This window comes from Notechis scutatus, chromosome Z (assembly GCF_049901735.1).
Source record: "Notechis scutatus isolate UNSWTSFEM ecotype Mainland chromosome Z, rNotScu1.2, whole genome shotgun sequence".
Lineage (NCBI taxonomy): Eukaryota > Metazoa > Chordata > Lepidosauria > Squamata > Elapidae > Notechis > Notechis scutatus.
This window is the reverse complement of record NC_142025.1, coordinates 55,943,688-56,087,866: the sequence shown is the minus strand read 5'-3', so window position 1 is coordinate 56,087,866 and position 144,179 is coordinate 55,943,688. Positions and strand designations below refer to the sequence as shown.

Genomic DNA, 144,179 nt, shown 5'->3' with positions numbered 1-144,179 from the left:
AATCATGTATTAACATTGGCATACATTCCTAGGGTTTATCAGGGTATTTGGCATAAAACTTTTTAGCAAATCAGGGGCCCTAATGTCTTTTCATTAACCCATTCAGCTTGGGAAGGAGGAAAATGTTTCCACGCTACAAGATATTGGACACGACCCCTCCATTTCCTAGAATCTAGAATTTCTTTAATCTCGAAATGTTGTTCCCCCTCGATTAACAGGGAGTACGGGTGGATCAGACTGGGTCGGTCTCAAAGTACTGGTATGTTCTGGTTTCAACAAACTAACGTGGAAAACAGGATGAATACGACGAAGAGTCTTTGGTAAAGTCAGTTGAACAGTCACCGGATTTACAATCCTCTCAATGGGAAAAGGTCCCACGTGCTTAGGACCCAACTTCTTCGACTTCTGAGTAGTCTGCAAATATCTGGTTGAGAGGAAAACTTTATCGCCCACCTTATACATCATCTGTGGGGCTCGCTTTCTGTCAGCAAATTTTTATGAGATTGGTGTGCCTCGTCCAGAGCTTCTACGAACGACCGGCCAATTTTGTTGAAGCTTAGATATCCAATCGTCCAACGATTGGATAGTGGGGTTTTCTCGAGGCAGTTCAGGTATGGGCACAAACTCTTGTCCCGTGGCTACTTTGAAAGGGGTAAATCCGTACTACTGTGTACAGAATTATTATACGCCACCTCCGCAAAAGGCAGTAAATCCACCCAATTATCTTGCTGATAGTTTATATAACATCTGAGGTACTGTTCTAACACCCGTTTGTCCTCTCACAGGCCCCATTAGTTTGGGGGTGATGGGCGAGCTTAGGCTCTGGGCGGAGCCTATCAATTTCAAGAATTCTCTCCAGAAGTTCGAGGTAAATTGGACCCCTCGATCAGAAACTACACGCTCAGGAACGCCATGCAACCTGTAGACATGTATAATGAACATTCTGGCCAATGATTTCGCTGAAGGAATCTTAGAGCAAGGGATGAAATGAGCTTGTTTGGAAAACAAATCAGTCACTACCCAAATGACCGTATGTCCAACACTCTCGGGTAGATCTACTATAAAGTCCATGGAAATTTCCTTCCAAGGTGCCGTTGGCCTGGCCACATTCTGCAACAAACCTGGTGGTTTACCAGGCGGCCTTTTCGCTGAAGCACAAACTGGACAGCTCGCCACATAAGTCTCAATGTCCTTTTTCAGCGAAGGCCACCAGAACTGTCGTTCACCAAATGTAGAGTCTTCACAAACCCAAAATGACCAGCCGCTTTAGAATCATGAGTTTGTTGTAAAACTTGGCTTCTCAGGATTTGGGTACATACAATTTTGCACCTATCCAGGCTAGACCATTTCGAATAGTGCAATTATTCGCATTTGCTAGGAACCACTCATCTGTTTTCAAAGCCTCTTTAAATCGTTCCATCAGGTCAGTGGACAGATCCCTCTCCTGGTCTCTTTTTGTGCTCTGGTAATTACAGGAGCAGCCAACTGTGTAGTGGACACGATTGGTCTTACCACTTCTTTTCGGATACTGTTGTATTGAGGCATTCTAGACAAAGCATCCGCCATAAAATTTTTCCCCCTGGGATATACTTCAACGAGAAATTGAATCGCTTGAAAAACTGAGCCCACCTAACCTGCTTAGGAGATAGCTTTCTAGGAGTCTTTAAAGCTTCCAGATTTTTATGGTCCGTCCATACCTCAAATGGATGTTTCGCTCCTTCCAAAAATTGTCTCCAGGTTAGAAGAGCCCAACGGACTGCAAAAGCTTCCTTCTCCCAGACGGCCCATCTCCTTTCAGTGTCAGTCAATTTACGGGAGGTATAAGCACACGGCTGTAGTGTCCCCTTCTCGTTTAATTGAAGTAGAACCGCCCCACCGCCACATCGCTTGCATCAGCTTGGATCACGAAAGGGGCATCCATGTCGGGGTGTTTCAATACTGGTTCTGCAGCGAAAAGTCTTTTTTAACTTCTCAAATGCGGCTTGGCATTCCATGGACCAATTCAACGGTTGGCTGGGTTTGGTTTCGCTTCCCCCTTTGTCTTCAGAAGGTTGGTGATGGGCATTGCTATTTTTGCAAAAGACGGGATGAATTGCCGATAGAAGTTGGCAAACCCAAGAAAACTTTGAAGTTGCTTCCGGGTTCTCGGGGGCCCATTCCAATACAGCTCGCACTTTCTCTGGATCCATCTCGATGCCCTCGGGAGAGATACGATATCCCAAGTAGTCGATTTTTCTTGATGGAACTCACACTTGGACAGTTTGGCGTACAGTTTGGCTGCCCTCAGCTTGTGCAACACCGAGCGTACGAGTTTCACATGTTCGTCTTTATTCTCCGTGTAGATGAGAATATCATCAAGGTAGACCAGAACCCCCTTGTATAGATGTTCGTGAAGCACTTGATTTATCATTTGCATGAAAACAGCGGGCACCCCTTTAGGCCCAAAGGAAGAAGCGTTGAACTGGAAGCAACCCATCGGGCAGTTGAACGCAGTTTTCCACTCATCGCCTTTCTTAATCCGGATCCTGTAGTATGCCTCCCTCAAGTCCAACTTTGTGAAAATCTTCCCCTTCGCCAGGTGGGCTATCATGTCCTTCATCAGGGGAGGGGTACATATTCTCCACCGACACCGCGTTTAAATTTCTATAGTCAACTACCAGGCGTTTTGAGCCATCTTTCTTCTCGCGGAACATTACAGGGGCCGCCACTCGAGGTCTGGCAGGCGTGATGAAGCCACGTTTCAGGTTTTTTGTCAATGAACGCTCTCAGTTCTTCCAGCTCCCCGGTGTCATCGGATACAGCTTCGGTTTCGGGAGCGTTACCCAGGTAGAAATTGATGCTGCAATCGGTTGATCGATGGGGAGGGAGCTCGTCAGAGGCTTTTCACTAAACACTTCTCTTAAGTCCCAGTATTCCTTCAGGATTTTCTCCTCCCCCTCCACTCGTTCGACACCTGCGGAAGCTACCTCGGCGGACCTTGGGGCTTCGGATGGGGCTTCTCCTCCCGAGTGTGGGCTCCTCCCCTTCCGGTGGGCGATCGGTGCGGATGCGTATCCACCCTTCCCTCCAGTTTATGTGGGGTTCCATTTCGAAGCCAAGGTAGTCCCAGTATTAAAGGCTGTTCCATCCCAGGGGCCACGATAAAACACAAGATCTCGCGGTGAGTTCCCATGGTCATTTCTAAGGGTTCCGTTATAAAGCTTGCCGGGCTACCTCCCGCCACAGATCCGTCCAATTGACAGAAAGCTATGGGCGTTTTCAAAGTTCTTAGTCCGATGCCCATGTCTTTAACTACTTTCATGTTAATTACACCTCGTGCACCCCGAGTCCAACAAGGCCAACATCTCTCCCTCGGTCCCCGATGTAGGGTCCCTTAACTTTATTGGGATGGTCATGGGCCCCTGGGTAGGACTTACCGGGCGTCATCCTCCGAATCGGTCTCGTCGAGTAGGTTGGAGGTCCCAGCTCCTCCCCGCCGGAAGAGGCGACCTCTACAACCTCCTCGCCTTCAGTCCGGTCTCGCGGGGCTTGGTTGGGGTTTACGGGCTTCGCCCCTGGACCCTGCGGCTTTGGTGGGACCAACTTGACTGGCACTCCGCCATCCGGTGGCCCTCTTTCCGCAACAGAAGCAGGCTGTAGTCTTGGCTCTTGCTGCCATCCCTCCTCTTTGGGGAGTGAGGGCCTCTTGGGGCGTGGGGGTTTAGATTTCTCCAGCCAGGGCCCCTTCTGCGTCTGTTTCGAGCCAGATCAATATCCACCTCTTCCGCCAGCAAGTACCACGACTGCAAATCACGTGGATCCTTCCGGGAGATGCACATGTGGTATACATCTTCATTTAAGCCGTCTTTGTAGGTTTCCACCAGGGCCTCTTGGGGCCAGCCTCGGAGACAGGAGACCAACTGCCTGAACTCCTGGGTGTAATCTGCCACCGATCTCCCCCTTGGGTCAAGGTTTTCATTTTGATTCTAGCCCTTCTCTCTGCCAGGGGGTCTTCAAATCTTCTCCTCAATACAGTCATGAAAACATCGAGGTTTCGCAGTTGGGGGAGTTATCATTGAACAAAGTCACCACCCAGTCTGCTGCCATCCTTCCAGGGTCCTGGTGACACATCTCACTTTGGCTGCTTCAGAAGTGAACTCCTTTCAAATTCTGCCATGTAGCTTCCCACTTGCATCAGGAAAAACCCCAAGTCTCTGGGATTTCCTCCAAATTTCACATCTAAGGGAGGCAGGGGCGCCTTCCAGGAAGCACACCTATTGCTGGGGCTCCCCAGGCGGCTGCGGGTGGCTGCACCGGCGTAGGTTGGGCTAGGGGGTGGGGTTGGCTTGACTTCTCCGGGCTGACTTCGCTCCCTCTTCCCCCTCATACCTTTGAGCCGTGCCGGGCTTTTCAGAAGCATCCATAAGGAATCTGCCGCCTTGATCCAGCCTGCATTCCATCTCCTCCCCCTGCCACAGCCGTTCCTTCGCACCTCTTCGTCTTACAGTGATTCTGGGAGGAGGGGGTCGTCCCGATCTCTCCAACCGACCCCCAACGACCATCTGGGCATCTCAGCTGGGGTTTCTTCCAGGGTCAGGTCGGCCAGTAAATCAGCAGCCGGCATCTCTGGCAGCAATAAAGGCTGCCCCCACAGCTCCCTGGTCCTCTTCATCGCTGGCTGGAGGCGACATGAGAGGGAAGCCCCCTCGGAAGAAAAGTTGCTGTTTTCTCCGGGTGGGTTGATATATTTGAGTTTCGGAATAATGTCAGACTGTGCTCCTTCTAAATCCCAAGAAAGAAATACTCAGACTCCATGCTGTAGAACAGAATTTATCTTTTACTGGAAAATGAATGGTAGCAAACAGAATCAATTCCTAAACTAAAATATTGGCGGGTAAAATGCATATACAAAGGGATAGAATTGCTCCCCCCTCCAGAGATCAAATGATTCTTCCAATTAAAACTTCTGAATAGGATCATGTGGTCATCTCTAGGTGATGATGAGGCTACTGTCAGTGACCTTGACATATTTTGATAAAAGTTCGCAGTTGCGCATATAAGAGGACAGAGGTTAGTGAGAAATGGAAAGTTACAACAAAGAATCCCCCTCCCTTTTCTTACCCAGCAAAGGAATGCAAAACACCTCCTGTCTTCTTCCCTTCGAAGATTCCCCCCTCCCACCGTTTCATGACAGCCGAAAGAGAAGTAAAAAGCATAGCAAGAAATGAGCCATATTTAGGAGCGGAGATATCTTGATAGGTAGGGATGGATATCTCTTGAGGCTGACAGGCAGCCATTAAGCTGCTGAAGCTGGGACAGCTCCGGAAGGAAGAGACTGAAATAGAAAGTGTATCGGTTTGGTGAGGACTTTTTTTTAATTAATATTTGGGACTTAAGGACACCCTAAGAATGAGAAGAAATCTGTAAGATTTTCGACAAAACTGACTTAGCGGCGATTTTTAAAAGAGAAATGTCAAAGTGAGGCTTGGCTTTTTACTTTTACTTTTTTTTTTACTGAACTTCTATCGCGATTTAGCAATTGTTAACTGGACTGGTTTTTTCTCTTATATTTACCTATTTTGTATATGTATATGTATATGTATATATATGTGTCTGTCTGTCTGTCTGTCTCTCTCTCTCTCTCTCTCTCTCTCTCTCTATATATATATATATATATATATATATATATATATATATATATACACATACATACATACACACATACATACATACACACACACACACACACACACATACATACACTTCTTTTTCTATTATGCTTTTTCTGGGAAAAAAGGGGGAGTGGATTAAAGAAACTTTGTAACACTGCCAACTAGAGGCTTGAAAAATACTTTATTTGAAGCTGAGAGAACTGTGAAAAACTCTCTCTCAAGGACACTGGAACTTGATAAGATAGAGGGAAGAACACTGGAGAATGTTTTTACAGGTGTTCTTTGGGACTTCTATCAACAATTGAATACTTGAACCTTGGCTTTGAAATTTGTGGAGAAGCCATAATAAGCCATCCTGATCAGAATGGATTTCTGCCGAAGAGACAAATCAAAGACAATATGAGAGTAATTCTGGACACTTTGGAATATTATGAGGCGCATCCTGAAAAACAAATGGCTTTGATATTCCTCGATGCCCAAAAGGCATTTGATAATGTGAACTGGAGATTTATGTTACTACTACTGGAACAGATAGGTTTTGCCAGAAAATTTATTCAAGCAATAGAAGCTATATACTATAAGCAAACGGCAAAAGTAATGATAGAGGGAGAACTTACAGACTCTATTAACATAAGAAAAGACACAAGACAAGGATGCCCATTATCACCTTTGCTATTTGTATTGACTTTGGAAGTGTTGAATAGAAATATTAGAGAGGACCAAAATATAAAAGGAATGAAAATCAAAAAGGAGGAATTTAAACTACAAGCCTTTGCGGATGATTTAGTTTTCATTCTGGAAGATCCTCTAGAGCAGTGATCCCCAACCTTTTTTATACCTCGGCCCGGTACCGGCATCAGCTGGGCGCCGCGGCCCGGTACCAGCATCAACTGGGCGCCGCCATCTTTTTGACGAAAAGTGCTTCGGTGACCTCACCGGAAGCACTTTTCATCAAAAGATATCAGCCCGCTCCGGTGAGCTTTTTCGGGTAGAAATGGCTTTCTACCGGAAAAGCTCACGAGCATTGGCGCCGCCATCTTTTTGATGAAAAGTGCTTCCGGTGAGCTTTCTACCGGAAAAGCTCACCGGAAGCACTTTTTATCAAAAAAGATGGCGGCGCCCAGTAACCAGCGGCCCGGTAAGACTTGTTCCGCGGACCGGTGCACGGTCCACGGACCGGTGGTTGGGGACCCCTGCTCTAGAGACAGCTTTAAAACTATTGGAAAAGATAGAGACGTACGGTGAGATGGCTGGTTTGAAAATAAATAAAGACAAAACAAAGATTCTGACAAAGAACATGTTATTAAGACAAAGAGAAGAACTGGCAGACCTATTGAAAATTCAAGTCACAAATAAGGTTAAGTATTTGGGGATATATTTGACGTCAAGATGTACTACATTGAAAGAGAATAACTATATTAAACTCAAACAGCAGATAGCACTTGATCTGAAGAAATGGGAAAACCTACAACTGTCATTAATAGGCAGAATTTCAACAATCAAGATGAATATTTTACCCAGAATTTTATATTTGTTCCAAACAATACCAATTAGGCTTGGCAAAGATTATTTTGAAGACTTAAATAAAATTGTGTTGAAGTATATATGGCAAGGCAAGAAAGCGAGAATAAAATTAAAACTTTTACAAGATGCTAGAACTAGAGGAGGATTTGGCCTTCCTAATTGGGAGTTGTATTATCAAGCTGCAAATTTGATGTGGGCTAAAGAATGGATAACATTAAGAAAGACTAGATCGTTGACACTAGAAGGACATGATTTATTACTGGGCTGGCACGCTTTTCTGTGGTATAAGGGAACTAAATCGCAGGGCTAGTTTAGAAGGCATTATATACGGGAGTCTTTATGTTTAAACTGGGAGAAAATTAAGAGACAATGTTATTTGAAAATCCCAGTTTGGTTATCAACTATTGAAGCTTTTTCTTATCCTATAACATACAAGAAGGAACAAACAGTTAGATATGGGGAAATATTGGATGAAAAGGGTGAACTTAAAACGATGCAAAATCTAGAAGAACAAGGTATAAAGATGAATTGGTTTTCATATGCGCAAATACACTCAAGGTAAGTTAAAGATTCTAAAACAGAGGGATTCTATGATAAATTGACTGACAGATAAGATTTTGACAGGTACTGATGAAAAAGTGATTAAAAATTATATGGTTATTTACTGGAAATTAAACTAGAGGAAGAACAAGTTAAAGAAACTATGATTGCTTGGGGGAAGAATTTTGGATATGGGATTGATTTAGAGAAATGGCAAAAATTGTGGTCTCAAAATTATAAAATGACAATGTCAACAGCATATAAAGAAAATCTGTATAAGATGTTTTACAGGTGGCATTTTCCCCCGACAAGAATAGCAAGAATGTTCAAGAATAAATCTGAAAAATGCTGGAAATGTCATCAGATACCTGGCTCATATTACCGTATGTGGTGGACTTGTGAGGACACTAGAAAATATTGGACTAAAATTCGCATATGGTTGGAAAAAATGACAAAGAAACATATAGATTTAAAACCAGAGATTTTTTTATTGGGAATCTTACCTGATACATACAATAAAAATTTGAAATATTTGATTGTAAATGTATTAACAGCGGCTAGGATTGTATTTGCTAAAAATTGGAAGAGTGAGAAAATACCATCACAGGAAGAAATTATTAAGAAAATATTGGAATGTGCTAAAATGAGTAGATTGACATTTGAAATTAGAGAACAAGAAGATAAGCAATTCTATGAAATTTGGGACCTTTTCTATCAATGGCTAGATAATAAAATATAATAATAGAATATTTAGAACTTTAGGAAACAATGAATACATATTTCTTTTTTTCTTTGATACTATCTTTATAAAATTTTATTAAGATAGACTTGGTATGACTTTATGATTTGCTATAAAATAAATTAAGTAAACTATAGTTATCTCGTTAAAGTATGAATTAATAAAATTATAGTCAAATGATTGTTTAATAATGATATCAGGCTATATAATTGTTGACTGATAATATGAGCTATTATGTAATATAACTACAATGGAGACTATGAAATGGATGCACAAAAAAAAGTGGTAAACCAACCGACACACTGTCTGCAAACCCATGAAGGAAAGGATGATGTTTTTATGTTTTATGTGTTTTTGTTTGTTGTTAAAATTAATAAAACTGTTTAAAAAAAAAAAGAAAATTACAGACCAATCTCTTTATGCTGCATCACCTGTAAAGTCATGGAATCAATTATTAACCAATCCATCATCCTCCACTTAGAAACAAACAACCTACTCTCTAATAAATGATTTGGTTTTAGGAAAAAACTATCATGCAACTCTTACACTGCAAAAACATATGGACTACACAACTCGATCAGGGCAAAGCAATAGACACAATCTACATAGAATTCTGTAAAGCCTTTGATTCAGTGGTACACGACAAACTACTCCTAAAACTAAAATCTTATAGTATCTTGGGACACCTGCATTACTGGATAGAAGCATTCCTGTCAAACAGACAACAAATGGTCAAAATTGGGAGCATCCTATCAAATTCTGTACCTGTCAACAGTGGTGTTCCCCAAGGCAGTGTTCTAACACCACCTCTTTTCATATTCTACATAAATGACCTCTGTGATCACATCAAGAGCAACTGTGTTCTCTTCGCTGATGATGTAAAGCTATTCAATACCACAGACAATACTGCTACCCTTCAAAAAGACCTTGACTATGTATCAGAATGGTCAAACAAATGGCAACTTCAAATCTCAACAAATAAATGCTCTGTCCTACATATTGGCAAAAAAAATAAAATGCAGGCTGAATAGTCAAGACCTTGTTGAGGATCCAAACTCTGTCAAGGATCTTGGAGTACTCATCTCAAATGACCTAAGTGCTAGAACCCACTGTAACGACATAGCCAAAAAGGTGTTAAGAGTTGTTAACCTAATCTTATGTAGCTTTTTCTCTGGTAATATTACACTATTAACTGGAGCATACAAAACATTTGCTAGACCAATACTCAAATACAGCTCATCAGTCTGGAACCCACATTATGTATCTGATATTAACACAGTAGAGAAAGTCCAGAAATATTTCACAAGAAGAGTTCTCCACTCCTCTACTCGTTGCAGAATACCTTATGCCACCAGACTCGAAATTCTAGACCTTGAAAACCTAGAACTACGCCGCCTTTAATCCGATCTAAGTATGGTATATAAAATCATACATTGCAATGTCCTACCAGTCAATGAATACTTCAGCTTCAACCATAACAACACTAGAGCAAACAATAGATACAAACTCAAGGTTAATCGCACCAAACTTGATTGCAGGAAATACGACTTCAGCAACAGAGTGTCAATGTCTGGAATACTCTACCTGACTCTGTGGCTTCTTCCCCAAACCCCAAAAACTTTAACCTTAGACTGTCTACTATTGACCTCACTCCTTTCCTAAGAGATCTGTAGGGGGCGTGCATAAGCGCACCAACGTGCCTACCATCCCTGTCCTATTGTTCCTTTTATATTTTTTTTCTTATATGTATTTTTTTTCTTATATGTATTCATAACTATGTTTTTACTTATACCTATCATCTTGTAAGCAATTGACAACTAAAAATAAATAAATAAAATAAATAAAGACTGGGCCATCTAATCTACAAGACAAAAGTCCAAGGCAAAGACAAAAAGGGTGATAGAATTAGCCCTTACTGAAGATCCAAACCAAGGCAAAGCCATAAGAGGAATTGCCCAACACCTTTTCAGAACACAAGCCTTTTCATTACATCATCATCCATCAAGATTCAACCAAGCCTGGGACACAGACAGCCTACAAGGTTAACTGGATCCCTGCATACTCATACCATTGCATTTTTCCTTTTGCTGTTCCATTTGACAATCAGAAAAAACTACCCCTTTAAAATAGTAGTACAGGAATAAAACAAGATCAACGTGTATACATAATGTCCATCCTGACCTGCATGTATACATACTGTCCATTCTGTATTATAGTTTACATTAATATAGCATCCTATCCTGTATTTCAGATAAGACTAAATTTAATGGATCTAATTTCCAGAAGAAGAGATTTTGGAGACATACAATTGGATTTAGCAATAGTTTACTACATCAGGAAAATCTGTTACACCGTAAACAATAACTATGTTTGGCACTCCTTTATCTTTAGATTTTCTGCAGAGTCTTACAATATGTCTAACAAGACCCCTTGACACTCTTATTATTCTAACACAGGAATGTCACTAAACGTGTCTCTTACTTAACCATGCATTATATTTTTCATTTTAAGGTCAATTGATGCCATAAGTATAGTGCCTTTCTGGTTTTTCCATTATTTAAATGATAAGACATTAAGATACATTAAGTGCTGAAAATCAGTCAAGTATGTACATAAGGTTGTGACCATTCAGCTTGTATTTTATTTTCTGATTTTTTTTTTGTCAATATGTAAGACAGAGCATTTGTTTGTTGAGATTTGAAATTGCCATTCTAACACATAGTCGAGATCTTTTTGAAAAGTAGCAGTATTGTCGGTGGTGTTGAATAGTTTTACATCATCAGCGAAAATAATACAGTTGCTTTTAATATGATCACAAAGGTCTTTTATGTAAAGGTATAAAGGGAGTTGGTCCTAGAATGCTGCCTTGGGGGGACACCGCTGTTGACAGGTACGGGATTTGATAGAGTGCTCCCAATTTTGACCATTTGTTGTCTGTTTGACAGGAATGCAGCTATCCAATTATGCAGGTGTCCGGAGATACCATAAGATTTTAGTTTTAAAAATAGTTTGTTGTATACCACTGGATCAAAGGCTTTTCAGAAGTCTATGTAAATAGAGTCTATTACTTTGCCCTGATCAAGTTGTGTAGTCCATATGTTTTTGCAGGAGTTGCAGATTATAGGATAATTTTTTTCCAAAGTCAAATTGTTTGTTAGAGAATAGGCTGTTTGTTTCTAAGTGGAGGAAAATGGTTTGGTTCATAATTGATTCCATGACTTTGCAGGTGACGCAACATAAAGAGATTGGTCTGTAATTTTCAACTAGGCTGGGGTCTTTCTTTTTAAAGATGGGTATGACCGTGGCTTGTGACCATAGTTTTGGCAAGGAGCTGGTCTTGAAAGATTTTTCAAAGATTATGCTTAGAGGTTCGGCTGTGGCAGTGGGTAGCTTTTTTAAGAAGTAGGCACATATTCCATCAGGTCCAATAGATAGAGATGGTTTTAGATTTTGTAGTGCTTTTTCTGTTATCTTCTGTAAAATCTATATGTATTAGATTGTTGCAATTGTCTGTGGTTCGACTATGAGATATTGGACATGAGCCACTGACTGGGCTAAATAATGTGTTAAAGAGGTTGGCTTTAATTGTTTCATCGTTACAGTCTTTACTGTTAGGTCCTTTTAGGGGTGGGATGGATCTAGGGTCTTTACGTTTGTTGTTTACAGGTGGAATTCATGTGCACAGGTGGAATTCATGTGTAGAAGATTTCCTATTGTTTAATGTGATAATTGGTGCATTCAGTCTTTATCTGGTGGCATACGTTTTTGTAGTGGCTTTTAAAATTGGCAACATGGCCAGATTTGTTTTTCCACCAAAGGGATTTCGTTTTAGATTGGAGCTTCCTTATTGTTATAGGTAATTTGTTTTTTTCTGGTTTTGTGGGTTCTGGTTTTGTGGTATGTATAGTTTGCTGACTCTTTTGACTTCAAGTAGAAAAAATGTTATAATGGTCTTCGGCAGTATTACATCCAGTGAATAGAATTTGCCAATCAAGAGATGAGAGGTCAGTGTCTATGAGATCATAGTTGGCTTTTTTAAAGTTATAGTTGGGGATCTTGTCATTATGATGTTTTTTGTACAAGGTTGAGTGTATGGGTTCAGTTGTACATTCCTTTTGGGTCCAATTAATAAGAGGTAGATTGAGGTCACCAAGAAAGATAAGAGTGTGTGGGCAGAAGAATGCTCATGTTAGTAGTGAAGTTAACTTGTTTGCATGTACAATGTCCTAAGAGGTATGTAAGGGGCATGCATAAGCACACAATCGTGCCTACCATCCCTATCCTATTGTTCCCAATTATTCGTACCTATTTCCTGTATTTATACTTACGTGTATTCTTATCTCTATTATCTTGTAAGTGATTGACAAATAAAATAAATAAGTAATAAAAAATAAAATAATCGGGGGCTCTGTAACATAATAAGAAGTGAAGTGTGATATTTAAGGACAGTTTGCAGACAATGGCCTCAGGAAGAGCAAGTTCCTGGGTAACTGGAATATTTTTAGGGACTTTTTATAGAAGATAGCAACACCACCTTCTCTACGGACTTCATGGTCAGATCGGTAAACATGATAGTCTATTACTGTGGTAATGGAGTCAGGAAGGGATGCATTCAGCCATGTTTCACAGACAAGTATAATGTCATATTTAGCCGTATTTAGTAAGAGGAGAAATTCAGGTATTTTATTTACGAGGCTTCTTACATTAAGTAGCTTACAATTAAGGTCAGCAGTAGTTGGTATATTAAGTCTGGGGTGTTATGTAACAGTTGCCAGTATGTTTGAATTCTAAAGTCCCAATTTAACCTCTTCATTTCCTATGATTTTCTCCCATCAGTTTTTGCTTGCAGGCAAATGATACTTTTTGCAGATTTTCCAGTGCACCATTGTTGCTACTTTGTCATGCCATTGCCTGTATGATCTTCTTGCACCAGCTTACCAGGTTTCTTCTGTTTCTTTGCATAGGTGGCACTTACTGTCTGTTACTGTCTTCTCAATTCTGGGTTTGTATGCATTTGTTCTTAAGACTTGGGCCTGTGCAGCTAGAATTAGTCCTCCGGTCTCTTTCTTCAACTTTCCTGCTCTTAACCATTACTAGGTCTTGTTATTATCTGCTTTTCCTGCTATTTTTCTTTTTAAATTATTATTCTTTTTCGCATTTTACAAATCTTGATCTTAACATTAATGGTACAGTGACATCATTATTACATATACCAGTCTCATGTAAATATATACATTTATATACATTCATATACATTTGTCTACAATTTTCTTACCTCTATTATTCTTTTTTCTATTGTTCAACTATTTGTACCAATTGTCCCAAAATTCATAATACTCTGACACTTCCTTATCCTTTAATTTTAACATAAGTTTATCCATTTCAGCACAATCTAAGATTTTTTGAATTACTAATTCCTCTGAAGGTGTGTTATTTTGTTTCCAACATTGTGCAAATGCTATCCTCGCTGCTGTCAATATATGTAGTAGAATATATTTAATCTTTTTATTATATTTTCCTTTAATTATTCCCAACAAGAACAAATCCAGTTTAAACTATCTGATCTACTATTTCTTGTATCCAATTCCATATTTTGGTCCAGTACTTTTGGGCTTCTGGGCATAACCACCACATGCGATAGAAGGTACCTTGGTTCTGTTTGCATTTCCAGCATCTTGGATTCATATTAGAGTACGTTTTGGCCAATCTCATTGGTGTCAAATGCCAACAGTAAAACATCTTGTATATGTTGTCTTTATAAGCTTGTTAATGTGTAATTTTTATTCCAAATTTTATTCCAAATTTTATTTCCTAATCTTCTAAGTCTATATTATGTCCAATATTTTTTGCCCATGTTATGTTGCAACCTTTTACTACCTCCTCTTCCAAAGCAAATTTTAATAAATAATTATACATCCTTGTTGTGAATTTCTCCTCAGGGCCTACTAAAATTTTATCTAGTTGTTGTAATCAGTATAAAATCCAAATTCTTCTACGTCTTTTTTGTATCTGGTTTGCAGCTGGAGATATGGCCACCAACCTATGATTACGCCTTGCTCTTTTAAAGCCTGATTTGTTTTTAATTTTCCCTGATTATCTAATTTTTTTTGTATCTGGCCATTTTGCCTAAATCCAATGTATTGGGGTAGATCATCGCTTCCATGGTGGGTAGCCAGGCCAGTATTTTCATATGATGTTTTTCCTAATTTTATTCCAAATCTGTATCAGACAATCCCTCATTTTGTGTCCGTAAAAATATATATGTTTCTTACTTTTCTTTTCCCATAAGAAGCCATACCAACCCATCTGTAAATCATGACCCTCCTGGGTTAAAATCCTTTTGTTGTTCAAATTGACGCATTCCTTGATCCATATCAATACTGCATTATAATAGAAGTCCCACTCTGGAAGTCCAAAGCCACCTCTACTTCTACTATCCTGTAACGCTATTAATCTTATTTGAGCTTTCTTACCTGACTGTATGAATTTTAAAGTGATTTTATTCAGTTCCGTAAAAAAATTCTTATCTAATTTTATGGGGATTGTTTGAAATAAGTAAAGTAATTTGGGTAGAATATTCATTTTAACCATGGCAATTCTTCCTAATAAAGATAATTGTAATTTCCCCCATGATTCCAAATCTTTATTTGTTGCAGCAATTTCATATAGTTATTTTCTTTTATCGATGAACATCTCGCAGTTAGCCATATTCCTAAGTATTTTACTTTCTTTGTAATTTGCAGTCCCATTACCCTTTCTTTTCTGTTTTTCTGTTAATTTTTTAGTTAATATTTTAACTAAATATTTTAACTTTTCTCTATTAATTTTGTGACCTGATACTTCTCCATATTTTTCTAATTCTCATGTTAAAATATTTCCTGTCTCCTTTGGGTCTTCTATGAATACCAGGTCATCTGCAAAAGCTTGAATTTTATATTCTTTTTTTATTTTAGTTCCTTTTATTTTTGGATTTTGTCTAATTTGAATTAATATTTCTAGCGTCAGGATAAAACATAGAGGTGACAATGGATATCCTTGCCTTATCCCTTTCATTATTTTAAATGTCTCTGTATTCTCCCCATTTAGTAATATACTCGCCTTTTGAGTGGAATACATCGCCTCTATCATTTTCTTGAATTTGTCTCCTAAATTCATATCTTTAATTTGTTGTATCATAAACTGCCAATTAAGATTATCAAAAGCCTTTTGTGCATCCAGAAAAACTAGAGCAGCTCGCTTTTCTGGAAAGGTCTTATAATATTCCAATATGTTTATTGCTGTTCATGTATTATTCCTAATTTGTCTTGTTGGCAGAAATACATTTTGGTCTGAATATATAGATTCATTTAATAATTTTTTCAGCCTTTCTGCTACTATAGTTGTGAATATTTTGTAGTCGGTATTCAACAATGATATTGGCCTGTAATTTTGAATTTGTTTGTTGTCTCTACCCTCTTTTGGTATTAAAGAGATATATGCCTCCCTCCAAGATTCTGGTAATCTTGCTTCCATCAATACGTCATTGTATACTTCCAGTATTAATGGTTCTATCAGTTCACCTATAGTTTTGTATATTTCCCCTGGGAGCCCATCTGGTTTTTTTTTAATGTATTGGCCACATAGTGCTTTGTCTTCCCATGTCTCCATTCTGTTCTTTATTTGGTCTTTTTTGTAAGCCAGATTGGTCTCTCCAGTAGTCAGTAAGCCTTCCTGGTATACTAACTTTAGTACATCTTCTTCATTGTCCTTCAGATATTCTTCCAATACCCATTTTTCCTTTTTCAGCCATTTGATGTACTGCAACATTCCACACCCACCTCTTTTCTTTGGAAGGTAGATTCTGTCAATGTCATTGCAAGAAGAAGGACATGATTCATTGTCATTATTTTTTCAGGTCTTCCTATCCATTGCTTTTAGTTCTGTTTGAGTTCAGTCCAATATTCTAATGTATGTAATGAATGGAATTGCTCAGGTGTTGATTGCCTTGATTGTATTTACTCCATTAAGTTTGGACTAAGATCTTCTTCACTTTATTGATGTATTCACATTTAGCTTCTTCTTGACTTTAGTGTGCTTGATGTTGTCAGCTTGAAGGATACCGAAGACTCTTTATGTTATTTCACAGAATATCTTGATTCCTTCAGTTTTCACTATTTTTCCCTGTTTGATGGTAAATGTGGCACATTTGTCCACTGCAAACTCCATGGCAATATTTTGGCTGTATATATGAATAGTGTTGAGCAATTATTCTATTTCTGATGGTGTCATTTTACCAACCTCAGAAGGATGGAAAGTTGAGTCAACATTTAGCTGGGGAGGATTGAACTGTTGGCAGTCGGCAGAGTTAGCCTGCAATACTGCGTTCTATCACTGTACCACCATGGTTTTTCAACCTTTAAAATAGTTAAAATTTTGGACTAGACCTGGAAAGACTTGAGTAAGTCTAAAGCCATTTTCAACCATAAAAAATCTCAGACTTGGAGTTATTAATTCTTAGCCCAAACTACTTCACAAGGATTGTTGCTACAATGAAAATGGAACAGAACTGCTTACTTGACACACTGAACTCCAGAAAGAAACTGGAGTGGGTGGGCTGTAAATCTCATAAATAATTTTATTCCCAAAATAGTTAACTTCTAAATTAATACAAGCAGTCCAGATTTCAAAATAATCTTCTGCATAATGAGATATCAGCAGCAAAAAAATTAATTCAAAGATAGAAAAAGAAACAAGATGTTCAGTTATGTGTGTGTGCGTGGTGTCTTTCTCTGCACTACATTTCATGAATGTCATGAAGTGGCTAGGACCCATGAAAGAATCTCAGACACTGATAACAAATTTGCCATTTCAGTAAGATATTTCTGCAACTTGAATTAATAGGGTTAGGAATTTTGTAAGTCCAGATATCCTTGTGGGAGACTAGAGACAACCTTGAAGCCCCATCAGCACCGGACAGAATTTGACTGGAAGACTGCCCTATCTTCCTCAACTATCCCCTCACTTTAAAACAATGAATACTTAGGCCGCGTGTTCCCCTTTATTCCTATGGCCATCCAACGGCTGTAAATGAAGAAATATGGGGAAGGTTAAACATGTGTATCCCGTTCGCGGACATTTCCTTCGGAGCCTTGACTGTGTAAAGACAGATCAATCCTACTGCTATGACTTTTTCTCAAAAAAAGCAAGCATACTCGACAAGTGAGATCGGGAGGAATTGCCTCCTTCTGATTCCCCAGCCGCGTCAGGGGATCCTTACCTGTATTGCCTGATCGTGAGAACTTCGCGAGGCTCCACGGGAAACCCAGGCAGGGAGCGGCAAAGGTATTCCTCCAAAGCTCCCTGGCAAAATTGGTGCTGTTCCCGCACTTCAGTAGTATCAGGTTCACTTGCCATTTTTGCGGAGGTGAATTCGCTTCAGACCACCGGCTGATCTTTTCGCAGAGCAAAGGTTACAGGAAGTGAAGCCTACCCAGTCTACGCCTAGGACGTAATACCGTCCACTTTTGGAGGCGGGCAAAGAGATCCCGTAGTGTGGTGAATGCCTTTCTACGCAATTTACATTCTCCTCTTAGAAGTAACATCGCACTTTCTGAAAAAACAGATTTCTTATAGCTGCGATCCTAATCAGACTTTCGAAGATTCACCTGACGCGCTCCAAATGTGAATAGACTGCAGTTCCCATCATCCTTGGGTACATATTGCTGGATGAGGGAAGTGGTAGGTCAACGAACGTAGACTTGTTACGAAAGGCAGTTCTGTTAAAAACTAAGAGAGAAAGTAGACTTATCCTGAATTGCACTTGCTTAACCTTCTAAAAGGTGCCATAATTTGAAAGCATGTGATACCATTCCAGAAATCTTTTAACGCCGGAACAATGTTTGCAGGAAGTGGGTTGCGGCGGGGATGGCTTTTGCTGCTACCCCAGGAAGCGTTGGAGACATAGACGTGTCTCTATTGAAGGGATTGACTGGTTTGAGCTGAGTTGAGTGGCTGGACACCGGTGGAAATCTAGACGTCTAAGTTTTTTTGGTGAAAGAGGGTGCTGTTTTAGAACTGCAGGCCCCGATCATGACCACCTCGGGGAACCAGATAGAACAGCTACGGCGGCGCATCCAAGAACTGGAGGAAGAGCTGGTCCGAGAGAGAGGAGGCAGTCGGGGCCTACGAGCACGGATCGCGGAGATGAGCCCCGAGGTGACGGACTCCAATCCGTACAGGTGAGTGGTAGCCGAGGCGAGGTCTGGGTGAAGGACGACGTGCGAAGGGGAGAGGCCGTTGGTGGGGCTGCCTTAGCTTCCTCTACCAGCTGGGCACGAAGCCTCTTCTGGATGCAAACTCAGTTCGATTTTTCCTTGGAATTTCGGAACTAAATGTTTAAAACTATGTTCAGAGAAACACCATCGTTCTTAATCATAGAACAAATGTTTGCAGCCACATTGCAGTTCACATTCGTTCTTTGAAGCAGCAATACTACGTGACAGGAAGTGTCTCGGAGTCTGCTGTTCGAGATCGTGATGGGCTTTGCGAACCAATACTCCCTGAATCATAATCATAAGGCTGGAATGTACCTCGGACTAGAGTCGAAATCCCTGATCAAGGCAGGAGCCTTATAAAATCCCAGTCAAATGATTGCCCAGTCTATTTTTGAAAATCTCCAGTATAGAGCACCCACAGTCCCAGGACACAAGCAATTCCATTAATTGCTCTCATGTTAGAAATTTTTTTCTTACTTCTAGGTTGACAAATGTAAAGCAGTACTATCACTTCTCATTGCCACTATTCCTTTATTTTATTTTTTAAAACAAGTTTTATTAATTTTTAAAACACACAAATTATCATTATTCATTACATGTTTAAACCTTTTTCCATTGTAAATTTAACAAGTCAGATAAATTATGATTCTGTTTTAAACCATTTCCATATAACATACCAAAACCTCTTATTCAATTTCTCTTTACTTCTCTTTACTCTTATTCAATATCATTATTATTATTTCATCTGTTTCTTTCTGACTTAGTTACCATTATTCTCATTCTATATTTCTACAAGTTTTTACTAATTCTCCCCCCAAAAAAGACATATACACACAACACACAAAACATAAAAAAATCTTTTTGGAAAGTAACTTGGACCCAGGTGTCTCTCTCTCATGGACTTCAATTATATTCATGCTCATCTTACATATCATTACTTATTTTATTTACCATTCTAAGCCTTCTATATTAACTTCTCCACATATTTCACACTTCTTAATTCTACCTTAATTAATCATCTTAGTTTGAATCATTATATTTGTATCTTTTGTCCATTTTTATCATCCCTTTGTCTCATTCCTTATGAAAAAAAGAAAATCAGTTTCTCCTGAAATCATTAATCAGGGTATGATGCCTTTCTATCTCCCCCCTAAGTTAATCAAATTAATCTTTAAAATAATATCTAATACCCAATCAGATTTTGCTTGGTACATTCTATCTAACTAATACATCCAATACAATTAAGTGCATAATTAGACAATAAATCCAAATATTAAAAAAAAAATACTATAATAAAAATTTTATAATAACATCAATACCATAATTTTATTAAACTCTTTAATTAAAACAATATTCTAAACCTCTCCTATTATTAAGTTTTAAAGCCAATCATTTTTAAACATTTTAACATTTTAATCTCTTATCAACTCTTAAACCATTGCAATACTACCATCTCATCTTATGTACCTTGCAAAATCTTTTTTTTTAAAAAAAAATTATACTTTATCCATTATCCATAAAAATTCCTTTTTTTCATTTAATTTCAAAACGTAGCTTTTCTCCACCTTTTCCCTTTCTTTCTTCTCCCAACAAACCTTTCTACCCCCCCTTCTTCTAGCCTCTGCCTTACCGACTTCCCTTCTCTGTCGTATTCCTTTTCCCCTTTGTTTACTATCATCATATTGGTTTTGCACTTTATTTTTCCCTTTCTTAAATGTTTTTTAGATCTTAAGTCCTTAAGTCCTTTAGTTTTCTTCTTTTCTCTTCTTTTCTTTTCTTTCTCTCTTCCTTCTTTCTGGATCAAATTCTGAGATTCATTAAAGATGGCTCCTTCCTTTCTTTCTTGTTCCTCTGCTGTCTTCATCTGTTGTAATGTTTGTTGATAATTAATAAGCGCCATTTCTAAGAAAAGGAAAGCTTCTTCCACACCATCTTTACCATTTTTTTTTGCTTGTTCATATTCTTTTCTTAGTTCCTCAACAGAAAGAGCCATTATAAATCTTTTCTTTCCTTTTCTCCTTCTTTCTTCTTACAACAACCAGAATATTCAAAAGAAAATAAAAAGATAAAACAGTCCCAAAGTTATCAATCAGTCCAAACCAAGGCAGAGTTCTCACTTTCTCCTTCTGGGGTAATATCAATCAAAGAGAAAGAAAGTCCAAATCTGTTTAAAATCTTATTACAATATATTCTAGTCTTCAAATCCTTAAGGCATCTGCTCCAACAAAGTCTTAGCATACAAATATTTTCTTTTTAATCCTCTCTCTTCCACTCATCGCTTAAAACCAATTTCCACCTAAAAAAATAGGTTTCTTAATATCCAGTTATTTATTCCGTAGGAAAAGAGGGAAAGCTATCCTTTCAGCACCTTCAAACAGCCGCTTTTTCCTCTTCTGGCAGGTATTATTCAGAAAGTCATACTTTTCAGGAATTTTATTAAATATGTCTTAGAGTCCTAGGAGCCAAGAAAAACTTTCTCCTCTCAATCACTTTCTCCACTTCCTCCTGCGCATTCTTACCCGGCTGCCAGCTTCTTTGTGGCGGCCATTACGGACCGCCGCTGCACCGTCCTGGGAAAAGGGGTTCTGCCGGCCAGGAGGGGTCTGCAACACCCCCAGTCCCTTCTCCGGATCCCCCTACCTTCAGCTGCCCCTGCAGGGTCGGCCTAGCTCCGTACCGTGTGGGTCGGAGCCCCAAAACGGCTAGCGCGGCGGGATCGCGCAGCTTCGCAAATCCCTGCCGCTGCTGAAGCCGACAAACCGGAAGTTCCGCCACTATTCCTTTATTGATGTAGCCTGGGACTGTACTGACATTTTTGGCAGTTGCAAAACATTGCTGGCTTAAGTGTGGTCTACAAGGATACCTAGATCTCTTTTACAATTATGATTATTGAGCCAGGTACCACCTATTCTATACCTACGCATTTGATTTTTCTTGCTTAAGGAAACCCCAACTGCATCTTGTTTGATAGGACCCAATGCTCAAGTCTGTCAAGATTTTCTGGATCTTGAGCCTATCTTCCAAAATATTAATTACTCCCTCCAGCATGGTGGTGTCTGCAAATCTTAGGACTTCCTCTTCTATCCCCTCTTCTAGATTTATGGATATATTGAAGAATACTGAGAACTTTGAAATACCCCACTGCATACATCTCTCCATGTAGATGTAGTTCCATTGAGGACTATCTGCTATGGGTCAGCCAATCAAAAATCCATCTAGTCATATCTATCCCATATTGCTCTTAACAAGAAGAAATCTACTTTATCAAATGTCTTGCTGAAGTCTAAGAATGCCGGTATTATGTCCACAGCATTTTGCTGGTTCCCTAATTTAGTTACTTTATCCAAAAAAGGGAATAAAGTTTGTTTGACATGATTTGTTTTTAACAAGCCATGCTTGCAAAGCAACATAAATTTTTGACCTGGCATTATATAATGGAGATCAATGCCTCATATAAGTATATATAATCTTGAATGTTCAGAACAAGTGCATTTCATTTGTCAAAGCCAGAGCAAGAAAGGAATCATGGAAATTATTGTGGATTATCTGAAACTACTGAGTTATAGTAGGGGTGTGATTCCAACATGGCAATGAGCAGAGATTTATCTGAAAAATATATTGTAAAATCTTAAGATGAGTAGAACATATGGAACTTCCTGTTTGATGTATCTGTCTCTTCCAATAGCTTACTGCACAATCTACAATCTAAGCATCTGAATTTTGATTACATGACCATGGGGATGCTGCAATGGTTGTAAGGGTGAAAAGTGATCATAAGTCACTTTTTTGAGTGCTGTTGAAACTTTGAATAGTCACTCAGTGAACAGTTGTAAGTCAAGGACCCATCGGTATACAAAACAAATGTAAAAATGATGTACAATACTCTCACAGCTCTATAGAAGGTAAAATTTAACTGTACAACAGTTAGAAATCTATGGGTGTATTAAATATATTTACATATGCCCATTTACACTAACTCATATATTTCTGAATGTCATAAATTAATTGATACTTCTAAACAGATTGTAGTTTCAATAGATCTGCTGATTGTACAGCAAACCATTTGCTAAATAGAGATTTAAAGTTGAAATAATTTATGAACTGTGGAATTATTCATCTCATATTGGGAAGCTGCTATGTCCTGTAGTGAATTAAAAATTTTTTTTTAACAAACTGCTTTTCTTTCTGCTTCTCTTCTCTGCTGTAGTCGCCTGATGGCACTGAAAAGAATGGGAATTGTGAAAGATTATGAGGTAGGCTAATGTTTTTTTTTTGTAAATAACTTGCCACAAAGTTTTAACTTGATAGGGCAAAGCATTCAAAACTTTGGTTTCTTGTCCTAGAAAATTCGTTCATTTGCTGTGGCAATAGTGGGTGTTGGTGGAATTGGCAGTGTGACTGCTGAAATGCTGACAAGATGTGGCATTGGTAAGGTAATAGTCATTCCTTCATTATAATTACACTGCATTCTTAGTCCTGCATAAAAATATTGGAAGTCTAAGGAGAAATAAATTCTCATTTTTTGAGAGTGTATTCATAGTGTACATTGTAATGCTTGAGTGACAGACATATAAATGATGGCCCATGATGGATTTCCTCAGCTTGCATTTTATAGAATGTGTGCCTTCTCACATTTACATTTTCAGTAATACTACTGCCCTATTTTTGTTCAAAAGACATTTTATTATTTAACTTACACTCTTATTCAATATATTCTAAGAAGCTTACATTAAAAACAATGAGCTAGATGGTTTTTGAACAGCAACTCTGGCTTTCTGGAATTAATTTGAACTTGTTTTAACTTATTGTCCCAGTCTCCTATTGTCCCAGAGTCTGGGTCAAGGTATCTACCACCTCACTTGCCCAGGCTGGTGTGAGGACTTAAAAGGTGTGTAATTATCATATGATGATATTTCATCCAGATCAATGACTGGCCTTTCCCTCCAGTTTTATGCATATTATAAATAACTTGGGGAAGAGGATCAAGCCTGCCAGCATCTCTTACTAGGGTAGACATGACTTGGATCACACGTAAAAGCAGAATGACAGAAAACAAGTACTCTATACCCCAATCCTTGCAGGCAGTCAGACAGAATAATAATACTACCAATTTAACAATTATTGATAAAAAACAAAATGTTTGGAGAGTGGATATTGCAATACCTGGAAACAGCAGAAGAGAAGAGAGACAATTGAAAATAACAGAATGAAAATACATGCAAATAGAAGTAGAACAACGAATGTAAGTATCAATGGTAATACGTGCTTGGGCACAATTCCAAGACATATGGAGCACCACTTAAACATCATTCGCATTGACAAAATCACTATCAGTCAAAAGGCAGCTTTACTCGGAACAGTTTACATCCTGGAACACCTTTTAACACCATCAAACAACATTGATCTATTCCCGTCCTTGGGAAGGAATTGATAAGTGGACTAAATGCAAAATCCAGTCTAAAACATTTGGCTGATCATGCTTCTAAGATCATGCTCATGCTCTATAAGGTTTAACAGGAGGAGAACCATACTTCTCCCATTTAGTTCTTGATTATCCACCAGAATAATCAATGTCCACATACATCAGAAGAGACATGTAAGATACATATTTACTCATTGTAAGATACATATTGTAAGATATGTACTCCTAGAAGATATTTGAAAGAAATTAGAGTCAAGTTCCATTTTAAAATTACAAACTTACAAGTGGTTTAGAAAAGTTGGTGCTTGTCTATTTGATATTCATTAATCACTTAATCTGAAAGTACTCTTCCTTGGACATTGATAATTGAATAAGTATATTGCTTAAAGATTGCTTATCTGTTGCAAGTATTTTGAATACTTGCTGGATCTAACATACTTTGTTAAATCCAAGAATCAATTTTGGATTAGTTGAAAAAATTGTGGCAGAGTTGATCCACTTCTGTGGATATAGAACAGCGTTTTTCATGAAAGCCTTAACTAAATTAACTAATATTAACTAAATTTACTTAGTCTTTATAATTATGTGCCTTTTGCCATTTCAGCTTGAGTTTCAAGGTACCTTTGGCCTACTGTTTTGTTTAATTTTTCAGCTGAACTACGAGCTAGGAAGAAAAGAAATAGATTACTTACATGATAATTCTTAGAACAATCCTCCCTAATTCAAATTAATTATATCCTCTTTAAAAAGGAGCTAATTTGAAGTTATATAGACCATTATATAGACCATTCCAAAGCACACATACATTAGTATAAGTATACAGTATATTATATAATCAAGACTTAGTCTTATTCAGAAATGAATGGAAACCATATATGTATTATTGTATTTTTTTTAGCTGCTCTTGTTTGATTATGATAAGGTGGAACTGGCGAATATGAATAGGCTCTTTTTTCAACCCCAACAAGCTGGACTGAGCAAAGTGAAAGCAGCAGAACACACTTTAAGGTATATGATGGGGAAAACGGGTTTACAAGTATTAACATGGGGATATGTCACACCAACTTTAAAAAACATTACCAGAAAGATAGAACATTGCATTTGATGTGAAAGTTGTTTAAGAAATATTTATGTGAACATCATAAATAGCAGTTTTCTTTTTAAAGGAATATTAATCCTGATGTCTGCTTTGAAGTACATAATTACAACATCACTACTGTGGCCAACTTTCAGCACTTTATGAATAGGATCAGGTAAAAATAGTTTTTAGAAGTGTATTTACAGTATGCATAATAGCACTGTTTGACTTGGTTTTATTAATACTGTAGTAATGGTGGATTAGAAGAAGGAAAACCTGTGGATCTTCTACTAGGCTGTGTAGATAACTTTGAAGCTCGTATGGCAATTAACACTGTAAGTAAATAAATATTCAGAACTCTCATTAATGAATCTTAATTGATGTTTGCTTATTCTTATCCAATACAAATTGAGTGCCTGTTATTAGAAAATTGTGATAGCATGAAAAATCCAGAGCATCAAGCATTATAATCCTGAACTGATTGAGTTCTTTGTGTGGACTCTTTAGGTTCTGCAGTCCCTGGTTTCTGCCTGATGTTGTGCAGTTGTATATACCTCTTATACTATTTTTAGCAAATCAAATGTCATGTCTTTTTCTTAAAGGCTTGTAATGAGATTGGACAAGTATGGATGGAATCTGGAGTAAGCGAAAATGCCGTTTCTGGTCATATTCAGTTGATCATACCTGGTGAATCAGCTTGTTTTGCAGTATGTATCTGACTTCTTGTTCTTTTCTGCTTTAGAGAAATCTTTCATTCATCCAATTAATGGCAATGTATATCTGTGTTAGGACTGTGCAAAGGCATCCTAGATGCTCATTTGCATCCACATACTGGTCCACAATAACTTCCAGCTTGAGATCTAGAAAATGCATATTCATTAGGAATAGAATTTTAATATTAACAATTTATTGCCTTCAGAGGTTTCCTTTTTTGTTAACCGAGAAAGTATTCAAACATCAATCTTTTTTAAAATCCTGCTTTCAGAATTTTTCCCCAAGTTTTTTTATTTCAATCTACATATACACAACAATACATTAACAGTGTGGCATCAATATATCATACATTTTAGTATAGGCAAACTTAATAATACCAATCATATTTCTTAATACACGTATTCACATCAAATCAAAATCCTTCATTGCTTATTTTCAACATTTCAATACTCTCTCCTAGTGCCAACCACCATATCAGTTAAACATACCTAGTAATTTCATTATTCAATTTCCTCTTCCATTTTTTTAAATAAAAAATTCTCATTTGGCAAGCAGTATGGTTTCAGGTTTCACATCTCAATACAACATGACCATAGTTACCTATTCATTTTGTTTGTTCAATTTCATATCACATTAACCTTATTAGTATTAAATATTAAACTTATCCAATTACAATTCATGTTATAACTTATTTCATTTTTCTTAGGATATTCTCATATCTTATTTTACAATGTTATCTAAAATTCTTATCTCATTTCTATGTTCATTTCCCATATTACCTTTTTTTGTCATATTTACAATTTTATCAATCCTTATTTTATTAATTCAAAATTGTCCCCTCTAGCCACCTTCAATTTACCTTAATACCATCTCCCTATTTACTATATAACACACACACATATTATAATTTTTGTCAGATTCCGCATTACATTTTCTCAATCACCTTATAAATCATCAAAAATATTACAAAAATATTAGTCATCATTACAAAAATATTAGTCTAATTAATCAATTAATTATATTAATCTTTCCATAATGGTTCTCATTTCATCATTTTTTTTCTTATACATCTAATCATCAATTAATATATAATATTCTCATAATATCCCGATTCCATATTTATTTTATTAAATTCCATATCTAGTGTAATGATAATTCTTTAATAACAAGAGAGAAAAAGAAAAAGAAACTAAAAAAAATCCCATCAGTTACATACTTACCTATTTTCAGTACTTATTTGTATATATTACAACATATTACCCTGCGGAATCTCCTTCGCTATCCTTTTTGTCACCCATTGTCTCTCGTTCTTTTAACAATATTGAAAGATATGAAAATATCTTTTCATCCTTGTTTGCTTCCTATTTCTCTTTATTTTCTGATCCTTTCTCTTAATTCCCCTTTTCCCCATTCTTATTCCCCTCCATTTCTCATTCCAATTATTAACTTTTTCTCCCTCCCTCTTTTGGTTTTTCTTTTTTTCGAACTTCCCTTTTTGGCTTTTTCCCTCTCCTTTTTTCTATTTTCCGAATCATTCTCCCTTTTTTTATCACATCAGCCCACACATTTTTTATTTTAATTCCTTTCCCCCCCTGCTTAAATAATTGTTGTTCCCTTTGTTCTTCAAAACTGGCTTCTTCTTTGTTAAACTCCTCCCCCCTCTGGTTTACTTTGTTCTTCTACAAGCTGGGTCACCATTTCTAATTTCTGTGATACGTAATTACACATTTCAAGTTTAATTTTCATCATTTCCCTTATACCTTGCAAGTCCAATCTTATTCCAATAAATAATTCCTCCATTATAAATTCTCCTTTTTTCCTTTTCTTTCCTCTTCCTTAATAGATGTAGTCCCAAAGTCCAGTATATTATTTCAGCCAGTGTCTTTTAAGTTTATTTTCAACAATCAATGTCCTTAAGTCTTTGTTCCAGATCTTCAAGTTGGCCCTTTCCCAACTATTTCCCACAGTCACTGGGTGGTTCTATGTCAATATTTTCAAATATCTTCCACTTTGTAGAATTCTAATGTCACTTTCCAGGGTTTTTATTTTTTATAATAGTTTCTGCTACTTTCTTTTAAATTCCAAAGTCCAATTTCTTAGAAAGACCAAGCACTTTTTTAAAAAAGTCATTGAAGTTTTTCCTGTACCATCAGGTGTGCTCTTGAGTCTTTTCCACAATCCACTCCTTCCTTAACTTTAACATTCTTTGTTAAATATAATACTTTTATTAAATTCGCTAATTTCAATCTATTATTTCTTTTCTTTTCAACACACTCAATTTCAGCATTTAGTTATGCCCTTTAAGTGCCAATAATCCAATAGTTGTCCAGTTTAATTTCTAATTTCTTGTTGTGTTCAAATATTTTCCTTTAAATTTTCTCCTCCAAGTTAAGCCAATACAATAATTCAAGCCAATTTTATAAAATCCAATTTCTTTCTCACTTTCTCTGGTCACTGCTTCCACACACTTTCCTCCAATATAGTCCTTTATTTTTTAATACCGGGGTAACTCAAAATCCATGTATTTTGCCTGGTTCACACTCCGTTTGCTGCTTCTCCGCTCCAGCACAGTCTTAGTTTCCGGGCTGTTCTTTACCTTCGTGATGGCATTTTGGGGCCATAGTTACAGCTTGCCTTTAGAAGGGGTTTTTCCTGTCAGGGCGGGGAGTTGTGGCTCCCCTCAACCCTCCAGGTGATTCCCCCTTTCTTCACCACCCTTCCAGGGTGGTTCTGCTCCTGATTGGGACCTTCCAGCAAGAAGCAAAACTGCGCACAATCGCAGATTCCACTCCGACACCAATGACGAGCAAACCCCTTTCAGAATTTTTAAAGGTCCTCTGGAAAGGTCTCAAGAGAGGCCCAGTTATATTTTCAGATCAAGTGTTTACATTCAGTCTTCCAACTATTCCAGAACAGTGCTGAGAGTAGTTTGGAATGAGTAATTGGCCCAAAGTTCCCCAAAAGACTTCCAGAGTTGAGGTTAGATTCGGACCTGGATCTAGTGTACCTTTTCAAGCACCACATTTTACTTTGCTATAAAACCATGCAAGATACATAATCTTGTCTCTAAAAAATGGGATTTGGATGATAAAATAAATGCCATTGACCTTTTTTTTCTGTCTCTTTGGCAATACCAATCATAGTTTTTTTCCAATTGCTATTTTTAGACAATTTCTACAATATTTCCTAACTTGCAGTAATTCTTTATACTTGGATTTGCGTCTCACTCAGGCTGGTTAACAGCAATGGATAAGTCCCTGAAAATAAGCTGGGTTACAACAGTCTGCTTTCAGTAACTCCAAACCTCTTTGGGCTTTTATAAGGATTTGGGATTTAGCCCAGATTAATGACTTAAATATATTTTTTCCATACTGTAAACTCATGGTTATAAACATCTTTTCTGTATCTTTTTCTTTTTGTTAGTGTGCACCTCCACTTGTCATAGCCGCAAACATAGATGAGAAAACTCTGAAACGAGAGGGAGTTTGTGCAGCCAGTCTTCCCACCACTATGGGAGTGGTTGCTGGTCTTCTTGTGCAAAATGTCCTGAAGTATGTGGCTAAATCTTTAAGTTGCCTTAATTTTAAAACCTCAAAGTGTAGTTTTTTGTCAATGGATCTTCTAGAATAAAATCTTTTGAATTTGATTCCTTGTTTTGATACAAGCTTTTAAATTCTAACATTTTCTCCAGATATTTATTAAACTTTGGAATGGTGAGCTTTTATCTCGGCTACAATGCACTGCAGGATTTCTTTCCCACCATGACAATGAAACCAAATCCACAATGTAGTGACAGAAACTGCAGAATGCAGCAAGAACAGTATAAGGTAAAATACAAACTCCAAAAATAGGTTTCTTAGTTCTCCAGTTAGTTCATTATTCATTTAGAACCTGCTAGAGGAAAAAACTCTTGTAGTGTTTTCTCCCACATAAGTAAATTTCAGGTAGTCATTATTAGTGATAGTGTATAGTGTATAGTGATTTTGTATATCCATTTTTGGTAAATGCAGATTTACCTTTAAATTTTATTATCCTCAGCAAAATCTTTCATATATCTTCAGTTTGGAGTTTGTCATTTTCTTTGAAAATTTTTGGAGTGATATGTGTATGCTGTCTTTGTGCAAAATGGCAGGTGCATAAATATATTTTTTAATATTTTGTTATTCTTAATTTTGTTGCCCACAATTGTTAAATTAAACAACAGCCTCACAGATGAGAACTACCTTTATTTAATTTTGTTTTTGTGTTGTTAAAAAGCTTTAGTTGTTAGTTTTGGTGTCTTTATATTTCCAGAAAAAAGAGGCAGTGAATCCAAAAGAAGAATTAATAGACCAGGAAGAAGAAATAATTCATGAAGACAATGACTGGGGTGATTTTTTTTAAAAGACTCCTGAAGATAATGCATGTTCCTATATTTAATTGTTTAAAACTAATCCCTTAGTGATATCAGTTTATTTCTTTGTCTCTGAGGATCCTCAGGCAATTTTCAAAAGGAAATCAATAAAATTATTATTACAATTTGAGGATCACAAAACTTCTTACAGTAGACAGGGAAAAAGGGCGAATTTTAGGGAAGAAAACTAATCCTAGCAGACAGAGTCAAACTGCCCTGTCAATATTTTCAGAGGACATTACTGTATACCATTTATTTGAAAGCAAACCATATTAAGAGAAGTTGGTTAGTTAGAAGTTAGAAGAATGCAGACACCGACTGTTTGCCTTGAAATGCCCACAAAAAGGCAGGCTGATTATTTCATGAAACTTTATGAGGGAGAAAGTTACAGTATGACGTCCTTTCTCTAGGGAATCACTAAACCATTAAAGGACTTGAGAAAATGCAGAAAAAAATTGTACATATTATGAATAAGAAGAAAATTTAATGGCCATACTGTTCATAATGTATGTTGGTTGTTTAGTGCAGCATAAATAGCAGTAAAACTCAGTAAAACTTTCTAAATATTACTTATTTCTATTTTGATTCTCAGGGATAAGCAAACAATTAGTTATATACCTGTTATATTTTGAAAAAACTTTTTAAGATGATCATGATTCTATTAAATTACACAATTTTTATTTTTATGTTTTTGGGGGAATGTTCAGGTATAGAGTTAGTTTCGGAGATTTCAGAAGAAGAGCTGAAAGATGATTCTAGTTCAGTTCCTGATCTTCCAGAAGGAATTATGTTGGCTTACACAATACCAAACAAGGTAATAAAAATGCTTGGCATTCAAGTTCTTGAAATTTGGTTTTAGGATCTAATCCATCATATCTTGTTTAGAATGGGTTTAACTAGGTTTTGCTAAACTGATTTAAAGCTGTTGTTTTCTAAGCACACTTTATTTCCCCAAGATGTATTATTGAAGTTGTCTATTAATGTGAAAATAGTTGCTGAAGTATAATCATTGGCTTGTATTAGTATACCTGCCAAATTTGGTTATCTCTACCCTGTGGAACAAATGCTTTGCTTCAGTGTGTAGTCCTTAATGGAACTGCATCTACATAGAGGAAAGTATGCAGTGGGATATCCCAAGATTCTGTCTTTGCACCCTTACTTTTCAATATCTTCATAAAAGATTCAGATGAGGATACAGAAGGGGAATTCACCAACTGCAATGAATGAATAAGCTGCTGGAAAAAGTCAACATTCTAGATGATAGGCTCAAGATACAGAAGGAACTTAACAAAATTACAAAATGAAATTCGTGATGAGTAAAGTAAGGTTTTACACTTAGGCAAGAAAATACACGGATATAGGTGATACCTGTCTTGGTAATAGTAATAGTTTATAATATCTAACAGGATCATGGAGTTTTAGTGGGCAATCACTTAAATATAGCCAACAGTCTGCTGCACTCTTCAAAAAAACTAATGCAGTTCTAGGCTGCATTAAGATCATGTGAAGTGTTATTACCATTTTATAGTGCTTGGTAAGATCACAGTTGGAATACTGCATCCATTTTGGGTTGCCACAATATGATGTTGAGACTCCAGAGTTCAAATGAACAACAAAAGTGATTAGAGGACTGGAAGCTAAAACATGAGCAGGAATTGCATGTGTCTAGCAACAGTCAAAGAGCCACGTGGAGAGGTCGTAACCGGAAACGCCCTGTTCAATTCTGGAACTGACCGGAAGTCTGGTTTCCCCCACCATAGCTGCCACAATATGATGTTGAGACTCCAGAGTTCAAATGAACAACAAAAGTGATTAGAGGACTGGAAGCTAAAACATGAGCAGGAATTGCATGTGTCTAGCAACAGTCAAAGAGCCACAGAGGTCGTAACCGGAAACGCCCGGTTCAATTCTGGAACTGACCGGAAGTCTGGTTTCCCCCACCATAGCTTCTCCTCCTAGGGCAGCATCCTTTTTCCTCTGCTGACTGGAAGTCCAGTTTCCCCACCGTAGAGTCTCCTCCTAGCACAGCGTCCTTTTTCCTCTACCTGCCCTAACTGAAAGCCCTATCAGTTGTGGAGCCTACCAGTGACAGGGAGCCACAGCAGATGGATGAAAGAGCCACATGCGGCTTCAGAGCCGCAAGTTGCTGACCCTTGGTCTAGTTTAATGAAGAGAGATTAGGGATGACTTGATAGCAGTGCTCCAATATCTAAGGGGCTGCCACAAAGCACCTAAAGCAGGGGTGTCAAAATCAAGGCCCAGGAGCCGGAGCCGGCCTGGGGGGTCCTTAGATCTGGCCTGCAAGGCTGCAGTGAAAACAAGGACTGGCCCGCGGTGCCTCTGCCAGAGAAAATGTTGCTCAGTAGGGCTGCATGTAGCTGTCCCAAGCTCCATTTTTTCTGGCAGAGGGTTGCAGAAGGCCATCACAGCTGAAAACAGCTCACGAGGGCCATGGGCCCTTGGGAGCGTGTTCTTGCTGGCAGAGCACTTGGGCCACCATAGGTGCCCCCGACCTAAATGACATTGAGCTGGCCATGTCCACACTGGTCATGCCCACCCAGTACCCCAAGGTCAAATACAACCTGATGCAACCCTTAATAAAATCCAGTTTGACACCCCTGACCTAAAGCAGAACAAGAAACAATGGGTGGAAACTAATCAAGTAGAGTATCAACCTAGAACTAATGAGAAATTTTCTGACAGAATAATTAGTCAGTGGAATGACTAGCTTTCAGACGTTTTGGGTGCTACATCACTGGAGTTTTTAACGAAGAGATTAGACAGCCAATTGTCTGAAATGGTATAGTGTCTCCTGCTTGAGTAGGGGATTGGACTAGAAGACTATCAAGATTCCTTACAACTCTTTTATTTTTGGATGAATTGGATGTGAAGGAGTTATTTTTCTTTTCTATCATTAACAGAAAGACTGTATTCCTGCTGGAGAAATGGTTGAAGAATCTGAAGAAAGTCTTGAAGAACTTATTGCTAAAATGAAGAATATATAATATGCAGAATGTGTCAGGGACCCGTTATTTTTAGTGCTTTATAGCTATTTAATGGTTTCTGGCTAAATTTCACTCATTGTATATTTATCACTCTGTTTTGATGATAGTATCATTAAATTTCCATAACTTAATACATTATTAGAAACTATATTTCCAAATTTCCAGAAAGCATTAAAGTAATCCAATAAATTTAATAATATGAGAATAATGGTATATCAAATCAAGCACAAAGATATTTTGTGAATTGTAAAAGTTTTATTTAATAATCTGGCAAAAGTTCTAATGTCCCTTATGTTTACAAAAATTAAAGGTTTCACTAGATGTAGCTATATTTAATTTTTGAAATACTACTCTTAATTCACCCATAATGCTAAATCATGAATTAAGTGTAGAGTTCCTTCTCTAGATGTTTTGAGATTGAATCTTATGTATCTTGTACAGTAATCATGACAGTTGGAAGCCAAAATGAGCAAAGTTGTGCTACTTTACATTCAGCAAGAGCAATAAACCATGATCCAAAATTATTTTTCCGGATTTGCTGTCATATACAGAATATGTAGTTTAAAGAAAATTCAATTGAATTAACCTATAGTGTAAAATTCATTCATTAGCAATATGACTTCCATTTTAAAACATAATTTTGGATTTTACATAATTGTAAAGAAAACAAAACAAATGTTTCCTTCACTGTCATAGAAAGGAGTTTTACACAAACACATGGCATGTAGTACAAAAAAAAACCTTAAAATCATTACCTATGATTTAACTTAATGGGAAAATATTTCACAAACACTCACTAAACACTAAAATCCTTTTCTGAACCAAGTCAAGAATGAAAATAAACCCAAAGGTAGACTTTACAAGCTAGAGAAAATGGATGAGAGCCTTTGGTGGAACAGAAACCTTAATTTAGTTTCAATATAGTTTCAATAGTGTTATTTACCTGTAAATTATCCTAGCTATGTAGCAAGTGTTGACATTATAAACTGTAATATATCTGGGATATTTTGAATAATGCTTATAGATGAAAGTAAATTTAAAAGATTTAGAACAAAAAAGTATGAATTGAATATTAGATGACAGCAAAGGATGCATATGCAATTAGTCCTCAACTTATGATCATTCAGTTACAATAGCTGAACAAATTATTATGTCTGGTCCTTGGGAGTTCCAGCTGCGCCTGATCAAATGATCGTGATTTGAGTGCTTGGCAACTTGCTCACATTTAAATGACAGGTTACAGTAGCCTGTAATCATGTGACTGCCATTTTCTTTCTTCCCCAAGAATTTTATTAAGATTGTCATGATACAAAATACAAATGAAAATAAAAATAGGAGAAAAAGGGGAAAGAGAAAGGGGAAGGAGAGGTGTAAAAAATGAAAGGGGGAAAAAGCATTCACTTTGAACTTTTTTCAACACAGTAAAATATAAAATATAATAGAGTCATGGTGGCACAGTAATTGGAATGCAGTACTGCAGGCTACTTCTGCCTGCAATTTGGCAGTTCGAATCTCACCAGGCTCAAGGTTGACTCAGCCTTCCATTCTTCTGCAGTCAGTAAAATAAGAATCCAGATTGTTGGGGCAATATGCTGTAAACCATTTGGAGAGCACTATATATAAGTATATAAGTCTAAATACTTTTGCTGTTGCTATAGCCTCCAAGTTCTTACTTTACCAATTTAACAAGTACTAGCCACTAATATAACAATAGAATAGAATTATTTATTGGCTAAGTGTGATTGGACACACAAGGATTTTGTCTTGATGCAAATGCTCTCTGTACATAAAAGATACATTCATCAAGAGTCAAGAATCACAAGGTACAACACTTAATAATAGTCATAGGGTACAATAAGCAATCAAATCATACTAGGAAACAGTTAATATAAATCGTAGGAATACAAGCGACAAAGTTACAGTCATACAGTCACAAGTGGGAGGGGATGGGTGTTGAGTGATGAGATTAATAGTAACAGTAGTGCAGACTTTGTAAATGGTTGGACAGCATTGAGGGAATTATTTGTTTAGCAGAGTGATGGTGTTCGGGGAAAAACTGTTCTTGTGTCTAGTTGTTCTGGTGTGCAGTGCTCTATAGCGCCATTTTGAGGATAGGAATTGAAACAGTTTATGTCCAGGATGTGAGGGGGTCTGTAAAAATTTTCACAGCCCTCTTTTTGACTCTTGCAGTATACAGGTCCTCGATTGAAGGCAGGTTGGTAGTAATTGTTTTTTCTGCAGTCCTAATTGCTCTCTGAAGTCTGTGTCTGACTTATTGGGTTGCAGAACCAAACCAGACAGTTATAGAAGTGCAGATGATAGACTCAATAATTCCTCTGTAGAACTGTATCAGCAGCTCCTTGGGCAGTTTGAGCTTTCTGAGTTGGCGCAGAAAGAACATTCTTTGTTGTGCTTTTTTGATTACGTTTTTGATGCTAGGTGTCCATTTTAGGTCATGTGATATGATAGAATCTAGAAATCTGAAGGTCTCCACTGTTGATACTGTGTTGTCTAGTATTGTAAGAGATGATAGTATGGGTGGGTTTCTTCTAAAGTCTACCACCATTTCTACGGTTTTGAATGTTCAGTTCCAGATTGTTCCGGTTACATCACGAGGCAAGTTGTACAACCTCCCATCTGTATGCCGATTCATCATTTTCTCGAATGAGACCAATCACTGCAAACGTCATCTGCAAACGTCAGTATTTTAACAGATGGATCGTTTGAGATGCAGTCATTGGTATATAGGGAAAAGTGGAGAAAGCACACAGCCTTGGGGGGGCCTGGTGCTAATTGTACAGACATCAGATGTGATTCTGCAAGTTTGACACCCCTGAGCTAGACCAAAAAAGCATTAAAGTACAGTTTTAAATCTAGTAAATCCAAACCATCTCTTTAGTATCTTGCAACAATTTATATTTATTCTTTTTTTTCTTTTGCCATATAAAATCTTAGACATTTCCTTTGCCATAGTTTAAATAGAACATTGGTCATTCAGTATGTGGAATAAAAACACATTTGTGGTAAAACATCTTGATATAGATTAATTAGATGTAGAATTTTAGAGTCCATTAATGTTTTCTGCAGTTTAGTTTCTGTAATTTTAATTTCATCCTGTATCTTTTGTATCTGTTGAGATTTCTTCTTCTCCAAACAGCTGAATTGAGTAAAATAACCCCTCATAAAGTTTCACTTGCATCCAAACAGTCATTAAGTCTTTTTCTTTATCCAATTATCAATATATTCCTTTAATTTCTTTTTATACTCCTTAATCATATTTTTCTGTAAAATACTTTTCTAACTATAATTCAAAGACTCATGGGATTGCCATTTGGATCTTCTGTGCTGGCTAACTCAAGAAAATCAATGGGGAAACTGCAGGAAAGGTCTCAAGTTTCTGGGCTAAGTTTTCCTCAATTATGAATCCTCCCTTAACCTCTATTGTTCATTTCATTGTTCATTTGTGCACTTCTGCAACCCCTTCTTGAGCCTCCCAGTACCACCTCCACCATTCATGTGCCTCTCTTTCTCTGATCCTTGTTACATCTCCCTAAAACTTTGCCAGACCTTCCCCTTCCACCACTATACTTTATTTGCAAATATTCCTGCATACCATTAAGTTTTGTTAACGCCCTCTTGAATCTAACAGCACTTTTCTTATACCTTCATATAACTTCCATGGCTTTTGCCATACCTCGTACCCATGCATATCTTTCCTGATTCATTGTGCCCTTCTCGTTCCTGAGCAACACTGCAGCTCCCTTGCACGCTTCCACACATCATCTCAGAACCTCCCACACACCCTCCACCCTCTCTTCCACCCTCATCTATCCCCTGCACTCTTTCCAAGCCTCACTGTTTCCATTTCAATCTTGCACCCTTTCCCATCCAGCAGCAACCACTTACCTGCCTGCCAAATCCTTGGCAAGCCTTTTGGGACTTGAAACTTCCTGCCAGCTTCCCACACTGATTTGACTGAGGGAAGCCAGCAGGAAATTAACATGCCTAACAACCATAGTATTCTATAACTCTGGCAACTGGAACTGCAGAGGTTGCTATCATGGTTTATAATCATATCAAAGGATTTTTTTAGCAAAGGAAACTCTGGTCCCAATTGCTGTCATGTTGGGGATACTTATACTTATCTCTTTGCTTCTTTTAAGTGGTAAATCAACACTATCACTGACATAATAATATAATCATTAAGTCAAACATTTTGGAAAGTGAAATTAAATGGACTCTAGAAAATCCAGTTAACAGCAAAGGTGTTGATGAAATGCCAAAGTAGGTTTTTAAAATCTTGTAAGGCAATGCTGTTGATACGTTGTTTGCAATTTGTAAGCAGACCTGAAAAACATACTGTCCAAAAAATCAGTATAGGTACTTAAAATTTTGAGTGCAAAATTGTTGTTAGGTGAGACATTTTAAAGTAATTTTACCCCATTCTATTCTTGCCTCAGTTGTTAAGTGAATCACTGCAGTTTATAAGTTAGTCACCTGGTTGTTAAATAAATCTGGCTTCCCTATTGACTGTGCTTGTCAGAAGATCACAAAATGGGATCCCCTGATCTTGAGACACAGCAAATATGAGCCAGTTGCCAAGCATCTGAATTTTGATCTTATGACTACAGGGATGCTGGAAAGGTAGAACTGTGAAAAATGGACATGTCACTTTTTTCAGTGTTGTTGTAACTTTGAATGGTCACTAAAAGAACTGTTGTAAATTGAGGACGACCTGTATTGTAACGCCACAAAAATTAACAAATTACATATTTCACATGCTAATAAGATAATGTTTTAAAATTTTGAAGTTAAGGCTCTAAAAATACATGAGAACTGCCAGAAGAATAGAGTAGAGTAGAGTAGAGTAGAGTAGAATTCTTTATTGGCCAAGTGTGATTGGACACACAAGGAATTTGTCTTGGTGCAAATGCTCTTAGTGTACATAAAAGATACATTCATCAAGAATCATAAGGCACAACACAATAATAGTCATAGGGTACAATAAGCAATCAAATACTAGGAAACAGTCAAGTATAAACTTTATGAAGGAACAAAGGCACTTGGGATCATAGTCAAATCAAAGAAAGTGATAAAAATGGGGCAAAACTCGCATTGCATGCAAAATGTGTGAACTCTCCACACACCCTGTGTCTACACCGCAATTTAGAGGTATCCATTCTTAGGGAAAAGGATGGACACATAGGAATAAATAAGAAAAAAAAACAAGTTTAGAAAAAAGCTCATTTTGCCTGATTCAAAAATGCCAGGTTTAAACGTGCAATTTCAGTGATGTAACAAAAAAAAAAGTTCTAAAGTCATAAAATGGGCTGTAAAAAAAGTTCTAAAGTCATAAAATGGAGCAAAATTGTAACATCATTTATTTCTTCTGCACGATATTAAAAACTCAATTTGGGAAATCAGCACGAAAAGAAGGAAAGGGCTTGGATTCAAACTCTTTTGTCCCCCACCTGGCTCGGCTGTTTTTCCTACTTGCAAATAAAAAAAGTTATTTAGAAAAGCAATTGAGAAAGTGGACCCTTATCTCTGAAATGGAACAATCAGTTTTGCTACTGGAAGTCTTCTGATCTATTGTGTGCACTTAACTCTGTAAACAAGCAAGAGCAGAAGCTGGTAAATGCTACCACATCTGTATAAAACGCATGTCTGAGCTGCAGTTACAAAAACCAGATTAAAGACCTGAGTTATTACAGTTTGAATTAAAGGAAAGGTTTCTTGAGGCGCCAGACCAGCGTGCATTCATATGCCTCCAAGCCCTTTTGCTTGCTGCAAATCAGACTGCAGCAAGCAAAGGATTGGAGGTATGTGAATGCATGCTAGTCTTGCCATTCTGCCAAACTAGTGCAAACCGGCTGAATCCCACCACTGGTTGCCATGTATTATGTATCTGTTTTTATTTAATCCCAAACTCCCTTCCCAGCAGACATCCATATATACTATACAACTAGTATCCCAAAAATAAAATTTTTAATTCAATTAAGTACAATAAAAAGTGCAAAGCAACTCTGGATAATGTTTATTATAGTTCACTGAAACTTCACCTTCCTAAACCAATATTTGAAATCGGCTTTTTTCAGTAAACCAAGCCCATATTTGGGCACTAAAGTACAGTTAAAGAACATTAACAATAGTGATTTCCCAGTCCTTAGAAAAGCGTAAAGAATTACAAGGAAAGTAGGTAAGAATACCTGTATAATACTAAACTATAGGATATAGTTAGTATTGGACACAAATGAAACCAGATTATTTTTAAGTTAAGTTCTTTTCTATGCCAAAGTTTACATTTTTAGCAATTAGACATTTGTGTTATTATTTTTAAATTTTTCTATTCAGATCTAGTTTTCCTATTTTATATCTCAACTATAGGTAGTCCTCAACTTATAATATTCATTTAGTGACCAAAGTTATAATGGCACTGAAAAAAGTGACTTATGACCAGTTTTCACACTTAACGATAGTTGTAGTAACCTTATGGTCACATGATCAAATTTTGGGCACTTGGCAACTCACATTTATTTATGACAGTTGCACTGTCCTGGAGTCACGTGACCACCATTTATAACCTTCCCATCTAGCTTCTGACAAGCAATGTCAATGGGAGAAGACAGATTCGTTTAGTGATCACATAATTCACTTAACACTGCCGTGATTCACTTAACAATTGTAACAAAAAGTCCTAAAATGGGGCAAAAGTTACTTAAAAATTTCCTCACTTAGCAAAATTTTAGGGTCAATTATTGTCATAACAAGACTACCTATATTCATCTGTATAAACAGCCAAATACTTAATTTTGACTATACATTCAATTTTTAAAAATAAATCTCATCGAGATTTACATATCTACAATAATATGCAAACTATAATTGTTCTGTTAATTCCTAGTTTCATTTGTAACTTCTTTCTGCAACAAAGAAAAATGGCAATCCAAAAATCCAAATGGCTAGTAAATGGTTTCTATTTACTTAATAGAGGACAGAACAACTCGAGTTTTTAAATAAAAAAGGTAGAAAAAATTAATAGCATAACGCAGGGGTGTCAAAATCAAGGCCCATGGGCCAGATCTGGCCCACAAGGTGGTTAGATCTGCCCTGCAGGGTTGCCCTGCTGACCGGGCACTGATTTACAAACTGCTGGGAGCCATCTGGGCCAGAAAGTGACCAACCTTAGATCTGCGGGACTTCCTTGGAGCCCATGAGTGGCTGCCCCAGCCCTGCCCCTTGGGTGCGCACATAAGAGGTGTGCATGCATGGGGGTGGGGGGTCTGGCGTCACCGGGGGACCATGTTACCCCAAAGGCTGAGTGCAGGCTGAGCGCTTCATTTCGGCCAGGACTCCAGTGCTCGCACACTCACCGTTTCCTGTGCATGTGACCAGGGGGCGGGGCTGAGGTGGCAGGGCAGCCCTATGGAATCTAAGGCTAGGCTCAGGAAACAACACCGTCCATGGCCCGGATTCACTGCTTGCTCATGTGCACCAGCCTTATTGTTTGAGGGCAGGAACAAAGCCTTCAACCAGACATGTTAAATACAAGGCTGAAATTTGGCCCACAGGGCCATCCCAGAAACAGTGAAAGATTGAATGTTCCTGCCAGATGCCCCAGGCATGCAAAGGAGGCAGTGAGCATGCCAATGGTGTCTGGCAATAGCCCATCAGCTGAGGGGCTCCTCAGGACACACAGTGGAGGTGGGTCTGGGGTGCTGCAACCGCCACACTGGCCCTAAGCAGTAGGCAGAGGCATGAGGAAGCATGTGATCTAGCCCATTGGAAGGGCTGGGTGGCCACCCACCCACACACTCCATTCCCACTGTCTGACTTTGCTTGCCTGTGGCCACCGCAGCTGGGGTGGGACAGGCAGCCGGACTGAATTGTGTGCCTCTCCCTTCACTTGCTACGGTGCTGCTGCCATGAGGCGAGGGGAGGGAGGTGGCAGGGCGGGGGTAGATCTGTCCAAGTTTGTCTTTTAACTCTGATGCACATGTGGGACGCTCAGTCCCCTCCCTCCAACCTCGTCCTCCAGAGTCTGCTCCCCACTCTCTCTTCCCATCACCGGGGCCATCGGTGCTGGGGGACAAGCAGCAGGCTCGCTGTAGGATAAGGTTTGACAGAGGGGGCCAAGCACACGGGCTGCAGCGTGGTGGTAACCAGCTGGGCTGCCTCATCGCAACCTCACAACCTGTCTTTTGCCTGCGGCGGCTGCAGCTGGGATGGACCAGGTGACTGCACATCTGGCAGGATATATGGCTGCCTGGGCATCTGACAGGCCTGATCAGGTGCCTCTGCCTGCTGCTTGGAGTGTCAGATCAATGGTCCTGATGCTTCCAACTGTGCTGCACAGGCTTCGGACTGCCAGCTGCCTCTTAGAGATGGGGATTCCCCACTTTTCCCATCAAGGTGGCCATACCCGATTGGGATGTGCCCACCTAGCCATGTCCACCTGCCCCCCAAGGGCAGGCATAATGCTAATGCAGCCAATGAAATTGAGTTTGGCACCCCTGGCATAACAGATAATTTTTTAAAAATATTAGCCAAATATTTAAAAACAGTCTTAGCTGAATATAATATGCTCAAAATCAGTGTTAATAAACTAACACAAATCTTTAACTTTTTTTCTCTTCTCTTTTTCTACTCGTTTAAAATGGAACCTTATTTCTTTTCAGCAAAAATATTTTCTTCTAATGATTAATATACTACTTTCCATTATCTTGGTCCATGTTGAAAATACATGTTGTGAGAAAAAGCACTTTTAATGCTGAGTGTATCTCCAGTTGATGAGTGATGGGAAGTAGCTTTTCCACCCATTACCAGCATTTCTTCTTCTTTAATTTCCATGGCTTTCTTATAGAGCTCAGCAGCCTTCTCAAATTCACCCCCTTCATAGCTTTGGGGAGAAAAGAAAGTAGGACTTAATAAAGTCTTAATAAAAGTCTCTTGCTTGAGCAGGAGGTTGAACTTTTAAACTCTGTTATTCTGTTAAAGATTCATAATCTACATTTAGTACCTAATCCTCATATCAAGTCATCTGTATACACAGAAACATCCACATCTTTCCCATTCCAGCCTGGATTCAACAATATGGAGAATTTTTTATTCAGTCATTCAGTCATATGCAGCCTCACCCTTAGCTAGATGTTGCATACGCTAGAAATGCTTCAAAATATGGCTGCAGAAACGCTTCTGATATTCAGTGCCATCTGTCTTGAATTCAAAATGTCTCAATTATATCATCAATATAAATATGAGGGGCTGCTATAATTAGTGACAATTTATCTAGAATAGAACAAACACATTGACTTGATACCTTAGCACAGCCAAATTTTTTAATGTTTCCCCTACACGAGGATGCATGTGCCCCAAGCTGTCTTCATAAATTTTCAGTGCACGTTCATACAGAGGCAACGCTTCCTGATTTTTTTTCTAAAAATGAGACAAGAAAACAAAATTAGGTATGTATTTTTAAAATATTTACAGAAATTCATTTTAAAGCCAGAAAATCAGTCTGCCTGCCTATAGGACAAGATTTATGCCTACGGAAGTAAATATCCCCACTCCCAAAATTTTAGCAGTTATTACAGTAAGTAAAATTATATGCAAACATAAGATTCTTCTTTTCTCCCTCTGTCCATGGGAAGGACAGATTTGGGGAAAGTTTAAGTTTCTCCATGAATTTCAAACTCAAAATTGGCTAGGCACTGACCCATTCCTGTATAATGTGCCCTTCCTCTGATTTTTTTTTAAACAGCAAGGAAAAATATGACTGGAAAGACTGAGTTTTAGGATAAAACAGTATATATCATCATACATTTTACCTTTTTTATTAAGGAAAGGAAACCTACCATTTGACAATAAAGAACTGCCAGATTTACTAAAGCAGTAGCCACACTTGGATGTTTTGGACCAAAGGATTTTTGTCTGATTTCAACAGCAAGCTCATACAGAGGAACAGCTCTGTCAAGCTTTCCCTAGGAAACAAAGCAAGCATGAATTAGCTAAAAGTACATCAAATCAAAAACTTTGCAAAATTGAAAAGCTTACATTCTGGATGTTTTTTTCCCTTTCTTTCCACAAGTCCATCTTTAGGCAACATTTATAGAAGTCGTTTGCAACTGTTTTTATCTGGTTGACTTCCATATAGGAGAAGAACTCATATTTCTCTGCTCTTAGTCCAGTGTTTTAGCTAACAGATCGGTGCTTTTTAAATTGGAGCTAATTTTAGTGGATTCTGAGGTAATGAAGCAACTTATGTTTGTTTGTGAATGAGAATCTACTTTGGGATTGCTGCAGTTGCTGCCCAGTTATTTGTATAAAACAGCAGTCCAGGATCTTTTCCTGCTTGGGAAAAGAGGTTACTGGGTTAGTTTAAGAACCACTGCATTACACTAAACTGGCTTTCTCAATCTGCTAAGGATGGGTAGAACTGTTTGAATTACAAGCACTTCAAGCACAGAATAACTGATTCAGGTAACTTGTATAGACAACAAAATAGGTAGATGTTTGTCCAAGCAGCATCCATAAACAGGATCTTTTTTTCTGTATAGGTATTAAAATTTCAGATGGAAAATGTATCAAATGTTCTATTTCAGATAACAAGATGAAGCCCAACTTCATTTTCTTCCAACTCATAAATAGCCCAACATGTCCTCTTTATAGCCCCATATTCACATCAGAAATTGGTATGATGCCAACACAAAGGATCCTGCATCTCGCCACCTGTATTTCCTAGTGGAGGGGGTGTGTCTGATCGGCTAAATGTCTATGGAGATTCTCAGTCATCCAGATCATGGTTGTCCCAAAGGTGCTTTTTCAACAGGCAACTGGACTTTCTGGTGCAGGAGTATGAACAGATTTCAAGAAAAATTGCAGTCTACAGGAATCATTTGTGTTTCAGTTTGAGATGTAGACAGCATAGACTCATCCTCAACAGCCTGTGCCTGTCCTCAATAGTGAAGAGATACAGGGCAAAAAACATCCTGCAGAAAGCACAGCTCCAACTTCTCAATGAAAGTCCAGAAAGTCCAGTTCTCTCTTGAAAAAGCACCTTTGAGTCTGATTATGTGGCCAATGAGTCTGATTATGTGGTCTGATTATGTGGGTAATGTGGCCAAATATAAAATGAGAATGGTACAGAATCTGAATAAACAAGAGAATCAGAGTTGAATGTTTACAACTGTTCACCACATGATTCCCAAGTAAGAAAGAACAACCATGGCCTGTCTTATGCCTGTTGCCTTTTGGTACTGTTTTATAGTCTGGCAGAGTGTATTCTGGAACAAGCTGCTCTTTTTGGACAGCAGGAACAGTTGCAAGAAGAGAGCAGCACAACAGCATCAGAGAGCTCTCCTTCCTGGTTCTTATTTGCCCAGCAGCCATGCTTAGGCTCTAAAGAAGCTTCTGTTGCCTCTATATCTATAGAGGGTTAGATGGAATTTTTACCATCACTGACAAACTCTATCGTGTTTCCCAGGAATGTGGAGATTCATGGGGAAAAAAGCATTTTGGATTTTTGTTTCTCTTGGAATTATCTGGATCTTATTTCATGACAGACTTGCTGCCAACAAAGGGTCTTGACGTGTCTGTACACTATTTATAATGGCATCAGGACCATTATCCAATAATATCCTGCCACAAGCTACACGTCCTGTATCTCCAATTATAATGAAGGGGAGAAGGGCCAAAAACAAAGGATATAAATTAGCAATTTTAAAAAATCCAAGGAGGGATCCAACTAAAAATCCAACTAAAAATCCAACTAGGCCTATCACACAACTCAGTTACAAAAATAATAGTTTAAGCAAGCAGAAAAGAGTCAAGTGCCTCTTTGTTGTCATGTCTAGTGGTTGCTGTACTTTTTTAATTCCAGAGAATTCTTAAAACACTACAAACAAATTACTTGAATATCTTTTCCCTGTAAAACCATGGTCAATTTGGTACAACACAGTTTTTGGAATGTGTTATTTCATTTCAAGATCAAAATAAAACATATTTCCTCTTTGGGCAGACCCTAAATCTAATTTAAATTTTGCAGTTAAAAATAATCTAAATTTTGTAAGGGCGGGACTGATGTCGTGGCGGTATGACGGGTGATCTTAATGCTCTAAGATCACCGTCAATATCTTTGCTGCTGGGCGGTCCTTTTGGACCTAAATCGTCCCGTAGAGATGGTGATAGCAGGCATGATATTCCCCTCTGAAAAAAAATCGGGCCGGCCAAAAGAGACCCCCACCGCACGTCAAGAAATCGCCCGCCCGCCCGCCGCTCGCCCCGCCCGCCGCTCGCACTGACCGCCCGCCCGCTGCTCACCCGCCCCGCCGCTCCGCCGCCCGCTCCGCACCGCCCGCCCGCCCGCCCACCGCCCGCCCGCCCCGCCCGCCCGGGCTCCGCTTCGCACCGCCCGGGCGATTCCCAAAAATCGAATTCGATTTTAATCGGAAAAATATCATGCCTGGGTGATAGAGAAGGGCACATCCTGTTCATCCCAGGGACATCGCAAAGTCCCTGATCGATCTAGGAGAAGCCCTTTGTTCTGGCGGCAGAGAGGCAGCCATTGAAGCTGCTGAAGCTGGGACAGCTCCGAACGGAAGAAGAAAGTGGAAAGAGAAAAGTGCGTCAGTTTGGTGAGATAACTTTTAAATATTTCTATTTGAGAGAACACCTTGAGAGAGAAAAAGTTTAAATTGAAGACAGAAGAGAGGAAACTGCAAGATTAAGCTTGAAGTCAAAATTAGTGTCTTTTTTATTCTTTTTTTATTGCTGGACTTTTTACAAACGCCTTTTAACTTTAGGAACTGGACTGGTCTTTTTTCTTCTTTGGCTTTCATACTCAATAATTGTTTTTTATTGAAAGACCCTTTCCTTCTATTTTTTAAGTGCCTAATAGTATAGTCTTTAATTAATTGTTACTTTTTAAATATTTCTAATTATTATTTTTTTGCTTTGAATACGAGGGGGGAAGTGAAAGTAAAGGATAATAAGTAACACTGCCATCTAGAGGCTGGGAAACATTGTTTTCTTTCTCTCCTTTTTGAGGCTTGATAACTTTGAGAATAATAAGGGCTGATGTTTTACTTCAAGGACTTTGAGCCTGTTTGCTATAAGATAGTGGGATGAGCATGGAAGAATGTGTGCCCCTCTGTGTTACTATTAGTGGTTGGAGTTTGGTGTTGAGAGAAAGCTTGGAGTTGAAAGAAAGAAAATTGTAATGACCTTGGGAACAGAACTTTAAAACCTGCTTAGAATTTTACAAAAGAGCCTTGGACACTATATAGAGGCAATATGTTTTTCTACTTTGAATTTGAAGATATGCCCACTGAACAATTTTTAGTCCCTGCTCTTGAAGTTCTTGCCATGATTTCAAATTTCCTTGTATATCCAATAGATCCTTATATTTAATCATTTTAGTGATATCCAGATTATTTGGGTGAATCATCGCCTCCATTGTTGAAATCCAAATTGGTATTTTTAAATAGTGTTTTTTCCGTATTTTCTTCCAATTAGTTAATAATTAGTCTCTGATTAGGTGTCTGTGAAAATATTTCTGGCTAGTTTTCCCTACATCCCATAAAAAAGCATGCCACCCTCTTTGCAAGTCATGGCCTTCTAAGAATAATATTCTCTTATTGGTTAAATTCACCCATTCCTTCAACCATACTAAAGAGGCTGCACTATAATACAACTCCCAATTTGGAAGTGCCAGCCCTCCCCTGCTCTTCATATCCTGCATTGCCTTTAAATTTATTCTAGGTTTTTCCCCTTGCCAGATAAATTTTAGTTATTTTATTAAGTTCTTCAAAAAAAATGTGTGTACTTTGATTGGGATCGTCTGAAATATATATAGGAATTTTGGAAGAAAATTTTAATAGCAGCAATCCTGCCTAATAATGAAAGTTGCAGCTTGCCCCATGTTTCTAAATCCTTCTTTACCTGTTGCATCAATTTATCATAATTATATTCCTTAAGTGTCTTACAATGTGCTGTCAACCATATTCCTAAGTATTTAACTTTCTTTATCACTTGTATTCCCATAACTTCTTCTAGTTCTATTTTCTGTTTTTCTGTTAAATTTTTAGTCATTAATTTTGTTTTCTTCCTATTAATTTTAAGTCCTGCTACTGCTCCAAATTGTTCTAATTCATTAATTTTTGTCCTTTCTATTGGTTCCTCAATGAAAAAAATCATATCATCCGCAAACACTTGCAACTTATATTCTTCTTTCTTAACCTTTAATCCTTTTATGTCTGGGTTCTGTCTAATTCGCATTAGTAATGCTTCTAATGATAATATGAAGAGCAGGGGTGAGAGTGGGCAGCCCTGTCTGACTCCTTTTTCTATTTTTATTGGGCGGGTATATTCCCCGTTTATTATAATATTAGCCTATTGTGTATCATAAATGGTTGTTATAATATTTTCAAATTTGGTGCCTAAATTCATATTATAATTTTTTTGGATTAAAAATTGCCAATTTAAATTATCAAAGGCCTTCTCTGCATCTAAAAACATACGTGCAATTTGTTTTTCAGGGTGGGCTTCTAAAATTCTAAGACATCTAGTACTATTCTTAAGTTGTTCCTGATTTGTCTGGTTGGGAGAAATCCATTTTGATCTTCATATATATGCTCATTTAACATTCTTTTTAGTCTACTTGCTATAATAGAAGTGAATATTTTGTAATCAGTATTTAACAGTGAAATCGGCCTATAATTATGTATATATCAGGGATCCGAATCCTCCTTCGGGATCAGCGAAATCAATGCCACCCTCCATGAGTCCGGCATCCTGGCTGCCAATAAGACGTCATTAAAAACTTCCACCATAAGAGGTCCTATTTGTACTGCTATTGCCTTGTACAGCTCCCCTGGAATCCCATCTGGTCCCAGGGATTTATTGTTTTTCTGGTTCTCTATTGCTGATTTCAATTCAAACCAAGTAATGTCTTTGTTTAATAATTTTTCCATTTCTTCCCCAATTGCTTTATCCTTCACTTCATCTAAATAGTTTCTTATTCTATCTTCGTTAACTTCTTCCTTTTTATATAACTCTTCAAAATACTTATGGGCAATTTCTTTTTTCTGTTCTATCTCCTGTTGTATATCCCCCTTTCCATCTATTAGCTGGTATATCAATCTCTTTTCTTTCCTTTTTTTAGTCTATATGATAGCCATCTCCCTGGCTTATTAGCATGCTCAAAATAAGTTTGTCTAGTTGTATTCAAATTTATAATCATTCTCTCTTGTTCAATAAAATCCAGGCAATATGTTTTTCTTTGGCAGAAAGTTAGCTTTCCTTATGTTTTTTTTTCTTTACCTTCCCCCCCTTAGCAATTCATCTTCAGCTGACATCTGTGATAGTGGCCATTTGGATAGAATTTTTTTTCTACTTTTTTATGTCTAAGAGGAAATAGCTTTTCTTTTCCTTTCCCTTAAATTGACTCTTTTTTCTTTCTTTTCCTTTTTTTTCAAGCCATAAGTTTTTTTTAATTATTATTGGCCTTTTTATTTTTATATCCTTTTCCTTCTTACTCTTGTTTCCTTGAACTGCTCTTTGAAGAATGTGCATTTCCTTTTTCTTTTTATAGTGTTTATGTTTTTTTTTACTTCCTTCTAATTAGGAAATATTATTTTTACTTGTGTTTCCTTTCTCTATTTTGGAGATTGTTTAAGGCATTGTTTGGTCCATTATATTTTGATTATCTGGATTAAGGTATAGAAGAACCTGAAGAATTTTATTTTTTTCTCTTTTTGGTGTGTTCTTTCTGTCAGGCTACAGAACTTTTTCCCATTCAATTAACAAGAATGAACTTCTGAAAACCAAACGTATCAAAAGGAATACTTTATTGAGATGAGACAATTCATGTAGGAGTTCAAAGCAGCGTCTAAGGTCTCTCAGGCATACAGGGGTAGATAAGGGAGTTTAGAACTCCTCCCCTTATCTCGATGTGTATTTAGTAAAACAAAAGCCAGTATGTTAATTCCCCCCCATCCCTTTTGTAAGGAACGATCTTTTTCACAGTTTCCCTGGGCACACCTAATTTTCCCCCCACCCCCTTTCAGAACGAACTTTTCCAGAGGTTCCCAGGACACATCTCACTGTGGAATTTTTTTGGTCTTCTCATGTCCTGGCTGTGCCTCTCAGAGGTGATAGGTTCCGGCCATCTGGGTTTCCTCCCTCCATTGTATCATGTGTAGGTTATACAAATTCCATATAAGATTAAATACATTCAGGTTACATCAAGAAAGGATTTCTTTATCAGTCTCCCCCCCTCCTTTTCTACTTCCAGCGAAGAAATGACAGATACACGGATCTGACACTTTTCCTTTTTTTTTTTTTTTCAATTAATTGGAACTAATTGGATTGGGGTGTACAAGAGCCTGAAGATTTTTTTTCTCTTTGCCTTTTTTCATATTTGCCTTAGATATGTGTGGATTAAGGTGTAGAAGAACCTGAAGATTTTGCATTGTTGGAGATTCTACAATCTTTGTGAAAGGAGCAGAAAGATAACAGCTACTGGCTCTTCAATACCAACTTCTTCTTCATCATCATCTGGAGGACAACGATCAATAACGGCGATGTTACAGCAGGAAAAGGAACGAAAAAAGACAAGGAGGTGACTTTACAGATGATTTGGCAAGGAATTCAAAGCATAAATTCAAGAGTACAGACAATTGAACAAAGAACAGAAAAACAGATGAAAAGATTGAGAATATTCACCAAATGATGACAAAATATGAGGATAGATTTCAAAAAATTGAAAAAAAGGTGGAACAAGGAGATAAGAAAATTGGAGATATTGATAACAGATTGAGCATGGTCGAACAAGATAAGACTGAAATGCTGGGATGGGAAATCAAGCGATCAGAATTTTATCTCAGATTTCAAAATATAGAGGAAGAAAAAGGAGAAAACTTGGCAGAAATAATGATAGAAATCCTGGCAGAAGCACTGGAAATAACCAAAGAGAAGATGATGGATGGAATAGATGAAGTGTGCCGAGTTTTTACAAGATACGCAATGAGAAATAAATTGCCAAGAGAGGTACACATAAGGTTCACGAAGAAAGCTATCAAAATGCAAATGCGAGACTTCTGGTTTGTCAGGCTTCGGCGGCGGCAGGAATCCGCGATTGTGCGCAGTCCCTGCTGCGCTCGCCGCTGAAGTGCCTCCGATCCAGCTGGATTTGGAGGCTATAGTTATCCCGTAGAGATAACTGAAGATAGGGGAGATCCGGGCAGGGGTCTGGGGGCATCGCAACCCCCTTCCTCAGCTGGCTTAACTCCCTTTTCCAAAGGCGGAGGAGCGGCGGTCAGCAATGGCCGCCACAAAGAACCTCTCAGCCGGACAAGTTTGTGCAGGAGGAAGTTGAGAAAGTGAAAGTTTTTGGCTGAACCGGGACAACAAGCAACATCTGAATACCCTGGAAATGTAGCTTTCTAAATGATACATTGTTTCCCAAGAAGATCGTAAAGCTGTGGAGGAAAGTGAAAAGGGAAAGTTTTTTTTCTCACTCTCCCTCCCTACGGAGATAGCAGATGGAAATCGGAAATACCTGCTTTGGCAACAGAAGGTAACTAATTTTGAAAATTAAAGCCAAGGGGACACTAAAGATGTAAAGACATTTAAAATCTTTTTGCTATAAGTGGGAAGGGAGAGGTAAATGATTTATAAGATTTGCTGAAGGAGACTGCTTGGAGCTTATAAGATCAGAGACTAAATTGCAATAAGACTTCAAAAAATTATCTTGAAATTGTGTAATTGAATTCTACCCCAGGAAGAGAAAGTATTAAAAGAAGAAAGTGCTAAATGAAACAGTTTGTATTGATTTTGATTGCTTGATGACTTTGGGACTTTTGCAAACTATCTTTTGAAAGACTTTTTTGAAAGACTTTAGAAAGACATTTGGATTGTTTAAAAAAAATTTCACAATGGCATTATCTGTTGAAGAATTGAAAATGGAATTTAAAAAGCTAAAAGAAGAGGAACAAGAAGGCAAGGGCTCTTCTGGATCTATTTTTCACTTCTTAGAAATGGCGATTTCTACTTATCAGGAAATATAGCAACAAGAAAGCTGGGATGAAGAAGAAGAAGCCATCTTTAATGGACAAATGACTTTAGTTGAGGAAGAAAAGGGAAAAAAAGGGAAAGAAAATGGAGAATTCAAGATCTAAAAAAACAACCAAGAAAGGGAAAAATAAGGTGAAAAATCGATATAATGTCAGAAAGCAACAGAAAAGAGGAATACAACAGAGAGGGGAGACTAAGAGAGCGGAGATTGAGAGATGGGGGGGGGGGTAAAAAGGCTAGATTCGTCAAGAAAGGAAGGGAAAAAGGGAAGAGAAGTTATAAAGGCTTAAAACAAGATGTTAAAAAACAGGGTTTTTTAGAGACAAAGGGTAAAACACAATTTAAAAAGAGATTCTGCAAAAGTACATAAGATTGTATCATAGTATTTGTATTTGAAATAGAGTTAGAAAATTGGAATATTATATGTGTTAATAGAACATTGTAGGGAATGTGTAAAATGTCTAAGATTTAATAATAGAGTTAATTAATTTGTTATGGAACATTGTTTTTACTATACTATAAGCTTATTATGTTTTTTATTTTAAAATGTTATGTAGAATGTACTAAGCAGAATCAGAATGGAAATTATGTATTATTTTAAGTGTTAAATTTGGGGGAAAGATAGAAAGGCGTCATACTTCAACCAGTGATTACAGGAAAAAATTTGTATTAAAGAGAAAAGATAAATAGATAATTGAAAAAGGACAGACAAAAAATACAAGTATAATGATTTAAATTGAGATGAAGTAAATAAAATAGAATTAAGAGAGTGAAAAGAGGTGGGAAGACATATAGAAAATATAGAATGTTAAATAAGATATTAAATAGTATATAAGGTGAGCATGAATTTGATTTATGTCTGTACAAAAAGATGTAACCCGGGGTTAAGCCGCTTTCTAAAAAGAAGTTTTATGTTTTTATGTTATGTGTTTTGTTTGTTTATGTTTGTTTATTGAGAATTAGTGATGTTGGATGAGAACATATGAAATAGTAAATAAGACAGATGAAAGTATAAGTTTAATGAATAAAATTGAACAGAAGTAAAGGAAGAAATAGTGAGAAGTTGGAAAAAGAGTAATAAGATATGAAGTTGAATACATAAGATGCATATTAAATTGTGTTTGTATGGAAATGTGATAATTTGGAATTATGCTTTACTTAAACAAGATGTTTTATTTGTTTTGTTAAAACTCAATAAGCAGTTTTTAGAAAAGATCTTTTATGTTCTTACGTTTTATGTTTTGTTTGTTTGTGTATTGTCTTTGAAAATTAATAAAATTTGTTTAAAAAAACGCAAATGCTACAGATAGTAAGAGAGAAAACACTGAAATATAAAGACAAAGAGATTGTGGTTCTGAAACAAATACCTAGAAGAGTGAGAGAGATGAGAAGAGAATATCAATTCCTGACTAAAATATTACTTAAGAAAGGCGTGAATTACAGATGGCTGATACCAGAAGGCCTTGTGTTTACATGGCAAGAACAAAGACATAGAATAGATTCAATTGAAAAAGCAGAATTATTTTATGCAGAATTCTTCAGAGGGAAAGAGGAAGAGAGGAAAGAGAAGAAGTAATAATTAAATTCTAAGAGGAATGCCTAGAAGTGATTGAAAAAAAACAAGGTGCATTAGGAGGCAGAGTGGAACCTAGAGAACAACGAGAACAGAGATCTACTAGAGCAGTAAATCCCTCTTATAAAGTATAAATATGGAAGAGAAAAAATGGATTATAATTAATATAAATGGTCTTAATTCGGCGGTTAAAAGAAGAAAAATATTTCATAAATTAGAAGAACTGAAATTCGACATAATTTGCCTACAAGAAGAGCATATTAAAAAACAATATGAACAAATACTGATGCAGTCAAAACTAGTGAAAATATTTACTTTGTTGACACGATCCAAGAAAAGAGGAGTAGTCTTATATATTAGAGACACAATTACAGCGGAACAAATCTATACGGATGATGATGGAAGAATCTTGATGGTGGAAATAATAGACAATAATGTGAAATTACTTTTAATATCAATTTATGCTCCAAATGATAATCAAGAAGAATTCTATAGGAAATTACACAGGACAATAATTGATCTAGACTATGATAATATATGCATGATGGGGGACTTCAATGGAATTGTTAATGAGAAATTGGACTATAAAACACAGAAAACAATAAAGCAAAGTAGAAAGACTCTTCCAAAATCTTTTTTCAAAATGACAGATGAATTAAATTTAAAAGATGCTTGGAAAGAAAGAAATACTAAAAATAGACACTCATCATGGTCTAGAATAGATATGATATGGATGTCAACAGAATTGATTACTATTATACAGGAAATTGATATAGAAGCAGGTACTTGGGCAGACCATAAGTGACAATGACAACTAAGTGGAAGGGACAAAGTGGAACTAAGTGGAAGGGACAAAGGAAAAATCTAGATGGACTTTAAACAATACTATACTAAAAGAAAAGGATTTTACACAGAAAATGGAGAAAGAATTGGATTTCTTTCTTAAAGAAAATAAAACGGAGGATACAACAATACAAAACCTTTGGGATACAATGAAGGCCTATTCCAGGGGTCTGATAATAGATTATACAAAGATAAGAAATAAGAAGAAAAGACAGGCTTTGAAAACACTAGAGGATGATTATAAGAGACTTGCGAAAGAGTTACAGAAATCACCACTAAAAAAGGAGGTTAAAATACAAATGGACACAGTTAAACATAAAATGGGGCTAATGGAAAAAGAGGAATTAGCACAGAAAATTAGAGGCGCTAAACAGAATTATTTTGAAGATGCAAATAAACCAGGTAGATAGTTAGTATATAAATTGAAAAAGGAGAAGGAATCAAGAAATATAATACAATTGATAGATGATCAAGGGCAAATTTGCTATGGAAATAGAAGAAAAAAAATATACAGAACTATTATGGAAAAATTTATGAGCAAGAGAACATAGAGGAGGAAAGAATTAAACAATATTTGCAGAAAGCGAATTTACCTCAAAGATATTGAAATGATGTTAAAAGGAAATATAACGATGATGGAGTTAACTGAAGCATTAAAAAGACAAAATAATGGAAAAGCACCTGGCCCAGATGGATTGCAAGCTGAATTTTATAAGACATTTCAGGAATTGTTGAATGAAGTCATGTTACAGAAGCATATATTACACTTGTGCCAACGGAGGAAGCTGACCTGCAACAAATCAAGAACTATAGACCTATTTCCCTATTGAACTCAGACTATAAAATTTTCAGTTCAATAATGGCAGAAAGACTCAAAAGATATTTAAATAACTTTATTCATCCTGATCAAAATGAGTTTTTACCAAAGAGACACATTAAAGTTAATATGAGAATTATTCTGGACACATTGGAATATTATGAGGCACATCCTGAAAAACAAATGGCTCTGATATTTTTAGATACACAGAAAGCCTTTGACAATGTAAATTGGTGATTTATGTTATTACAATCGGAACATATGGACTTTGGCAAGAATTTTATCCAAGCCATAGAAGCTATATATCATGAACAAACCGCAAAGGTAATGATAAATAGGGAATTGACAGAATGCATTGACAGGTACAAGACAAGGTTGCCCGCTGTCACCTCTGTTGTTTGTGTTAACACTAGAAGTATTAAATAGAGATATTAGAGAAGAGAAAGAAATAAAAGGATATTTTATTTATATTAGAGAAGAGAAAGAAATAAAAGGAATGAAAATTAAAAAGGAAGAATACAAATTACAAGCATTTGCAGATGATCTGGTTTTTATATTAGAAGATCCATTAGAAACAGCGAGTAAATTGATATAAAAGATAGAGGGATATGGAATGGTAGCAGGTTTAAAGATAAACAAAGATAAAACAAAGATTTTGACAAAGAACATGTTAGTAAAATGGAGGGAAGAATTGGTGGAAACTTTGAAGATCCAGGTCACAAATAAGGTAAAATACTTGGGAATATACTTGACAGCAAGATGTGGTACACTCAAAGAGAATAATTATCATAAACTCAAACAACAGATCGTGACAGATTTGGCAAAATGGAAAAATTTACAACTATCATTAATAGGGAGAATAGCAACAATTAAGATGAACATATTGCCTAGAATTTTATACTTATTCCAGACAATTCCAATTAGGTTAGGAAAAGAGTACTTTGAAGAGTTAAACAAAATAGTGTTAAAATATATTTGGCAGGGAATAAAAGCAAGAATAAAACTTAAACTGTTACAAGATGCAATAATACGAGGAGGATTTGCTTTGCCCAATTGGGAATTATATTATCAGGCAACAAATTTGATGTGGGTAAAGGAATGGATAACATTAAGGAACAGTAGATTATTGACTTTAGAACAGTAGATTATTGACTTTATTGCCTTCCTCTGGTATAAGGGAACTAAAATGCAGGGGTATTTTAGAAGACATATTCGAGAGGCATTGTTATTAAATTGGGAGAAGATTAAAAAGCAGTATTATTTGAAAATTCCATTTTGGTTATTGAAGCTTTTTCTTATCCAATAACATATAAAAAGGAACAAACAGTTAGATATGGAGAGATATTGAATGAAAAGGGTGAACTTAAATCTATGCAAATATTAGAAGAACAAGGTATAAAGATGAATTGGTTTCCATATGTACAAATACAATCTATATTTGATAAAGATCTTAAAACAGAAGGTTTCTATGATAAGTTGACTGATTTAGATAAAATTTTGACAGGTACTGAAAAGGTAATTTAAAAACTTCATGGACATTTACTAGAGTTTAAATTAGAGAAAGAGCAAGTTAAAGAAACAATGATTGCATGGGGAGGGAATTTTGGATACGGGATTGATTTAGAGAAATGGCACAAATTGTGGTATCAAAATTATAAAATGACAATGTCAACAGCATATAAAGAAAATTTGTATAAGATGTTTTACAGGTGGCATTTACCCCGACGAGAATAGCAAGAATATTTAAGAATAAATCTGAAAAGTGTTGGAAATGTCATCAGATATCAGATTCATTTTACCATACGTGGTGGACGTGCGTAGAGGCAAAAAGATATTGAACTACAATCCACACATGGTTGGAAAAAAATGACAAAAAGACATATTGACTGATTTTACCAGAAATATATAGTAGAGAATTGAAATATTTGATTGTAAATGTATTAACAGCAGCCAGAATTGTGTTTTCGAAAAATTGGAAAAATGAGAAAATAACAAGCAAATAATGGAATGTGCTGAAATGAGTAAATTGACATTTGAAATTAGAGAACAAGAAGATAAACAATATGGGATTTATTTTATCAATGGTTAGATAAAAAATATGGAAATGATATATCTTAGATAACTTTATAATACAAAGATAATAGAATTATAGAGGATATAACATCAGGATGTATTATTATTGGATGGCTTTATGATGGGGTATTGAACGTTATAATATAAATTAATCCAAAATGTTGAATGTCTCACATAAAATGATGGAATAATAGTTATAGTCAAATAAATCATTAACAATGATAATAATACATATATATATATATATACATATACTAGATGGATAATATGAGAATTTATTCAAACTATAAGTAAGGACTATGGAGATGAAGCACAAAAGACTTGTAACCAACCGACACACTGTATGTAACTGGAAGATGGTTTTATGTTTTGTTTGTCAATGTTTGTTTAAAATAAAAATTTTAATTAAAAAAAATAATCTAAATTTTGCAACTAAACCAACTGATTTTTATGTATACATACATTTATTTTTGTAGGGGTACACACAGACACAGAAATGAGCACACATGTACAACTACATAGACTCACAAAGAGAGCGAATGCACTGCTTTCATAGTTCTGGAGAAAGATAATGAATAATATTTCTGAAATAAAATTTCAGTTTGAACACTTTGGTATATTAATACCCAGAAGTACATAATCAGAGATAGATAACATTTTGTTTCCCAGCTTGGAGCACTAATGCCAATAGCCCAACCCAGTGATGATCAATAATCAGAAATTCCTGGCATTCTAAAGTATCCATAATATTAAACATATTAGACATCAATACTTACCAGCTTTTTGTAAAGCACAGCTAGATGTTTCACAGTGTAAGCCAAAGAAGGATGGTCAGGTGCTAATGCTTTTCTCCTGATGTTCAATGCTCGCTCATACAATTCCTCTGCCTTGTAATAGCTCTTCTTTTCATTGTTGAGGGCTGCTAAATTGTTCAGTGACTGGGCACAATCAGGGTGACTGGGTCCAAGAACCCGTTCTCTCATTTCCAAAGAGCGTTTCAAGAAAAGTTCTGCTGTCCTATCAGCCAGTTTAGAAATAAGTATCAGTGTATATTGTCATGTCAATGACACATGTTCTGACCCAGCTCCCCAAACATGAGAAATCCTCTGACATGAACCCAAAAGATTCGTTTATTAGGAATGCCGGCAGCCCCAGCAAAAAGTTTCTCTCACAGACTAACAAGTTCATCCAAGATGAATAGTTGTCTGCCACACCTATTCATCACTTCCCCCTGTCTTTTATCCCTAGAGATAGGGTGGGGCCTCGCTAGCAGCAGTGGCTCTTCCTTCCCCAGGATCGGCCCATGGTTTTCCACTGCTTTCCTTTTCTCTGCCTTCTGTGCAGCTGCACGTCAGGCACTGGATTCAGTTGTCAGTCCTCTTCTTCATCAACTACCTCCCATCTGGGGGCTGTTGACTTTCCATCTGAGGGATGACTGATGGCCCAGGCTCTGCCTCTGTCTCTCTCTCTCTGCCAGCTCCATTCCCTCTTCACCCTCGGAGCTCCCACGTTGCCCTGATGCTAACCCTGACTCCCATGACTCCTCCTCCTTCTTTGATTTGGCTGCTGGAGGGGCCGGCGCCCGACAGGCTACAACAGCACAGCACCGTAGTAACACGAACAAACAGAGAAGTTGCTAATTTATTTTAATGGAAATCTTCATCCCCTGAAGTCAAGCTAGTTATAACTGCAATTTATTGTTCATTCATTTATTTTGTTCAAAAGACTTGTATGGCTGCCTGTCTTAAAGCACAACTCTGGGATGTTCATAAAACCATAACACAAAACCTAAAACTTGACATTTCAATTATCCCCTAGGAATTCCCCAACAATCAGACATAAATAGATATAGGTCTTGATAGTCTCAAGAAAGCTAAATTCCAGAAAGCTAAAAACCCCTGCCAGATACCTTCTACAAGGCAGGTGATCTATGGGAAAGCATGTTCCAAGCACCACTAGAAGTGGGAAGTGTGATTACCCTATCCAATCTGACAGGATAGGCAGAATCTGTCAGGGATAGGTATTCCCACAAATAATTTAGTCTGTGTCATATAAAGCTTTAAAGGTGATAACTAGCACATTTAATTGCAGTCAAAGTAAACTGGGAACTTATGCAGTTCACACAAGTGGCACATTATATTCACAAACCCAGAAATCTTCAAGAGCACTTTGAAGTGAAGAGGGTAAGTGAACAGCAATCTCCACTGATCCTTATGGCCTAGCCTCACAAACAGGGTCCTTCAATTAGTAATGCCCTAGAGCAGAGTGTCAGACTGGCCCGCAGGCCGGATGCATCAAGTGCAGGCCATGCCCAGCTCCATGAATGGGGAAAACATTGCAAAATATCACAAGACAACAACGTGATACAGCGAATTTGACACCCATGCCACCAGAAATGTGCATATAATGATAGTCATACCACCACCCCTGACCTACAGTCATGGCTAATGCCACACTCGAAACCTAAGAAGACACATTTGGGGGGAGGGGGGGCTCCCTTCAGTGGCTCAGTCATACAAATCAGGTCAGCCCTCATCCTCAAAAAATGACTGGATAGCAACAAATCTGCATTCAAGATAATAATTAAGTCATGTCACATTCCAGTTGAAAAATAATGTATTATTAGAAAATCACACAACTTGCTACCGTGTTTCTCATATAATAAGGCCGGGTCCTATTTTTTTTTGAGCCCCGAAAAAATGGCTAGGCTGTCTTTTCGAGGGTGACTTAATTCCCCCCCCCCTTGCATCTTTGGGTGGGTGGGTGGCAACGGCTTGGATGTTGACCTTGGCATTGGTGGGGCACTTTGTATTGGGGTCAATGCAGGCAGCACCATATCCGGGTGTGCAACAAAAGTACTTCCTAATGGCAAGCCCTCCCACCATTCCCCCCCCATTTCGCATGTTTTAATATAGGCCTTGATTTGGGGGAAGGGGCTTAATTTCATTTCATGCCTATAAAACATGCTGGGACTTCCTATTGGGGGAGGCCATATTGTTGGAGAAACAGGGTATAAGTTTAGTTTTGACTTACTAAGTTCTATGTACCTGATTATTATTATTAACAAATCACTCTTTTTAATTTAGTATCTGTATAAATTGAGACAAGTATGGTTTATTAATAAAAATAGTTACTTTCCCTTCCATGAATTACAGCTAGAGATCTGGTCTGCTCGGTCAGTTCTTTAAGATTTTTTATCAGAAAAAAGGCATAATAAATAATAATCAAACAGCAAGATGGTCAGTGTAAATTAAATCAAATCAAATCATGCATACTGAACATAACATGTCTGAAATCTAATTCTGGGGTCATCTAGAAAATGTGATTGGCCGAAAACTTCCAGTTGCAAGGCTTCGGCGGCGGCAGGAATCCGCGATTGTGCGCGGTTCCTGCTGCGCTCGCTGCTGAAGTGCCTCTGATCCAGCTGGATTTGGAGGCTGTCGTTACCCCGTAGAGGTAACGGAAGACAGAGGAGATCCGGGCAGGGGTCTGGGGATATCGCAACCCCTCTCCCCAGCCGGCTAGACTCCTTTTTCCTAAGGCGGTGGAGCGGCGGTCAGCAATGGCCGCCACAAAGAAACCTTCAGCCGGACAAGATCGTGCAGGAGGAAGTGTCAGAAAGTGAAAGTTCTTTGGCTGAACTGGGACCCTAAGATATATCTAAAAACCCTGGAACTAAAAAAAAAAAATTGAATGATATATTGTTTCCAAAGGAGACTGTGAAAGCGGCGAATGAAAGTGTTAAAAGGGAAAGTTCACTCTCCTTCCTTATGGAGATAGCAAATGGACATTGAAAAACCTGCTTTGGTACAGAAGGTAAAAATTAAAAGTTTCTTTTGCTATAAGTGGGAAGGGAGAGGTAAAAAAAACTTATATTAAGATCTTGCTGGAGGAGAATTTATAAGATTAGAAATTAACTGCAATAAGACTTCAAAAATATATTTTGGAACTTTGTAATTGATATTGCCCCAGGAGGAGAAAGTGTGAAGAGAAGAAGGTGCTAAATGAAACATTTTGTGTTTGTTTGGATTGCTTGATGACTTTGGGACTTCTGGAACCTACTCTAAGATTAAAAACATTTGGGTTGTTTTAAAAAAAAAAGAAGAAGAAAAAAACTTACAATGGCATTATCGGTGGAAGAATTAAAAATGGAATTTGAAAAATTAAAAGAAGAGGAACAAGAAGGCAAGGGCTCCTTTGGATCTGTTTTTCATTTCTTAGAAATGGCGATTTCTATCTATCAGCAAATACAACAACAACAACAAGAAGCCATCTTTAATGGACAAATAACTTTAGCCAAGAAAGAAGGGAGGAAGAGGGGAAGGAAAATGGAGAATCTAAGACTCAAAAAAACAACCAAGAAAGAGAAAAATAAGGTGAAAAATCGATACAATGTCAGAAAGCAACAGAAAAGAGGAATACAACAGAGAGGGGAGGTTAAAAAGACGGAGGTTAAGGGGGGGGGGGTAAAAAGGCCAGATTGGATAAGAAAGGAAGGGAAAAGGGGGAAAGAAGTCATAAAGGCTTGAAACAAGATGGGAAAAAGCAGATTTTTTTTAGAGACAAAGGATAAAGTATAATTAAAAAGAGATTCTGCAAAAGTACACAATTGTATTGTAGTATTTGTATTTGAAATAGAAAATTGGAATATTATAAGATTTAATAAAATGTTAAAATATTAAAATGCTTAAGGTTTAATGATAGAGTTTAATTTGCTATTGTTTTAATGTCATTATAAACTTGTCATTTTCTTATTTTCTTATTTTAAAGGGTAGTATCTAAAATGTATTAAGCAGAATCAGAATGGAAATTATATATCTAACTATATTATAGGTTTGTTGTTTTCTTATTTTAAAATGTAGTATTTAGAGTGTACTAAGCAGAATCAGAATGGAAATTATGTATTATTTCAAGTGTTAAATTTTGGGGAAAGATAGAAAGGCATCATACTTCAATTAGTGATTACAGGAGAAATTTTGTGTTAAAGAGAAGAGATAAATAGATAATTGGAAAAGAACAGGACAAAGATACAAGTATAATGATTTAAATTAAGATGAAATAAATAAAATAGAATTAAGAGAGTGAAAAGAGGGGAGAAGTTATATAGAAAATATAGAATGGTAAATAAGATAAGTAATGGTATACAAGATGAGCATGAATTTGATTTAGGTCTGTACAAAAAGATGTAAGCCACTTTCCAAAAAGAAGTTTTATGTTTCTATGTTTTGTGTTTTTGTGTGTTTACGTTTGATTGAGAATTAATAAAACCTTGGAGGAATGTTAGAAGAGAATAATTGTAAACAAGTCAGATGAAAATATAAGTATAATGAATAAAAACATATAAAATAGATAAATATAGAAAAGAAATATAATTGAATAAAAGTAAAGGGAGAAATAACGAGAAATTTGAAAAAGATGTGTTAATGCTGCATAAAACAATGTTTTATTTGCCTTGTTAAAATTTACAAGTAGCTTTCAGAAAAGAGGTTTTATGTTCTTATGTTTTATGTTTTGTTTGTCTTTAAAAACTAATAAAATTTGTTTTTTAAAAAAAGAAAATGTGATTGGCCAAAATATTTTGAATTCATAGGGTATTGTGTGACCTTCATAAAAATAAAGCTGTCTTTAATATCATGCTTTGTACTGGCAAATAAATATCAAGTTTTCCTTTAAGACTTTGATAAACTCAACATTTCATGTTTTTATTACAAAGGTAATGCGTTAATGCAAGCAAAAAGGTTGTGCATTTTAATTACATTAATTTTGGTATCCTCTAAGGAAGTAGAAACTTTGATATTCTTAATATGTTTATTAAAAAGCTATTCAATATCACTACTTCCAGAAATGGAACTCTTGCATAGAATTAATGCAACTATTCTAGTTAGTTAGCTTCCAAAAAACCCTTCAGCTTAAGATATATAAGTTGTCACCTGGTTATTACTTACTCCAGATTATTCTGAAGATAGTAGAGAACTCCAAGCTCATTAAGTGTTCGAGCATTGTCTGAGGTATCTTTACCTAAAGTCAGCTCTTCCAGCTGCAAAGATCGTTGACGAAGAAGAGCAAATCCATACTAAAAGCAAATGAAGAAATTATTGCCTTGATATTCTAATGTCCTATAGTAAAACTAAGGGAAAACATGCTTGAAGTCAACCTGTAGAATCCATGACAGAATCTGAATATGGATTGTTCCACAAAAAATGCATGCATTACTAACTTACCTCTCCAATTTATACTATATTTTAAAGCAAAGAAAGGGAAGTTTAAATTATACTATAAAACGTATAAATATATCCCCCAAATCATCTATCCATTTAGATAAGAGAGAGAGAGAGACAGGCAGAAAAAGAGAATATTTGCATGAAAATTCTCCCTTCTTAAAAATAAAAAGATAGAGGGAGAGGGAGAAAGAAAAATAAGTAGGAATGATAGTACTGCTAGACATTTTTTTCAGAATTATAAAATACTTCTGATTTTTAAAAACTTTTTGAGAAAAAAGAATCAAAACAATCTATTTTGGTACGGAAATTTAATATAGCTAACGTGATATAACAGTTTCAAGTTGTATTTGTAAATGACATTTGAATCAATTTACTGAAATCGCCAAAACCATATAAATACAACATTAGAGTGGGAATGGACCTCAGAGGTCTACTAGTCCAGCGGTCGCCAACCGGTGGGCCGTGGCCCACTGGTGGTCTGCAAGAAAATTTTGGTGGTCCGCAGAGAAATGTCACCCCCAGAACACCCCCCAAAGCAATTAATCCAGGCTGCGCCACCTACATGGCCCTCCCTCCCCGCCCACTCACTCCTTACCTGGCACACTTGTCTGCTAAATTGCTATTTTTCCTTTTTCCGACTATCAGGTGTTCTGCCAGGAGATTTAGATTAGCTAGAAAGCAGGAAACCATTGGATTTCTTGCTTTCTAGCTAATCTTTAGATCTTTAAAAGCAGAGCCGAACCTTCCTTAGGACTGAAACAGTGCAGACTCAGCTAGCCGATGGCAGAAACACAGATCTCTAAGTGAATCTGTGATTCTGTGAGCAGTTCAATCTTCCGTCTGCTTTGCCTGATTTTGGGTAAAAATTGCTCTTTTTTTTATAAAAAAATCAATATTTACATAAATATTTATAATATTTACATGCAAACCACGCCCAGTCACATGATCACCAAGCCACACCCACAAATTAGGCCATGCCCACAGAACTGGTTAAGAAATTTGAATCCCACCCCACCTCTGTGTGTTTGTGTGTGTGTTAGAGAGAGAGAGAGAGAAAGGGAGGGAGGGAGACAGAGAGGTTAGATCAGATCTCTCTCTCTCTCTCTCTCTCTCCCACCAATGTCAGCAATTTTGACCGTCAGTCAAAATTCATATTAGTGGTCCCTGGGATTTAAAATTATGAGTTGGTCCCTGAGGTCCAAAAGGTTGGCGACTCCTGTTCTAATCCATATTGAATACATACTAACAAGAATGCCAATCTAATCTGAGTACAGCTTTGTCATTTTTTAAAAAAATGATGACTCAAGCCAACAGTCATTGCTTATATAAAGATATTGAACACTATACAGTGAAGTTACATGTATTTACCAAACTGCCTTTCCATCTTGCAATTTTTTGCTGAATTTTGAAGGATTTCTTCCTAAGATGTTCAGCCTGTTCAAATCTAAAATGAAAAATGCAATTAATAATAACTAGTAGATCAACAGAAGTTTTAGCAGTAGAATATTTATAGAAGATCATAATTTCTCAGGATATAATGGGTACTGGTTCCAACAAAAGTCAACAAAAGTCCTGTACTATACAGTACTATATAACTTTTTTACAATATTGGTGCAAGGCATCAACATATACAGATTTAAACTTTTTCCTGACTTTTAATTTCATCTTTATGTTTTCTTCTTTCAGTTCTTCTGTCATTAATAGCCCACAGAAATCTGGCACAATACAGACACCCAGGTTAATGTATAGGTTTCATGTAAGTATTAGCTGTGAATATGGATGTTTGAACTTGAACTCTCCTTCTGATTGAATTCTGATGATTCTATGAATTAATCTGTATTATTTTCTTGGCAGAAGTATTTTCTATTCTTTTTCTTTTTCCATGATTTTTTTAGTTCCTAGTGTAGCTTATGAATTCTGATATTTTCTCCTTCCTTTCCATCAGTGTATTAACTTCGTGCAAATCCATTTAATTTTTGTAAATAAGCTAAGATGAAACAAAATTGAAACAATTCCTTAAAATGATATTTCAAAAATATCAGTTACAGTGTTTTGCATAATGAATGAGGCAGATAACACATAAACTAAGAAATATAGTAAAACCAATCAACAATCACATTTGCTTTATGAATTGTATTACTTTCCAATCCTCCCTAATTTTTCTCCCAGGTTTCCATAAGATTATTTACAATAATTAACTATTTAAAATCATTCCCTATCTTCAAAACTTTCATTCCCTGTCTATTCCCCCAATGTTCTCAAACCCAATTCCTTGGCCAATTCAATACCAAGAAAATTCTAGCAGCACCCCAAGAAAGATCTTGTTAAAAATGAAGCGGGGGCAGGTTCTGGATACAATATGGTTTTTCCTTACTTGTTCTGCTTCTGATATAATGTTGCCAGAGCATCAAGTTCACGAGCTATCCTGAGATGATCAGATCCGTAAGCATTTTCAGAGATCTCAAGTGCTTGTTTATATAACTGCTCAGCATTGCCATATTTCTTCCATTGCACATAAACACTAGCTAACTGATGAAGTGACTGAGCCACTCTGGGATGATCTGGATCAAGGGCAGTCTCTCGAATCTCCAGAGAGCGCTGCAATGGAACAATTGCCTGTGAAGAAGGTGAGGTTTTTTTTCTTTTTAGAAAAGGATAGGCAGTAACACACACACACACACACGGCCCTAGCCTTAATGTCAATTGTTGGCTGAATTCTACATGAGGTAGTTTGGTTCAGTAAAAATGATAACATGAAATCAGTTGCATTGATTAATCAATCACATGGCTAAACTGATACAGATATCTTATATCTATTGTCAAATTTCCATAATCATGAAAAATAAGAAGCATATTTAAATGAAAGTAAAAACTCAAGTTTCTCCGGAAATCTGATTCTACATATGCCACTGGAAAAACAGAGATCTGAATGTGTCTTCTTTTCTGGAGAGGTACTTACCTGACTGAGAAGACCTAGGTCTTTTAGAAATTGCCCCAGGGTCTCATAAAGATCAGCCAAACAGATCATGCTTTCTTCTCCTTCACAATTTTTCTCATATAACTTCAGAGAACTTAAATATTCTACTGCCATGGAGCTCTTATCTTTCCCAAGAAGCTGCCAGTAGCTGAGTAGTTCTGCAAAATGTCCCCTACAAGCAGTAAATACTAATTAAACTCATTAAAACGTTCTAAGAATCTTATTGGTCACGTTAATATATTGTGTGAAGTATTTACATAGATTGTTTGCTTTTGGTTTACCACAACAGCTTTGCTTTATAGGTGAATTGGACTGCAATAAGTAGCTCATAGTTTTTTTAAAAAAATTAAAACAATGTATGAACCAAACTGGCGATACAAAATAAACGAATATCTTTCCAATTTTATAAAGGAACTGAAATACAAACATTTTCAACAGGTGCCCATATATCTTATAAGCTATCCCTGCCACACTGCTCTTCAAATGCTTAGCATACAATTTTGAAAGCTAGTGGTCAAGATTGTGGCTGTCCTTCTTATAGAACTGCACTGTCCTGTTAGGAAATAATGCTTCTCATATAATAATAATAATTTAACATAATAATAATGCCATTGAGCGTGAACGGAAGCATCCCAACAGCCATCTTATTTGGTCTAGAGAGGACAACAATGACAATGATGACATCACAAATGTCGGCAACATCATCAGTGACTATCAAGCATCAACCATCTCCTCTGATGAAATACTCAACATTTCCCACATTGGCCCAGAGTTCAAAAACAGTGACGGCTCGGTGGCTCCACGCTTCTGCAGGGTTGTTTGCAAAAATGATTCACTCACCAAGAGTAATACCAACTGTAAGAATCTTCGTTCTTGTCCTGACCTAACCTTACAACAATGTGTACAATCCCGTGAACTATGTTCTGAGCTCAAAAGACTCCACAAACTAGGAAATACATTGACTACCGCACATAATATATCAAAAGACCTTCAACTTACGTCCCAATAACCATCACCGCAACATCCAACTTTAGACATGCAGGCCCCTTACATCCTCCAGACCCACTACTACATATCTTAAATGCAAACTACTCAACGCAAGAAGCCTCGCAAACAAAATGCATGAATTCCTCATCCTACTAAGCATGGCCACATTCGACATATTTGTCTGTGAGACGTGGTTGAATGCATCTTTTCCAGACTCCATTACCACAATCAGAGAATATCACGTTTATCGGTCAGATCGCGAAATCCGTAGAGGAGGTGAAGTTGCTATCTTCTATATATAGTCCCTAAATCTTAAAAAAATTCAAATTACACAGGAGCTTGCTCTTCCAAAGACCATAGTCTGTGAACTGTCCTTAAATCCCACAATCTGCTTCTTACTATGCTACAGAACCTCTGATTATGACATAGTTCATGCAAACAAGCTAACAAGCTAACAAGCTAACTTCACTGCTAACATGGGCTACCTCGTGCCCACAGCCTCTTATTTTCATTGGTGACCTCAATCTACCTCTTATAAATTGGATCCTAAATGAATGTACATCCGAACCTATGCATGCAACCCTGTACAATGCTGTTACGACACTGGGACTGGATCAATTAGTAACTAACAACACTAGACTCAACAACTACCTCAACCTCATCTGCAACAGCTCAAACTTAATCTATGGCCTAAAAATACAAGAACCCTTTTCAAACAGTGACCACAGCATGATTGACTTTTGTCTAAATTTACGCCCTCACAAAGAGGATCGTAATGATAGATTCCCCAAATACAACTTCAAAAAAGCCAACTATGATCTCATATCTGCCGACCTACCATCTCTTGATTGGCACGTTCTGTTCTCTAGCTGTAATACTACAGAAGACTATTATAATGCATTCTTGCTTGAACTTGAAAGAGTCATCAAATTTTATGTACCAACCCTCCCCAAAAAAAAATTACCCATAACAATATGGAAACTTCAATTTGAAAAAATTGCTATGGCGTTAAAAAAAACTAGCTACATAGCAAACTTTAAAAACTGATACAACACCTTATGCTGACAGATGAAGGCAGAATGCACCAATTATCAGTGCAAGCAAGAGAAAAAACTCCTATGCACAAAATCCACCTGCACCTTCTACAATTTTGTAAACACCAAGCTTAAAGACTCAAGAACCATCCCACCCCTAAAAGGACCAAATGGGAAAGACTGCAGCAATGAAACTGTTAAGGCCAACTTCTTCAACACGTTCTTCAGTTCAGTCTTTGTAAACAGCAATGGCTCATGCCCCACATTTCCTAGTCGTAACACAACTAACTGCAATGATCTACTACATATTGACTTTATAGAAGATAACGTTGAAAAGGCACTACATAGCCTAAAACCATCCCTATATATTGGCCCCGATAGATTATGTGCATACTTCTTAAAATAGCTCTCCATTGCCATAGCAGAACCCCTAAGCATAATATATGAGATCATTCAGAACCAGCTCCTTACCGAACCTATGGACCTTAGCAATGGTCATCCCTATTTTCAAAAAAGGTGACCCCAGCCTGGTTGAAAACTACAGACCAATCTCACTGTGTTGCATAATGTGCAAAGTCATGGAATCAATCAACCAATCCATTACGCTCCACTTAGAGTCAAACAACCTACTCCCCAAAAACCAATTTGGTTTCAGGAAAAAATTGTCCTGCAATCTACAACTCCTACACTATAAAAATATATGAACTACTCTACTCGACCAGGGTAAAGCAACAGATGCAATTTACATAGACTTCTGCAAAAGCCTTTGATTCAGTGGTACACAATAAACTAATGTTAAAACTAAACTCTTACGGCATTTCCGGATCCCTACTGCATTCCTGTCAAACAGGCAACAAATAGTAAAATTAGGGAGCGCTGTATCAAACTTGCTCCAGTTAACAGTGGTGTCCCCCAAGGCAGCATTCTAGGACCCACACTCTTTATATTCTACATAAATGACTTTTGCGATCACCTTATAAGCAACTGTGTCCTCTTCGCAAATGATGTAAAACTATTCAACACCACTGACAATGTTACTGCATTTCAAAGCAACCTTGATTATGAGTCTGAATGGTCAAACAATTTGCAACTCCAAATCTTGACCAACAAATTATCCTACAAATTGGTTAAAAAAAAAAGTACACCAAATACAAGCTACACGGATATCACCTCGTTGACGACCCTCACTCTCTCAAGGACCTTGGAGTATTCATATCAAATGACCTAAGTGCCAGAGCTCACTGTAACAGCATTGCCAAAAAGGCATTAAGAGTTGTAAATCTAATCTTACAAAGCTTCTCCTCCAGTAATATTGAATTGCTAATTGCATACAAAACCTTTGCTAGATCAATACTCGAATACAGCTCATCTGTCTGGAATCCGCACTGTATATTGGACATTAATACAATTGAGCGAATCCAGAAGTATTTCACAAGAAGAATACTACACTCCTCTGCTCGCAACAGAATACCCTTGAAATTTGGGGCTTGGACAACCTAGAACATTGCTGCCTATGGCTGGACTTAAGTGTAGCACACAAAATTATTTGCTATGATGTCCTACCAGTCAATGACTACTTCAACTTCAACTGCAACAATACAAGAGCACACAACAGATATAAACTCAATGTAAACCGCTCCAAACTTGATTGCAGAAAGTATGACTTCAGCAACAGAGTGGTCAATACTGGAATGCACTACCTGACTCAGCTGTTACATACTCAAACCTCCACTCCTTTAACCTCAAGCTATCCACTATTGACCTCACCCCATTCCTAAGAGGTCTGTAAGGGGCATGCATAAGTGCACCATCGTGCCTCCTGTCCCTCTCCTATTGTCCCAATTTATTTGTACCTATTTCCTGTATCCTTACTCATGTTTATACTTATTTCTATTATCTTGTATGCAATTGAGAAATAAAATAAAATAATAACATCAATTTAAATACCTTATAGCAATGTAGAATCATACTCCAAAGAAGAAAAAATCATAAAACGTGTATTTAATGTATCTAGATTTTATAGCCACCTAATTTGTGTTATCGTGACCCAATGTGATGACCCGTAGTGTCTCAAAAATAACACAAAAACTAAAACATGAATCAAGGTCTTGCAATGCCTTCAACTTAGCTTCGCTGTTTTATTAGTCACAGTTTAAATTCAAAAAGTAGATAATGAAGCAAAAGGAAACTAGAAACAAACCATATTGATGAGAGTTCCAAGGCAAACCAAGATAATTAATCACACATTCCAGGAAGATACCCGGGGAGAGCCCAAGGGAAGAACACCAACAAAGATAAAGCTCATCCAAGGAAAACACTAATTCGACTTCAGCGCCTGTGAACACGCAGTTTCAAACTCTTATACAGAGCTCACAGCTGCAACCCATGAGGAGGATCGTGGCCCTCTCCTCCCGAGTAGACCACACTTTTCCTGATCCTCTCCTAGGATGCCCTAGGATGGATAGGGGATGGGCCTGGATCCTCCTCTGATTGCTCAGCCAGCCTCTGCCCTACCCCAGGCTTCTCCACTACCTCTGGAGCCACACTTCCACTCCCTGTTGGCTGTTCCTACTCTTCCTCAGAGTCAGTCTCCACCAGGGGCATGACAATATCACCCCCTGCAGGGCCCCTTCCCCAGAACCAGGTGGATGAGGAAGTTGAGGAAAGTGAGAGTGGAAGTCATGGACCAAATGAGGAGCATGAACATCAGTGGCATCAACCCAGGTGAAGTCCTCTGGTCCATAACCTTTCCATGCCACCAAATATTGAAATCGGCCCCGCAACTGGCGTGAAACTCAGATACTCTCCACCTCGTACTCCACCTCTCCCAGAGGGGCTACTGAGCCTGGCTGTGATGGAGCTGATCTATGCAGACTGTCGGCCGAGGCAGGGACTAACAGGGAGCGATGAAAAACAGGATGGATACGCATGGTCCATGGCAGGGAGAAATGAAAAGCCACAGGATTGATCACCACCTTGACCAGAAAAGGTCCCAAGTAATGGTGATCGAGCTTTTTCTATGGCCGTGTCGTTGGTAAGTATCGAGTAGAGAGCCAAACCCTATTGCCTACTGCTAAAGGCGGAACATTGCGATGATGTCAGTCTGCAAAATGTTTGTAGTCCTCCTTTGCTCTCTCTAGTTGATTGCGGACCATGTGGTGCACAGCTTTTAACTCTTGTAAGAACGTATCCACTGCCGGAAATGGGGAATCAGATGGGGCTAAAGAGAAAAGTCGTGGATGAAAACCATAGTTAGCAAAGAACACATGGGTGGATGCATGTTGAGCATTGTTATAAGCGAATTCTGCCACCGGCAGCACTTCCACCCAATTGTCTTGTTGAGTATTGCTGAAACAGCAGAAGTACTGCTCCAAAATAGCATTTTCTCTCTCTGTCCCCCCATCAGTTTCGGGGTGATGAGCAGACGACAGACACGCCTGAACCTGCAGTTTCGCGAGTAGGGTCTGCCAGAAGTGTGCCGTAAATTGTACCCCCCGGTCTGATAATATTCGGTCTGGTAACCCATGCAACCGGAATACATGGGAGATAAACAATTGAGCCGTTATCTTGCCCATCGGAAGACCCACACACGGAATAAAGTGGGCCATTTTAGTCAACATACCCACCACCACCAAAATGGCTGTAGCACCCTTCGATGGTGGCAACTCAGTGATGAAGTCCAATGAAACTGCCCCCCAAGGTCGTTCTGGTCTCGACAAGGTCTGCAAGAGACCAGGGGGCACACCAGGAGCATATTTGGCTTGTCGACAGATCCCACAGGATGCCACATATCCCGACACATCATGTTTAAGTCTCGGCCACCAAAACGTCCTAGAGATGGGGTGTTTTGAACACCATAAAGTGTCCCGCTACCGGACTATCATGACATTGATGTAGGATAAGGCCACGAAGAGGACCTCCAGGCACGTAAATGTGATCATGAAACTGCAACAGGTCCCCAATATACGCCCAAGAAGTCTCTTGTCTCCCATTCTCATCCAATTCTTGACGTTGAGCTGCCACAAATGGGTCCTGCCGCTGCTTAATCCTCACTCGGAGGTCCACAGGTTCCTCGGTAGCCGCAAACCGCTCTAATGGAATCACCGTCCGGGGCAAGATTTGAAACTGCGTGTTCACAGGCTTCTGAGATAGGGCGTCGGCACGTTGATTCCCTCCACTCAGAACATAGGTCACCCAGAAATCAAATCGAGCAAAAAATAAGGACCATCTCACCTGATGCGGGTTCTATGTCCGAGCTGTACGTAGGTGTTCCAAATTGCGATGATCCGTCCGAAACTTGATTTGGTGACAAGCCGCCTCCAGGTGGTGCCATGTCTCAAAAACGACCTTAACCGCCAATAGCTCCTTGTCCCAAATCGTATAGTTGCGCTCTGGAGCCCACAACTTCCAGGAATAATAGGTGCATAGGAACAAGCTGCCTGCGGGAGCATAGGCCTGGAGGAGCACCACACCAACAGACACATTGGAAGCATCTGTTTCCACCACAAACGGCTGGCCTGGATCAGGGTGTTTGAAGATAGGCCCAGAAGCAAAGGTAACCTTCAACGCCTCAAAAGCTGCCTGCTCCTCAGCACCCCAATGGAACTTCTCCCTTCTTGAGCAGACTAGAAAGGGAGCAGTCAAGGCAGCAAAGCGAGGAATAAATGTGCGGTAGTAGTTTGTGAACCACAACAGTCGTTGCACATCCTTAACCTGCTGTGGAGGTTCCCATGCCTGTAACGACTCTATTTTTCCTGGGTCCATTTCCACCCCAGCAGGTGAAATACAATGACCCAAGAAGTCAATCGTGGTTTGTACAAACTGACACTTCTCACACTTAGCAAACAGGTGGTTATCACGCAAACATTGCAACACCAGCCACACATGTTGCCAGTGTTCCTGCAGGGAGTCCGAGTAAATTAAAATGTCATCTAGATAAATGACCACGAATTGATCCAAGAAATCATGGAAAACATTGTGCATGAAATGCACGAACACAGCTGGAGCATTGGTTAATCCAAAAGGCATCACGGTATACTCAAAATGACCGTACCTTGTCCGGAAAGCTGTTTTCTACTTGTCTCCTGCACGAATGCGAACCAGGTTGTAGGCCCCACGCAAGTCCAACTTCGTGAAGATCTTAGCTTGATGAAGCCTCTCAATCAGTTCAGGGATGAGGGGAAGCGGATACCGATTCCTCACTGTGATTGCATTCAACTTGCGGTAATCACAGCACAGACATAGCTCCCCGATTTCTTTTTTACAAAAAGCACCGGTGCAGCCAATGGGGAGGTAGAAGGCCGGATAAACCCTTTCCAGAGGTTCTTGTCAATAAAATCCCACAACGCAGCCAACTCCGGTTCTGACAGGGAGTATATGCGACCCACCAGCAATTTTGCATCGGGCAACAAGTCGATTGGACAGTTATACGCCCGATGCGGGGGCAACTGATCCACCTCCTTCTACTCAAACACATCAGCAAAGTCCACCAACTCCACAGGTAGACCCAGGTCCACGGGCGTAGCCACACTCCTTGTACAGGAGCACAAGCAATGGTTGGCACACTTCCTATCAAGGAACTGCACAGCTCCAGAGGACCAGACAATCTGTGGATCATGGGCCTGTAACCACTCCAAACCCAGCACCAACGGAAAATGAGGCACTGCGGCAACGTAAAACACAGTTTCCTCCACATGCTGCCCAACACGCATGCAAAGGGGTTTGGTTGCCGCAACCACAGGTCCCGAACGAAGGGGCTGACCATCAATCGTCTCTACCATTACTGGTGGGGACACCTGTTGCTGAGAAATGAACCACTGCTTTGACAAAATGAGCATCCATTAAATTGGCTGTGGCCCGAGTCGACCAAGGCTTGGATCTCTACCGCTCCCACACCAAGCACAAACACACTTGCTGTCAGCACAAGATGCTTCACCAATGATGACTGGGGTGGAGATGTTGAAGATGTCAAAGGTGGCGAGGGTGGCAAGGTTGGTAAAGATGGTGGTCCTAAGGACTTTACAACCCGACCTACAGACCTCCGTAGGCCGAGCGATGCTCGTTTCCCACCACCACTGGCGTTTGCTGCTGTGGATGTCTTAACAGGACACTTGGCCGCAAAATGGCCTCGATTGCCACAATAGAGGCATAAACCATCACAATGACGTCTATCCCTTTCTACTTGAGTCAGGCAAGGGCGGGCAGCCCCCAACTGCATGGGCTCCTCCAAAGGCACTTCCACCAGGGGCGCCGTCTTGCTGGGAACAGATGCAGTCTCCATCCGTCATTGCACCCGTTGCTGCTGAAGCCTAGCATCGATACAAAGACACAGATGCATGAGCTCCTGAAGGGTGCGAGGGCATTCAGTGTGCGCCAACTTGTCCAGAAGCTCTGACGACTAACCCTCCTGGAACTGGTCTAATAGTGCTGCCTCATTCCATTGTACATCCTGGGCAACCACCCAAAAACTAGCAATATAATCCATGAGTGAGCTACGCCCCTGCTTCAACTCTCTCAAACGTCTGTTTGCTGTTTGGCTCCGAACAGGGTCCTTAAACATGGCCTGGAACTGACGGCAAAATTCGGCATAATTGTCCAACACCTGGTTGGTCTGGGTCAACAGAGGCATCGCCCAACGTGCTGCAGAGCCTGACAACAAACTAATCAAAAACCCCACCTTATCCCGGTCAGTGGGGAAGTCCTCAGGCCGAAGGCTCATATAAAGCTGGCACTGCCCTCAAAATGCTGGAAATTGGGCCAGCGAACCATCAAATTTATCTGGCACTGCCACTGGGCATTTGCAGCATGGCCAGACAGCTTGCATTTGTGCCACCTGTGCAGTCAAAAGAGCCACTTGCTGGCTTAACTGCCGTTGTCTGCTCTGAGCTGATCCATGGTCATCCCACAAAAAGCAAAAATAAGTTGAAGGGGTGGCTGAAGTCAAAATATGATGACCCGTAATGTCTCAAAAATAACAGAAAAACTAAAAGATGAATCAAGGTCTTGCAATGCCTTCAACTTAGCTTCGCTGTTTTATTAGTCACAGTTTAAATTCAAAAAGTAGATAATGAAGCAAAAGGAAACTAGAAACAAGCCGTTTTGATGAGAGTTCCAAGGCAAACCAAGATAATTAATCACACATTCCAGGAAGATAACCGGGGAGAGCCCAAGGGAAGAACACCAACAAAGATAAAGCTCATCCAAGGAAAACACTAATTCGACTTCAGCGCCTATGAACACGCAGTTTCAAACTCTTATACAGAGCTCACAGCTGCAACCCATGAGGAGGATCATGGCCCTCTCCTCCTGAGTAGACCACACTTTTCCTGATCCTCTCCTCCCTGCGTGCCCTAGGATGGATAGGGGATGGGCCTGGATCCTCCTCTGATTGCTCAGCCGGCCTCTGTCCTTCCCCAGCCACCTTTACCACCTCTGGAGCCACACTTCCACTCCCTGTTGGCTGTTCCTACTCTTCCTCAGAGTCAGTCTCCACCAGGGGATGACACCCTAAGAAGCATAAATCAAATAGCTCCCCCTTCCAAATATAAAATTTTTAATGGCAAATTTAAAAAAAATAAATCAACCTAAAAAACCAAAATGCAAAATTCAACACATTTTGCAGTGGAAAGGTTCTGAACTCAGAACCTCCTATTCTAAGATTAAAATAGGGTGTTCAAACTTATAAAAGAGATCTAATCTTAAAACATGTGTTCCTTATTAGAACATCATATTTTGGAACCAGATTATTTCTGCCACACTCAGAAGAGATTGGGAATGTTTCATGGTCAGAGCTTGTTGGCTTTACAATGTTTCAACACTTGTAGTTATAGGTTCTGAAATTACAGCAGTTTCTGGGCCTCTTTTTATGACTTTGGACAAACCATTATTTTCAACATATGAATGCACAAATATTTTTAGTATACAAATAAAGAAAATTTTACCACCACATGAAATATTTTCCCCTGCTTTTCTTGATGTTTTATCTTAAGGTTTTTAAAAAGATCTGAACGGGAGCTCTTTCTTTATTGCTTAATTCAATCCAGTCTGAAGCCAGAATTAACAGATCTTTATATTTTGAATCACAAATATACAAGCATGTTACTCAAGCATCACTATCCATCCCATAGGACAGTAGTCTCTACCTCTCCCCCTAGGTATTTTAAAACTGTATTTTCCAGAGAATGAAACTGACATTTCCTCCATTAAAAACAGCATGCTTTGCTCACTGAACTAAATTTCCCAAGTTAAGCAAAAAGATGAAGGAGCAGCAACAGAGAAGAAGCACCACAGTAAACCAAAACTAAAGCAGTCTCTGCCTTTGGTGCAGCTTCCCACCCCCATAAATAGCAGATATCAGTAATCTGTGAATCAGCCTTTGAAATATTCTGAACTGCAATTCCCACAACCCCTTCTCAGTTATTACGGTAGTTGTAGCTAAATCATCAAGAGGGCACCAGATTGTTTACCTCTTATATATTCTTCAGCAATCTATCTCCCTCTGTACACTTTATATATATGATACCAAACAGAACAAAGAGCTCTTTCTTTCTTTTTCCAGTCTAAAATAAAGTGCCTGTCAAGGATGCCACTTTTGAACTATAACAAAGAAAAGATATTCAATATGCCATTCAGATAATTTGGGAAGAATTCTTTTAGATAGAAGATAGATAGGTTTCTTTATTGGCCAAGTGTGATTGGACACACAAGGAATTTGTCTTGGTGCAAATGCTCTCTGTGTACATAAAAGAAAAGATACATTCATCAAGAATCATCAGGTACAATACTTAATAATAATCATAGGGTACAATAAGCAATCAAATCATACTAGGAAATAGTCAATATAAATCGTAAGGATACAAGCGACAAAGTTACAGTCATACTGTCACAAGTAGGAGGGGATGGGTGATAAGGAGCGATGAGAAGATTAATAGTAATAGTAGTGCAGACTTTGTAAATAGTTGGACAGTGTTGAGGGAATTATTTGTTTAACAGAGTGATGGCATTCGGGAAACAACTGTCCTTATGTCTAGTTGTTCTGGTGTACAGTGCTCTATCGCATCATTTTAAGGGTAGGATGTCCGGGATATGAGGAGTCTGTAAATATTTTCAAAGCCCTCTTTTTGACTCGTGCAGAGTAGAGTAGTCCATACGTTTTACAGTGTTTTATTAATTTTTACTCTGAATAACCAAAAAATATAATTAGACATGTACCCTTTGTTATTTATTTAATTCAATAAGATTCCATGTTTATTAACAAACAAATCTTGTCACCAGAAATCTACAAAGCCATAGTCTAAAAACTTCATCCTTACCTTTTATAAAGATTCTGAGATATAAACAGATTCAATAAGCATTTATGTAACTTCTGCTTGTCCCCTTGTTGCTGGAACAACCAGGGCAATTCATCTGCACTCCTCCATGTCACTCTTTCTTCACTAGGGTGATTGGAGTGGAAGAATAAGTAAGAAGGCAAATTGCAAGGAAATGGGATTATCCAAATTACAGTAGAATCATAATACTATTTTACAAAGGCATTTATTTGAACATGAAATATATGTCTGGTCTTTCCACCTGTATTTTTTTTTAAATTTGTAGTGATAATGTAAAAATGATCAGAGACAATAAAATTAAGATTTTTTTTTTCTGTTGCTGGATCAGAGCTAACATATAAAAGGAGATAATCAGAAGTGGATGAGGAATGTCCTGCCTGGGAAACTAGCATAAGACAGAAAAAGTTCTATAAAAATATTCTATTAATATATATCAGCCTTCAATACTCTCAACCATGGTATCCATTTGGATCAACTATGTGAGTTAGGGCTAAGCGGCATTAGTTTTGCACTGGTTTAATTGCTTCCTCCAAGCCTAGTGTTGATAGGCCAGTGCTGGGGAGAGATCCAGTCCCCAATCGCTTGCTTGAACTGTGCAATGCAAGATGCAATTAAAGAAATAGACAAGCAAACAAATAGTAAAATGAGATAGTGGTAGAAATGAGATTTGAAATATGGGGTTCCTAAGTTATACCCTAGTCCTTTAGCTGCCCTATCATGTAATATTTAAACTACAATCACTTGGTATGTAGGACAATCATATAATATAGTTTTATCCTCTTACAGCAAATAGTCACAAATAAAATTGCACATAACAAGAATGTGAAAAAATATGTGTACTTAAAAGCCCATCTGCCATATTCTACATGCTTAAAAATTTCCAAAACATGCTCCAAATTGTGACTATGTGAAGCCATTTACCATGGATTCCAAAATCTGGACTGGATGGATTTTCTGATGACAAATCGTGCTAACAAGGCAGTTATAACCAAAATTACCTTCATTATTTATTAAGTATTTAAACAGTCACTAAATTATTTCTATATCTCATAATCTGAAAATCTTACCTCAACTGCCTGGTAAAGTAGTCTATCAGTTTTTCTCTATGAGAGGCAAAACCATTCTGACTTCCTTCTATATATTCCAATTTCACTGTATCCCAAGCCTGAAAAGAAATATTAGTACTATTGTGTAACAATAGTAATAACAACAGTAACATATTAAACTTGTATGTTGCCCAACTCAATGCCTCTGGGAAGCTCCTAACATTCAAATAAAAAAAAATACAATATAATCAATTACGTAGAAAAGATAAATAAATTAAGCACATCTCACTCTCTCTGCCAAAAGCCTGGATGAACAACCATGTCTTTATGACTGTTCTAAACCAGGGGTCCCCAACCTCTGGGCTGCGATCCATTAGTGGGCCATGACATATTTGGAAGGTACTGTGCGAGCTGCAGCCCAGCATGCACAGCTCAACTTGCGCAAGCAGCAGGCCGGCACATGTGGACACACATACAACTTGCGAAGGTTAAGCTGCGCATCCATGTATGTGCATGCATGTCAGCCTGTCACTCACACAATTCAAGCTGTGTATGGGGACACACTGACCTGCTGTTCATGTAGTCCAGTACACCTCTCCCTCTCCCCAGGCTGCCAACCTGGTTGGGGACTGCCATTCTAAACAAACAAGGGCCTCTCTGTGTTTGGGGGGGGGAGGGGAGGACCTAATTCCAGAACATTAATACAGAGATGATGCATTTGCTGGGTCTCCACATGAAATTGCTTAATCAAAAGAACCCAGAGCATACCAACCCTGCAATTAGTGTAATATTCCAAAGAGAATAATAAACGATACAGCAAGTCACTTCCCAGGAAGTAAAAGAAAAATCCAGGCTTATGCATGTACAGGTAGTCCTTGACTTATGACACAATTGAGCCCAACATTTTGTTGTTAAGCAAGACATTTGTTAAGTGAGGTTTGCTCCATTTTACAACCTTTCTTGGGTTAGTTATTAAGTGAACCACTGTGGTTGATAAGTTAGCAACTTGATTGTTAAGTGAACCTGGCTTCCCCATTGGCTTTGCTTGTCAGAAGGTCACCAAAGATGATCACATGACCTTAGGACACAGCAATGTTCATTTGCCAAGCATCTGAATTTTGATCAAGTGACTATGGCGAAGCTGCAAAGGTTGTAATGTGAAAAATGGTCATAAGTCACTTTTTTCAGAGCCATTGTAACTTTGAACAGTCACTAAATGAATTGTTGCAAGTCGAGGACTACTTGTGTTTTTACAAATCCTAAGCTATTATAGTGAAATAGTGAATGTAGTGAATTTTACTTGCCATTTCTTGCCTACTTTGTGAGACATCAGTACTGGATAAAATAATTTATTTTCTTAAGAACAAACTTGTAAAGAAAATGTTGTGAATGTTGGAAATAAAAAAATTACATTAATAATGATATATTAATTGGACAGGTTAATTTTGGACAGATTTTTTAGCTTTAAAAAATATGTCCAAAGCATTAGCAAAAACTGGCAGATAAGTATACAGTAAGATCATTAAGTAACTAATTTCTTTGCCAAAATACCTGAAGATGCTGAAACCTTAACAAACCACATCTATAAGTCAAGATACACATTTTGTGCATTCTATAAATTAAGGAGGCCAGCATTTCCCACGATAGCTCAGGGCAGAGTTCCATGAGTTCTGATTCACTGATTCCATTGTGACTAACACTGATGAGGCACAGAATCTATAAAACAAACACATAAACAATTTTATTGTATTTATTGATTCTGTTACATGATTATCAAGACAGATAACACTGTACTATTAAGAAAACCAGGAGATGCTTTATTAAACTACCGCTATGTGCATTTCTTTTTTTTTAATAAAAGTTTCATTTAAGTTTTCACAAAACATACAAATACAAATAAAATATCTTTTTTTGAGAACAGTGTGGCCTCGGGTTATCACTTCTCCATACAGACATAAACTCAATACATATTTATCTTATACATTCTAATCCATACCTTATAACTATTTTCACAATTTTTTCGATAGCTTTTCCCTTTCTTTACTTCCTATAGCCTTATTTTAAATTATCTCATGCCTTTCTTAATTCAAGTACATATCTTTTTCTAATTTTTAAAATCTTTCTAATCAATGTATTTATACTTTCGTCTGTCCTGTTGACACTTTCATATTATCTTTTCTCATAAAACAAATTTTCTCCTGTAATTACTAGACTGGAGTGTAACACCTTTGTATCTTTTTTCAAATATTATTTAAAAAATTAAGTTACATCTTTACAGTTATAACATTCATTTTCTAACCTGTATTTTATAACACATACCTATTTTCAATAGAATTCTGCTTGGTACATTCCCTTAAAATATACACTAAATTCTTAAAAGAAAAAAGTATATATGTATATATATCTGTGTATGTATGTATAACAATAGTAAATGGAATAATTATTCTATTCAAATACAGCTCTGCCATTAATATTAATCTTTTACATTTCTATTTCTTTTAACAAACATTACCTAGTAATATCAGTTGTCTTTCACTTTAATCATCTATATTTCATATTTTATTTATTACTGTCTTTAAATAAAAAATCAAACAATAGTTATTAACAATAGTCAACAAAGTTATTATTCTTATTCAAGTTTATCTTGTCAACTGATAAAAATCTTCCATGTTTTTCAGTTTTTTTAAAACGTTATTTTTCCACTACATATCAATAGAAATTTTTTCTCACTTTAATCATCTAACATATTTTCTAACCCTTTTCTATTTCTAATATAACAATGCTATCCCATGCACCCTTGCAGAATCCTCTCAAGTTAAATTTTAACCATTGTCTCTGTGTCTTTTAAATAGGTTTATACCTTTAATTCTTGTACACTTTTGCTGTACCTCGATATCTTGTTTCTGTTTTTTGTAGCTTTTTTTCCTTTCTCTCTTCCCTCTCTTCTTCTCCCTCCCCTTTTTATTCCCTTTTCTATCTGATTCTCCCTTCTGTGATCCTCCCTTCTGCTTCTTCCTAATATTATGATTACTTTTCAAATTACTCTTTTTTGTTGTTGTTGCTTCAGTGCTTAAGTTTTTAACTCCCTTTCCCCCTTTCCCTTTTTTACCCTGCTTAGAATTGCTTGATCATTAAAGATGGCTTCTTCGTTGTCCCGCCCTTCTTGTTCTGCCAGCGTTTCTTGTTGTTTTTCATAGTTCAAGATCTCCATTTCTAAAAATTGAAATACGAAGCCAAAAGATCCTCTTCCGTCTTGTGCTTCTTCTTTCTGTTCTTTAAGTCTCATTTTAAGTCTTCAAGGAATGATGCCATTTTAAAAAAAATTAAACAACCCCCAATTGATTTTATTTTATTTCATTAGGATCCTCCATCCAAAGTTCCAGGAATCATCCAATAATCCAAAACTGTTTCTTGCTTCTTTTCTCACTTTCTCTTTCCAGGGGCTTTGTTATCTTGTAACAAAGTTTCAGCTACAATGTATCTTTTGCAAGCCTTGTTAGAATTCCACTATCAATTTTTTTTTTAAGTTCTAGGTGATCTTCTCCACTTTCCAGATTTCACCCTCTTTTTTCCCTTTTCTCTCTGCTGCTTTCTTTCTTTTTTTTAAAGAAAGTTTTTAAATTATCCAAAATTCTTTATCCCTTTGACACTTTATTTTCAGCTAGAAATAGCCTATTAGTGTCAAAGTGGATTAGTATCAATTTCTTATTCGAATCTCTTCTTCTTAATGTTCCAAGTCAGTTAAAACTGTCAATGTTAGAGGAAAAAAAGCCAATTCCGTTTCCTTTCCCTTTCGCGGCTTAAAATCTTTTTTAGGAATAGTATTAGTCTTTAAAATTCAGGTTCCAGGTACCTTAAATAGATACTCTCCATTCAACCCGGGCAGTCAAACTTTCTCCTTTAAACTTCCTCCTGCACAATCTTGTCCAGTCAGGTTCTTCTTTGAAGGGGCCATTTCTGACCACTGCTGCACCCACCTTTGGGAAAGGGAGTAATGGCCAGCCGAGGAGGAGAAATGCGGCTCTCCTCAACCCTGCTGACAGCTCCCCCTTCTTCACCACCTCTACGGGGTGGCTTCAGCCCCGAATCCAGGCAGCTCGGGGCGCTCCAGTGGCAAGCACGGATCAAAACCACGGACGATCGCGATTTTGGTCTGTCACCGAAGAAACCCAAACCGGAAGTCCCAGCTATGTGCATTTCTTTTTTGGGTTTCTTTTCATAGAAAAATCCTCTATACGGAGATCACAAATATCTTTACAAGTAAGTCCTCAACTTGTGGCCACAATTAGGACTGTAACTTTTCTCATTAAGTGATGTGATTAATAAATGCGGCATTCTAATTTTACAATTTTTTTGCCATGATTATTAAACAAATCCAGCTTTGACTTTGTTAGTCAGAAGCCTGTTGAGAAGGCTAGAAGTGGTGATAATGTGAACCTTGGACACTGCACCTATCATAAATACATGTCAGTTGCCAATCACCTGAACTGAGATCACGTGATTAAAAGGACCTAGCAGTGGTCATAAATATGAAGTCTCATCATAAGTCACTTTTTCAGTGCTAGTCTAAACAGATGGTCATAAGTTCAGAACTACTGTATTTTTCTTTGCACAATACAAAAAAGGCTAATTTAATTTTTTTGTTTCATTTTTAGAATTTTTATTATACTATTTTGGCTGTTAGCTGCCCAGAGTTATTTATGTGAGATGAACATTTCCTAAATAAGTAATAAGATCACACAGACAAGGGACTATATTTACTTTTTTTCTGAATATTCTTGGATTTTCTTTTTTTTTTAATACCAATTTTTCAACACAAATCTCAAGAGTCTATAATTAATCTTATACAACTAAAGTTTAAAAAGAAGAACTATTTTGAAAGACAAATGTAAAACAAAGGGGTTTCGGTGATCATGGAATTAGATTGCAAAGGAAACATTTAAATTACTGAATCCAATCCTGCAGAAAATGTTAATGAAAAGTATACCAATGACTCCCAGGGAACAAGGGAAGTTATCAGTCTCCCATCTTATTAGAAGGAAGAAAAACTGAACTTACTTGCCTTTCATTATCCATATACTAAATTAGTGTTTTTCAGCTTGGCAACTTTACAATGCATTGGCTTTAATTCTCAGAATTCCCGAACCAGCATACTGGCTATGAAATTTTGTGAAGAGTAGTCTTCAAATTGTAATGCTGTTTGAAAAACACTGTCTTAAGTAAAGTGCCTAATCCATAAAATTAGATGTGTTATTGCATCAGCCTTGAAAACTTGCCTCCTTCATGAGTCTTTTCTCCTTATCACTTTTCAAGGACTCTTCAACTGATCTCAAAACTAGCTGGTAAAGAGCCATGACATCCTGGCACTCAAAACACCTCTGTAGAAATACATCAATATCTTCTGTACTTTTGGTTCTGAATGACATAATACAAAATATTTTAAAAAACAAACAATACATTCAAATTTTTACTTGAAATAGGCAAGTATTAAGAATCATAAATCTTCATAATTGTTATATGTCTATATAACTAAAGCTCAAATGTTAATGGTTGTTCATAATCTAAAGCAGGGGTGGGCAAACTACGGCCCGCGGGCCACATCCGGCCCGTTGGTCTGTCCAATCCGGCCCGCCCCTGAAAAAAAATCGCTGGGCGTGGCGTATTGCCCTGCGCCACGTGGCCCCCAAAGCTGCAAAACAGTGCGGAGCGCTGTCGGGGTAGGAAAGAAAAGAAGAACTTTGCAAAGGCCTCGGCTGGGAGTTCGAAATCACCTTCGAGTGCGACCTCTCCGAAGGTGAGTCCCCGCCGATCCCCCTTTTTTTTCCGGAGCTTCCAGGCTTAAACTTTGCAGAGGCAAAGTTTGCAGGCGGGAGCGTCTTCCGGCTGAGGAGCGGGAAGGGTTCCGCCCGGCGGGCGGGCGGGCGGGCTGCTTGGAGTGGGCTGCTTGGAGCCACCTAAAGCTAGGCCGCTGCTGGTGGAGCCTTGCCCTGCCTTGGTGCCCTGTTTCCCGGCTCGGCGGTCCTGCTCGGGTGGCACTTTAAAAGCCTGCTCCCAGCACCCGAGCAACTTCCCAGCAACTTGCGGCTTCCTTTTTCCTCGCGGGCGCCGCGCCTGGCCCCGAGCCGCGCGGCGGAGGGAAACCCGGAGCACCGCCGGGTCGCCTCCTCCAAGCAGCCCGCCCACCCGCCTGCCAGGCGGAACCCTTCCCGCTCCTCGGCGGGAAGACGCTCCCGCCTGCAAACTTTCCCTATGCAAAGTTTAAGCCTGGAAGCCCCGGAAACCCGAGCAACTTCCCAGCAACTTTCGGCTTCCTTTTAACTCGCTGGGCACTCGCGCCTGGCCCCGAGCCACGCGGCGGAGGGGAAGCCCGGCGGGCGGGCAGGCTGCTTGGAGGAGGCGACCCGGCGGTGCTCCGGCAGCAGCAACAGGCAGTTCCGCCCGGGCTCCGCTCAGGTGTCCGGCTGGGGCTGTCAGGAGTTGCTACCGCCGGCGCAGCTCCACACGGCTCCAGTCCCGTGTTGCCTTGGGAAGGAAAAGGCAAAACCAGGAGCCGCTGAGCCTGAGCCTCTGGTGCCGCTGCTGCCGTTGCAAAGCACCGCCGCGGCTCTTCCTTTTTGCCTTTCCCTTCCCAAGGCAATGCGGGACTGGAGCCGCGCGGAGCCGCGCCGGCGGTAGCAACTCCTGACTCAGGGGGCCTCCGAGGGGAGGGGAAGGAGGAGAAGAGGGGGGAAGGGTGGGGGAAAGGGTGGGGGCGATTCCCAAAAAATCTTGTGCTGACCCGGCCCGTCTGTCAAATTTTAAAAGTCAATGCGGCCCCCGAGCCAAAATGTTTGCCCACCCCTGATCTAAAGTCACTTGTTTGAGATGGGAGAAATTGAATAAAATAAATAAATAATACATAAGAGCGTCTGCTGATGCATGCTACATTTTGTTAAAAAGGGAGAGAAAGGGAGGAGAGATGAAAATATGGCTACACTTTTAGCCAAATAAGTTGCCTCTGAGATATGTTTTATCCCAAAGAACTCAATCAGTCTTAACTTTTAATGGCAAGACATCAGGCAGAAATCCTCCAGAAAAAATAACAATATGAAAATTAAGTCTAAATAAAACATTTGAATTTATTAACCAAAAGATATCTAAAGTTAGTTTAGTGTTTACTGTACTAAAGCCAAATAAGCCCCAATATAAATATAATATAAATAAGGAAAGTTAATAAATCTGTTAATTGTTCTTATTTTAGAGCATATTTTAGAGCAAAAAAAAAAATGATGCTATTTAAAAGTTACAGTTTTGTGCTTGGTCTAAGACATAGCCTGTGGAAAGATGTAGGCTCCATGATTTCACTCATGTGTTAGCTTTCTCCAATATAGTGTCAGTGAGAAAGTTTGAGGCCCACAACACAACAAAGGGTGACATATTAGAGAAAGCTGTTGTAGCTCATTAAACCAGTAGATGTTATTGCCACATATGACATCACAATCAGGTCAAATAAATTAATTGTATATTCCATAATGCAACAGAGGACAGTTTAACCTAGGGATAAAAGTAGGATATTCATTCCAATGCTTATATTTAATCAGCTGAATTCATAGATCAGGATAAGGTGAAGTTTGATTAACCATGGTTTGCTGCATCAAAAATATTTGGCTGAATCCAAACAAAAAGGTAAGCCTAAATAGAATAGAATAGAATAACAGAGTTGGAAGAGACCTTGAAGATCTTCTAATCCAACCCTCTGCTTAGGCAGGAAACCTTACACCACTTCAGACAAATGGCTATCCAGCATCTTTTTAAAAACTTCCAGTGTTGGAGCATTCATAACTTCTGGAGGCAAGTTGTTCCACTTTAATTGTTCTAACTATCAGGAAATTTCTCCTTAGTTCTAAGTTGCTTCTCTCCTTAATTAGCTTCTACTCGTTGCTTCTTGCTCCAGACATATTATACAGACAGAATATACAGAAGCAATCATTCTACTCATTAGAAGAACACCAAAGATTATCTGAGTCAGGAAGGATCCAATTTGAATGGAATATATTCTCTTTGTAGACTTGCCTAACAAATCACATTTTCTAATTATCATAACGAACCACTGATTGATGAATATTTAGTATGGTCAATCTGCATGTAAATTTAAGATCAAATCTGTCAGAATATTCATGAACTGGCAGAGACATGGTAACAAGGTCAGCCAATGAACGGCTTAAGAATGGATCAGCCAATGGGAGCTGAACTGGAAACAGAAACTAAAAGAGTGAATCTGGGCATGGCTTATCTCTGTTCTCTGCTTTGAGCTCAGAAGTTGCTGCTTGTGTTTTGCTTGTGTTACGTTGGAAGAATCTACTATTGGTATTGTACAATTTACTCATATATTATTACGTATATAAAGAAGTCAATGAATCCTGCTAAATCAGTCATCTCTGTGTGCTTTCTGGATTTGATTTCTGCAATAAACTCTAACAGTTATGTGCCCAGAACACACAAAAAGACTGAATTGTAATTTAGGCTGAGAGACTGCCTGTGTTTAAAAGGAGAAACAAAGCAGAGAAAAGTTTGCAGGATGGCTGCTGTGGAAATTAAGGAGAGCTCTCTGCCTTGTTTGGGACAGAACTATATTATTTGGGCTGCAAAGATGGAATGTTTCCTGAAAGCTAAAGGGCTGTGAAATACTGTTGAAAACCCACCCCAAGCGCCATTAGCTGCTGAAGATCAGAGGCAGCATGATAAAGCAATGGCTTATATCATCTTAAGTTCAGAAGATGAACAGTTTATCAATGTAACTGATTTAAAGACTGCAAAGGAGGTCTGGCTGAAGTTAAGAAGTGTGCATGCGAGTGTGTCATGCAATATTGTGCAATTATCAAGAAAGTTACACAGACCCAGTTTGCAACCAGGAGAATCAGTGGAGCAGCATTGTGTACATATGCAGACTTTGTTGAATTAGAACAGCATGGAATGCAGTTTCCTGAATCTCAGAAAGTGGTATTGGTTAACAACAGTCTAAATCAGGGGTCACCAACCTTTTGGACCTCAGGGACCACCCAATTTATAATCTTAAATCCCAGGGACCACTAATATGAATTTTGACTGTTGGTGGCTTGCTGAAGTTGGGGTGTGTGTGTGTGTGAGAGAGAAAGAGATGGAGGGAGGGAGAAAGACGGGAGAGAGGGAAGGAGAGAGGGGGGAGAGACGGGGAGAGAGAGGGGGGAGAGGGAGAGAGGGGGAGAGAGGGAGAGGGGGGGTTAGATCAGATCTCTCTCTCACACACACGCACACACACACACACAAACACAGAGGCAGGGGTTCTGTGGGTGTGGCCTAATTTGCGGGTATGGCTTGGTGGTCATGTGACTGGCTGGACATGGCTTGTATGTAAATATTATAAATATTTATATAAATATTGAATTTTTTTATAAAAAAGAGCAACTTTTACCCAAAATCAGACAAAGCTGGCAGGCAGATTGAGTTGCTCACAGAATCATAGATTCATTCAGAGCTCTATCGTTCTGCCATTGGCTAGCTGAGTCTGTCACACAAAATTTGCTTGCAAGGAAACTCATAAAATTTGCTAGCAAGAAAACTCACAAAATTAGCTCACAACACACCATGTATGTAAATATTGAAATTTTTATTAAAAAAAGAGCAACTTTTACCCAAAATCAGGCAAAGCAGGCCGGCAGATTGAATTGCTCATAGAATCACAGATTCACTTAGAGATCTGTGTTTCTGCCATCGGCTAGCTGAGTCTGTACTGCTTCAGTCCTAAGGAACGTCTAAAGATTAGGCTAGAAAGCAAGAAATCCAACAATTTTCTGCTTTCTAGCTAATCTAATCTTTTAACTTAAAAGATTAGATTTAAATGCAATTCCTGCTCTGGTTTGCATTCAAATACGACAGAAACAATGTCCCAGAGTCATTTAGACCAGCAGTTGCCAACTGGTGGCCCGCGGCCCACTGGTGGTCCGTGAGAACAGCTGATGGTCGGAAAAAGGAAAAATAGCAACTTAGCAGGCAAGTTTGCTAGGTAAGGAGTGAGTGGGCGGGGAGGGAGGGCCATGTGGGCAGTGCAGCCTTGTGTTCCTGCACAGCCTGGATTAATTGCTTTGGTGGGGGTGCTCTGGGAGTGACATTCCTGTGCAGACCACCAAAATTTTCTCACGGACCACTAGTGGGCCACGGGCCGCCAGTTGGCAACCACTGGTTTAAATGACTCATGGGACATTATTTCTGCAGTATTTGAATGCAAACCAGAGCAGGAATTACATTTGGAGGCGTTAAAAGCTTTTTTAATAGCTGAGGAACAGAAGTGCCAGTTTAGAAGCCATGAGGACAATATCCTGAGGAGGGGGCCCAAGGAGCAGAAAGATAAGAGCAATGGAAAATTCCACAGACTGGCCATCTCCAAAGACCAGAGCAGCAAAAGAGATCAGATTACAGCCCAGCAACAGAGGTGGTGCTTTATAAAAAAGAACTTTGAAAAGGCAAAACTTTTTGCAAGGAAGAAATTATTTGCAAGACAGAAACACTTTGCAAGGAAGAAAATCAGCTGATGGACAGGCTGCTGTTGCAAAAGTTAGATATTGTAATAGCAGAAATCAAGAGACAGTAGGGCTAGTCAAACAATCGTTAATAATTTTAAATTGTTTTACAGGATGGAACCAGCTGCTGGAGATGCAGTAGCCTTTGCAAATGGCCAGAAGGCTAAAGTCATTGGAAGAGGCAGTGTGCAAATTCCATATTTGGAAACAAGGTTTAATGACATTTTTTGTGTGCCTGAAATGGAACATACTTTGCCGAGTGTCTCTAGTTTAGACAAGCAAGGATTGAGACCACATTTGTAAATGGGAAGTATTTCACAAAGTATGTGCAAAGGGCATAAAGCAAGATAACCTTTATGTATTGCAGGGACAAAATATTTGATGTGCACAAACATTGGGCAATGTGGCACAATATGATTCTTGTGTTCATTTCTGGCACATGAAGTTTGGCCATGCTAGCTTTTGCAAAAGTTGGAACAGTTTGCAGAAGGATTACATGTAAAGGGATGTAAGGCATATTTGTATTGTGCAGTATGCAAAACAGGTCCAAGGCATTCCCAGTAAGCAAGAGTAGCACAAGGCAGACAACAAGAGGTCTAGAGCTGGTACATGCAGACTTGGTTGGGCCAATGCAAACCAGTTTGGGAGAAGCAAAGTATGCACTGGTCATTGTAAATGACTATAGGAGGTTTGGTTCTGCTATTTACTAAAAAGTAAAATAGAGGTACTAAAGAAATTTCATAGAAAGAAGGTATAAACAACAGGCATGTCAGCTCAAACTGACAGAGGTTCAGAATTCATGTCAACAAGTTTTCAACAGTGGTTGGGACAGTTAGGAATAAAACACAGACGCACAAATCCGTACACAGTAGCTGAGAATGGTGTTGCTGAGAGATGGAAAGGGGTCATACAAACCATGAAGGACTCACTGGTCTGAACAGATCATATTGGGGTGAAGCCATGTTGACTGCTAATTATTTAATTAATAGGTTGTGTCAGATCCGTGTATCAATGGAAGAAGGGGGGGAAGTTGGTACAAGTAATCCTTTTTGATGTAACCTGAATATATTAAATCTTATATTGAATCTGTATAACTTGCACATGATATACAACTGGATTGGAGCCAGATGTCTAGAAACTTGTCACCTCTTGGAGAGATAACAAGAGGAGAAGGGGCCATAAAAATTCCAGCTCTAGAAGATACTAGAAACTGGGAAACTCTCCTAAGATACGTTCCCAGAAAAGGGGAGGGGGGAATTAACATGTTGGTTCTTTGTCTGACTAAAACCACATCTAAATAAGGGGAGGGGTTCTAACTCCCTTTATCTGTATGCCTGGAAGCATCTTAGATTCTGCTTTGATTAGTACTGGGATTACTTCCTTTCAATAAAGAATTCCTTTTGAAGTGCCTGGCTTTCAGAAGTTCATTCTTTTTCAGTTGAAGGGGAAAAGTCCAGTGCTTACATATGTGGAGTTCCTCCATTAGTGATACTCCGTATGCAGTGCTATATGGGAGAAAACTATCTCTGGCACATTTAAGGGTTTTTGGAAGCAATGCGTGGGTGCATATTCCAAAAGCAATTAAAAGAAAGGGACAACCAAAGGCTAGAAAGCTTAGGTTTATGGGCTTTGAGCTAGGCTCAAAGAGCTATCACTTTAGCGATGGGAGAGAGAATAGTGATTTCCAGGTCTGCTAGCTTTGCAGAGCAAAATTAGAACAGAATTGATGCAAATTTCTGGGATGATTCACTAAGTGGACAGTGATCCACTTAGTGATGGTAACTCACTTAGTGATGGTGTCTGCGTTCAGGGAGGGAAGTTGAAAAAGATATGAAGAAAGAGAGGGTTAACACAAAGGACTAGTCAATGCCACGCAGGTAAGAGTGATGGAATAAAGGGATGCCACCTGACAGCTGTTCTGCTAGTAAAGTTAAAGTGTGTAATGTATGGTATGAGCCAAGAAACTATAAGAAAGTATTGACATTACCTAAAATTGAACAAGTAAAGTGGAAAGAAGCCATGGACAAGGAAATGAAATCCATGGGTGAACATAGCATATTCACATCTATGACTTTGCCACAGGGTAGCAAAGCTATAGGATGCAAATTGGTTTACAAGAAGTACTGTCCAATAATGAAGTACAATATAAAGCAAGGTTAGTGGCACAAGGTTTTTCACAGATGAAAAATGTGCACTATGATGAGGTATTTGCGCCAACTGTATAGAGTGAAAGCATCAGGCTGGCATTAGCATTGGCAGCGGCACATGGCCATAAAATTTGGCATTTTGACATAACCACTGCATTCATCAATGCAGAATTAGAGGAAGAAATTTACATGGTTCACCAGGATATGAAAGTAAAAAGCCTAACATGGTGTATAAACTGAACAAGGCCATTTATGGGCTGAAGCAGTCAGCCAAGAATTAGAATATATGTTTAGATACTGCATTGAAGGGTCTTGGGTTCAAGAGTTGCAAAGCTGATGGTTGCATATACACTGGAAAGTTAAAAGGTGGGGATTGTCAACTGTTAGCATTTGTGGATGATCTTTGTTTCATTGCAAAGAATGTATCACATGTAAACAAATTTGCTAATAAGTTGGAGAAGAAATGTGAATTAAAGAACTTGGGAGAAATAAAAAATTGTCTTGGTGTAGAGGTACAAAAAACTGAGAAATATTCTCAGTCAAAAAAGAAAAATTGAACAATTGTTGGAGAGATATAACATGAAAGACGGTAATATTGCTCCAACACCTATGAGTACAGATTTTCATAAGTTTAGCTGAGGATGAAAGTGAAGCCTGTATATCTGTCATAGGAAGCCTGTTATATCTGTCATAGTGGTCCAGACCAGACATAGCTTGCACAGTAAGCATTTTGAGTCGCTTTACTGCTGTACCAACGCAATTGCATTGGATGGGTGTAAAAAGGATTCAGGTATTTGAAGGGAACTGTGAATTTGGGTCTTCAAATACAGATCTCTGAAGAATTAAAATTGAAATGCTATGTTGATAGTGATTATGCAAACCAGAAAGTCCAATTCTGGGATTGTGACATTGTTTGGAGGGACTTTAATTGGTTGGAAGTCCAGAAAGCAAACAACTGTCACCATTTCTACTGTGGAGGCAGAATTTATTGCTTTACCTGAACTCTGTTCAGAGATAACTTGATATTTACAGGTGCTACAGGATTTAAATGTAAACTTACATGAAGCTGTATCGGTGTATGAGCATAATGCTGCCTGCATTAAAATGGCAGCAGGTAACAGAGTAAAAAATAGAAGCAAGTATGAGGACATTAAATATTGTAATGTAAGAGAAGCCATTAAATCTAAATTGATTAGCTTGCTTCACTGTGCGTCAGAAGACAATCTGGCCGACATAATAACCAAGTCATTAGGTGGAGTGCACCATAGGAAGAATATTAAGTTAATTGGATATGTCTCTTTCAGTCATGAAGGGAGGAGTGTCACAATATTCATGAAGCTGTTGCTTGTGTTTTGTGTTACGTTGGAAGAATCTACTATTGGTATTGTACAATTTATTCATATGTTATTATGTATATAAAGAAGTTAATGAATCCTGTTGAATCAGTCATCTGTGTGTGCTTTCTGGATTTGATTTCTGCAATAAACTAACAAAATTGAGATAGACTAACTTGACAAACTCAGATGATAAAAGTAGCAAGAATCAAGACATGAACTTTTATGGTCAAAAGTTATGCAAGGACAGCTAGATTTTTCTCCAAACTGTCTTCTAAACTGTAACAATGACAAGGCTGATGAAAGCATCTAGCCCAAGGGTCTCAAACTCAAGGCCCGTAGATCGGATCTGGCCTGCGATGTGATTGGATCTGGCCTGTGAGGCCATCCTGGTCTACCCGATGCTAAGAGGAAAGATTGGGCCAGCCTGGCTTTGGCCCGGTCTACCCAATGCAAAGAGGAAAGATCAGGCCAGCCTGGCTTCGACCCAGTCTCCCCAATGTGAAGAGGAAACATGCCAGTAGTTTGGGGAGTGGTATCAAATTGGCCAAACCACCCAGTTGGCCACACCCACCCAATTAGCCATGCCCGGCTGGACCCCCAAGATCAAACACAGCTTCTGATGCGGCCCTCAATGAAATTGAGTTTGACACCCCTGATCTAGCCCAATACTTTTAGGTTATAAAGCAACTGAATTTTATAAAAGTGTACATGTAGAGTGTGTAAGAACTTCTCTATTCTACAGCTTATTATTTTGTTTGCTGCTTTCTGCTTATTTCTTTTTTTCTGGAATCAAGAAATAAGACAGTTTCATTAACTATCAGATTCATATTGTAGATACCTATCAGCATATATTTGCTGGGAAACTGTTGATCAGCAATATGTACCTCAAGCTAGTTGTGCTGGAACTGATACAGAACAATGCTGGAATAATGATGTTCAAGATTTGATTCAATAAACCTTTGCAATTATTGTAATGTATTGGGTAATGTTGCCTTCTGTGATGATTATACCCAGCTGGGACAAAGATCCTAAGAAAGGAAGAAATCAAGGAGTATTTTTCTTGAATTTGTGGTCTTAATACATTTGGAGAACAGGAGTTAAGGGAGGCTGTTGTATCAACTAAGTCACTGCTTGTGAAATTATTTGGAAAGTGCTATGCTCTCTCCATATGAGAGAGTATAGCACTTCCCAAATAATTTCACAAGCAATGACTTGGTTGATAAAACTGTAAAACTCTTAAAACTGCAATAAATAACAGTAAGAGATATCAATCTAACAACCAGTTACAAAAATAGTTGTGAAAAACTATGAATGCCTGAATAAAATTGTTATCTTTATGTTCTTTACAGGATGAAATTGTTGCAAACTTTTGACTTTCAAGTTCTTTTACAGTGACGAATAAAACAAACCAATAAAAGGGGCAAAAGAAGACTTGGAGACATGTTGCTAAGCAATGACCGCCAGGCAGCACCTGGAGCCATATTGGGCTACCACCTGTATTGAATGATACCTTCATAATCCCTAATCAAGTTGTTCAGGCAGAGTCTATTATTGCCCAAAATTTGGACAAAGTTCAAAGGCTGCAAGTTGTAACAATCAAATCCAAAATCTCTACTGAGATCCATTAAATCAAGTTTTACTGTATGTAGCACTTATTTCCAAATAAGATATTCTTTTTTTTTTTTTTCAAAAAAGAAGTATCCTACAAATTACAGAGCTTGAATTTAATAGATTATTAGAATAAAGGTAAATGTTTCCCTGTTCATTAGTGTCTGACTCTAGGGCACAGTGCTCATCCCTGTTTCTTGGTCTAGAGAGCCAGTATTGTTATTATAAATTCAAAAGAATTTTCCACCTGACTAAAAGTCAAAGAGCTTGGGAACCTATGTCATTAAGAAGAATAAAAATTGCAAAATTTCATTTGGACAATCTACTACTTATATTTGTGTTTTGATACCAAGCACTAATTTTACTGGATCTGGATTCTTAATTATTGTTTTCTAGCAGCAACAGCACATCAGTATGTTTAACATACCCAGCCATCATTCTGCCCAAAAGAGTGACATAGAGGGCAGTGCAGGTTGAAGTAGAATTACTGTGTTTCTCAATCTTCTTCTCCTAAAGGAGTAGAAAACAAAAAATTAATCTTTCTACGACATTGAAAACTGTTATGAATACAAAGGTTCATATGAAATACAAGAAACATCACATTAACATACAACTGTCCTTTGAACATATTGCCTTCGGGATGAGTCACTTTGTTCAAAACAAATTTGGTGGAAGGCGGAGCTTCGTCGCTGCGATACAGCTGCAATCTCGGGGCTCCGAGATCGCAGCTGATATCTTCGCCCCTGGTCGGTCCTAACGGACCTAAACCGTCCCGTAGAGACGGTGATAGTAAGGCGCGTTCTGTTGATCCCAGGGACATCGCAAAGTCCCTGGTGGATCCAGGAGAAGCCCCTTTACCATCAGCGGAGAGGCAGCCGTCAAGCTGCTGAAGCTGGGACAGCTCCGGAAGGAAGAGACAGAAAAAGAAAGAGAAAGTGTATCGGCTGGTGAGGACTTTTTTTTTTTTAATACTTGGGACTTAAGGACACTCTAGATTGAGAAGAAATCTGTAAAATCCTTGACAAAATTTGACTTAGCGGCGATTTTTCAAAGAATGTCAAAGTGAGGCTTGGCTTTTTACTTTTACTTTTTTTTTCTTCACTGAACTTCTATTGCGATCTAGTTAATCAGACTGGTTTTTCTTTTATATTAACTTGTTCTTTTTCTCCTTTTTGACTGTTTATATTTTTTAAAATAGAGGCTCCCTTTAGTATCTTTTTTTAAATATATATAGATATACATATATATTTTTAGGCTATTTTTGGGGGGAAGAAAGGGGAGTGGATTAAAGAAACTTTGTAACACTGCCAACTAGAGGCTTGAAAATACTTTATTTGAAGTTGAGAGCTGTGAAAAAATTTCTCTCAAGGTCACTGGAAACGATAAGATAGAGGGAAGAGCACTGGAGAATGTTTACACAGGTGCTCTTTGGGACTTCTATTATCAATTGAACATTTGAAGCTTGGCTTTGAAATTTGTGGAGAAGCCAAAATAAGAGCCTTGGATAAATAAAAGGCAGTGTGCGCTTTTTTTTTACTTTCTATTAGCTGTTTTAACCCTCCTCTTCAACCCCACAGTATTTTGTAATATTGGTATATTTATTTTTTATTTTATTTTATTTATTTATTTATTTTTAAAGGGGAAGCCTCAGAATATTCTTTTCTCCTTTTTTCTCATTGGGATTGTTGCCTTTCCATCTCTACTTTTAACTTATTTTTATGGCTATTTTTCATTTTTTGAGATCTTTCAATTGGATTAAGGTGTGAAGAAACTGAATAACCTTTTTCTTTTTTTTTCTATTATTTTTTAATATTATTGGGTTTTACTTTATTTTGTATTTTTCTCTTTATTTTTAATTTTTACTTTTGAATCATAATTGATTATTCCACAACAGGATTAAGGTCTAGAAGAACCTGAAGAATCTCCCTTTTTTTAATTTGGGCTTTTTACTTTTTACTGGCTTTTTTGTGTGTTTTCCTCTTTCCTAACTGGATTATAATTGGCCACCTTACTAATTGGATTAAAAGAGCTGGAAGACTCTGAGCTATTTAAATGAGTAAGAAAATTTTACCTTCGGGCATCTCAACTTCTGCTCCTGCCTCCCCATCAACTGGAGGACGACTTTTCAACAATGGCGAAGCAAGATAAAGCACAAGTGGATTTAACGATGGTTATGCAAGGAATTCAAGAACTTAAAATGAGTATGGAACAAAGAATGGAGAGTATTGATCAAAGAATTGGGAAGATTGATGAAAAATTTGAAAATGTTCAACAAATGATGGTGAAATATGATGAGAGACTCCAAAAAATGGAAGAGAAAGACAAACAAAGAGAAGAGACAATTGGAAATATTGATAGCAGATTAACAATGGTTGAACAAGATAAAAGTGGGATGTTGAAGTGGGAGATGGACAGGTCAGAATTTTATCTCAGATTCCAAAATATTGAGGAAGAAAAAGGACAAAATTTGGCTGCAGTAATGATTGAAATCCTGGCTGGAGCTTTGGAAATAACAGAGGAAAAGATGATGGATGGAGTAGATGAGATATATCGAGTCTTCACAAGATATGCGAATGAGGAACCAATTACCAAGAGAGGTCCATGTCAGATTTACCAAAAAAACTATTAAAACTCAAATATTACAAGTGGCAAGAGAGAAGGTGTTGAAATATAAAGACAAAGAGATTGTGGTCTTAAAACAAGTACCCAGAAAAGTGAGAGAGATGAGAAGAGAATATCGATTCCTGACTAAAATGTTATTGAAAAAAGAGGTGAATTACAGATGGCTGATTCCAGAAGGATTAATGTTTACATGGCAAGAACAGAGACACAGAATTGACTCAATCGAGAAAGCAGAAATATTCTGCAATGAATTTTTCAAAAGAAGAGAAATAGAGATAGAAAAAGAGATCATCTCAACTGAACTTCAAGAGGATCAAATGGGGATGGGAAAAGAAGAAGGCGCAGTAGGGGGACAAGTGGAGACCAAAGAACAACGTGAAGTAAGATCCACGAGAGCTGTTAGACCTAAATATAAAACATAATCATGGAGGGAAAAAAATGATTTCTATGAATATAAATGGACTGAACTCAGCTACTAAAAGAAGAATTTTTTTTCACAAATTAGAGAAGTTAAAATTTGATATAATTTGTTTACAAGAAGTACACATTAAAAAACAACATGAACAATTATTGGCACGATCAAAATTAGGGAAAATATTTACTTCTCTGACTCATTGTAAGAAAAGAGGAGTGGTTTTGTACATCAAAGAAACCATTCTAGCAAAATTGATTTATACTGATGAAGACGGAAAAGTATTAATGGTTGAAATAGTGGATAATAATACAAAAATACTCTTGGTTGCAATTTATGCCCCGAATGATAAACAAGAAGAATTTTATAAAAAATTACATATGCAAACAATGGGATTGGACTATTCTAACATAGTTATGATGGGAGATCTCAATGGAATTGTAGATAATAAACTGGATTATACAGCGACAGCAAGACAAAATAGAAAGACTCTCCCCAAATCTTTTTTTTAAATGATAGATGAATTAAATTTAAAAGATATATGGAGAGAAAGAAATGCTAAAACTCAACAATATACTTTTTATTCAAATAGACATTTATCATGGTCCAGAATAGATATGATTTGGATATCAACAGAACTAATATCTAATATTCAAGAAATAAATATTGAAACAAGTACATGGGCAGATCACAATCCAATGACAATTAAATGGAAAGGACAAAAAAGAAGATCTAGATGGACATTAAATAATACTATTTTAAAGGAAAAAGACTTTTCACAATGGATGGAAAAAGAATTGGCCTTCTTCTTTAATGAAAACAAAAAAGAAGATACTTCAATACAGAATGTTTGGGATACAATGAAGGCATATGCGAGAGGATTAATAATAGACTATACAAAGAAAAAGAACATTAGAAAGAGGCAAACGATTAAAGCTCTAGAAGATGATCATAAAAAACTGGAAAAAGAATTACAGAAAATGCCACAGAAAAAAGATATTAAACTTAAAATGGATGTAATTAAACATAAAATGGATCAAGTAGAGAAAGAAGAATCGGCACAAAAAATTAGAAGTGCTAAACAGAACTATTTTGAAGATGCAAATAGGCCAGGTAGATGGTTAGCATATAAACTGAGAAAAGAGAAAGAATCAAGGAAAATATTACAGTTAATAGATGATCAAGGTCAAATTTGCTATGGGAATAAGGAGAAAAAGGCAATCATTCGAGACTTTTATGGACAATTATATAAACAGGAGGATCTTGATGAGGAAAAAATTAAAATTAAAAAATTAAAATGCTAACCTACCTAAGATACCTGATGAAACTGGAAAAATGTTAGAAAGCACTATAACAATGATGGAATTAACTGAAGCACTTAATAGACAGAATAATGGAAAAGCACCAGGTCCAGATGGGCTTCCGGCAGAATTTTATAAAACACTACAAGAATCGTTGAATATCCCACTGCTAGAAGTCATGAATGAAGTTATGTTAAATAAGAAAATACCTAAAACATGGTCAGAAGCTTATATTACACTTATCCCAAAAGAAGGGGCCGATCCATTACAAATTAAGAACTATAGACCTATTTCTTTATTGAATGCAGACTATAAAATCTTTGCTTCAATTTTGGCAGAAAGGCTTAAAAAATACTTAAACAATTTTATTCACCCTGATCAGAATGGATTTTTACCAAAGAGACAAATTAAAGACAATATGAGGGTAATCCTGGACACATTGGAATATTATGAGGCGCATCCTGAAAAAAAAATGGCTTTGATATTCCTAGATGCCCAAAAGGCATTTGATAATGTGAATTGGAGATTTATGCTATTATTATTGGAACAGATGGGCTTTGCTAGAAAATTTATCCAAGCGATAGAAGCCATATATTATAAGCAAACGGCAAAAGTAATGATAGAGGGAGAATTTACAGACTCCATTAATATAAGAAAAGGTACAAGACAAGGATGCCCATTATCTCCTTTGTTATTTGTATTGACCTTGGAAGTGTTAAATAAAAATATTAGAGAGGACAAAAATATAAAAGGAATGAAAGTTAAAAAGGGGGAATTTAAATTGCAAGCCTTTGCGGATGTCTTGGTCTTTATTTTGGAAGACCCTCTAGAGACAGCTTTAAAACTATTGGAAAAGATAGAGATGTACGGTGAGATGGCTGGTTTGAAAATTAATAAAGACAAAACAAAGATTCTGACAAAGAATATGCTATTAAGACAAAGAGAAGAGTTGGCAGACCTATTGAAAATTCAAGTTACGAACAAAGTTAAATATTTGGGGATACATTTGATGTCTAGATGTATTACATTGAAAGAGAATAACTATATTAAACTTAAACAGCAGATAGCATCTGATCTGAAAAAATGGGAAAACCTACAATTGTCATTGATAGGTAGAATTTCAACAATCAAGATGAATATTTTACCCAGAATTTTATATTTGTTTCAAACAATACCAATTAGGTTAGGTAAAGATTACTTTGAAGAATTAAATAAAATTGTGTTGAAGTATATATGGCAAGGTAAGAAAGCGAGAATAAAATTAAAACTTTTACAGGATGCTAGAATTAGAGGAGGATTTGGCCTCCCTAATTGGGAGTTGTATTACCAAGCTGCAAATTTAATGTGGGCCAAAGAATGGATAACGTTAAGAAAGAGACTAGATTGTTGACATTAGAAGGACATGACTTATTATTGGGCTGGCATGCTTTTCTATGGTATAAGGGAACTAAATCACAGGGCTATTTTAGAAGGCATTACATACGGGGAATCAGTTATGGTTGAATTGGGAGAAAATTAAGAAACAATGTTATTTGAAAATTCCAGTTTGGTTATCAACTATTGAAGCTTTTTCTTATCCTATAACATATAAGAAGGAACAAACAGTTAGATATGGGGAAATACTGGATGAAAAGGGTGAACTTAAAACGATGCAAAATTTAGAAGAACTAGGTATAAAGATGAATTGGTTTTCATATGCGCAAATACATTCAAGGTATCTTAAAGATTCTAAAACAGAAGGATTTTTGATAAATTGACTGACTTAGATAGGATTTTGACAGGTACTGATGAAAAAGTGATTAAAAAATTATATAGTTATTTGCTGGAAATTAAATTAGAGGAAGAACAAGTTAAAGAAACAATGATTGCTTGGTGGAAGAATTTTGGATATGGGATTGATTTAGAGAAATGGCAAAAATTGTGGTCTCAAAATTATAAAATGACAATGTCAACAGCATATAAAGAAAATTTGTATAAGATGTTTTACAGGTGGCACTTTCCCCCGACAAGAATAGCAAGAATGTTCAAGAATAAATCTGAAAAGTGCTGGAAATGTCATCAGATACCTGGTTCATATTACCATATGTGGTGGACTTGTGAGGAGGCCAGAAAATATTGGACTAGAATTCGCATATGATTGGAAAAAATGACAAAGAAACATATAGATTTGAAACCAGAGATTTTTTTTATTGGGAATCTTACCTGATACATATAATAAAAACTTGAAGTATTTGATTGTAAATGTATTAACAGCGGCTAGGATTGTATTTGCTAAAAATTGGAAGAGTGAGAAAATACCACCAGAGGAAGAAATTATTAAGAAAATATTGGAATGTGCTGAAATGAGCAGATTGACATTTGAAATTAGAGAACAAGAAGATAAACAATTTTATGAAGTTTGGGATCTTTTTTATCAATGGTTAGATAATACAATATAATAATAGAATATTTAGAAACCTAGGAAATAATAATGAATATACATTTTTTTGTTTTCTTTTGTTTTGATAACATTTTTATAAAATTTTATTTTATTGTATTTTTTAAACAAGTTTTATTAATTTTCAAAACACACAAATCATCATTATCCATTACATGTTTAAACCTTTTTCCATTATAAATTTAACAAGTCAGATAAACTATAATTCTGTTTTAAACCATTTCCATATAAACATACAAAAACCTCTTATCCAGTTTCTCTTTATTTCTCTTTACTCTTATTCAATTTTATTATTATTATTTCATCTATTTCTTTCTGACTTAGTTACCATTATTCTCATTCTATATTTCTGCAAGGTTTTATTAATTCTCCCCCCAAAAAAAAACATATACACACAACACACAAAACATAAAAAAAATCTTTTTGGAAAGTAACTTGGACCCAGGTATCTCTCTCTTTATGGACTTCAATTATGTTCATGCTCATCTTACATATCATTACTTATTTTATTTACCATTCTAAGTCTTCTATATTAACTTCTCCACATATTTCACTCTTCTTAATTCTATCTTAATTAATCATCTAATTTGAGTCATTATATTTGTATCTTTTGTCCATTCTTTATTGTCCCTTTGTCTCGTTCCTTATAAAAAAAAGAAGTTTCTCCTGAAATCACTAATCAGAGTATGATGCCTTTCTATCTCCCCCTAAATTAATCAAATTAACCTTTAAAATAACGCCCAATACCCAATCCGATTTTGCTTGGTACATTCTATCTGAATAGTACATCCAGAATAATTAAATACATAGTTAAACAATAGATCTAAATATTAAAAACAAATACTATAATAGAAATTTTATAATAACATCAATACCATAATCTTATTAAACTCTTTAATTAAAACTCAATATTCTAAACCTCCCCTCATATTATTAAATTTTAAAACCAATCATTATTAAACATTTCAACATTTTAATCTCTTATCAACTCTTAAACCATTTAAGTTTTCTATTTCTAATACAATACTACAATATCATCTTATGTACCTTGCAAAATCTCTTTGAAGAAATTATACTTTATCCTTTATCCCTAAAAAAATTCCTTTTTTCCCATTTAATTTCAAAACTTTGTAGCTTTTCTCCACCTTTTCCCTTTCTTTCTTCTCCCAACAAACCTTTCTACCCCCCCTTCTTCTAGCCTCTGCCTTACTGGCTTCCCTTCTCTGTCGTGTTCCTTTTCCCTTTTGTTTACTATCATTATATTGATTTTGCACCTTATTTTTCCCTTTCTTAAGTGTTTTTTAAATCTTAAGTCCTTTATTTCTCTTCCTTTCCCTCTTCCTTCTTTCTTGGTCGAGTTCTGAAATTTATTAAAAATGGCTTCCTCTCCTTCTTCTTCTTCTGCTGTCTTCATCTGTTGTAATGTTTGTTGATAGTTAATAAGCGCCATTTCTTAAAAAGGAAGGCTTCTTTCAAACCAGCTTTACCATTTTTTTTGCTTGTTCATAATCTTTTCTCAGTTCCTCAATAGAAAGAGCCATTATAAATCTTTTCTTTTCTTTTCCCCTTCTTTCTTCTTACAACAACCAGAATATTCCAAAGAAAAAATAAAACAGTCCCAAAGTTATCAATCAGTCCAAACCAAGGCAGAGTTCTCACTTTCTCCTCCTGGGGTAGTATCAATCAGAGAAAAAGAAAGTCCAAATCTGTTTCTTAAAATCTTATTGCAATATATTTTAGTCTTCAAATCCTTAAGGCATCTCCTCCAACAAAGTCTTAGCATACAAATATTTTTTTTTTTAGTCCCCTCTCTTCCCACTCATCGCTTAAAGCCGGTTTTCACCTAAAAAAATAGGTTTCTTAATATTCACTTATTTATTCCGTAGGAAAAGAGGGTAAGCTTTCCTTTCAGCACCATCAAACTGCCGCTTTTTTCCTCTTCTAGAAAGTATCATTCAGAAAGTAATACTTTTCAGGAATTTTGTTAAATATGTCTTAGAGTCCTAGGAACCAAGAAAAACTTTCTCCTTTCAAAACTTTCTCCACTTCCTCCTGCGCATTCTTACCCGGCTGCCAGCTTCTTTGTGGCGCCCATTACGGACCGCCGCTGCACAGTCTTGGGAAGAGGGGTTCTGCCGGCCGGGAGGGGGTCTGCAACACCCCCAAACCCCTCTCCGGATCCCCCTACCTTCAGCTGCCCCTGCAGGGCAGCCTAGCTCACTACCCGTCCGGATCGGAGCCCCAAAAGTGGCTAGCGCAGCAGGGATCGCGCAGCTTTGCGAATCCCTGCCGCTCGCGAAGCCGACAAACCGGAAGTCCCCACATTTTTATAAAATTTTATTAAGATAGACTTGGTATGATTTTATGATCTGTTATAAAATAAATTAAGTAAATTATAGTTATCTCGCTTAAGTATGAATTAATAAAATTATAGTCAAATGATTGTTTAATAATAATATTAGGATATATAATTGTTGATTGATGAGTTATTATGTAACATAATTATAATGGTGACTATGAAATGGATGCACAAAAAAGAGTGGTAAACCAACCGATACACTGTCTGTAAATTTATGAAGGAGGATGATGCTTTTATGTTTGATGTCTTATGTTTTATGTGTTTTTGTTTGTTGTCAAAGTCAATAAAACTTTTACTTAAAAAAAAAAAAAGAAACATCACATTAACATACAACTGTCCTTTGAACATATTGCCTTCGGGATGAGTCACTTTGTTCAAAACAAATTTCATACATACATACATACATACATACATACATACATACATAAATATTTTAAGTATAATAAAATAAATTTCAAAAATACATTTTTTTTTTAAATTTAATAAAAGTGCATTACAGATCACTTTCTATTATAGTAAAACAAAGACGTGTGGAATTCTGGATTTTTTAAAACTATGATTTTCAGACATCCACACTAATATAACCAGGATTGAGGATCCTCAGAACAAAATTTAGAGCAAAATTCAATATTTAGAGCATCATAATTAAAATAGTTGTTGCATAAATTTTCAGACTTACTACAGCATGAAAAAAATACAACAAGAATTTTATTGAAATATTACTTGATTTTGCTAAACATCTTTACTTATTCACAATCATGTATTCTGCAGTTTAAAATCTAAAGCTCACAAGTATAATCTAGAGAAGACATAGGCCTGCTAATCATAATAGCAAGCAATGGAATAAGGATAATTTCAATGGTAAATAACCTGCTATTATAAATAGGCTTTGTTGTCTTTCTTACATTTTAAACCTTGAGCTATCCATTTTTGGTGCAGAACATTTTGATTTTTTTTTCTTTAAAGTTATATAAGAGTAATTATTTCTCCTTTTAATTTGAAATATTTATAATTAAGTCTGGTAAGTTAGAATGATAAATTTGTATTTGTGAAGCAGCAATACCTGTTCTTTGGTCAGCTTCAGGCTTGCGCTGTTGCATTCTTCATTAATCAGATATTTCATATAGCTGACAGTTAATGGTTCAAGATGAATGGTAGGCCACAGCCTTTCAATGAAAAAGCAGAAAATGATAGTCATGTATGGAATTTAATGTGTGTAGAGTAGGTTCAAATGCAAGAACTATTTTAAAAATCCAGGGCAAATCTCTTAATCTTCAGCGTTCTGAATGTTATGTATGCCAGACAGTAAAACAATCACTTAAAAACACAACTGTCTCAAAAATAAAATAGCGATCATTAATGGTTCTTCATCAAACTAAGGTGCCAGAAATCTTATACTCCAATATTTTTATTAAAAGACTTAAATTGGAAACAATTCATCAACTGTATGGGAACAATAGCGGACTCAAGACACCCTGTGGGGTGCCTGTACTCAAGAAGATGGAGTTGGAGACTTTTCTTCCAACTTGCACAAACTGGGCTCTATCAATAAGGAAATCCAGTATCCAATTTCAAAAAGGAATATTAAAACCTAATAGGCCCAGTTTGTTCACCAGATGCTGAGGCATGATTGTGTTGAATGCCAAACTAAAATCAATAAACAGCATTCGCACATGAGTATTCTTCTCTTCCAGATGCTAAGGTAAGATGAAGAACACAAGAAAGTGCATCATCTATAGCAGTGATGATGAACCTTCTTGTTGTGGTGTGCCGAAAGCGCGTGCACCATCACCCACAATGCAATATGCCTCCAGCACATACGCGCACAACACTCCTGCCTCCCCTTACCTGCACTGTGCATTCATATGCCTCACAGCTGATTTTTGGCCCATTTGAGGCTGTTTTTGTCCTCCCAGAGGCTCGAGGGAAGCCTCTGGAGGCTGAAAATGGGCCCCTTTCGGCACTTCCAGTATTTCCAGAAGGCCTGTTTTTTGAAAATCAGCTGGGAGGCGTGCGCATGCGCAATGCAGGTAAGTTTGGATGAAGCTCATATGCCCGCAGAAATGGCTCTGCATGTCACCTGTGGCAGGTGTGCCATAGATTCACTCTCATGGATCTATAGAATGGTTCTTCCGATAGACAAACTATAATGAGTTGAATATAGGGGGAAAACATGAAATTATATAGTCCTTTGCCAATCTCTTGAAACACTTCATCGTAATGGAAGTGAGTGCAACTGGATGGTAATCATTAAGGCATGCAATTATAGTTTTTTTGGACACTGGTACAATGATTGCAGTCTTAAAACAAGATGGAACCATAGCCTAATGTAAAGGTCTTCAAACTTGGCAAGTTTAAGACTTCTGGACTTCAACTCCCAGAATTCCTGAGCTAACAGGACTGGAGGAGGAATTCTGGGAGTTGAAGTCCACAAGTCTTAAAGCTGTCAATTTGAAGACCCCTGCCTAATGCAACGAGACATTGAAGATGTCTGTGAGAACAGTGGGCAGCCAGTCAGAACACTCCTTAAGTACTTGCCCAGGGATAATATCAGGACCTGCAGCTTTTCAAGTATTGACTTTCTGCAGTACCTTCTGAGTAGCAATTGTATCACATTTGTAAACGCATCTCTCACTTGCATTGTGAAGTGGTATAATTCAGGAGCATGTATATTTTCTGAATGGCCATCACAGCCACCTTGTTACAAAAAGTATGTTGCTTTCTTCATAGATATGCCTATTTGTCTTCATGATTCATAGTAAAAACATTCTGCCATATGGACTGTACAGATGGAGCTGACTCTTATAAGGCACTTAACTTTCTGCTGTCTGCAACTGAGATAAAAACTACCATGTCTGATTTTTCCCAGCTGAATAGCGTAGTTTATTGTATAACAAAACAAGTTTACCTCCAAGCTTGTGGACAACTTTCAACATTCACAGATACCACAACTCTTACATTCACTGGCAGTGGATCAATCAGCCACTTCATATGCTTTTCAGCTTGCTGAGAGACATAAGGTTAATTTAAAATTCAGAATGCTGTAACAGGTTAAAAATACATGTACTTCTTTCAGCTGCCTACATAAAATAGAACTGCACCAGTGGTTGGTTTCAAAGTTTTTTACTACTGGTTCTGTGGGTGTGGCTTGCTTGGTGGGTGTGGCTTGGTGATCATGTGACTGGGTGGCTGTGGCTTGGTCATGTGACTGGGTGGGCATGGCCAACTCAATGTCACTCACTTCAAGGGGTGCCTTGCCCGGCCCCTCTGCTCCCAGTCATTCCTTGTCACACCCAGCCTCAACGTATCTATAGTTCTTTAAAAATGTTGTTCACCTTTTTTTGACTTTATTATCTACATACTATAGATGTACTTTCATGGACCACTGAAAGGAGGAAATGGCTCACATGCTTTGCCCAAGAGTGTGGTAGGCAACAGGCTTTTAAGGGGCTGCCAGAAAGAAGGTGGGGGGGCAATGTATTTTCCAAAGCACCAGAAGGCAAACAAGAAGCAATGGATGGAAACTGAACAAAGAGAGAAGCAACCTAAAACTAAGGAGAAACTTCCTGTCAGTAAGAACAATTAACCAGTGGAAATGCTTGTCTCTGGAGTTCTGGGTGCTCCATCATTGGAAGTTTTTAAGAAAAAATTGGACAGCTATTTCTCTGAAATGGTATGGGTTCCCTCCAAGATCCCTTCTAAGTGTTATTCTGTTATTCTGACATCTTTCCCAGGACCTCAGAGTTTGGCATCCTCAGTTTTCCTGCCTGAGCAGGGGATTGGACTAAAAGACCTCTCACACAAACACACACTGTCTCTCTCCCACACACATCTGGTCTGGGACGAACTGATCCGGCAAGCTCCAGAGCAGTGGGCTGTGGGAGAAGGAGAAAGCAAGCAGCCCTGGGACATCCACCCGCCCTCCATTTCAGAGCATATCCGCCACCATTCACTTTTCCCAGGTGATGAAAGGAAATGGGCAGTGGTGGAGACACCTCCACCACTGCTACAGGAGGCAGCCCCAGGAGCCCCCGCCTTCCCTCCCAGAGCACTGCCGCCGCCTGCTTCTCCCGGGTAATGAATGGTGATGGTGATGGCTGTGGCCAGACCCCTTTTTTACTTTCGCCTCTGGGAGAAGGAAGAAAGTGGGCGGTGATGGTGGTGGCGGAAGCATCCTGAGGCCGCTCCTTTCTTCCTTTTGTCCCTCGGGAAAAGGAAGAAAGTGAGCGGCAGCGGTCCCAAGGACTGAAAGGAAAGCAAACGGCCGCCACAGCGGTATTCCGGGAGGGCGGGTTGGGCAGAAGAACCGGGGCTGCTACACGTGGGCGTCTCTGCCTCCCCTCTCAGCCTCAGCACAGCAGAGATGCCTCCCAAGGGCTGGCCACCCACCCGCTGGCCAGGCCGGGCCGGAAGCAGCGTGTCCCCCAGGAGAAGAAAGCGAGCGGCGCTGCTGCTCCCTCTACCAGGAGGACGGGCGGATGTCCCAGGGCTGCACATGCAGTGCTTTCTTCCTTTTCCCGGGGGACAAAAGGAAGAAAGTGAGCGGTTGCAGCGCTGCTCCTCTGGCAACCAACCGGTGCTGCTGCAAATTGCGCACATGTGCAGCCCCGGGACATCTGCTTGCCCTCCTGGTCTCGCCAGGTGAGCCTGGGAATGAGGGGAGCAGCTAGCTGGGATGGGGCCACACCAGCAACGAAGCCAGCCAAGAGAGCCCAGGGATGGGGGGGGTTTGGCAAGCTCGGAGGATGATGAGAGAGGGGGAGGCAAGCTCCGGAATGGTGGGGGAGGGGGGAGGCAAGCTCTGGGGATGGTGGTGGTGGGGCTAGTGTGACTCGCAGGAAGATCAGGGCTGCTCAGTTGGGGCACAGGCACCATGTGGGAAGGCAGGTTAAAAATGCAAATTAGGAGGACCCAGTGTGGAGTGAGGAGTGACTGGGAGGAGCGAGCAAGCATCAGGCGGGGCAAGTGTTGGGCAGGCGGGGCAAGCGAACGAGCAGCGATCGGGTCAGGGGCATGGCCAGCCAGAAGTCACTACTGGTTTGGCGACCCATGCATCATTGCCAATGGGCTCACAACCTCTGGTGATCACAGAAAAAGAAGTGCAAGATCTATTACACAGACAGAAGCCAGGAAAAGCACCAGGGCCAGACAAGATAACTCCTTCTTGCTTAAAAGTCTGTGCTGACCAACTAGCTCCCATCTTCAACTGAATCTTCAATAGATCACTAGAGATGTGCTATGTTCCTTCCTGCTTCAAACGTTCTACCATCATCCCAGTGCCAAAGAAGCCATCAATCAAGGAACTGAACAACTACAGACCAGTTGCTCTAACATCTGTAGTTATGAAAATCTTTGAAAGGCTTGTACTGTCCCACCTGAAAACCATCATAGATCCGCTGTTAGAACCCATGCAGTTTGCATACCGAGCAAATAGATTGACAGATGATGCTGTTAACATGGCTCTGCATTACATCCTACAACACCTTGAATCTCCAAATACCAATGCAAGGGTCCTCTTTGTAGACTTCAGTTCAGCATTCAATAGCATCATTCCAGACACTCTTCTAAGTAAATTAAACCAACTAGCGGTACTTGAACACACTTGTAAGTGGATCATAAGCTTCCTAACAGACAGGAAGCAGCAGGTGAAGCTAGGCGGAATCACATCTGATACCTGTACAATCAGCACAGGGCCCCCCCAAGGCTGTGTGCTATCTCCACTTCTCTTCTCCCTATATACCAATGATTACATCTCAAACGATCCATCTGTTAAAATACTGAAGTTTGCTGATGACACAACAGTGATTGGTCTCATTCGAGACAACGATGAATCTGCATACAGACAGGAGGTTATACAACTTGCCTCGTGGTGTAACCAGAACAATCTGGAACTGAACACACTCAAAACTGTATAAATGGTGGTAGAACTGAACACACTCAAAACTGTATAAATGGTGGTAGACTTTAGAAGAAACCCTATCATTCTACCACCTCTTACAATACTAGACAACACAGTATCAACTGTAGAGACCTTCAAATTTCTAGTTTCTACTATATCACATGACGTAAAATGGACACCTAACATAAAAAACGTCATCAAAAAAGCACAACAAAGAATGTTCTTTCTGCGCCAACTTAGAAAGCTCAAACTGCCCAAGGAGCTGCTGATACAGTTCTACAGAGGAATTATTGAGTCTATCATCTGCACCTCTATAACTGTCTGGTTTGGTTCTGCAACCCAACAGGACAGACACAGACTTCAGAGGATAATTAGGAGTGCAGAAAAAACAATTACTACCCACCTGCCTTCAACTGAGGACCTGTATACTGCACGAGTCAAAAAGAGGGCTTTTAAAATATTTACAGACCCCTCACGTCCCGGACACAAACTGTTTTAACTCCTTTCCTCAAGATGACGCTATAGAGCACTGCACACCAGAACAACTAGACACAAGAATATTTTTTTCCCAAAAGCCATCTCTCTGCTAAACAAACAATTCCCTCAACACTGTTCAACTATTTACAAAGTGTACACTACTATTACTGTTCATCTTCTCATCACTCCTTATCACCCATCCCCTCCCACTTGTGATTGTAGGACTGTAACTTTGTTGCTTGTATCCTTACGATTTATATTGACTAGTATGATTTGATTGTTGATTGTACCCTATGACTATCATTATGCTTCTTGATTCTTAACGAATGTACCTTTTCTTTATGTATACTGAGAGTATTTACACCAAGACAAATTCCTTGTGTGTCCAATCATACTTGACCAATAAAGTATTCTGTTCTATTCTATTCTATTCTATTCTATTCTATTCTATTCTATTCTATTCTATTCTATTCTATTCTATTCTATTCTATTCTCTGGTTCTCCCAAACCGGTGTGAACCGACTGAATACTACTACTGAACTGCACACATACATAGCATAAAACTAGGTGTCTGATGTTACATTATAGTTACTGTCTCCAGAAAAAAGGACCTTTTCCTGGCCTCTCTATAATGAGATTTTGTTTTAGCTTAAGATGTTTCAGGCAATGTTTTGATTATTAAACATGCTTTATATTATAATTTAAGATTATATGTTTATTATATTGCTTGGACTGTTTGATTGAATATATAAAATAAACCATAGATTAGCAGCATATGGGAATCCAGCCATCAGGAACAAGGAACAATATTCTGTCCCAGTTCTATTCAAGTATCTTATTTTCATGTGTATGCAGTTATAAATGTGAATGTATTTTCTCTATGTTTCTGGTGCATTGTGCAAAAAAAAAAAAGTATGTATCTTGTTAAGTAGTAAAAAATAATTTAAGCAATTCTAAAACCATCTTTCAGTAAAAGTGGAAGTCAAAAAATACTATACCTGTATTCGATCAATTGAATCAATAATGATTATAATGCTGCCTTGCTGGCGAGAAGAAAGTTTCTCTAACCAACGAGGAAATTCTTCTAATAATTTAGCTGGCTCCAATGAAGTAGGTGAAACTGACCAGGAATTTTGCATAAGCTATGAAAAGAATAAACAGAAACAAAAATCTAAATAATATTTTATCTAAAAATGAAACAAAGAAACAGATCTTATTTTACTTCATATGATTGAAATTTTTATATGTAAAAAAATATTAGAAAACAATTTATGGTTACTTTACCCTGTCATCTTTCTGTCCAAAGCCTGGAATAGGAAATTAATAATACATTAACAACCTCTAACTCCAGATTTAGCTTATATGCTACCCCAAAGTTTAAGTAGGCCAAGAACAAAACTAAACTGGAATTAAATGTTCCGTAATTTAGTTAGCATACTAATTCTAACCATAAAAATGTTATATATTTTCCTTTTCCTCAGCCTAATGACAGACCCAATGTCACTTTGTCACAGCATAGGTACAATATACTATTCTGAAAATATAACATAGAATAATAGTACTGAGATATTATTAAGACCTTATAAAAGAAACAAAGTCAAATATAATAAATTATATTCCACAGACCAGAAGCCCTGGGAAAATCTCCCCAAAAGTCTGCAGGAAAATTCCACACACCATTTTCCTACCGATCGATCATTCTTTATTAGGGATAGCAGGATACCATCTTCAGCTCTGTTCTCAGGGAGAGGGAGAGGGGGAGAGAGAGAGAAAGAGAGAGAGACAGAGACAGAGACTGATTGACTTTTGGCTTCATGCAAGGAAAGCAGCAGAAGCCGAAGTCTTTCTTTCTCTCTCCTAAACGCCAGAAATGAGTCTTTGTGAGACTTGTCTTCCTGGCGCAGCCTCTTGGAGCAGGATGCCTTGCAGGGTCCCAAAGACTCATTTCTGGCAGAATTTGGGGGAGAGAAAGAAAGACTTTTGCTGCTTTCCTTGCATGCAGCCAAAAGCAGAAGAAGAAAGAAGCAGAAAGAAGCAGCCCGGTGGCCAGACAAGGCGCGTGGGGCAAGTTCCCCCCCTCTGCCCTTTCCTCCCTCCCCTCACTACCTCGTGTTGTTCGCAATGCAAGCGACGCAAGCCTTGTGTTCCCGCGCAGCCTGGATTAATTGCTTTGGGGGTGCTTTGGGGGTGACATTTCTCTGCAGACCACCAAATTTTCTCGCAGACCACCAGTGGTCCCCGGCCCACTGGTTGGTGACCACTGTACTAGCAGAACAGCTGTCAATTGAGAAACCTAAATTATGCTTGCCTAAAGCCAGAAACATAGGTAATATAGCCTTGTTTTATTCCTTAGTCAGATAGCTAGAAAAGATAGCAGAATACATTTCTTATGCTCGATACTTTATAATAAAGGGAGATTTTTTTTTTTTGCTTTTGCAAATTTGATGCTAAGGACAAATAAAAGTAAATTTTAACCTTCAAATTATTACACTTCAACAACATATGGGCTTCCGGTTTTGCGTGGCTTCGGCAGCAGCAGGAATTTGCAATTCTCCACGATTCCTGCTGCGCTCGCCGCCAAGGTGCCCCCGATCCAAATGGGTCTGGGGGATATGGCTGCCCTGTAGAGGCAGCCGAAGAGAGAGGGGATCCGGACAGGGGTTTGGCGGTGTCGCAGACCCCCTCCCCAGCCGGAATAACCCTTTTCCCAAGGTGGTGGAGCGGCGGTCAGTAATGGCCTCCACAAAGAAGCCTGCAGCCGGGTAAGATTTGTGCTGGAGGAAGCAGGAGAAGTGAAAGTGCTGGCTGAACCGGGACAATAAGAAACTCTTTAGCCTGGAAACTGAACTGCTTGAATTGTTTGAAGGAGACATTGTTTCCCAAAGAAGTTTGGAAAACGGCGAAGAAAGCTGTCAAGGGAAAGTTTTTTTTTCTTCACTCTCCTTCCTCATAGAAATAGCAGACGGAGATCTGGAAAATCTACTTGGGCACTGAAGGTAATCCAATTTGAAATTTAAAGCCAAGGGATAAAGGATTTCTGGACACTGGATTTAAGAACTTAAAATTCTTTCTACTTTTTATAAGGGGAAGGGAAGAGGTAAAGGCTTATTATAAGATTGTACTGAAGGAGACTGCTTTGAGACTATAAGAACAGGAATAAAAGGCATTTAGACTTCTAGAAGATCAGCTTGGAACTGTGTATTTGAATTCTACCCTAGGAGGTGAAAATATAGAAAGAAGAAAGTGCTAAATGAAACTGTTTGTTCTGATTTGGTTTGCTTTGTGACTTTGAGATTTCTGTGAATTTTGTTAAGAAAGAAAGGGGGGGACTAAAGACATTAGGGTTGCCTCAAAAAAGAAAGAAAGAAAAAGTGGCATTATCTTTTGAAGGATTACAAATGGAATTTCAAAGACTGAAAGAAGAAGATAAGGGCTCTTCTGGATCTATTTTTCATTTTTTAGAAATGGCGATTGCTACCTATCAAGAAATACGACGACAGGAAGACTGGGATGAAGGAGAAGAAGCCATCTTTAATGGACAAACACACTTAGTGGAAGAAGAAAAGCGGAAGGGGGGCAAGGAAAAGATGAACTTAGAACTCAAAAAAGCAACCAAGAAAAAGAAAAATGAGATGAAAAAGCGATATGATGTCAGAAAGCAACAGAAAAGAGAAATACAACAGAGAGGGAAGACCAAGAGAGTGAAATTTGAGAGATGGGGGGTCAAAAAGCTAGAATGGATAAGAAAGAAAGGGGAAAAGGAAAGAAAAGTCATAAAGGCTTTAAACAAAATGCTAAAAAATGAATTTTTTTCAGAGATAAGGGGTAAGATAATTTTATAAAAATGATTCTGCAAAAGTACATAAGAATGTATTGTAGACATTAGTATTTGAAGCTGAGTTAGAAAATCAGAATATTATATGATTTAAAAATGTATTAAAGGGAAGCCATGATTTAATTATAGAGTTTAATCTCTTATGAAATATTATTTTTATTGTTTAAGAATTAATAATAGAATCTAATTTTCTATGAAACATTGTTCTTATTATATTATAAATTTAACATTCCTTTTTCTTTTTTTTAGTTTTATTATTACTTATTAAATTCAATATTATTTGTTAGTTTTATTATTCTGAAATGTAATATTTAGAATGTATGGAGCAGAATCAGTACGGAAAATATGTATTATTTTAAGTGTTATTTAGGGGAAAGATAAAAAGTTGTCATACTTCAATCTGGGTTTACAGGAGAAATATTGTATTAGATAGAAAGGATAAGTAGGTGATTGAAAGAAAACGGACCAAAGATGCAAATATAATTATTTAATCGAGATGGAATAAATAAAATAGAATTAAAAGAATGAGTAGGAGAGAGAAAATATATAGAAAATAGAGAATGTTAAATAAGATATGAGATAGTATATTAAGTGAGTAAAAACTTTGATTGATGTCTGTATAAAAAGAGTTAACCCGGGGTAAGCCGCCTTCCAAAAAGAAGTTTTATGTATTTATGTTTTGTGTAATGTTTGTTTAAGTTTGATAGGATGTGGAAGAATACTAATGAAATTATATTCAATGAGTATATAACTTTAAGGCAGAAGAAATATGATTAATTAAAAGGAAAGGGAGTAATAAAGAGAAGTTTGGAAAAGATATGAAGCTGATCAGATAAGATAAATATTTATATCAAATTATAGAAATGTGATAATTTGGAATTATCTTCATTTAAATAATAAGATGGTTTATTTGTTTCTTTTAGAAAAGATATTTTATGTTACTACATCCTATGTTTTGTTTGTGTGTGTAAAAAAACTAATAAAGTTTGTTCAAAAAAACAACAACATATGGATTTGTAAATATCCAAAAAATTGAGTTTCTGCAGTCCCAGAATCTCTATTTTAATTTTACAAGATGTTTAAATCAAAATATATTTGACACAGTTTCATTTACTATCCCTATAATCTCACTTGGCAATTTATACTGTGTTAACTAAATTCTCAATATTAATCTTACTTTAGAGTTTAATTTTGATTTTTAGACTATAAAATATTGAAATATGTTCAGATTAATAATCAACTAGCTCTATACTGAAACATTTAATTTCTATGACATTTTTAAATCCCAAATTTGTTAATTTGTCTGAAATATTTAATCCCTTTTTCTAGTTTCTTTTTTATATTTATATTTTTTAAAAACATCAAATGGAAATATAAAAAAGAAATTTAAGCATAATATAGAGAAATAGAATTCGCATTTTATTAGGTGAAAAAATATTCTGGTTCCCATATGCTGATACACAGTAAAATAGACCTACTTTTAAAGTGAGACGTTTGAGAATCAATGTAGGCTCCGAACTGCTCGACATTGGTTTCCCAACAAAATGATAGAGAATGAGTGTATTTGGAGAATGCTTCTGTTGTAACTGAATCCTAATAAGAAAAAAAAATATTTATCAACTCAAATACTACAAACAGTTTTACCAAAATATAGATGATTATGTTGTTACACTGGAGAGATTTTTTATACAGCTATATTTAATTTTTTAAACATTGAACTATCAACTAGATAAAAAAAGTAGAAAAGAAAATCTCTTGACCCTTGCATCAAGAGACTAGTCCACTTAGTTTAGAGTCAACATACTACCGGTAACTGGCAGGAGATCTCCAGGAACTCATAATTTTTTCCAGCCTTGTCTTGAGATATTAGGAACTGGATATACTTTCTATATATAACACATTTTGCCAATGAACTGCCATTCTTTTCCAAAGATTTAAACTTCTGTGCTGCAGTTTCTTTGGCATTTAGAGTAGAAATCTAAATGGTGTCATCAATAAAAGTTTAAATTCTAGATAAATTAAGGTAAAAAACCAGGCTTCTGTATAGTGTTCGTCTGTGAGTCAGACTTTTACAGTGGTTTCCGATTTAAATTTGGGGCAGCCTATTGCTGTGCCAGAATGGTTTTTTCTTCATCCTGATTGGTTGGGAGTCTTGGTCTGTGTTTATTGGTCTCGGTGTTTGCTGTGTTCTGCTTGATTGGTGTCTCTAATATCTTCTGTCTGTTTTTTGGCTCTTTTGTATCTTGATTGGCTGGCAGCATTGTGTTACTTTATTGGAGGCCTTTAGTGCAGCTTGCTTCCGGATAAATGGACGGTTATCATTAGTTAGGAAGCTGGGTTTCATCTGGGTGCCTGGTTGGGGTGTGTTTGAGCTGGAGGTATCAGGGGGATCTGTTTGTGCCCAGGTGTTTGCCTGGCTTGTGGTGTGGAGATTTTTTTTGTTTGTGAGTGCAGGCTTCCAAATGATTGACAGCCTGGTGGAATCATCTCTTCTAGTCATGCTTTCTGGTCTTTTTCAATCTCTATGGCTTCTCTGATGATTCTGTGGCTAGGGTTTTCTATAGTGGCTAGGGTTTTGGTGCCATTGAAGTTGATGCTATGACCTGTGGCTTCCATGTGTTGGACTAGTGAGGAAGTGTGTTCCAGCTTTTTGACTGCATTTTGTGTTCATCCAGGCGGGTACTTATTCTTCTATTGGTCTGTCCAATGTATGTGGCTGGGCATGATGCACAGGGGACTTCATATATGCCTTGGTTTTCCAGGTCAATTTTATCTTTGGGGTTGCTAAGGATGGCTGCTATTTTTCTGTCTGTTTTGAAGGCAGTCTTGATGTGATGTCTGTGTAGTACCTTACTAATTTTGTCTGTAGTACCTCTTATGTAGGGCAGGACAGCTGTTCCATAGGTCTGTTCATCTTCTGGGTCTCTATTATGTTTCAGTGTGTTTTTGTGGATCAAGCTGGTGATTTTGCTTTTGTGGAAGCCGTTGGCTGTCAGTACTTTATTCAGGGTGCATAGTTCAGTCTTAATGTGTGTCTTGTCTGTCAGGCGTTTGGTTCTGGTAATTAGTGTTTTAGCCACGGAGTTTATCTGTGCTGGGTGGTGGTGGGATTGGGTGTTGAGGTAGTGGTTAGTGTGTGTTTTCTTCTGGTATACGGTGTGTCCTAGTGTGCCATCTGTTTTTTTGTAGATTAGTACATCTAGGAATGGTAGTTGTTTGTTTGTTTCCGTTTCCATGGTGAACTTGATTTTGGGGTGTGTGCTGTTTAGGTGTGTTAGGAAATTGTTTAGGTTTTCTTTTCCATGGGGCCAAATCACAAATGTGTCATCGATGCATCTTAACCATAGTTTGGGTTTGTGGATGGCATTGGCCAGGGCTCTGGATTTGAATTCTTCCATGAACAGGTTTGCAATGATGGGTGACAGTGGTGATCCCATAGGGGCTCCTTCAATTTGTTTGTATCTTTGTCCTTTGTATATGAAATATGTGTTGGTTAAGCAGTGTTCTGTTAGTTCCATGAGGTGTTTAGCTGGTTGGTATTTATTTTTGATGATTTCAAGGGTCTCTTTTATCGGGACTTGAGTGAATAGTGAAACCACGTCGAAACTTACAAGCAGATCTTCTTGCTCCACATGTAGATCTTTGATCATTTCCAAGAAGTGGTATGAGTTTTGTACATGTGAAGCTGCTGTTTCAGCATAGGGCTGTAGCTGTTTTGCTAAGTGTTTAGCTAGGTTTTGTAGTGGTGCTCCTCTGGAGCTGACTATGGGTCTGAGAGGTATGCCTTCTTTGTGTATTTTTGGGAGGCCGTATAGTTTGGGGCATCTGGAAGATTTTTCTCTTGGGATGATCATCTGTTGGATCTCTTTGCTCATGTGGCTGGTTATAATTTTCTTCTTGGTTAATTTTTCCAGATATGTGGTTGGGTCTGTGTTTATGGGTTTGTATGTGGAGTCTTGGAGTAGGTCTGTCAATTTTGTTTCATAGACTTTTCTGTCCATTACTACAGTGACATTCCCTTTGTCTGCTGGGAGGATGATTATGCTGCTATCTCTTTTCAGGGTTTGTAGCGCTTTAATTTCATTTTTCTGCAAGTTGCTTTTGGGTGGTTTGCTTGTGCATAGGATGTTGGTAACTTGGTGTCTTATTTTATCAGCTTCATCTGTATTTAATTTAGTTAGGCTGGATTCTACTGCACATATGATGGATTCTGTGGGGATTTTTTGGGGTGCTATAGCATAATTGAATCACTAGTCCAACACATGGAAGCCACAGGTCATAGCATCAACTTCAATGGCACCAAAACCCTAGCCACTATAGAAAACCCTAGCCACAGAATCATCAGAGAAGCCATAGAGATTGAAAAAAGACCAGAAAGCATGAATAGAAGAGATGATTCCACCAGGCTGTCAATCATTTGGAAGCCTGCACTCACAAACAAAAAATCTCCACACCACAAGCCAGGCAAACACCTGGGCACAAACAGATCCCCCCCCCCCTGATACCTCCAGCTCAAACACACCCCAACCAGGCACCCAGATGAAACCCAGCTTCCTAACTAATGATAGCCGTCCATTTACCCGAAGCCAAGCTGCACTAAAGGCCTCCAATAAAGTAACACAATGTTGCCAGCCAATCAAGATACAAAAAGAGCCAAAAAACAGACAGAAGATATTAGAGACACCAATCAAGCAGAACACAGCAAACTCCGAGACCAATAAACACAGACCAAGACTCCCAACCAATCAGGATGAAGAAAAAACCATTCTGGCACAGCAATAGGCTGCCCCAAATTTAAATCTGAAACCACTGTAAAAGTCTGACTCACAGACGAACACTATACAGAAGCCTGATGATGGCAGATGAGATTCTGCTGAAACTTTGCTACAACTTTAAAAGAACAACTACAATGACATGGGAAAATACCCGAACAAAGCCGAATGCCATACAAAGTACCATACTTAAGAAAACACACACACACACATATATATATATACATACATACACACACACACACATACACACACACACATATATATATATACACACACACACATATATATATAACACACACACACACACATATATATATATACACACACACATATATATATATATACACACACATATACACACACACACACACACACACACACACACACACATATATATACACATTTTAAATTTTAAATATCTTTATAGGTATACCTTATACAGATTACAGTGGGGTATTAAAGAAATGCAACTAAATTAGTTTTGATGTTATTGCACAGGTGAACATTTTTTTGTTCCTTTCCCTGCTGAACAACATTCCCACCAAAGTAAAATGTCAGGAATGGTCACAAGGATAGCTGGTTGGAGGATCTTGAAAACCTAGATTGAGAAGAGTCTGTGATAAAGTAATAAATGTGTAAAATACAGAACCTGGCTAACTCTCTGCAAAAGAACTCTGTGGAACAAATGGAGGGGGGAGGGCAGACAAAAACTTATAACAGAGCACATTGCATGTAACATAAATATTATAGGTGTAATGACAATACTAAGTTAACTGAGCTAGTATGTTATATCTGTATTATAAAGAGACTAGTAAAGTAGGATTTAAAGGAAATCTGGAATGCACACGAATGCATATCTGAACATACATGTACAGCTTGGTATTTGTTGAGGGAGGAAAATACTTTTTTAAAATGAACATTTTCTAGAAATACAGATTTTTAAAAAATGTATGTATAATACCATTTTGATAAAAGGAGAGATTTTCCAGATCCTGGCTCTCCAGATACAAGGAGGGGTGGAATTGGTGCAGGGGCTGCCACCAAATCGTTTAGACTTTCATAATACTGCAAATGAAACAATACAATATAATAAATAATTGTTGAATTAGATCCAATCATTTACATTTACTTGATTTTAAAGCTGTGTTAATGCAAAGATTAGTCTTTTCCATATTAATTTATATGCATATAATACTAGCTCGATACCCGTACTTTGCTACGAAACTATGGGGTTGTGCTTAGTTTTTGGGAGGAAAATAAGGGGGGGGGGAGAAATTCTGCCTCTGCCTACCAGCATCCATAGGTATTCATCTGGCTAGCAACCTGTCAGAGTGTTTGGAAAGTATTTGTTGTGTGAGCAAAGAGACAGCAAGGAGCCTGGCGTAGTTTAGGTCAACTATTTGTACTAAAGTTGGTTGGTGCCTTAAACAAAAACTGAAACTCCTCTCCTCTGCTTGTTTTGCATTTGGAACAGATTTCTTTTCAGGTGGGGAGGGGGAATAGAACTCCTTAGCATCAGAGCATATTAATAATAATATACGAAATACTAATGCTCTGATGGTCATTTCGAAAAATCTTTTCTTAGTGAGCACCTAGAAGCCAATAGGAACGTACATGCCAAATTTCAAGTTTTTACACTTTACAGTTCTGGAGATTTTGTGATGATGCATGAGTGGTATTTCGCTTTTATATATATAGAAGATTGGCACTGGCTTAGTTTGCACATACAGGTATATTCCAGACCTTGTTAATTAAAGAATTATGATTGGAAGGAGCTAAGAAGAAATTTCTCTGGTGTTTCCCCTGCCCTTTGAAACATTCTCCCCCTAACAGCCGAAGCTGCTTAGCTTTTCAAAAATACCTGCATTCTTGCTTGGAGCATAGAGAAGAACAAGCAGCTGTGAGGCTTGTTAGAACCTCCCACCTTTTAATTAATTTTTAATGTCAAAATTTAACTATCTTTGTCTCTTCTTTACATTTTTACATTCATATTTTCTGTTTTTTATTGTCTTTTAATTACATTTTGTATACTACCCAGATTCCCTCTGTGAAGATATGGGCAATTCCTAAATGTGACAAATGAAATAAAAAAGCTAAAACATAATTTACTGACCATAACCATTATTGAACATAGTCCTGATTCATATTTGATCAATTACAATCCTCACTGGTTTTAACAGCATGAAACAGCATGAAAATCTGAACAATTTAGTGTGTGTGGGTTACCAAATCAATTACAGTATTTTGAGACAAGACTTTTATTTTACAATATCTTGGTCTTAATTCACTGAATTTTACAAAAAGAAGTTGCAATTCTCTTATTCTTTTTTGACACTTTAACCATCTTTTTTCCCTGCCAGGTATATTAGGGAAAAAATAGTTATGCAGAGCAAGAGTATACCCAGCCTACCTAATTCGAAGGTTACTTTTGTTCTTATAAAAATGTGAGGGTTCTATAAAAATAGGCCATTGGTATCCAATCAGGTAATTAATATTTAGAACACGTTCATAGGTTATAGTAGGGGTCCACAAACTTGGCAACTTTAAGACTTTTGGACTTCAACTCCCAGAATTGAACTCCCAGAGTTGAAGTCCACAAGACTTAAAGTTGCCAAGGTTGGGATACCTCTGGATAATAGCTATAGGCTATGTGAGTTCTTGCTTTTGATGTAGTATTTTCACACAATACTGCAACAGTGTAATAGTTTGTTCTTTCTGCTCAGTGTCACAATTATGCAAGCACAGTGATGGCCTTCTATAGGTGGTTCATAAGAATGGCTTTGCCCTGTAGATGTTTGAAGAATTCTGTATTTGATTTTTTTCATTTCTTAAGTATGATTTTGTCTTTGTCTGATTGCTTACAAAAATGTTCTTGCCCTTGCTTAGATATATATGGCGTTTTTCTGCCTATCACATACAAAATAACAAAAGCTTATATTTTGTCCTTGAAATACAAAATTCATTTGTATTCATAATCCTGGATAAATTCTTTCTCTTCATCAGGTCATGATAAAAGTAAATTTATTGGAACTAAGTAGGAAATGTGTATCTGTTATCATAGATCAGAGTGTGAAACTCAAGGTCTGGGGCTGGATCCAGCCCACAATGAGGTCAGGTCTGGCCCATGCAGCCATCCTGGAAACTGTAAGGAGACAGGGCCTGTTGCCCCAGCCCATGCCATCACAGGAGGTGGCAGACACACATGCGCACAGACCCAGTTCGCCGCCACTGTATGCAGGGCAACAAAAATAGTCTGTGGGACTATGGTGAAAAGAATAGTTCAGACTTTCCAACTTCATGAGATTTTTTTTTTCGTGAGAAGTTGGAAGATCTGAACTGTTTTTTTTACATAGTCCCACAGCCTACTTTTATTGACCTGCATGTGGTGGCAGAAAATAGAGCTGGAAAGCAGGTTAGTGAAGGGATGTGGGTGCTCTGGGAGGGGGGTTGGCTGAAAAGTTCTCAAGTAAGCCAAGAAAGCCTCCAAAATTATTCTCAAATCTGTTTTTTTCCCCTATATTTTCATCAATGAAAAAGAAAAAAACCCACAAGCATTTTATGCATTTTGTTCCAGGAGAGGATATGAAATTACTTTGTCAAATCCGAGCTCATATGTTGAATTAGATGCCTGCTGGAAAGCTTCTATTTGTTCTTGTTCAGCATGTGCATCCCATAGCACATCTCCAAACAGTTCATCTTTAGGAACTGAATAGTCACCACTACAGTCACCAGTCGCATCTTTCTTTTCTATATGTGAAACGTCACAGCCCAATATATCCTGTATGAGAATAGAAGCAAATGTTGTCAGAGTATATTCATTAACTGGCAAACACATGGTTAACAAAGTCAGCAAGTGAGTAAGCAGGGCAACAGACCAGCCAATGAGAGCTGACAGACTGGGTATGGTTTGGCTCTGTGTACTTTGCTAAGAATTGAAACTAAAAACTAACTTACTTAGTTTTTGTTTCAATTCTTGCTGAAACTTATACCTGGCTCTGAGCTGCTGCTGCTTGTGTTTTTGCTTATGTTACGTTGAAAATATCTACAAATGGTATTTTAAACTTTACTCATTTTATTATGTTTATAAAGGAGTTAATGATCCTGCTGAATCAGTCATCTGTGTGTTTTCTGGACTTGAATTTATGCTGCAAACTCTAACAAATGTTATGAAAGCATTATGATTCTTCTTTAAAGACAGTTTCTAAAATTACAATATTTCAGGCTCTCGATTCTTCTCCAGCATGAAAAAAGGACTCTTCGCAATTTGTTCACATATAAAAACACTATGAAAATTCCTTGGAGGAAAAAAAGTACACAATATTGTTTACTATATGGTACACTTGTTAAAAGAGGTATGATATTGCTCAGTGCGGAACTGTTGTACCATCCATACAATCAAGTAATTTTGTATCCTTAATGTATTCAATAGTAACAAAAGCCAAAATTTATAAAGGATTACCTTTGGTGTCATTTTACATATTCCTGGAACAGAAAATTCTGTATTTTAATACTATACTAACTATGCTATCCCAGAAACTAAGTATTAGGTTGTAAACATTTTAAAATCTTCAGAAAAACCTGCATACTGGGGCTTCCGGTTTGAGTTTCTTCAGCGACAGACCGAAACCGTGTCTCTGCGCGGTTTCGATCTGTGCTCGCCGCTGGAGCGCCCTGAGCTGGCTGGTTTTGGGGCCGTAGAGGTGGTGAAGAAGGGGGAGACTGCCTGCAGGGTTGAGGAGAGCCGCATCTCTCCTCCCCAGCTGGCCATTACTCCCTTTCTCGAAGGCGGTTGTAGCGGTGGTCAGAAATGGCCACCACAAAGAAGAACTCGACCGGAAAAGAATGTGCAGAAGGAAGATAAGAAGAGAAAGTTTTGGTTGACCGGGTCAAACAGCAAAAGCAACAAATAAGGTACCCTGGAATTGAAACTATTAAAAAAAAACAATAACATTGTTCCCTAAGAAGATTTCTAAGCTGCGAAGGAGAGAGAAAAGGGAAAAGATTTGGGGTTTTTTTCTCCTCTTCCTATTCTAACAGCTAAGAGACTTAAGCAAGAAATTGGAAAAAAATCCACTTTGACATTAATAGGCATTTAATGCTGAAAATGAAAAGTAAAAGGGATAATAAAGATTTCTGGATAATTAAAAGCTTTTGAAAACAGGAAAGGAGAGAAAAAGAATAAAAGGGCAGGATCTGGAAGGGAGGAGACTGCCTGGAATTAAAAAGAACTTACAGCAAAATCTCCACAAGACTTCCAAAAGATACATCTTAACTGAAACATTGTAAAAAAATAGTAAAACCCCAGGAAGAGAAAATGGAAAAAGAAATAAGAAACAGCTTGGGACTATTTTGATTATTTGGTGATCTCTGGATTCTTGGTTATTGCATTTGAATGACTAAAATCAATCGGGTGGTTGTTTAAAACTGTTTAAAATGGCTCCACTTTTAGAAGAACTGAAAATGGAACTTAAAAAGTACAAAGAAGATGCACAAGAAGGGAGAGGTTCTTTTGGCTTCATATTTCAGTTCTTAGAAATGGAGATTTGGAACTATGAGAAACAACAAGAAATGCCTGCAGAACAAGAAGATTGTGACAAAGAAGAAGCCATCTTTAGTGAACAAGTAATCTTAGGTGGGGGAAAGCAAGGAAAGGGGGGAAAGAGAATGGAAAGTTTAAGACTGGGAAAAACAACCCAAAAAAAGAATAGAGTGAAAAATAAGTATAAAATCAGAAAGCAACAGAAGAGGGAAATGCAGAAAAGAGAATCAGAAGTAGAGAGACAAGGGGTGGGGAAAGGGGAGGAAGAAGATGAGAGGGAAGAAAGAAAGGAAAAGAAGTTATAAAGGACAGAAACAAAAGATAGAGAAACAGGGCCTATTTAGAGATAATAGGTGAAGATTTAATGGAAAAAGGGATTCTGCAAAGGTACATAAGATAGTATTGTTATATTAAAAATAGAAATTTCAGAAAATATGAAACAATGTATGATTAAAATTTTTGATAAAATAGTTATCGTAACTCAGTGGAATGCTTGTCAATAAATAAATGTAACAAAATGAATATTTTATGATTTACAAAACATATGTGAAGAGAAATAAGGGAACAATTAATTATGGAGATCATATGTGTCTTTAAGGAAGTATATTTAATTGAAAAGAAATGTTAAAGATGTTAAGATTTTAATGATTATTAATGATAGAACTGAATTGGAATGGAATGAGGGTTTATAATTACATATATTTATAATCCTTTTTTTAAAAAAGAATATAGTGTGTATTATAAAAATGTACCAAGCAGAATTCGATTGGAAGTTATGTATTATGTATTATATTGAAGGTCATAACCTTAAGGTATATATTGAAGTTTAAATAAGAGTTGAATGGATATAATTAAAAGATATAAAGGTGTCATACTCCAATTAGTAACTACAGGAGAAAACTTGTTTAATGAGAAAAGATAATATGAAATTGAAACAGAACAGACAAAAGTATAAATATAATGATTTGAATTGAGATGAGATAATCAAAATAAAATTGAGAAAATTAAAAGAGGGGAAAAACTATATAGAAAATGTACAATAGTATAAGATATGGAATAGAACACAAAAATGAGCATGAAATTGATTTTTTGTTTGTATAAAGAAGTTCAACCTGGGACCATGCTATTTTCAAAAAAAACGTTTACTTGTATTTTGTATGTGTGAAAACCCAAATAAAACTTTATTTAAAAAAAAAAGAAAAACCTGCATACTAAATGACTTGTAGATAAACTAGGTACTTTCAGAATATTGACAGATGTTCATGTTTTTGAAACGTAAGTATTAAAATAATTTAGTCAAACATCAGATAGCATAAACTAGCCAATAAACATTTAGCATAAGCTCCTTTTATGATAATTATATTGATATGGCTGGCGTATGAGTCTGCAAATGCTATTCATTTTAATACTATTTTATACTATTTTAATACTATTTTAATACTATTCATGCTTTATATGAATATTTAAAGTATTTTAGATGTAAAGTTCAAAGGCATAATTAAATGTTCTGACTTATGAAAACAGAATCAAGAAATCTGAGTGTGTGTGCTACAATTAAAAAAGAATTAGAACATTTATATGCTGCTTTTCCAAGATCCACATAATCTTCAGGGCAAGAGACAATGGAAAATACCTGCTTTATAATCTTTTCCACATAACTATATACTTCATATGCTCCTTCCTCTAATCCTCCCATGTGATTGATGATCTTAGGAGAAAAGAAATAAATCATTATTAAAAGATTAGGTCACCTCATAGCTGACAAGCTTTAATAACAGAAAGATTTATAAGGCTAGTTTTATATTCAACAAAATTTACAAATTTTTGATGAAAGCCAGCTTCCCAAAATTCTTAATACAAAATACCTAGATTCCATATAAAAAGCCTGAGTGAAACCTATGTTTTTTAGACGTAAAATCAAAAAAATTATAGAGATGCACAGAAAATAAGTTTATATTTTTATACTCTATATCAGGGGTCGCCAACCTTTTGGACCTCAGGGACCACCAAACTCATAATTTTAGATCCCAGGGACCACTAACTGGTTCTGTGGGCATGGCCTAATTTGTGGGTGTGGCTTGGTGGTCATGTGACTGGCTGGGCATGGCTTGTATGTAAATATTATAAATATTTATATAAATATTGAATTTTTTATAAAAAAGAGCAACTTTTACCCAAAATCAGGCAAAGTGGGTAGGCAGACTGAGTTGCTCAAAGAATCACAGATTCATTCAGAAATCTATCTATCTGCCATTGGCTAGCTCAGTCTGTCACACAAAATTTGCTTGCAAGGAAACTCATAAAATTTGCTAGCAAGCAAATTCACAAAATTAACTCACAACACACCATGCATGTAAATATTGATTTTTTTATTAAAAAAGAGCAACTTTTACCCAAAATCAGGCAAAGCAGGCAGGTAGATTGCTCACAGAATCACAGATTCATTCAGAAATCTATCTATCTGCCATTGGCTAGCTCAGTCTGTCACATAACATTTGCTTGCAAGCAAACTCATAAAATTTGCTAGCAAGCATACTCACAAAATTAACTCACAACAAAACATGCATGTAAATATTGAAATTTTTATTTAAAAAAGCAACTTTTATCCAAAATCAGGCAAAGCAGGCAGATTGAGTTGCTCACAGAATCATTCAGTGATTTATCTAGCTGCCATCGGCTAGCTCAGTCTCTCAAATTTGCTTGTCGTGAATCTGCACTGAATTTGCTTGCAAGTAAACCTTCAGTCCTAAGGGAGGTTCGGCTGTGCTTAGCTAGAAAGCAAGAAATCCAACCATTTCCTGCTTCCTAGCTAATCTAAGTCTCCCGGCACAGCAGAATAGATGATGGTCAGAAAAAGGAAAAATAGCAACTTAGCAGACAAGTTTGCCAGGTAAGGAGTGACTGGGCGGGGAGGGTTCCTATGGGCCATGTGGGCAGCGCAGACTTGTGTCTCTGCACAGCCTGGATTAATTGCTTTGGGGGGGGTGCTCTGGGGGTGAGATTTCTCTGCGGCCCACCAAAATTTTACCACGGCCCACCAGTGGGCCACGGCGCATCGGTTGGCGACTGCTGCTCTATATCAATGTAAAGTACGTTTTTAAAAGAATAAATCTGAACACATTTTGATTAGTACATACCTTATTAGATAATTGTACCATATTTCCCCTAATAAATGTCCTCTAACATAAGAGTTTGATACTCTATAATGATGGATATTCAGTTATGAACTATAACTTTAGCTTTCTAGAGTCAGCATTTTACATTCAGTATGAATAAAAAAAGATAATCTGGATTAAAATTTATATTAAATTATAGCTTGTAATATTTTTTAATAAAATAATGTGCTGCATGTGCACCACACTCATTTTATCAGAGATAGGGAAATTAACTGCTTTGATTAGAGATTATGGAGTAGACAGCTTTATAAGAGCCTGGAAAATACATACATACATACGTACATAGGTGTTAAAAGGAGAGAATTTACTGCTTTTTCTTTTCTGTGCCCAGCCGGATTGGATTCTATCTGTTAAATGTTAAATTTATTTAGTATTTTGATCACATTTTTCTCTTTTTTTGTACACCATTTTTTTCTTTTGTGTTGTTGTTAGTGCTGAATGTATGCTTTTGTTTTGTATTTTACTTTTTATGATACAATAAACAAATAAATGTACTCTGCAAATCCTGTTAATACCATGTTACAACTATATTAAACAAAAAGATACTAATCACAGTAAATAATCCACTTTTGTAAATGTTTTGCCTTATTACCTTTGCTTTATTCACAAAATGAACTTGCTCAATTAATTGCTGCACAGAATCTGAACTGACTTGACCATTTTCTAGTCGGTGGTAAATGAGCCGAGGCTTCCCTTCAGAGTTTTTCAAAAAGGCTTCTTCACACTCATCCAGTAGATGCCTAGATTAGAAATCAGCATTCTTGTGCTATATTAATCAGTGTAAGCTCCAATATTGTATTTTTCTAAAAACTCAAAATGGTCAAACTTTATGAATACAAATGTCATGCATTTTTAAAAACTAAGAGCAAAAATTTATCTGCTCTTCATAACTACATAATAACTACCATAAATATTAATTTAACAAAGAATGAAGCTAAAAGGGTATCCGGATCATTTAAAGTTCAACAGCAATTTATAACTTCACAGAATCCCCCATTCTTACCTTAAAGTGGATAAAGGTGAATCCCCCCACAAATATATATATATTATCTCACATCTTTATTAGGAATTAGAGCATCAGATCATCAATTATAATAAAACTATGAAGTGTATAATGATGCCATATAACAAATGAGAACAGTTTGCTCAGTATTGCCCATCAAGGCAGTGGTCTTCAGGATTTTAGAAGTCTTTGCCCAATCCTATTGAAGATGTCATGGACTGTATACAGAACCTTCACCTTTATTTATTTTTATTTATTTGATTTGTCAATCACTTACAAGATAATAGGTATAAGTATAAACATAATTATGAATACATGAAATGGATACATATAAGAAAAATAAAAAGAAACAATAGGACAGGGACAGTAGTGCGCTTATGCACGCCCCCTACAGGAAAGGAGTGAAGTCAATAGTAGACAGTTTAAGGTTAAACTTTTTGGGGTTTAGGGAAGAAACCACAGTTAGGTAGAGTATTCCAGACATTGACCACTCTGTTGCTGAAGTCATATTTCCTGCAATCAAGTTTGGTTTACCTTGATTTTGTATCTATTGTGTGCTCTTGTATTGTTATGGTTGAAGCTGAAGTATTCATTGACAGGTATGATTTTATATACCATACTTAGATTGGACCGAAGGCGGTGTAGTTCTAGGTTTTCTAGGTCTAGAATTTCAAGTCTGGTGGCATAAGGTATTTTGCAACGAGTAGAGGAGTGGAGAACTCTTCTTGTGAAATATTCCTGGACTTTCTCAACTGTGTTAATATCAGATACGTACTGTGGGTTCCAGACTGATGAGCTGTATTCGAGTATTGGTCTAGCAAATGTTTTGTATGCTCTAGTTAGTAGTGTGATATTACCAGAGAAAAAGCTACGTAGGATTAGGTTAACAACTCTTAACCTTCACCTTTATTTTAAAGTTTTTAAGTGCCTTAGATCTACTTGTGCCTTAGATCTATCTTTCACTGCCTGATTTATATTATGCCAAATACGATGGTTGAACATATCCACACAGAACATGTTTTCATAGAAAACTATGGTGAGAAGTTTCTGAGCAGGACAGTATCGCATGGCACTGCACCATTCCTAATTTCTCCAAATCAACAGGAAAGTAACAAAAAAAATCATGCAAAAAAGAAAATAAATTTCTAGGAAACCCCTTCTGCATTTCCAAAACATATTTTGGACATTTGCTTCTTTGTAATAATAATACAAAGTTGCTATTAGGTTGCCAAGCCATAATTTCTCTGTTGAATTTAACCGCTTGTTAGCAGTGATTTTGACAAGATAGCATGTGACACTTCTGCAACCAGTTTTCTTCTTGTTGCAGTGGCTGGAGTAGAAAAGAGGAAGAGATGCAATATAAATAATGCCTACAGATAAATACCTTAACAAGATGCTGAAGATTGACTGTGAGGGGGAGAATAAAAATAGAATGTCTGTAATGGAACATCAAAAGTCTCTCACTTCTCTTATAAGAGACAGAAACAAAACCCAAATTCTTGCTCCAATCTACAAGGCACAACTATATTCAAGCTGGTATCTGGCATTTTGAAGTCAACTGGTTCTATACCAAAAAAAACAGAGAACCAGGGAACCCAGTACCCATACAGGTATAGTTGCATCTGCAAAGGGACAAAAAAGCCCAGACCAATTCTGGCCATGTTTTAATGCAGAATTAACAAGATGGCAAGCAGTTTTTTGGTTCTATGCCAAATATTTCTAAATGAAGTGATTAAGTCATTAAGCTACATTTCTTCTTTAGAATGTATGAATAACAGAATAACAGAGTTGGAAGGGACCTTGCAGATCTTCTATAGTCCAACCCTCTGCTCAAGCAGGAAGTCTTATACCATTTTAAACAAATGGTTGCCCAAGCTCTTCTGAGTAGAGTGCTTAATAGAGTGCTGAGAAAACTAAAATTCAGGAACCAGGAGAGGAAGACACAAAAGTTCCTGTCAGGCAGCTGCAGAACTGCATCATTGCAAAAAAAAAAGGGGGGGAGGCTGCATTTGGGTGTTTTGTTTTTGCAGTTTTAGATAAGCTAAACATTTATCAGCTCAGTTGCCAAATACAGATGAAATGGAATACAGATTCCCTGTGTGAAAATGGTTACTATGGAAGAAACTTATTTTGACAGGTTTTTTTGCCTGCTGTTTTGAGTGCACGGCTAAGACTGAACCTGTCCAATCTTAATGCTCATTTTAGGAAATAGAGAACATGTTCCAAGCAAATCTGTTCTGAAGTCAACTAAATCTTCATTTCTGATATGAACAACTTTGCTTGAATGGGGGGAAGCATCTCTTCTGTATTATTCATTACATTTTGTTTTCATTCAGTAATCATTACTCTTTTAAGATAAATTTATTTTAAAATCACTTATTCTAAACTACATTTGGTGTCCTTTCTACATATAAAATCAAGCAGATAAATTATTTGATTAGAATATACAAAACATATGGCTGTTTTTAACATATTGAAATTATTAAAATTTATAAAATAAAAAGTTGCATGTTTTCATTACTATACCTCCTGGTATTCTGCAAAACATATGATAACTTTTATCAGAAAATGTAAATAATTTATTAAGTATATTTAAAACTGTTCCATATATATATTGAAATGTGATTCACTGATGTTCTCTTTTACCTGGATTCCTTTCTTTAAATTATTCCTCTACTTTTCTTCCAAAAAGCCATTCAAAATTATTCTTTCTGTTTAATGTTTTTATTATGGATATTAACTCACCTTGGCAGATTTAAATGTAAAAACAAAATTGTTAGAGAACTTTTCTCAATTTCCCATTTCCTTACAGCATGTAGACAACTCTCATTTTCTATTGGAAAATAGACAACTTGAAAAAAATACTCCATTGTCTCACAATATTTCTGAAGTTTTGGAGAGTATTTCTGAAATTTAAGAAAAAATAAAACACAAACTGCTTCCCATATAAAGCTAAGCTATAAACTATAAAGTACATTTACATAGTTTACAAATCAGAAAACTGGATTTGCACATCCAAAGCTAAACCAAAACTAAATAAATTACATATATTTATATAACAATCTGGGGTTAATATAAACTATAGCTAAGAATTATACATACTGGTACTTTTGACCACAAATTATTTCCCCAAATAGTAATATCATTGGGTGATTAAATCTAATAATTTCTCTGGATCTAGGAAAATCCCTAATTTTTTAGTCTGTTTACATTGAAATCTTGTAATTTAGTAGCAGCAGTTGATAATGATTTGTATATATCAAAAACATCCCCAAATAATGCCTTTTCCATAGCAAATCCTTCAAATTGGTTCATAGAAGAAAATTAAAACCTCCCTCAATTCAAAAGCATTACAAAATAAAACATACCAATTATAACCAGAGAAATAAACATTGGTACCAAAACACAATAGAAACAACAAATTTCAGACCAAATACTAAGAATAAAGAGCCACATTTTCATTACTACATAAAGACACACCATAATAGATGCAAGCAGATCTTTTTAGAAGAAAAATCCAATATCTTTTGAGCAATCAAAAGACTTTTATTCACCCAATGTAATCAGTTAATCAGGACCAGAGAAGGATCACCAATTTTGATTATTATACTCAGTTGCATTCATATTAAAGGCAGCAGTTCAATCCAGAAGAATGTGATATCTCCTGTGGATGATGGCTCATCCATGCTTCCTCAAAGGCCTCGAGGGAGAATGAGAGCATTCCTGGCATGTCTGGTTTTGCTGACCCTGAGCTGCTGACGGAACATGCCTGGGCTGGGAAGAGCTCGCAGGCCAATGAGGTAAAAAATGAGTAAAAGGGGGAGGAGATGCTCCCCTTGGTGGATGCTAGAGTGCATGGGCAGAGAGGCGGAGATGGGGATGTGAAATGGGAAAAAGGCCCCGCCCCTCTTAATGGGCTGCACCTGGAGAGAATGTTTAGCATGGCAGGCAGAGGGAGGCATTGCTGGAAGCAATGTGTGTGGGTCGTGTCCAGATGGTTGTTTATTTACTGGAACTCTGCAGCTTATGGATTTAATTCAGTTGCGGAGAGTGTTTGTGTTTGTAGCAGCATCTGTCAGACTAATTGGCTATTGCCTAGAACAGCGGTCTTCAAAATTAACAGCTTTAAGAGTTGTGGACTTCAACTTGCCAAGTGTGAAGACCCTTGGTCTGGAGCTTATTTGTGGCTTGGCTTCGCTGAAAATGACCCCCTGAACTCCTGGCTTGGACAATTCCTATGACTTTTCCTTGCAAGCCCTGAAACTGGACCACCAGACTTGTTGACAAACCCCAGTGGAGGCCCCAGACCTCAAGAGAAGATTTGGGCTGTTTATTTTTGGAACCTACCCAGGTAAAACCTTTATTTCCAAGGCTGTTTTAGGTTTGGCTGTAAATTTTTTTGCTTTTGATTATCTACTTCAGTGGTAGTCAACCTGGTCCCTACCGCCCACTAGTGGGTGTTCCAGCTTTCATGGTAGGCGGTAGGGGTTTTGTTCCCTACTTTATAAATCACCATTACTGTGGAACTGGTGGGCAGTTAGAGAAAATTTTACTACTAACAGAGATACAAAAGTGGGCGGTAGGTATAAAAAGGTTGATTACCCTTGATCTACTTGTTACTGTGCTCAGCTTGCAGCTGGGGGTTAACTGAAAACCTGAAATTGGTTGGAAAACAGACTGAATAAAATTATCTACACCAACCCTGATGTGTGGGTGATGGGGGCAGCACAAAGAGCTAGAACATTACTGAAAAACATTAAAAAAATATAGTCATATCAATATGAGACTTGAATTTTAAATAATAAATACTGTAAATCAATGCTTCCCAAACTAAAATAAATTACTCAAAATTAGGTAAAAATGGTTTTTCAGAGGTTGTTTGCCACTGCCTCCTTTCTTGGGCTGAGAGAAAGTGACTGGTCCAAGTTTACCCAACTGGCTTTGTGCCAAAGGCATGACAAGAGCACATGGACTCATCACTACACCAAACTACACCTCTCTAAAGTATTCTTATGAAGATGAAGATTCAGGAAATTACCAATGCTCATTGTTGAAATTTGTTGAAATTACATAAAGATCATGCAATGCAGAGGTGGTATTCAACCGGTTTGCACCTATTCGGGAGAACCGGTAGCAGTGATTTGGTGTGGGTCGCAGAATTGGTAGCGACTCCTGGCTGGCCACACCCCCGAACCGGGTCACCCCGTCACCCGGTCACCCACTTGTCCTGGTTGCTCTCCTAGCTTTCCGTACCACATGGTGGCCATGGGGTAGCTCGGGTGGATGTGTGCATGTGCAGCAGCCCCAGGACATCCGCCTGCCTGCCCATCCTCCCGGAGCATGTTTTCTTCCTTCTCCCGGCGGCGGACGCACCTCTTCCAGCCCAGGCCAGCCCAGCCCAGCCAGCAAGCAGGTGGGTGGGCAGATATCCCAGGGTTTCTTGCCCCCCTTGTCACCAATGCCTGCAGCAGCAGCCCCTCGGCCGGCTTAGCCGGGAGCCACCGTTCCCAGGTTTCTACTCACCTGTGCTTGGTCGACACCTCTTCACTTTGCCTGAAGCGGCTGGTCCTGCCCCTCACTCTTCCCTCCCTCGCCTGGCCTGAGAAGGTAAGGGCGATGGCAGGGGATAGCGAAGCGGCCAGGCCCCTATCTTCCCCTCTCTCTCCCCCACTCTCTGTGTCTGTGTCTGTGTCTGTGTCGGTCGCGAGTAGAGGAGAAGGGTCGCCTGAAGGGACTGGCTGAACAAGGATTGCCAGCGGCACTGGAAGTGTCTCATTGATTTCCATTTAACATCACCGGTGCCTCCAGCTCCAGCCGCACAGAGGCAGACGCGCATGTGTGCTTGCCATTCCCACCTACCCACCCCATCTGCGCGCAGTGACCCTACCCCCCCCAATGAGGAAAGCAACAGCCCCCCAAACACTGCAGAGCTCTACCCCGCAGCATATTGCAAAGCTCAACCTCTCTCTCTCTCCCCCTCACTCTGCCATCCCGAACGCCATCACTCGCCATGCTCAGCACGACAACCAGCAGAAAGCAAGCCAATGCAGCTTTCCTCCTTCTTCAGGTTAGGGGGGGGAACCTTCCACTCGGGTGGTTCGTGCCCTGTGGAAGCTCCACTGCTTGCCGCCGTCCCTTGAAAGTAGCGAAGAGCGCTTGGCCCAGCCGCAGCTTTGAGATAGAGACAGACAGACAGACAGACACTGACAGAGAGAGAGAGAGACAGAGACAGAGAGAGAGAGAGTAGGGAAGAGAGAGGGAAGATAAGGAGAGGGGCAGAGAGAGAGAGAGAGATACGGGGGAGAGACCCATAGAGAGAGACACAGAGAGGGGGAAGAGAGAGAGAAAGAGAGAGAAAAAGAGAGGGAAAGAGAAAAGAGGGAATGAGAGAGGAAGGGAGAGAGATAAGAAAGAAAAGAAAAAAAGAGAAAGAAAAAAGAGAAAGGAAGCGAAAGGAATAGACAAAGAAAGGGAGAGATGGAAGGACGGGACAAAGAAAGAAAAAGAAAGAAAGAGAGGGAGGGAGGGAGGGAGGGAGACCATGAATGAGATATATGGATGGGTAGATAAATACATGGAAGGAGGGAGGGAGGGAGAGAGGAAAAAAAAGGAGAGCAAGGACGGACACAAACCCTGGCTTCTGAAGACTCATAGAAGCACACAGCAATCTAGGGCTGGCCTGCAAGGGATCTTGGAGGTCATCTAGTCCAACCCCCTCCTCCAGCAGGAGATCCTTACAGAATCATAGAATAGCAGGGTTAGAAGTGTGTGTGTGTGTGTGTGTGTATGGCTGTCAAAACTCCAAAACTCCAAAACAGGTCAATTAGCTCTGGGGAGATCAGTCATAAATTAGAACACTTGCTAAGCAACCGGCCATTAAGCGAGGACCACTTGTATTTGGTTTGCTGGTCACATGGTCACTTGGCCACGCCCACCCACATGGCCACAAAGACATGCCCACCCAGTCACATGGCCACAAACCCACACCCATCTGGTCATATGACCAAGCCCCGCCCACAGTCATATGACCACCAAGCTACACCCACAATTAAGCCACGCCCACAGAACCAGTAGTAAAAAAAATACCACCACTGATGCAATGACTCTGTTTTTATAATATATAGGTAGGCCTTGAGTTATGAGCATTCAATGACTGTTCAAACTTACCATGGTGCTGAAGGAAGGAGTTTATGACTAGTCCTTGAAATTTGAAAAGATTTTCTGATAAGTGGTTTGATAATAAAGAAAAACATTTGGGAGTATAGATCCATTTGGGACCAGAATACCTGACAGTGAACATTTCTCCTGTTACAGATGTGGCCTATGACTTACACACTCAATGTGAATGAAATTTGGAAATATTTTTCTATAAAATACATCCACAATTCTTATATTAACAAGTAATTTGAAGAAAAATAAATGTTACTTGAAAAAAAATTAACAGCAGTGAAGGCTGCCATTAGTAAATTAGGATGGGGTGGAGACAAAATATAACCAAAATCCTTGACTAATTGAGTGGGAATTCTCATATTCAGCAAATCCAAATTAATGTTATTTTGCAGCTAATTTAATATATGTAGGGAGAATACAAAAAGTCTGTGTTTTTCCATTGAAATGATTCACTGTATCATGTTAGACTACTATTGTGTTATAAATCTAAAAACACCCATTTTTATTTAAGAAAGTGATGCATCTAAATTTATTCAACAGACAATAGCTCTCTAAGACTTCAGACCTAAGTCTTGTCCTTAATGTTATTCCACCCAGATTCTTTTTATACTACAAAATGCCAAGAAGTAATCTGAAATCTTGTTAAAACAAACTCAGTGCTCTCATACTGAACCTTATTTCTTCCACTGAATTCTATAAAATTAGACCAGTTGCTCATCCATATGGAGAAAATTGCCTATGTAGGTTTCTGTCACCAGAATGTGAGACAATAAAAACAGACATAACGATTGGTAGCATATTGTGCAGTGCAGTTTTTCTCACCTTTAAGAAAATATCTACTTCCAACTGAGTCTCTTCAGTGTTAATGAGATACACTCTTACTGTATTACTCCACAAAGAGTGAGAAAACAAAGGAGTGACTTGTAATAAACTGGCAACAGCTGCATCCCAATCATCTGTACAGAACAAAAGATAAAGAACACCAAGCCAAACTTTCTTCTTTCCCCATTACCAACCACTCATGGAAATTCCATGTCCCATTCCCACAGTTCATCCTTTTCTATTTGCATTACAGTGCTTGGAATTTGCTTCCTGTTCTTCCAATTCAACTGCCATAACGACATACTGTCACAGCAACTGGGGAAAGTATTTGCAAAATTGCTGAGATGTTGTCATTTCACCGTCACAGTTCAGAGGCAAGGGCAACAAGAAGCTTTAAAAATTTCAGTGCTTTTGTTGACATGTTTTTAGTTCATCTTCTGTCGCACAGCTTCTATTACAGTAACCTCAGATTTTCTTTTGCAAACATTACAAATAAATGTACTGAAAACATGGGAAGATGCTAGCAATTTATTTCCTTTTCGTTAGATATGTGAGAGCAAAGATTTTTATTACCTCATAGCTCAGACAATGGGATACTGATTAGATAGCATTCCCTGCACTCTTCCATTGGTTAGCTGGATCTCCTGGCTCATGCTCCACACTAAATGCTCCTTGCTAAAAAAGTGTCCAAAGCTGTATCTTCTAAAAGATTTCCTCTAAAAATGTTTTCTGCTTCTTATCTACAAGTTATCAAATATTGGCTTTAGTTTTAAAAAAATTATTTCCATTTGTGTAAGCTCAGCTAAATCTAATAATTATTAGACCTAAATGTACAGATCAGAATTATTGATCAAGAAACTTGCTATTCTTATGCTGGATTGAGATTCCTTTCTATTTATCAAATTGTATTCACTTCAGGTTTAATATTTCATACATATGCCTTAAAAATGAAGATTGCCTTAGAAGACAAGGGAAGAATGAAAACATCTGTACCAGTTATGGACAAAATGATACTATGCTTAAAAAGAAATAAACTTCACAGACATACTGGCTTTAAACGAAAAATAATAATGGAGCACCTGTTTAATATATAATAAGAGACGGAAAAACAAATTCTGTCAGCAGATTATATTTTACCTGCCATTGCTAGTCATCTATAAAGAAAGATCTGATCTAATACAGAAAGCAGATTCATATAAATATCAATTCTTCACCGATAGTAAACAGTGATGAAAATCTAAATACCGTATATACTCAAGTATAAGTCGACCCGAATATAAGCCGAGGCACCTAATTTTACCACATAAAACTGGGAAAACTTATTGACTCGAGTATAAGCCGAGGGTGGGAAATGCAGCAGCTACTGGTAAACTTCAAAAATAAAAATAGATACCAATAAAAACTTTCACTAGGACAGTTGAGAATAAGTTTGATGTTCACAATTTCCTCTTTGAAAGAGACCAGTAAATAGGGAACAAGAAGATGAAGAAAAAGAAGTGTGTTTTTTCACACTTTTCACACTGCAGTGAACAAAAATGGCATCGTAGGAACAGGCTTATTCTCAGTCCAAAGGTTTTTTTGTGATTTCTTCCCTGATTTAAGGGAAATTTGGGAAACGATATCACTATCATGAAAGGTTTAATTGATTCACTAACCCAAAAGAAGATGATGATGACAGTGGGAGGCAGGAGTCACTCTCTCCCTTGCAAGAAAAAAGCAAGAGCCGTTCTTATGATCTCTCTCTCTCTCTCTCCCCGTAATACAGTCAAGCCCTTTCCAGCACGCGGGATCTGCCGCCGCAGCTTTGTACCTTGCAAATGCAAAATCCCGGGGTTTTTGCATTTGCAAGGTGCAAAGCGGTGGGGGAGGATCGCGCATGCTGGAAAGGGCTTGACTGTATTACGGGAGAGAGAGAGAGAGAGATCATAAGAATGGGTCTTGCTTTTTCGTGCAAGGAGAGTGACCTCTGCCTCCCACTGTCATAAACATCTTCTTCTTTTGGGTTAGTGAATCAATTAATTTGGGAAATGATCTCACTATCATGAAAGTCAGTGTTCTCTGCCCGTGGGGCGTTTGGAAAAGCCCGCGGCATATCACGCCGTGTAAGGGGAATCAGAAATCCCCGCGTTCAACGCCTAGCACGCAGCTGTGAGCAAATACTGGGAAAACCTGATTGATCAGAAGGAAGGAGGCAAAAGAGGGAGGGGTGGTGGTGGACGGAGGTCCCACTGGTATTTGTGAAACACTTGGTCGGCAGCGCTTAAAGTCAACGTCCTGGCTCCCACCCACCCACCCACCCAAAGCCACGAAGTCCCAATTGCGCAGCCCAGAATCGCCCTCCCCTCGGGGCAGCAACGACGCCGTGCAATGAAAGCGCCCTGGCTCTAGGCTCTAGGCTCATAAAACAACGCCGAGCCGAGGTCGCCCGGCTCCACTCAGCTTCGTTTCCTCAGCCCCAGCTCTTTCAGTCCGCTCGGGAGGAGGGGAGGTGGTGGTGGCGGCTGCTCGCGTTGTTTTCTGAACTCTAGGCTCATAAAACAACGCGAGCCGAGATCGCTCGGCTCCGCTCAGCTTCGTTTCCTCAGCCCCAGCTCTTTCAGTCCGCTCGGGAGGAGGGGAGGAGGTGGTGGCGGCTGCCGCGTTGTTTTCTGAGCTCTAGGCTCATAAAACAACACGAGCCGAGGTCGCTTCAGCTCCGCTCAGCTTCGTTTCCTCAGCCCCAGCTCTTTCAGTCCGCTCGGGAGGAGGGGAGGAGGTGGTGGCGGCTGCTCGCGTTGTTTGCTGAGCTCTAGGCTCATAAAACAACGCGAGCCGAGGTCGCTCGGCTCCGCTCAGCTTCATTTCCTCAGCCCCAGCTCTTTCAGTCCGCTCGGGAGGAGGGGAGGTGGTGGTGGCGGCTGCTCGCGTTGTTTTCTGAGCTCTAGGCTCATAAAAAAACGCGAGCCGAGGTCGCTTCTGCTCCGCTCAGCTTCGTTTCCTCAGCCCCAGCTCTTTCAGTCCGCTTGGGAGGAGGTGGTGGCGGCTGCTGCGTTGTTTTCTGAGCTCTAGGCTCATAAAACAACGCGAGCCGAGACCACTGGCTCCGCTCAGCTGTTCCTCAGCCCCAGCTCTTTCAGTCCGCTCGGGAGGAGGAGGAGGAACGAAGCTGAGCGGAGCCGAGCGAGCCTCGGCTCGCGGTGTTTTATGAGCCTAGAGCTCAGAAAACAACGCCAGCAGCCGCCACCACCTCCTCCCCTCCTCCCAAGCGGACTGAAAGCAGCTGGGGCTGAGGAAATGAAGCTGAGTGGAGCAGAAGTGACCTCGGCTTGCGTTGTTTTATGAGCCTAGAGCTCAGAAAACAACGCGAGCAGCCGCCACCACCTCCTCCCCCTCCTCCCGAGCGGACTGAAAGCAGAGAAAGCTGAAAGCAAGAACTTTTCTGCTTCCGATTACCCCCATGCTTAAAAGTTGCAAAGGAAACACGGAAGCAGGGAAGCGGCTGCCCAGCTCCGGAGCTCCACACCATTTTTTTTTCAGAGGGGAATCTGACTCGAGTATAAGCTGAGGGGGGTTTTTTCAGCACAAAAAATGGGCTGAAAAACTCGGCTTATACTCGAGTATATACGGTACCTTTGCAGATGAAGCACTACATATTTTGAAGTCCAGCTCCACATTCCACAAGTTTTAGCCCTAAAACTTTACAATATTTAGGCTTGGGCTTTTAATAGGACATATTGTTGTTACTCTCATTCTTGCTTCAAGGAGCAACAAAATGCTTACCTCTATTGACATTTGCAAAAGGTCCTTCCACATCTATGGAACTATGTGCAAACTCAGGTCCTCTAAAAGACTGCTGAAGCTGCATCATGCTGCCCATGGAAGGCTCGCTTCCCAAGGCTCCTCCCATCCAATATTCTGTCTGACCTCCAGCAGCTTAAAATGAAGGAAACAAATGCCAATTCAGTAAATTAAATGTAATCAGAACTAGTTATTCTTCAGAAGCAAAAAAACAGGAAAACAAAGAGTTTCTGAAAGGAAACTAATGGAGCTGTAATTAAATATGTCACTGTAAAAAGTATTCTGATCTGAAGGTGCAAGATACAAAAAAATTCACCTATAGTAAAATTATTATTATGGTGGTGGTGATAATTGATGTTTTCAGAATATTATGAAAAGGGATAGAAGCCTTCCTCTCCTGCCCCAAATATTCTTATTAATCAGGAAATCATAAGATTTGAAAACCCTAAACTGGATCAGAGCAGATTAAAACCTACATGGATGACCAAGTGCTTTAGGAAATTCCTAAAGTTATGGGCTAGAACTGGGAACTCTATAAATCTTCCTGAACTTTAGTGATAACCTACTTTTATATTACTGTCAAGTTTCTTTGTTCAGGTTTCAATCTTAAAAAATGATATGCCCAGATCAAGGTACTGCTTTTGCATTAAGAAAATTCAATTGATAACTTATTTAAAGGTAAAAGAGAGAAGAAGTCACTATTTGAAAATAGGAGAAATTGAAGAATCCTTGTTTAAAAGATTAAGCAAGAATCAATTTAGCTATTGTTATTGCTTAGAAATTATTTTGATTTTTTGTCATCATTTTTTGTCTGTGCCATTGTAGACTGCACACATTTATAAAACATATCTAGGCAACTGGTAAATGCAACATCATTCATACCAGTAATTTCTGTACAGCTGTCATCTGAATCTGATTCTCCAGGATCAAATATTTGGATACCCTGAACTTGCAACCTCTGAAGTTTTGCTTCAAACTCTCGCTTGGCCCTCAGTAGATCCTGAATTTCATTTTCCTTGGTTTCTCTGAAAATCTATAAATGAAGAAAGTTCTGAACAAGTATATTTTAAAACATTATTCATATTTCACTCTACGCATAAAATTAATGTTTCTTTTCAATTAAGAGTTTATCCTTTCCCCCCTAAATCTTAACCAACAGAATTCAAATTACCTATAAATTTGTGTAGATAAAAGGAAAATATCTACAAGTGGAACTTTCAATAATTTTTAATATAAAGTGATCTTTAATTCAAGGTTACAGCTATCAATCCTGATTTCTAAGATAGTTCCATACATAGTATGTCTGCTTTCCTAGGCTATTTAAGAAGAGGAATTCCATTATTAATAGTTTTACTTCTAAAAATTATTTATACTTAAGAAAGGCTTACAGCTTTCCGAAACATGCTCATTTATCCTGCAAAACCAATAAATTATTTACTTTGAACTGCCTCCTGACTTTGTCACGATCATGTTCAAATGTAGCTGCTCTTTCCATAGCTTGATATTTGGCCTCTACAGCACTTTCCTTTTCTCTGAGGATTTTCTGATATGTTTTCTGAAGTGCCTGGGGGAGGAAAAAGTGACATCGTTAACCCCTGGTCTAAAAATTTTCATTTATTCACTCTATTAATTTGTTTGATGTCAGAAAGCTTCCTAAATGTAATTTGAGTACATTTGATCTTTTAATCCAGGGTTTAAATAACATTCCAGATACAGCTCATCTACAACTTTTAGCATTCCTTTAGCTATTCTGGATGAGTCTAGTAAGAATTACAATATAAAAATATAAAGGTGGCCACAGATTTCTATTTTAACAGAAAGCTTTTTGTCAATTCTAGTGCCATTAACCCATGCAAATACCTGAAGCTCTGCCCTCAAGCGCTTGTTTTCCTTGTCCAGCTTGGCCTCTTTTTTCATCATGGCAGCCACCTCATTGTTCTTGCTAATGCGAAATATCTCGTATTCTTTTTTCAGGCGTTCACACTCTGCCATGTATTCCAGCTCTTGTACAGAAGCAGTAGACTTGAAGCTTGCGCCAATGAGGCCTCCAGGCCGGGATGCACCTACCCGTCGAAAAGAACTTCGCAGAAGACGGGCCTTGGGCTTTACTTCAACAGGAATTTCGCAGGCCTCACCACCCCCTCCCTCATATGGATCTTCAATCACCTCCCCAACAATGACCATTGGATTAACCAGAGATGAAGCAGATCCCATAGTTGAAGAACTTCCCTTAAGCACACACTTTAATGACAGATTCTAACTATCTCACGATCCTACTAGATGTAGACTTTCGTTAATGCCAAGATCTACAGCTGCTGCTCAATACTTGGGCCTAGGATATTGCCCCAAATCTTTCTTCTTGTCTGGTTATCCATAAATGGGTGCTTTTGCTCCAACCAGACTGCTGGTTTTTAGATCAGCAAATACTTAAATTTGTGTGTGCAAAGTAGTAATATTCCCCCAAGTCAAATTAAAAAATAGACTATTCTGTTAAAGCCTTGTAGTAAGAGCATAGGCTGCTGGCACATAATACATATTTCATTGATAAGGCTGTTACTATAGATTCAATATTCATTAACATTGGTAAAAAGTATCAGTACAGTCATGGTGAAGAAAACATTCCTTGTTATCCTGTTATTGGGAATAGTTTAGTGCTGGTCGTCCACAGGAGACAGTGGCTTAGCCTACCAACTTTCCACACATTTCCTTGGAAATAAAACTGACTAAATCCTTATATCCCTGAGCTTTTCTCTTATGTAATCAAAGCAAACTGCCCAGCAAACAGGCACAAATATCTCCAGTATAGTCCTTAAAGGGGTGCTGCAAATATTCTTGCTGTCGTTTTCCCAATAACAAGCAAAGTTACCTCGGTCATCATTCTGCCCTATTATTTTCCATGCTATCCCTTGCTCATTTGGTTCAGAAAAATGGAAAAATCGAAAAGGAGGGAATCGTTTTCCAAGCAAATGGAGGGTCAATGTAGAGTTTTATTCCGGAGCTTCACAGAGTTTTATTCCGGAGCTTCCCTTGACATTCCAAAAACGAAGGTAATGTTGACGAGCGATGGAAACAGTCAATCAGCCAAGCAACTTGCTCGCTCTGTCGCTGGTTGCTCCCACCTCGGCCTCTTTCGGCTGAGCTGCAGCGCAGACGCTACCGTCCGGGAAAATATTCGGTCAGGGGGTGGGCAACCAAAGCAGGAAGTAGGCAGTGACGTGGCGGCTTTCTCCCGGCAGCTACAACGGGCTCAGGCGCTCTTGTGGAAAGAAAGCGAACTTTAGTTGTCTTTTCATGACTCACGTTCCACGGCTGAGACTCGCCGAAAGAGAAGGCGTCCTCTGAACACTTGCGGGAAAGGCTTGGGCGGGCCCTGGGATATGTTGGAACACAAATCAGCGGTATCTATCAGTATGCGGTCTTAGCACGGCTATTCTAGCAACAGATGAATTGTACAATAGCCCCGCGTTTTTCGAGGGCGCTGGTTGACGAAGTGCCAAAGGTTCTTTTCTCGGCGACAAGAATTGTCTCCACTTCAGACTGCAGGGGGAGAGGTTTCTAAAACAAAGGAAAAGCCGAGTCACACAATGAATTTTGCATTGGGCTGGAGAAAGCCCGTATATCAATTTAAGTTACAACATTTGTTTTATTTCAGGAAGACAACCTGAACATATTTTAAAATACGTTTTATGGAAAAAGTATACAAAATTCCTTTAGTTTCAATGGAAGAGGAGACGAGAAAATAACAGAAGAAGCGGGTGGAGTGGGGGACAAAAACCATTTACACCACCTTTTTATCGTTGCAGCAAATGTTTTGGATAGCTAATGCAAAATATAGTTTAAGTCCCAGGAGTAAAATTCCAAAAATAAGTTAAAATAGATTCCTATTCTTAAATATATCTGAGATGTTTTGGCGTTCCAAAAACAACATTCGACCCCACAATATATCCCAATATCTAGATTGATATTGTCTTCAAATGGAATGAAAATGGGTCATTAGAAATGAAGAGACTTTTAACTATTCTTTGACGATTCAGCTAGCAAATTTAATCAGCAACAATTAGTTATTATATCCTTTAATGTAATGTAACAAGGCATCCAGCCGTTCATATTTTTAAAGATAAGAGTCATTTACCTTATAAAGAGGTTTAACTAATCCTGACAAACATGAAACTTAGCTGCTGGCAAATGTCATCTTCCTGGTAGCTGCTCCATGCAATTATAGCTATTCTGTGTAACATTGCTTGTAAATATGTGTGATACATTTATTATGAGTGCATTCTCCTCAAATTGACTCCTAATAGTTTATTAAATAGGCAGAGCCAGTTTTTCCAGAAACAACATGCAAAAGAAGAGAAAAAGTTGATAGTGTATACCTTCAGAAGTTGAACCCCTGTAGACAAATGCAAACAGGTTAGGTGTGCTGGATCACCTTCACTATTTAGCTTTAAAGTTAGCTTTGGATCCTCAAAAATCATTGTCAAATTTAAAAATAAAAATACACTTTATTGCCAAAAGACTATTTTGCCTTTGTCTTTCTATTTCCACACTTAAAAACTACATTAGAGTGTGGGAAGTACATTTGCCTGAAAAACTGAGGGGTTGACCACAGGTTAGAACAGGGGTGGGCAAACTTTTTGGCTCGGGGGCCTCATGGACT

At 38.0% G+C, this 144,179-nt stretch overlaps 3 protein-coding genes across 4 annotated transcripts in view; 1 reads left to right on the top strand and 2 right to left on the bottom strand.

Annotated features, from left to right (window-relative positions):
• ACAD11 (acyl-CoA dehydrogenase family member 11) overlaps positions 1-18,343 on the bottom strand; it is a 95,160-nt gene extending 76,817 nt beyond the window's left edge. Inside the window, exon 1 of the mRNA XM_087947319.1 lies at positions 17,711-18,343. Coding sequence (XP_087803445.1) covers positions 17,711-17,847 — 137 coding nt within the window. The 5' untranslated portion in view covers positions 17,848-18,343. The remainder of the gene's footprint in view (positions 1-17,710) is intronic.
• Positions 18,344-18,387: 44 nt separating this feature from the next.
• On the top strand, positions 18,388-33,840 carry UBA5 (ubiquitin like modifier activating enzyme 5). Of its 2 annotated transcripts, none has more exons than XM_026681717.2 (12): positions 18,388-18,671; positions 22,915-22,960; positions 23,051-23,135; positions 25,028-25,137; positions 25,296-25,382; positions 25,458-25,542; positions 25,810-25,914; positions 29,345-29,472; positions 29,613-29,748; positions 30,215-30,290; positions 31,022-31,128; positions 33,236-33,840. In XM_026681717.2, the coding sequence occupies exons 4-12, from the start codon at positions 25,067-25,069 to the stop codon at positions 33,317-33,319; spliced, it is 879 nt and encodes a 292-aa protein (XP_026537502.1). In that variant the 5' UTR covers positions 18,388-18,671; positions 22,915-22,960; positions 23,051-23,135; positions 25,028-25,066; the 3' UTR covers positions 33,320-33,840. The 2 variants fall into 2 exon arrangements, with proteins under 2 accessions (XP_026537502.1, XP_026537500.1); XM_026681715.2 differs by having other exon boundaries at positions 23,051-23,140.
• An 8,117-nt stretch (positions 33,841-41,957) lies between these two features.
• Positions 41,958-142,711, bottom strand: NPHP3 (nephrocystin 3). Its single transcript, XM_087947906.1, has 27 exons — positions 141,383-142,711; positions 140,961-141,086; positions 140,405-140,555; positions 139,505-139,657; positions 135,746-135,879; positions 130,499-130,659; positions 127,343-127,490; positions 125,208-125,282; positions 121,628-121,813; positions 118,997-119,100; positions 114,739-114,853; positions 110,424-110,567; positions 105,958-106,055; positions 104,113-104,215; positions 94,346-94,428; positions 83,568-83,706; positions 79,843-80,007; positions 78,313-78,410; positions 77,228-77,350; positions 65,878-66,067; positions 65,293-65,534; positions 64,287-64,362; positions 62,643-62,770; positions 57,474-57,714; positions 43,174-43,299; positions 42,639-42,754; positions 41,958-42,218 (listed from the first exon to the last, which is right to left on the bottom strand). Exons 1-27 carry the CDS (start codon positions 141,734-141,736, stop codon positions 42,038-42,040), a joined length of 3,960 nt encoding a protein of 1,319 aa, XP_087804032.1. The 5' UTR covers positions 141,737-142,711; the 3' UTR covers positions 41,958-42,037.
• Positions 142,712-144,179: the final 1,468 nt, after the last annotated feature.

Coding starts and splice junctions, on each gene's coding strand:
- NPHP3 (XM_087947906.1), bottom strand. CDS start 141,736: ATGGGATCTGCTTCATCTCTGGTTAATCCAATGGTCATTGTTGGGGAG. Junction 130,660..135,745: donor AAGTAGATATTTTCTTAAAG/GTGAGAAAAACT, acceptor CTTAAATTTCAG/AAATACTCTCCAAAACTTCA. Junction 42,755..43,173: donor CAGTTCTTTATTGTCAAATG/GTAGGTTTCCTT, acceptor TCTCATTTTTAG/AAAAAAAATCAGGAAGCGTT.
- UBA5 (XM_026681715.2), top strand. CDS start 18,523: ATGACCACCTCGGGGAACCAGATAGAACAGCTACGGCGGCGCATCCAA. Junction 29,473..29,612: donor CTTGTGCAAAATGTCCTGAA/GTATGTGGCTAA, acceptor CATTTTCTCCAG/ATATTTATTAAACTTTGGAA. Junction 29,749..30,214: donor TGCAGCAAGAACAGTATAAG/GTAAAATACAAA, acceptor TTATATTTCCAG/AAAAAAGAGGCAGTGAATCC.